This window comes from Zonotrichia leucophrys, chromosome Z (assembly GCF_028769735.1).
Source record: "Zonotrichia leucophrys gambelii isolate GWCS_2022_RI chromosome Z, RI_Zleu_2.0, whole genome shotgun sequence".
Classification (NCBI taxonomy): domain Eukaryota; kingdom Metazoa; phylum Chordata; class Aves; order Passeriformes; family Passerellidae; genus Zonotrichia; species Zonotrichia leucophrys.
In genome coordinates this window covers 62,599,552-62,743,730 of record NC_088200.1, presented here as the reverse complement: position 1 = coordinate 62,743,730, position 144,179 = coordinate 62,599,552, and the positions used below count along the sequence as shown (strand labels likewise).

The following is a 144,179-nucleotide window of genomic DNA, read 5'->3' as shown; positions in this document are numbered from 1 at the left end:
CTGTAGGAGAGAAAAATATTAAAAGAAATTCTGAAGCTGAAGATAGAATTCCATTGCAGAAACACAGCTGGGGAGGCATTAAAAACATTGGCCATTATTTAATACAAAACCACGTCATTTTTTGCATTTTGCATCAATCATTCTCCAAATCATGAGTATGACTGGACTTCGTTAATATTCAAGTACAGTGAGAAATTGTATTGCAACTCTCCCAAAATCTATCTATATATTTTTTTTTAAACTAACAAATATCTGAGAAAAAAACCACAGCAGTTCTGCTGCCAGTCACTGTGCAAATGAGTTTTGGTGCTTAGTACATCTTCCATGATTCGTAAGAGATCAGGTATTAGTAATATTTGCATGTAAAAGTAAATAAAGCATTATATTCCTACCTGAATTGTCTCTGATCTAAGTTTCCAGAAATCAGTTTCACAAGACCAACAAAATTCCTGCGCACCTTCCCTTTTACTTACTTATTTTCTTTAGAATTTATTTTTAAAAACAAAATCACTCTTCTGCTTCCAGCCTCTTCCACTCAGTCCTTCCAGTTTCACTCTCTCCAGGCTGTCCTCTTTCCCTGTGCTCTTTCAGTCACAACTAACCTCTGCCCTTATAACCTTACCCAAGTGCAGTGTTGAATGCTCTGTTTTTAATATAATTTGGAACAATGCTGACAATTTTCACATTGCTAGTACCAGACATGAGAAGTAGCTGGTATTTTAATGTCTGCAAATTGACGGGAACTGAGCGTAAGACCCACAGGATCTCCGAGCCCATGGATCCCTCTTCTTGTCCCTAATTGAGCAAAGAGTTTTACAAGATACTTTATTTTGAAAACGCCTGAAACTCAGCGGGACTACTTGCATGTGAAAACTGAAGTATGTATTCTAAAGTGGATCACTGCCATATTCCGTCTAAAAAACGTGTTTTCTTTGGACATATATACTTGGCTCGATTGTAACAGTTTTAGGTGTGAGTGGAGTAGAGTGAAAATGGAGAATTATATAATGGCTTGAAAAGCATTTAAGCAAATAGAGCATTCAAAACAAATCAATGCAAACTAAAAAAAGCTGGGAAGGCTCTTGAGCCATTTAGGCACAAATTTCATCCTGATCTTAAAGATGGATAAAGGTTTCCTCCGGTTCCAAATTTTTCTGAAGTGTTTTATGATGGACCCAACTAAAAAAATCTGTGGCCTGTAGGTTAAACAACAGGCCACAACAGAAGATCAGACTTAGTTGAACAATTTTTCTTTAGTTTGGTCCTGCCTTGGTTTTCAAATTAAATAGTATGAAGGTATGACCACCATGTGGAATGTCAACAGGACCGAATCATATTTTTCAGAACTCATCAGAAAAGCTTAGTTATTCTCATAGTAAAAAAAAAATAAAAAAATAGACACACACATTTAAAAAAAAAAAAAAGAAAGGTGCAAGGACCCTGATTTGCCAGTGTTTACATTCCTCGTGCTCAGGGGGCAGCACTCCTCTGAGCTGCACACACACCTCCCCACAAAGCACGACTGGCAGCAGCCCCCAGGCTCAAGCAATACTTTCTGCCTTTCCCCTTCCATCTGCTTTCCAAAGTAGGCAGACAATGCAATTGCAAAGGTCTTATTTCCTTTGGAAGCAAAGATAAAAGTGACTGACGTCTGTGCAGAGTGGCTTCTAGGTACATAACCACAACGGGAAACAAGCAAACCAGCATGTGGGACAAACTTACCAGCAATTGACAGAGATAAAACTAGTAGAATTCTAAAGATGTTAGCCATTTGCAAACATTTTCAGGTCATATTATTACACGGTGTAAATATCCATTAATTTTAATGCAGCTGTTAATTTATGCTAATTTTAATGTAGCTGTTCTATTTACAATAACAGCTGGTCCAAGTATTAGAGTTTAGCAACAACCCTTTTCACTTATTTTTAAAATTTTCTGTGAGAAGTTATTGGCCAGAGCAAGTTTTCTAGTGCATTTTTAAAGGTCTTAAAAAAGGGTTAAAATTTCCAGACAAATTCTAAAGCTTTTCCATATGGAGGCCTAGCTGTTAAAGATCAAATCATAAAACAGTGTCAGCTTGCTTTTCAGAGATGTTTCCTCTCAGAGTGAAAGTATGAAGCCAAGTCACAGACCAATAGATTTTTCATTGTTTAAATTGTACTTTGGTTTCTATACCAAATAAACTAATTAGTAAAATGTGCCCAAGGAAATTATTTTTTTCTCCCTTTCTTTACCTTCACATTGCAGAAGAACTGAAACAAGTGATCTTAATAGAAATTGTGAAGCAAACCATCATTTCAATCCTTTCTCAATTTTCCTATTTGTTATGTTTTATTACTTAAGCTGTACCATGTGTCTTTTATATACCCCATATTTCAACAACATTTAATTAAGGACAACTGTATTTTTAACTGAAAATGGGGGGCTTGTTTAGTTAGCATTTAAAAAATAATTAAGTAAATTTTATAAAAGAATTGTCAAAAACTATTGCTAACTAACTTTTGCTGTTGAAATACACAATTTTTGAAGCCTTATAGACCTTTTAGACCTCTCATGTAAAAACAAAATTAAAGAAAAAAATTGTTCTCAAAATCTGACTAAAAGGGCTCGTTTGACATCACTTGGATTGAACAGCTACTTGGCTTGCATGTAAGTTTTCTACTGTGTCCTTAAGACATACAGTATTTTAAATTCCACAGTTGGGGATTTAGGCAGGAGAAGGAAAGGTAAAACCTTGAAAAACAATAAGAGAACTAAGTTTCTATGTTACTAATCTCTGAATCACTAATTTTTTTTCTCCAGTGAGAAAACAGCTGCAAATGTATATTTCTATAAAAGTAAACTAAATGCTGTATGATAATTAGTAGTAGTAGTATAATATCAGCCATAAACAAGGGCATCAGTGATAAATTCCTCCAATGCCTTCTTTTGTCACAGAAAAATGTGTGTGTAAAACCCAGTCTTCAGTAAGATTTGTTATTAAAGCTTAGCATGTTCCCTGAACACCTGAAAAAGTGGACAATCTTCCCTTTTATGCATGAAAGCAAAGAAGCAAAGTGTGTATGTATGTGTGCCTTCTGTTTCACAAGCTCAAGCTGGAAAACACAACCCATCTGCAATTGGTGGTTCAAAATATAAATAAACCCACTCAGGAAGAACTACTGTTGTTATAAGATTTGAGATCTGAGGTGGGGCCAGAAACCTGCTTGGGCTGGCCAAACTACAAAAAATGTAACTGATAAATGAGATAACCAAGGTTTAACAACTCTAATTAAAAAAAAAAGAATTTTGTTTACTTGTTTACTGCTTCTCTCATACTTGAGATGCCCATTAAATGGGCTTCCCTTCATTTACTATGTAAATATACTTTCCCACATTCTTTTTTTTTTTAAATTCCCCACTAGACTGAATGATGGGTTATTAAATTTCTAATATTTCTAATGTTTTCTCTCACTTCACCATGCACATAAGTACAGCTTTTGCACAGTAGTATAAAATTTATACATTTCCCAGCTCATCAGCACATACTGGATAGTAAGAACAGGATATACTATTCAATGTAAAAACCACTGGTCACAAAGCAAACTTTTCCCTTTACAAATTAATTTTCTTTTTTTCTGGCTGGCAACAGTTAGCCTAATCACGCACTAATATCAGTTCCCACAAAATCCCTTCCATCTCACCTTCTATGGAGCTCACCCCATTCAGAATACTCTGTGAAAGGTTCAGGAATCTCTGGACTCTCAGAGAGATGGGTGAAGCTGTTCTTGGGCACTGCCTGGCCAACCCCAACCAACAGACTTTGTCAGCCACTCCCCATGGCCACTGCACAGGGATGTAAGTTGGGCAGATGGAACCTCAGATACAACTGTAAGCAGCTTGTGCCTGTGTTTCCAGAGATCTCCAGTCCCCAAAACTCCATCAGCACCATCAGCCCCAAGTCTGCTCCTGCCATTCTGCATAGAAGTTTCTCCCTGAGCAGCTTGTGGCCAGTAGGTCACATTTGTTTAGCTTCTTGTTTTCTATGCTTTCTTTGAAAAGAGGAACTCCTTGTCTTCTTTCCCAGCTTCCAAAGCTCTCCACCAAATACTGAAGTTTCTAGAATATCTGCAGCCTTGAAGGTAAGTGAAATATATCACTGGGGTGCCTTTTTTGCTCACCTCCCTCTACAACTACCAGCTTTTTGAAGTTGTTGCAGGTCTCCCTTTCCTCCTTGATACAGCTCTCCCTATCCCCTCTAAGCATTTGATTAAAATTATTAAGGGATTAGCCATGGGGTTGTGTTTTTGGGGCATCTACAAAAGTAGGTGTTAATATGGTGGTGTTAGTGGGAATCTAAAAGAAGAAAGCAATTTCCATCACACTCCATTTCACAGATGAAACATGCATGATTTAAGAGGACTCTTCAGAGTGACAGCACACAAGGCAAGTGACAATGGTGTGCTTAGTAGAATAGACAGGGTACATTTCCTGTTGCCCCCTGAAAGATGCCCAGAGCTGCCATTTTCAAAAGAAATAATCCCCCCCAACCTTAAAGCAAACAAAAATCCTTTAATAATCTACCATCTGTGGGTGTCATGCTCACTCTTTAATGAGGAAGATTTGTCTGACAGTTACTTTCCCTTCCTGATTGGGCAGCCGTGAGCATGATTAGATATAATTTTCTAAGACCTGCCAGTCCCCCCCAAGCTCTGATATGAAACAAGAAATGCCCTTCTACTTTACATCTGACCTTGACAAGGGTAGTTCTCATTTCCTCTCCACTTTGCCCCTCCTAATCCTTCCTAAAAACATGTGCCTGCTGCATAAATTGGATCCAGTGTTTTTAATTGGCATCTTCCTGGTGTTTTTGCCTGTGGTTGAATTTTACAAGAGTAAGGTCCCTTTAAAGGGATAGGGAAGATGACTTCCCCTTTGACAACAAACCAGCCGTGATCTTTGCTCCTGTCACCCGCCACCATCTCTGTGTATGCCTCGAGTGTAGGTGCTCTGCCTGCTGGGATGATGTGGTTTGACGAACGCCATGCTTTAAAAACATGTCAGCAAATCAACCTTCTGCAGCGAGGTGCTTAAAAGTAGAGGCAATCAGCCTGTTCAAAAACTAATTCAGAAATGCCTTTTTTCCCTCTCTTGCGGTAGGTCATCTTGGCCTGAAAGGGAGATATGAATGATCATTTATTTGTGGATGTCTTTCACTTATAATTTAGGTAAATGAGAAAAGGAAATGAGCACAGCCACTAGGAGAATTTAAATCATTTCAACAATCAGCAAACCAGATTTGGGCCTGAAATAATAGACTTGCAGTCTCCAGTACGTTGCATTAAATTTTAACGTGAAAACATAAATATGTTCCAGGATCTGTAGGCTACTGCTTAAAAGTAAAGGTAACATTGTCCCCTGACAACTATCCCTTTTATTAATCAAATTACTTTTACACAATGAGTCAAAATGGTTGATAGAATTTTTTCTTGCCAAATGAGACTAATCCTAAATTTCAGAATTGCAGTGGTTTCCAATAAAAGATGAAGCATTTTTAGATTCCTTTTCCCTTTATGTGCATCACTGCCACAAACAAACTAGTACTGAAGCCACAGGAATTACTTTGTCTCCCTACTGAAGCCTACAGGAATTACTTTTGTCTGCCTGCTTTGTAGGTAGACAAAAACTACCACAAAATCGAAGTGTACTAATTTTTTAAATTACAACTATGTGTTCACTTCCTGATTCTTATTATACTGTTGTCTTTATCAGAAATGCTCCAATAAAATGTCACTTGCAAGAAATGTGCGCTGTTAAATGTCAAATTAGCATCCCTTGACCTTCTTGTATTTTCAGGATGTGACTGAATGCCTGCTATTACAGGCAACTTGCAGTGGCACGAATAAAAGACCATTTTGAAGACAATGAAGGCATTAAATGGTCCACAGAATTTCATTTATGGTTTGGGAAGGAAAAGGATCAGGATGATTGTAGCTCAGATACGGTAGACAGCTCCTCTCCACAAATGCACACTCCAGCAACAAGACCCTCATTGCCAAATGGGAAAGCCAAGTCCTGCAAGACCAACAGAGAGGAAGAAAACATCATCTGTCAAAAGATCAGGGGGGCATTCAAGTTATCACTCTCACTTAAAATATTTCCTTCAAAATGCTTTGATCAGTCTTGTTTTCCTTTGCAAAAGATTTGTTCCAGAGAGTTTTGAACCACAGCAGGGTGTTAATGATCAGGCCCTTCTATCAATAGAATTTGCCTGAAAAACACTACAGGGAAAACAAGCATCAAAATGCTTCGACTTTTATTTACCTCAGCTGTATTAAGAGTGGAAAAAAGCAAAACCAGATCCATCCCATCCCTTAATCAGAAAACCCTATGACATTACAAAAGGATAAAAAAGGCTGACAGAATTTTACAGGCTAATTTAATAAATGTGTTAGATGGAATTCTGCACACTGGCTTAAGAGCTGGTTTCCTAACACTGTAGAAATTCCTTTCTGCTGCAGTAATTTCCATACGTAGAAGAATATTCTTATGTTGTCTCACCAATTTCACTGTTCACTCATTCTTTATTGAAAGGACACTAAATGAAAAGAACACAGCAAAACTGCTCAGGGAAAACAGCCGGTTTTAATCACTCCTGCTCCTCATACTTCACCATATCACACAGACAGAAAAGTAGCTTTCAGACAAATATGCCACATTAAAGAGCCAGTTTTAAGACTCAAAGGCTAGGTTTTCAGGGATTTGGAACTGCTGTGGTGTGGGCCAAGCAGGGAAGGGAGAGATTGTCTTCCCTTAAATTTGGCATAATCACATGGAAAAGGTGGCACTGGACCAAAATTTCAGAGAATCCAAAAATTTCCTGCTGACTCCCCAGATCCTGATAATGTTGAATGTGAAAAACTGAATTTCACATTGGCTAGGTAATACAGAAACCCAAAAGTTTGGGGTGCAATCTCTCTGTCTCTGTCCCTTAAATATCAGATATTCATGTTCAGTATGTGCAAGTCAGGACAGGGGCCAGCTGCCACAGAGCTCCCACCTCAGTCAGCATTTCAGGAATGTACTTCTGTGTGCTGTTAGCAACCTGGCTTCCAGGAAAGGTGAACATCCAACGTACTTCCACCTCATACACCTGAGGAAATCCCGCCTGCACTTCAGCAGGGCTCCCAGATGATCTGCTTTCGGGACAACAACTCTGAATGGTGCCTGCTGGCTCTCCAATGCACCACAAAAAGACTCAAGGGTTTGCCCACTGAACTGACAGAGTCACCCCAAAGGTTGTACATCCAGAAACATTTGATCAGCCATCCGCCTACTAAAAAGAGAAAATTAAAAAAAAAAAAAAGTAAAATAAAATTAAGAACATGAATCAGATGTCTGGAAGAAGTTACTCTGTGAATAGAGGTTTCCATCATGCTTGCATTTTGCTCCCAAGTAATTTTTATTCTATGAGCCAATAACAACAAAAAATGTGAAGACCATCACAATTAGATTTAGGTATCTCTCTCTGTCCATTCTCAACTTTTTAGAGTAAAGCCAGAATGAAAGAGCTACAGCACTTCTCAGACTAGAAAGCTCTGACTGTAAGAATGTATTCTCTTTCATTTAGAAATACACTATCTCAACTACATCTTAGTAACAGATATGTAGATTTAATTCAGTAAAGACCCTGTACTAAACTTTCATGCTGCAAAAGTTTGTGTTGAGAAGTAATCACCATGCATTGTGTGAAAAACAGGCTACAGACTCCTATTTTAGCATAGTAAGAAATGGTCTAAAAATGTAATAATCAAAAGCAAGCAGGGGAAGATTCATCCCTAGGAAGACAACGAGCCTAAAACAAATCAATTTGCCACAGATAAGTAGCATCCATAATGATAATTCTAACACTGACCCCAGATATCTTAGTGCTTCAGAGTTTGGATGCTAAATTTGAAAGCTAGAAAAGCAAGCCCATTTTCGGGCTACCATGGAAAAGAAAAAATCAAATTCATACTATAGTACTTTGATATATGACCATTTACCTTCAGTTCTGAGGAAGCTACAGGTCTGTCACTGATGAGAAGAGGGAGGTAATTATGGGTCATCTCCAGGAATCTGTGAAATAAATTACCAGACTACCATGCTTTGTATTGGGAAATAGAAGGAAAAATAATTTCACAAAGGTAATACAGCAGACACAAGCCACCTCCTGCCTGCATAGTATCATAAATACCTCAATTTATGAGGTATTTATAAGATCTTGAAGGAGGAGACAGTGTGGACATCAGACATAGGATGCCCACCATGCCACACATGCCCACCATGGGGGTGACTCCCTGCACAGATATGGATAAGTTATTAGACATTATATTACATATAGTCAGGTTTTATTTTAACTTCATATATTTACTCTTCATTATCAAAGTGCCTTTGCCAGGGATTTACCTGACGCAGTAAGCCTTTAATAAGAAGGAAAAAAAAAATGAAGCTGGATTTTCAGGCCCGGCAGGTACACAAGCTTTGGGGAGCGAAGCCCTGTGTGCAGTGCCTGTGCAGCACACTGACTGGTGCGCTCCAAATGAAATCACCATTCTCCTCCTGGAAGGGAGCTGCGGGTGAGGTGAGCCAGAGGGCAGACAGATGTGAGTCTGCAGTGGAGAGATGAAATAGACAAATGTGGAACACGCACAGAGCACTTCAAAACTGCACATTATGCTCTTCAAGACCTGTTCTTTCTCCCACAGCATCCCAGTACCTTCAGACTGGAAGGGCAATCCTCATCACAATGCTGGCAAATAAAGTTCTTTTTAAAGAAAAGCTGACCAGCTGGAAGTCTTAAACATCAAGAGAGAGGGAGGGGAAAAAAAAGGGGGGAAAAAAATAAGCAAATCCAAAATCTCTGGATTTCAACACAGACATGAATGTGATATTCATAAGGAATAAATGCTATGCTGTCACAACCAGTGAGTCAAACCTGCCATGACTGACTTAAGTGGTGAACACAGTCTGAATCCAAAGCTTCAGGACAGAATAAGGGGCTGAATGCGGGTGAGATTCTGCTCCCTAAAAAGAGAGATGTGGCTGCAGGAATTTATCCCTCAGATCCTCAGCGGGCTCAGAAAGCACAGTTGGCCACAGAACAAATCACTTCTCCAGCTCACACACAATATCAAGGGCCTACAAGACTGGACAAGAATTAAAATCAGGCACTTTGGGGAATGAGAAAACCAAGCCCAGGACTATCAGTTTCCTTCTCAGAACAGTATCACTTTGGTCTGGGACCTTGCACAGGCTCTACCAAACACTGCCAAGCCACAGAGCTCTTGACATGCTTTGAGATACCTGGCATCCCCTGGCAGTTTTCTTAACCTTTCTTAGTTCCTTAACCTAAGGAATTTACACTCTCAAACATGAAGAATGCTGTCATGGAAATTTTATCCCATTTTGCAATGATGATGGATGCTTCCTTTTTTCATGGTAATATCAGACTCTTTTCAAATCTGCAATGCTTGTTTTCACAGCAATGCTTGCAGCAGCAAGATTCAAAGGCTAACTTCATGGTACCATTTCATACTTTCAGTTTATGTAATTTCATGCTTTTTCCACCCTTCAATTTAACTGACCCCAACATTATGTATTATTTAAAGAGGACACCAGAATGACCTACTTTGCCCTGCACATTTTTTATTCATTCTCTATTACAACCCCTTTCCCCCTCCTCTGACCTAAGAAGTTCATTCTGTTTTATCTTTTCATAAGGAACAGGTTGTTATCTTCAAAAATAAATCATTGACTGTCAATATAAGGAGATGGAGATGCATGGTAAAAGCATACTGAATGATATAATTATAATTACCTTCACTTCTATTTTTTGCCTTGTTCTCTATGTCTTTTATCCATAATGCTTCAATAAGATGCACTGAGCAGACCTTTTAGTCCCAGCTCTGCCTTTCTGATAATGTGGAAAATGTTATGGTTTTGTTTGCTCAAATGCAGTATAAATACTGCATGGCTTTTGAGTGTGAAAATCTTGTCTTAAAACACCAGAAGGTAGAAAAAGCTATATTGTAGGGTAGAAATGTTTGCTGGTGTGTTAGAGTGACTATCTTTGCAAATCCTCTATTTCATGCACCCACCAAGTGCTGTGCCTCACAGAGATGAAAGCAGAACACTCACCATCTTCCAGGAAACCTCTGGAGAAGTCTCCTCAGCAACATAATCACCCTCTGGCATAATGCCATTTCAAGGCAACCTATAAGCCTGCAAATCCAGAGGCTAGCAGATTAGGCCACCTAAACTGAAAAGATTTCCTCGAGTAGGTGGCTGAGGTGCAGCCTAGCATGCTGATAAATCCTTCAGACTGAATGTCACTGGCAACCTCAGACTTGACAAACCCTCTCACACTATCACCCAGAGTCTTTTCTCATTTCCCATCTTTTCTCACTTAAAGTAATCTCTGCATGCCTGTGTTGCTTATAGTAAAGGACTCAGGGCTTGGCAAAGTGGTCCCAGAAAAGCAGGGTGTGACTTTCTGCAAAAACCAGAGGAACCATGGCGTACCCCCCACAGCTGCCTCTCCCACAGCTGGCAGAGCACACAGCCACACGAGGCATGGCTGTGGCTGAACCCACAGTGGTCTGGCGTTCACACACTGCCTGCCACCACTCTGCATGGCCCCAGTGACTGATGGCAAGAGGGAACGAAAAAATCCCAGGCCTTGGACACGACAAAAAAAGAAAGAAACAAACTTCATCACAATCCACTTGTAATCCCAGTGGAACTTTACGAGTTGTTGGAAATTTAATAGGCCTACTAGCATGTTGGTCACTACAAATAATTTTCTTAATGCAAATGTCACAGCAGTTTCATTGACAATAAATGATCATTCTGAATTTGCACTACAGAGAACAAGGACAGAATTTGTGAATTTTTCAAGTTTTAGTTAAAACTCTACCTGCAGCTTACAAAATTATCTATGCTGAGATGTAAAATACCATGTCAAAATGGTTTGTTCCTTTTTGCTCCATGCCAGCACTTACCATTTTTATTTGTAATTTCTTTTTTATTTTTAAGGCTTTCTTTCCTCTGCAAACACCTGACGTAACACAGCCCACAACACAGGAAATAAATGTAGCCATTATGGACATAGCACACTAAACACTGATCACTTGCTCTTGTGCCACAAAGAAAACATAGTTACATTCATTCACAGAGAATGACCATATTCATGGCACTTGCAATGTTACTATTTTTACTTCAACTCTATAGTTAGATTCTATATTTTCAATAGTAGGAAGGGGAGAAACTTTCTCACTGGAATCTGTTTCCTAGTCCCTGGGACCACATAAAATGAAGGACATTGTCTGGCAATTATTTGAGAGCAATAAAAAAATCTCAGGGTTAGAAATACAGCTTGGGTTTTATAGAAGGCTATTTGCCGCACTGGAGATGGACTATTTATACAGCTAATTCTTTTATAAAAATTTTTTGTTTCCTACAAAATAGACAACTCAATTTATGAGATTAATGCATGTTAGTAAATACAGAGTGAGTGAACTAGTGGTTACTACACTGGGCTCCTTGCCTTTTGAAATCAGATGAGTCATGAGGTACCAGGGCAGCCCTGTCCTGTTTCACAGACTTCATCTTCACAAAGACAGACCTGAATTAAAAGTGCAGGTCTCATAAAGCTAAAGTAAAGAAGCTACACAGTCCTGCTTCAATGTTTTGTTTCTACAGTGGCTTTAGAAGGAACTAGGCTCTCAACTCGGGGTTTTGGTGTGATGTCATCGTGTTATATATTTGTTAACTTACACCAAGCAGTGACTGTGCAATGAATGAATGACAAAATATCAAAAGCTCCAAACTTGCTCTCAGGTTATACTCAAATTAAATTTCTTTACATAACATTTTTTCAATCTCAAGGCAATGTTAGCAAAACCTCAATCTGCTCCTTCACAGGATGGCAAAATGCTAGGCCTTCAATTTTTGGATGAGACTGTGGTGCGGTTCATGATATTTGCAGTACAATAGCCAGTTTTGGCACACATGCTTCTATAGAAATACACAGGACTTTTAGAAAATACCTACTTATATTTCAACATGAGGTGCAGAAATTAAGGAATCTCAGATGTCTGTTACAAATTAATCCATTAAACTGACTCCCAAAAAACAGTGACAATTTCTTCTCTGATGAACTTGAAATTGTTTTCAGACATTTGGCAAGAACAAAACAATTTAAAAAGCAGAGTACTGTTTTGACAGTATATATTATGCAAAGTAGCATACTGTAGTAATGTATTTCCTAAAGACACTTCAACATTTTACAGAAAGATAACTGCCCTTTAGAGAAGCTAATTAGAGATGGCAAAAGTAAAATTTGAAAACTTGTGAAAAAGTCTATTAATATTTGTTCAAATATATGTGTTTGCAAATTGGACAACATTTATTTTTCACACTTTCTTTTTTCCTAATATTTATTCTAAATATGCTGTATCTTTATATGCATAGTGAGGAATCAGGTAGAACGTGTTTGTAAAGAGAATATTTTTTTGACTTTGCAAAGTACCTGGAGAAGTAGCAAGAGTGGATGAGGAAACTGAAATAAACTTTTAGAAAAGAACATGAGAAACACCTCAGGTGCATGCTGTTTGCTAGCTATGGGTTTAGATCTCTGCAGTCGGCTGTGTACTATCTGGCCTAGTAGTAAAATAAAAGCTTCTGTTTTTGTACTCTTACAGATTTAGGAAGTCTAGTAAGTCAAACAATGAATGCACTTTTAATAGTCACAAAACCACAACTATTTCCTTAGTTTTATTCACCCCTTACAAATTAAAACTCTGGTTTCATTGAAATTATAGAGCAGCTAAGATTTCATCCAGTATCCACACTGATCTGCAAGTTTAGAGGACTAGGAAGGTCTAGATCCTCTGGGTTTTCAGTCTCTCAACTCAGAAACATAAAACAGTGTTAGCACCAAACTTGCTGTGTGCTTCACAGACAGTCTGTGACCCCAGCAGTCTCCTGGCACCCGCTCTCCCTGACTCCCCAGCTGCTTCCACGCCTGGACACTTCCATGGAGGAGCGGACACTTCTCCTAGATGGAAAAACTGGCACGGCAGCTCCAGCTTGTTCAGACGTACCCAGTGAGGGAAGCTGCAAGGCGCAAATCCACAGGCGCGAACCCGCGGGCTGCGGCTGCTCTGCTCCCACCCTCCGTCCCCCTTCCTCTCCACGCAAGAGGTCCCAAAAGTTATGAAAACACCGAGTCCTGGCGCTCTTTGTTTTTAATCAGGGGGAGAGGAGGAGTGGGGGAAGGGGAGTTTTGGCAGCCAGCAGAACACGTTGCCATGCTCTGATGGGAAGGACTTGTCCAGCAAGCAAGGACAATAGCTCACTTGTGCTGGGCCCTACCACATCAGTGTCACAAAGGAAGCGTATGCAAAGGCCACAAGGAGCAGACCACTGCCCAACTATATTTTCACAGGAGGAGATGTAAACCTGATGGATTGAAGGAACATTACACACTGAACTTTGCTGGCAGGCTGCTCATATACAATAACAAATTTGCAGTTAAAGAGCACAGGGGTTTAATGAGCTTCCCTTACTTCAAAGAAATTCTTTCCCCTCCAGCCAAATTTGGGCTTTTTCTTTCCTAGTCAGTGCTAGAATACTACCTCAGTTATAATCCTAATTCAGCACCACAACCAGCATGAAGAATTTATCTTGTTGGACAACTATTGGATTATCCAGTTATTTGGATTTCAAAGCAGGGTGAACAAAAACTTGCCATTCCAGCATACAGAATAATCTGAATGAATGTTCACTTACTATTTTATACACCTCTGGTCAATAATTCTATAGAATTGATACATTTTGTAAGGTAATTTCTCCCACAAGAGTCTCGTGGCACGATCAGCCACTTTCAAATGCACAACCTTGTGGGTTGTGCACACCTTCTCAAATTCCTGGTTTTCATTGGAATGACTTGCAGGAGTTACGAGGAAAGAATGAAACCTTTCTCTCAAGTTCCACAAGAATTTTAGAACATGTCTTAGGAGGAGTTTTCTATTGATAGATATAGCCAGCAGTATAGGAATTCAAGTGTGTAAGGACTTGCCTTCTTGAATAAGTTTCATTTCATGCAACCAAGAAGGAACCGTGAGCTAGACATTCCTTCTGGAAAGAGAATTTGCCAATATTTCCTTCATACTAAAAAGTCATAAATTACATTCTCCCAAAATAAATAAAAGAAGGTAATTCAGAACCAACAGCCTCAAATCACATAGTCATATCAGAGGAGGACTGGAGCAAGATCAAAACCCTGGGACCCTCCAGGAACACAGGATTAAGGTGAGCATCTGAGAAAGTGATCTGCAAGCCACACTACAAGGGAAGGAAATTTTTCCTCACCCCATACATCTGAAACAAGTGTTCCTGCTGGTTTTGACCTTGGGAATATATCTTTTATTTACCCTGACAAAGTGAGTAAGCCCAAGGTGCCTGAGAAACTTAGTATTTGCAGAAGCAGTAAATCTCAGAGAGCATCCATGCCTCGACAGACATCCATGCATATGGATGTGGCAATGCCTCTGCCAGACTTCTGATCCAGCATGCACCATGTGCAACTGCAGCACACACCAATAGATGGCCTGTAGATGACAAACAGCTGTAGCCCTCTCTTGCAATTTCTGCCCCAGCCATTCATGTAATCAGTATTTTCCATCCCAAAAAGGCAAAACTGAATAAGCTGACACAATGGACAAATACGTGCCTCTACAAAATCACTAGCACATGAGCAAAATCACCAGTACACGTGCAAAATAGAATAGATGGTATATTCCATTACAATTTTTTGGGAATACAAGTGTGAAAACTCATGCCAGCCCCCAGGAGGGGAAACAAACCCAGAATTTTGTCTGCTAGCTCTTGTTCCATGTCTTCCAGTGAAGCTGTAGGCAGCAGAGGTGTCCTTTTGTCCTGAAGAATAGATCATTGCCAAGCTTCGGTTGTGCATGTAGAAATCAGAGTTTAGCTATGTCTGGCTGGTGACAGATATTACATCTTAGTTTGGTTCCCAGTATCAGATCAACCCTCCAAGTGATGACCCCAGGCCGAACAGGGATTTTAGAAGAAGGCTTCTTTCTTCTGTAGGCTGGCTGAATAGTCTCATATGGTAAGCACTTTTGCCTTTCTCCTCCTTGTTAACTAATTCCAACATACACCCAGAGATGAGAAAAAGGAAGCTCCTCTTCATGCAACACTGCTCTCCTGGAATTTGACTAGTCTCAAAAGGGCTCTCACTAGGCTTAGCCAAGAAGGCACAGAAAAGTGGCCTGATCTAGTCTTGCTTTCTTGGGACAGGTCAGTAATACACACCTGAGCCTATTTACATCTCTTTCACACAGACCCTTACATTGGATGCAGAAAGAGGTTGTCCCATGGTTCCAGTGCACCACGGGATTGTCTTTATCCTGCAATAGCCATCCCACAGCTGTATGGAAATTCCAGTAGTAGACAGAATATGTCTCTCATAAGCAACAGGGTGCTAAACTGATTTAATCAAACATTAAATGAAGCTCTGAACATGTCTACAGTTCTTCAGGCTCTAATTTATGTCTCCTCCTACTTGTTTTTTGTAGAGGAATTAATATTGTTAAGGAGTGGTTTTTTTTTCATACTCTTGTATGACAAAGGTTTAGCTTACTCTTGTAAGCTAAACTTGATGCATTATTTCAAGTGATTATCACTTCAAGCTTCTAAATCTACATACCAGCATGTAAAAATAAATTAATATTCATATTCATTGGTGTTTCAGACACCTAGAACTCAGTCTGTCTCTCTGTTCTTTTTTATTCCCCTTCCCACAGGTTTATACTAAGTATTATAGTACAGAAAAATTTTGGTAACAAACATGAGAAAAATAGAGGGAGGCTGATAATGGTAAACACAAGCATCTGGCTTAAAACAGTCCTCTAAACATCTACTGAAAAGTACCAAAAAAAAATCTCTGTATTCTTGGTGCTTTATCCTCTGTATTTATTTCATACACAGTCAATAACATTCCATTATGGAATGAGGATTGATCTCTAGTTTTGAGTTTATATCAAATCTCAGTGGTATGTATGAGTTATTAAGAGTATAGACCAATCAAAAAAGAAAATCATTATTATCGCATCAAAAGCACATCTATAAAGCACTAGAGGAGAGGGGACAAAAGGATGGGTCATGGAACAAAGGAGAAAGTTAGGCTGAACTTGGAAAGCCAGTGCTATGCTCAGCATCAACCACCACGAGAAATAATTTCATTATTAATAGCTTTTGTCTTCAACTATACATGAGAAAATTAAACACATGAAGGCCTGAACAATGATTAATGAAAGTATATAAATTTCTTAAAGCATTCTTAATACCATACATGCCCTGAAATGACTTTTGTTTTGTTTTGTTGTTGTTTAGTTTATTTATTTGGTTGGTTTGGGTTGTTTTGGTGGGGTTTTTTTGGTAGGGTGCTTGGTGGTTTGGTTTTTTTGTTTGTTTGTTTGTTTGTTTGTTTTCTGACTCTTTACACTTGTGGTCTTATTTGTTTGCCTATTTGAACCTGTAGACCTCTGTAGAGCTGTCTGAAAACCCTTCTTTCTGAGGTATATTCAGATGAAAAGAAATAAAAGTTATCTGCACAGAGAGAGAACTGTATTTTTTTAGTGAAGAAATTAAATGGGAAGCAAAAGCATGTGCCAATACATCAGAAGAACCATAGAGTTGATTAACTCCATGTAGTTTTACAAAGGGTAGAATGCCTCTGAACAAGAACCTGCTCAAACGCCTTCCCTTAAATGTATTTCTCTTTTTTTGAAGAAAATAAAGGTAAGACCTATTTCCATTAAGTTTTCAAGGAATTCTTTTTCTATTCTTTTTTTTTTTTTTTTTTTGGAGGAATTCAGAGTTAAAGAAAATTTCATGGAAGGTTTCCCAGATAAAAAACATGGTAGATGAGGAAATAATAGTAGTGGTTTGACATAATTGACTTTCTGGCAGGTTTTGCATTACAGAGGAGAAAATCTTTTCTGAACTTTTCATGAACTTTGGCAGTATATTTGAAAATTTTTAGATAAAAATTAAAGAAAACTGGAAGAGCACAATTATCAAGTCTCAGTAAAAGAATGCAACATTTGGAAGAAAGAAATTCTAGTATTTAAGTTTATTAATTATAAATGTGACTGTGTAACACAGCAAAAATAATCCTTGCTTATTCTGTAACTATACTGCATGGTTTTCTTAAACTTCCTCTAGAGCAACTACAAGTGCCAAGGACAGGATATGAGATGGGATGGCCCACTGGTCTGAAAAATTTCTTTGAACCCATGCCAATGTCATGCTTTAATCCCAGACAGCAATTACCACACAGCCACTCAATCACTAGCCTTCTGTTGGAATGGGGGAGAGAATCAAAATGGTAAAAGCAGGAAAAGTTGTGGTTTGAGGTAAGTACAGCTTAAGCAACAACAACACTAATAGAAAGGAAAATAACAAAAAGAAAAGAGACATAAAATCCATTAAAAACAAGCCATGCAAATAAAGGGAAGAACAAAACCCACCTTGTTTGTCAGCATTAGGGGATTACTAGTCAGGCTGCCCCTGTCCAATTAAAACTTTTATGTACTGTATAAGGGGATGCATTGAACATAAAAAATATGCTGGGGAAAGCAGCCTGCATTATCCCTGTCTCAGGCCAAGGCAGGCCCACCTCGATATTGCTTTTGCTCAAGGACCTGAATGACAGGGGTTTCCTATCTGAGCTCGCTGTGCGACAAGTGCAACTCACTCCACGTCGCATCAGCTGCGTGGTGCGTAGCAAGACCCTTCCTTTGGTCGCCCAGCCCAGCATGGGCAATCAGGGTGACTTGAGAAGCTGTGCTTCAGTGCCCATCACTTCCAGAGCAGCTTGAAACCCTTTGTAAGCTTCCAGTATCTCCTTTTCAGCTGGACTATAATGGGCTTCAGATCTTCTGTAGGCTTAGCTCCAAAGCCCTAAGAGTTGACCTTGAGTTTTCCCTGCTACTTTCTGTCAGAGGCTCCAGGAAATACCATCCCCAGCTGCAGTGGAGAACATACTGTTTACAACCCATAAATATTGAATGATCACTCACTGAAGTGGGTGAGTTTATTCAAATTTGAATAAACTGAGTTTATTCAAATTCTTGCTGTTGCTCAGAGTCCCATGTGAAAACTGATTTTCTTTCCAGTTTCTTGACAAAGAGGGCCACACTCAGACTGTAATTTAGGGTTTGCACCCTCCAAAACCCCCCACAATGCCTAAGAAAGCTTGTTTCCTGTTTTCTAGTTGGTGAAAAGACTGCTGTTATCTACTATATCTCATCCACTGGAACATGACTTCCATCTTGCCATCTTACTCCTAAAAACTAGATTAACTGTGTAGGTCACTTGATGTCACTTTTGTTTACAACAAAGTCAGACCATTTTCTTCCCCATTTTTCTTTTCGAAAACCTTGCCTGCAGTATTCCTCCAAACAAAGATATCATCAATATATTCCAGGTGTGCTGCTTTACCCTGTTCCATGGCAGTCTGGATCAGTCCATGGCAGATGGGACTGTGTTTCCATCCCTGGCAAGGTCAGTTCCAGGTCTAGTGGACATCCCTCCAAGTGAAAACAAACTGAGGCCTGCCCTCTGCTGCCAGAGGGGTTGAGAAATCACGTCAGCAATGTCAGTGGTGGCACCACTTGGCTGCCTTTGACTGGCGTTCGCATTGAAGCTCCAAGTGTTGGCTGTGGCAGCACTCAGAGGTGGCATTCACTCAGGCCACAATAATCTACTCTTAGTCTCCCTCCCCATTAGACTTTCACACTTGCCATGTGGGGCTGCTAAGGGGTAAGCAGGTCCTGCTGATCACTCCTCGGCTCTCCAGCCAGCAAAACACCTCATGGGTAGGAATTGCAGAGTCTCCATTGGAGCCCTATTACCTCCCATGCACCGCTGTGGTGGTGGCCGGCACCTGCTGCTCTTCAGCACCCCCACAACAGGAGAGTCCTCTCAGAGACCAGGCAAGGTAGACAGATGCCTAATTTCTTCAGCCTCCAAGGCGCAAGATAGTCGATGACAAGGATACCTCTGGTCCAGTGACAAGGGATTGCTTTTGCCACTCATTCCCAATCAAGCTGACTCCAGACTCCCATAAAGTCAGCTGCTTGGATCCCCTTGTCACAAGAGGGCTCTGTCTCTGCATAGTCTGATGGCATTAGGATACACTTTGCACTGCACCAGTATCTACTAAAGTCTTGTATTCCTGTGGGGCTGCTGTGACAGGCCATCAAATCCACACAGTCCAGTACACCTGGCTGTCACTTTTCTCCACCTGGCTGAAGGCAAGGCCCATCTAAATCCTGGTCAGTATTAATTATTTGCTTCTTGTAAATACAAATCAGAAGTCTCTCTTTATTAAGATCAGAAATAAGACCTGCCCTTCCTGTCTGTTTGGGAACTGCACACTGGAAACCAGAGCAGCAATTTTCCTTGGAGAAGACTGTTTTGTGATTGGTTTTCCCTGCAACTCATGTATCCATGCCTCCAGGGTCAAAGAAGATGTTCCATAACCCTTCATCATTTCCTCTCCATGGTCATGCAGGCAAAACCATAGAGTGGCCCATGGTGTGTACTCACTGTATCCTCTCTCTTGAGCAGAGGAATGCTTATTCCTAATACATGAGATAATGATCCCTACATGCAGGGAGTACATCCTCTTCAAAATGTGGGAACCTCTGGAACAGTTTCTCCATTGGCAGCACCCGCCTGGAGGGAGGAAGAGAGACTTTCTCTGTACTGACAGAGCTATCCAGCCAATCCAATCCACCTTTTGTCCCTCCGTGTCTTTCCAAATCATTGCTGCCAATAAGTTTGTACAGCACATGGCTTACTTACAGGGACATGGCATCAGAAGGAGAATCACAAAATACCCAGAGTTTCACTTCTTTGCAGGCTCAGCTGAATTACACAGACTTTGCAGGTATCCACTGCTTGAGACATAGGGAATGGAGCATGTATTGTTTTGTGGTTAAATATTTGGTAATCCATGTAGACCATGGTTAATATTTAAAGTCTAAACCAAACCACTAAAGCAATTCACTGCTCATCAGACAACAGAATTCCAGGTCAAGTTACCTGAATGTGGTTAACTTTGAAGGTATGAAGATAAGAGGGACAGCAACTGCAAGCTAGCTGGGAACAATGTCATTCAGAAATACAGTGCTGGTGAAGCCAACAACATTTTAAAAACCAGATTTTATTGTCTGAAGACATCCCTATTCCTTTAAAAAAAATTCCTCATATAGCAGTGAAACTTCCATTTCATCAAACCTATGATTTTCAATTGCAAGACAGAAGTTTTAAGCATCATAATCCCTGGTAACTAAGCACAGACCTAAGCACTTTTCTGGTCCAGAGACTAGATGAGATTTCAGAATTTAGTTCAGTTCTTTTCTTGTGCAGCATTACACATCAATACTAGTGGTATGCATTAGTTTGATACGAATCAAAAGATAATTTGGTTTCTGAAGAATCATCTATCCAAAAAGAAAATCCCATTCACAACCTGTTTATATTACTTAATATTTAAAAGCCATCTATGAAGACTGGTTTAATAAGTACTGGAATTAGCTCCAAATGGAAAACACATTCACAAGAACTAAGCATATTCTTTTCTTTTACTCAGGTTGATTGTCAGTTTTTAGGAAGAATCCAAAAAGTGGACACAGACCAAAGTAGAGGAGTGTACATTTTTGGATGGAAGACACTGAGCTGGTATCCTGAGACCAGGAGCAGCCAGGTGCCATGCAATCCTCTGCCAATCTGAGCATTCAGCTTATAAGAGCTTGCTCAGGGTAAACCTCTTGAGGGAGAAATAGGCCTAAAACCAGAGAACCTCTGCCTGTTCCCACATTTCCTTGTGAGGAAAAAAAGAAAGTACAAAAGCAAGGAAAATGTTTACTAATGGGCCTCTAACTGTAATGAGCAGTTCCCCCATCCCTCCTCTATGCTTGTTAAAATAAATAATAGCGAGCTACATCCTGCTGTCTTTTCTAGAATAAGTCATTATTTTTACATATCACAAAATTAGTCTTCTGACTACTTAGTGATAAATTTGACTTTAAATTAGAGCTTCTTAAGTATATTTCATTACCGTTGACATTGAAACTGGTCATCTATGAGTAATGCACCTTTCTTTCTGAGCAGATGATTTGGGATACAATGACTAACAGGTTCCTGAGGACTTCTTGGAAGCTGAGTTAGTGGAAAGCATGTTTATTTATAGGCTATTAGCAAATAAATTCTCAGAGAACAGGAAGTATAGAGCTGGAGTGGTCTGCCCTTGTAAGGATGGTATTGCACTCTCTTATGTTCAAAGGCTCCATATCTCATCCAGCCTTTGTAGAGACTCACTTTTAATTAAAGAAAAGAAAATGAAAAATAATAAAAGACATGCCATCATGTATTGAAGAGTCAGACGCAACTCACTCTACCTGTAGTGACAGTACCCACTGTCCCTATGACAAAGGTAAAGAGAGCAGGCAATTCTTAATAAACTTTCTACCTTCTCCATGTCTTCCACACTTCCTAAAACACACAGCAGTGCCAGGTTCATGGCCATGCAGTGCTGTAAGTGTTTGCATGGGGCCACCAAGAGAGATGTAGGCAAACAGCAGGGCATTGAGATCTAGTTTCCAGCATTCCTGGAAACATACACTGGCTGCATTGTGTGTAGCCTAGTGGAACCCAGCCAGCCTTATCCAGACTCCTCTGTTTTCCAAGAAGTTGCATTTAGATGTTAAATTGTTTAAACACCTTTTTGACTGACTCCACTTGGCATGTAGAGACCAAAATATCTCTTCTGACTGTTTCAAAGGCAAATGGATAGGACTTTATGCTATCATTTCACATAGTATCTCCACTTTGCTGTTTTGCCAATTTTAGTTTACTTATAAGTTTGTAGGTTCAGGTGCACATGCACATGCAAACACATGCACAATGCATCCAAGATGAGAGTAATGGCATGAAATCTGTCAAATGGTGGGAAATAGAAAATTAGAAACATATTTTGATTCAGTAGGGAAACAACTGTGTGAAACTCTGAAGTTGTTAAATTAACCTTTTAAAGCACCCTTTAATGACACTTTTTTTAAAAACTGCTGACTTGAAATAAGTAAGCAGAACTTCCTTCCAAATGTTCAGGTGATTTTTAAAATATTTATGTCTGCAGACTAAAGTGTGGATGGTAATTCTCAAACTATTAGCCTTGAGAAGAAGTTTTGGAACTCTTGCCTTTTAGGAACCTTCTCCCCTCAGGAAGAAGAGTAGATTTGAACAGGTGTTATAATGAAAAAGTTGAAATTGAGACCTGAATTTTCTTGTGAACCTTGATGTCTGGTAGGCTACCGTAAGGGACTTGATGAAAACGATTCTAATTTTTATGATTAAGATTTGGTGCAACTTTCTCCTTCCCTGACTTCCTAATTAGTAGTCATAGGAATATATTAAATCAGAAGTGGTGCTATAGAAATGGTGCCTCTGATATGACAATGCAGTCAGTGTAAAGGGAGATGGAGCAGAGCCCTGACACAGATTGCAGTCATACCACTTCAGCAATAGCTTTAACTTCAAGAAATGAAGTGCTGGTTTTGGCTGTGATAGAGTTAATTTTCTTCACAGTAGCTGGTATGGGACTATGTTTTGGATTTGTGCTGAAAACAGTGTTGATAGTACGGGAATGTTTTTGTTATTGCTGAGCAGCGCTTACACAGAGCCAAGGCCTTTGCTGCCTCTTTTATCACCCTCCCAGCAAGCAGGCTGGGGGCACACAAGAAGTTGGGAGGCAACCAGCTGGGACTGCTGACCCCAACAGACCCAAGGGATATCCTGTACTCTATGGTATCAGGGGCAGAAGAAGGACTGTGAGGATGTTTGGAGGGATGGTGTTTGTCTGCCCATGTAACTGCTTGCATGATGAGGTCCTGCTCTCCTGGAGATGGCCGAATATCCATCTGCTCATGGGAATCAGTGAACTAACTTTTTTTGCTTTGCTTGTGTGCAGCTTCTGCTTTCAAAATTAAACTATGATTTATCTCAACCCAAAAGTTTTCTCACTTTTTTTTATATCACCACCATCCTGCTGGTGCTGGAGTGAGCAAGTGGCTGTGTGGTACTTAGTTTCTGGCAGCGGTTAAACCATGACATCTCCAAAACAGAACTATTTAAAAAAAATACAGTTATCAATTTGTACACATGGATGGGGCCTGAAATCTGACAGCTCATCCCTGCCCAAGGGACTGCGACTGCATGGGGACATTTGCTTACATGTTTTTCGTGGCCATTCTGCAAGGACATCCTTGTCCATGGCCAGCCTGCAGGCATATCCAAGTAGACCACCCTTTGTTAAGTGGATGCCAGCATTTACTTGCCTCAATAGATGAGGCTCTTGGTGGAAGATGCTTGACATGGAAGTGTTTCAGGACCTGCATTTGTGTGCCTTTGATGGGGTGCAAGTCACATACTTCGCCCTTGACAACATTTCCATGTCTGTGTGTTGCAGCTCTGAAAGTCCTACAAGGAGCTGTTTCTTGCAGTCTGAAGGGTTGCTCATGTATTAATCTCCTCGTGGGTGGCCCAGCACACACACAGGGAGTCTGCTGGGTATTTCGTGGCTCCACCCATGAAGCCGCCACCGCATTATTCAGCCTTAGGCTGGAGGGCAGATCATGGTGTCTGGTGTCAGTGTAAAGGGGCTCAAAATTGGGAACAAATCTTTATAGAGTTTAGAGAACATTTCATATGCAATGTAAAATAGAGGCTAAGGAATAGAGAAAATCATCTCATTTCAGGTATCTGGAACTTCTTAGCATGAAAGGAAAATAACTGAGTTACAAAAAACCAAAGCATTTCTCATTATGTGATTTTTGGGAATTTCTCTAAACCACAGTTTTTCTGAAGAATAGCCCCCTCTTGCCTTTGAGAAATCTGTTTTTCCTCAGAAGGCCTCTGACACCAAGACCCAGTGCTTATAGAGAGGGTTTATAAATGCACAAAAAGATTTATAGCATTTCCCTATGTTAAAATTCTTGCTTGCCTATGCAGCTAAGAGCTAGAGTTTTCAATTATTTTTTTATGACTCAATAACATTTGCTCAAATTCATATGACACATGCCATCTGCCATGATCTCTAACAAGTTTAATAGCTTGGTCACATTACAAAAAAACAAAATCACATTTAAAAGAGTGAAGATGTTTTGCTCTGACAGGTTAGAGGGGAATTTCTATGCTCACCTACTAAAGTGTTTTCTCAAATACTGGAATTTTCTTTCTTGCCCCCCAAAAGCAGATCATGTAAGACCTATAATTTATTTTTTTCAAGTACAAATTTAGTTATTTTTAGTAATACAGGTCAAAGGTCTTCCAATTTCATGTGTCATCGAAGCCAAAATGAGTGGTTGAAGGGAAGTAGCCTGCTCTCTGATACAAGGTAAGGAAGTAATGAGAACAAAGAAAAGCAGCATAGACAAGGCTTCAGCTCATACCCTGACTGATTTGCCTTTCACATGTGTTACAGGAACACATCCTGTAACCACAAACAAGGTTATAAGAGAGCAACCTGAAGTTGTTTTATGTGCTAAACAGTAGTGGCCAGTGTACTTCCACGTAGATGGATGGATGAAAGGGACCAGAGAGTAAGAAAAAGTCTCAGAAGGGACAACTTATGTTTCTGTCTGATCAAACTGATAAATGAATCATAGAATAACAGAATATGCTGAGTTGGAAGGGACCCATCAGGATCATTGAGTCCAACTCTGGCTCTTTGCAGGGCACCCTAAGAGTCACACACTTATTAAATTCTATCAGGCTGGTGCTGTGACCACTTGCCTCAGGAGCCTGTCCCAGAACCCAACCACCCTCTGGATGAAGAACTTTTACCTGATACCCAACTTAAACCTCCCCTGACACAGCTTCAGGCCATTCCCTCAGGTCCTGTCACTGTCACCACAGAGAAGAGATCAGTGCCTGCTCCTCTTCCTCCCCTTCCAAGGAAATTGTAACTGCAATGAAATCTCCCTTTCTTCTCCAGGCTGAACAGACCAAGCAACCTCAGCTACTTCTGCTAGGGCTTCCACTCCACACCTTTTATCATCCTTGAAGTCTGGATGTTGCAGCTGTTTGCTGATTGCTTCAGTAAGTTTTCACATGCAAAGTATTGGATATTTTTACCAGCTGTTTAGGAGCCACTAATCACTGCAAATACAACAAATGAGATGTTAATTATTGCAGCTGAAAGAGATAGACTAAATCCATTAAGCTATATCAAATGGCCAGAGCTCATCCTACCAGTACATTTCCAGATGTGTCTCCAATACAGTTATAAATGACCAGACAATGGCATTATGTCTGTTCAAGTCACTCCAGAATATGCAGACATAACACCAACAGCCACATAGATGCTGTGGCAGCACAATACCAAGCATGCTGACAAGTTGGAACAAAACTATCATCAAAAAGGTGTCATCCTTAGAGTGAGGTTAGGGCCCTTCTCAGGACATGGATGAGCTGTAGGAAAGAGCTGTTAGTTTGGCCACTGTACAGTATGGCAAGAAACATTCTTGCCTAATTTCTACTTAATTAGTGCAGATAGCAATAATTTCTACTTCATTAGTGCAGATAGCAATGAGAGTGATTAAGAATCAAGAGAACTCACACCCAGCAGAGTATTTCACTTCCTGATTTTTCATCACTAGAATGACTGTATTATCTGCACAGTGCACAGCTTGGCCAACCTGCACTACAGCCTTGTGTCCAAGGTTTGTGACCTTAGGACACAAACTTCAAGCTGAAAAAAGAGCTGAAAGTGAAGCTTACTTGGAAGTTACCTTGTGTGGTGTGTAAACAGAGCTGGATGGGTCAAGATACAGCTAATCCTTTTGTTTCTGAGAAAGTAACAACCCATTAGTCAAAAGTTTAAGGGAATGCCATTGTCCAGATTTTGTTCATCATATTTGGACACAGCAAAATTTCTCTTTCAGTTTCTTTTTCAGTCTGTCTCAGATGAGAACAATGGCAACATTTGTTTTGTCAGTAGAAACAACTGCAACTTCAACAGGACCACATTCTCACATAGACTAAAAATTATTCAACAGCTTCAAGATGTTCCTACTGTGCAGCAGATGTACTTTGTGTGCACTTCAGGTTGTCTTCTGGAAGTTTACTCTGCAAATCCTCACCTGCAAAAGGTAAATTGTACTACTATTCTTTCCCAGACACAGTGTGATTGTCATCTTACCAGCAACAGGGAATTGTGGAAAGACAGTAGAAAATTCAGAATTTAGGTGATTTTATCTACATCTAGATGGACAGGTTGCCATCAGAGACAGTTAAATCCCCAAGAAGGTGGCTAACTCAGTCTGAAGGTAGCAACTAGAAAAAAGGCAGCCATCCATGTGGTTGGAATTAGTCTCAAAGGAGTATTCAAAACTTGCACTATCTTCAAAAATGAAGACAAAGTAAAAGGATTGCTTCCTTCCTTTGCAGTTCCACCATGTCCACTGAGGGGTGTATGCTGAAAAATTACCCGATGTACATGGTTTATCCATGCAGCTGAAGATCCATTAATTTTACACTTATAAACAGTTCCATTCATGAACTTTCTAGAGCACTCTCCCCACTTTTTTCCTAATTTTTTTCCTCCACAGTGGAATTCATAGCTGATTGACCTGTATCATAGGATAGGCTCAAGCTATAGGTTTTTTTAATCCAGACACTTTGGAGCATGCTGTTTAGAAAGGGTATTTGTCTTAATTTAATTTAATTTTATTTCTTTCCAACTCTTCATTCCTAATATAACTTTGAACTTGGGGGAGTTGGCGAGGAAGAGAAGAACGGGGAGTGTTTTTGTCAATTCAATTAAGGTGCTCCTTGTAACCAGGACCCAGAACAGTGCTGCTCTGCATTACACCACACAGATTTCATTTGAAATTAAACACAGGACCAGAGCTTCTCATGTAATTTGAAAATGAAAACCAGGTGTTTCCAAGTCAGAAGTGCCATGCAAACACTGTATCCTATTTTTTCTAGAAAGGTTGAAAAGCTACAAACATCAAAAGAAAATTATCTTGCTAATCAGTCTTTGAAACAAAGAAAATAGAAAAACAAGAATCCTGGTTTTTATTCTTCATAAATCAGGGTTTGGGAGTAATCTCTGTCTGCTTAAAAAATGGACATACTTACTACTTAGTATCATCCTCTTCTGGGAAGTTTGTCTTAAATCTGATTTCAAGAAATAAATGGTTATAAATTTCTTTAGGCCTAACAGTTTTACAAGATGCTACTCCGTAAAAATACAACATATACTGGATGCCTATGCAACTGAGGGTCTGGTGTTCTTAATTGTGTTCTTAAGAATAATCAGTGTCTTCCAAATATTGCAGTATGACAAGAACAAAATTGCTGTCTCCTTGATGTTATAGGGATATTTCTAGGGGCAAATATGCTCCTGGATGGCAATAAACACTGGTTAATCAAGAGCACATTATCAAAGCAGTAAGATTAAATAACAAAGGAAAACAGAGTTTAATGTCCTTAATAGACATTCTTTTGTGATCAAATTACTTGGTGGATGAGACTTCCAGGACATTCTATACAGTGCTGATGTTTCAGTGTCCCAGATGACATACTTTGTCTGATACACTAGAAAGTGTAATCTTGGATCCTCAAAATTCATCTAAAAAATCAACAGCAACAGAATATTTAACTAAAGCTGCATGGCTTTAAGTCCTTGAACATGAAACAGAAGAACAGGAAATGCTAAACAGAAGTTTCACCTGAGGACTTCCAGTCCCACAGGTTAGTGGTTACATTGTCCTCTGAATATCAGACTTTTGGGGTGGTGCTTTTCTTCTGCTTTTGCAATTTGAAGTTGGCATTCAGTAAGTCAAAAAGCTTTCCTTCATGGCCTTCTTATACAGAATTAAACAATTTTAAAGGCCAGATTGGACCTCATCTAATGGGTAGCATCCCTTTCCATGGCCATAGGGTTGAAACTAGATGATCTTTAAGGCCCTTGCCAACACAAAGCATTCTATGATTGTGTGCTTAAAGGAAGTGGGATTAATCTGATTAGCAAGGGAACGTTATCTTCAGCACTCAATCAGGTACCCTTACTTTTCACCGATGTGATTTATTCAAATTATTCTCTTCCATTGAAGGACTGCAGCCACAGCTATGGAAATACTGAAGATTATTCTCCACATCCCAGTCAGCTTTATTCAAAGGTGAATGAGAAACTGGCTTAATTGCTGAGGGATATTTACTTATTTATTTATGAATGTGACATCATTCATCAAATAGCCATTTTTAATTAAGACAAAAGGGATCCCTTGAAAGGAGAAAAAGAATGATGTTTTGAACCAAGCAGAAGGGCGCCCTCAGTGTGATGAGAACTGCTAATCAGTACATTCTTCTGCAATGCTACCAGAAATTAATTTCTCCATGAACCTTCAGAGTAACTGATTCACTTAGGAAGTTGCTTCATGACTTTCTAGAAACATTTTATTGTACAGAGACCTGGAAGATAAGGTAACAAGCCTATTTTTCTGAATAAGCAGGACACATTTTCAGAAAAATAAAGTCATTATTCCTCCCAATCTGAAGTAATATTTTAATATCAGGGAACAAAGGCATACAAATATTGCCTCATTTTATCAAATTACTTGCCCTTGCCTACACTAAATCTGGTAATTTTAATGTCAGACCGGTATTTTCTACACTGAAGGAAAACAAGCACTCTTCATAATTAATAATGTTTGCTACCACTGAAGAGCACAAAAAACACTGCACTAATAAAGCACTCCTAGAGGAGAAAAACATATGCATTTTCCCTTTTCTCTTGGAAGAGGTTGCTGTTGAATGCTATTCAGCATCTACTTTACCCAGTCATTAATATAAGCATAAAGAACTCCAGAGTTTTCTAGTATTAATTTTGTTCTGTAATTACATTCTGTAATTCTCCTCAGTAGCATGATGAAAAAACAACAACAGGAAAGCAAATAAATGTTGTGACTGATCCTGCCTCAAGCAAAAAGGTAAAGACAGTACACATTTATCCCTGCATTGTTCCCTGTTCTTCCCCAATTTCATTTCTCTCTTTCCTCTTCTTTGACTAAGTCCAGACTCCTCTCAAATAAATTTAGATTCAGTCCTTTCTAAAAATTCTGCTTTGGTTCAGAAACAACTAATTTGTAAGCAGACATGTTGGATATTTCTCTAGGGCTGTCAAGGAATATTCCGTAGCTATATCCATGAAGAGAAACATAAGATGAATGTGAATTCTGCAAAAATGAAATTAATAACAAATGCATTATTTTTTATAACACCCCTCCAGGTTGGCTTCTGGATGAGTTAGCAGAATATTGATTATGAGGTTAAGTGAAAGAATTTTCAATCTTTCTCAGTACTAACAATAGGTTGAATTAATTATTTACCTTGAGTAAATGTGGGTGATATAACTCCCAATCTAGATCCTAAATGCATTATCACTTAAGCCATATGGCACATTTGAGTCACATTTGAAATATTCTACTCCAGTGGATTGAAGCCCCTGCTTAAACCATCTTGGTTCTTTGTTGTGGTGGGCTGTTCAGACACATTTCCAAAAGAGCCCAGACATGTCTGCTTCCTTTAACAACTGTGATTTATTTGGAAAATTCTCTCTGTTTCTGTGCATCTCTGTGAGTTTCTAACCTACAACATGTAACTGCTTTAACAGGAAAACACCTCTGCCTCTAGCAGTAGGGATTAGATCACACTAACCACCTATATCTTCCTTTTGCAACCAAAGTACTGCCTTAAGTCTATTTCTGTTGTTGAAAAATGTTATTTGTCTTTGTGCATCAAGGACCAAGCATCAGCCTATAACTATGTACTGCAGGTACCAACAATTATTCTTCATGTCACAGGATAAATGCCTAGCTTTTACAAGCAGTCTAATGACTAGAAACTCTGCAAGAAAGCCAAACAATAGTTTTTTTATTTGATCTTTAATACAGTCAGATCTACTGGAGGGGAGACAGAGCTGTCATTTATACCGATAATCTTAAATTTCAAAGGTACCTTTGCCTATCATGTAAAAAACATAATACATGTTGGGACTAAACACATACACAGAAAGTCAAATATTCATCTAGAGTAAACCATGGTAGCAGTACTAACTTCAGTAGAATGTTTTACTTTCATGAGCTTCTGAACTGGTCCAACAGTGGTGGTTCTAAACATAGGCACAGCAAGGTTCAGGTTAAATTCAAAGGGATCATGGCTCTATTCTATGATATGCTGATTTATCAGAGACCTGAGATCTGAGACAGAGGGTGAATTTTGCATTCTGGCATCTCTTGCTGCCCCTAAAACCTGTAAAAGTGGTAAGCATTACCCTTCAGACACCTGCCCTGCTTCCTGTTTATGTCCTGACTTTTCCTTTTATTTTCTCCCTGAGGTAAAAAATAATCCTGTTTCTCATCTCCAAACTAGCAAAGGTTTGTTCCTCACACTGAAAATCTGTCAGCTGGATCTGATTAAGAATGACTCTATCAGGTAATAAGACAAGCTTTCTCACTTGTATAAACTCTCAGAATAAGCTTGCTGAGTAAAAAGTTGGTATCATCCTAAGTCAGTGAGAGTTTTCTCAGTTTTATTAGGACAAAAACACAGTAGTAAGTATCGGTTCTCCATATTTATCCCATAATTGAAAACTAATTTTCTGTAAGCATCACAATTGATGCTTCTTTCCACAGAAGAGAAATAATCCATCCTATTTAAAATTGCATAATATCTTGTTGTTTGGACAACAAGGACAGCACTGTTTGCTGATATTTTCAAGTATGTGTGCTCAAAGAGGATTTTTGTCTGAGTGGTAAGGAAAAGTTCAATACGAAAGTCATGGTATTCCATTAGCCAGAGCAGATTCGGAAAACTCACTTTGTAATTGGGTTATACTTCCTTAACAGTCAGAACAATATTAAACTAGCAGTCTCTGAGAGCTCTAAAAAGATCTGTTCAAAGCTTTGTAAGCCAAAATTTTCAAAGAGTATGAAAATGTTTACACCAGAGAGGATATTCTAAATTCGAATAATAGATATGTAGAGATGAAGTAAAATGCAGAGAACTTTACAGCTTTGCAGTTTCTGGAAAAAGGACAATCTGTAACTAAAACAGTCAGGAAGAACTTAATGCAAAGGTGGTAATTCCAATAAAAAAATCATATTTGATATTTATTTTCATACTAAGCAGTTTTGAAAATAATTTACTACATTATATTAACCACAGTATATCTTTTACTATTCTACAGTCAATCAGTAGAAAATTTGTCATTGGCCTCAAGAAATGAGAAATTCTGTCATTCAGTGCCGTATCAAAAAAAAGTGAGAGGTATTTTAAAAAGCAATTAAATTACTTTTAGCAAAATAATTAAATTTCTTTTAGCAAAATAATATAATGGAATACAATGGAATACAGTACAGAAGAACAGAATAGTTACAGCTGGAAGAGACATAATAAAATCATCCAGTCCAACTGCCTGACCCCTTCTGGGGTGACATAAAGCTTAAGAAGGTGTTGTCCCAATGTCTCAAACACTGGCATACCTGGGGCATTGAGCACCTCTCCAGGAAGCCCCTTCCAGTATTTCACCCCCATCTCAGTGAAGAAATACATCCTGCTATCAAGTCTAAACCTCATCTGGTGAAGCTTTGAACCATTTCTATGTATTCTGTCACTGGGTATCAGGTAAAAGAGCTCTGCACCTCCCTCTCTCCTTCCTCTCCTCAGGAAGCTGCAGAGAGCAATGAGGTCACCCATTAACCCTCTTTTTTCCAAATTGGGCAAATCCAAACCTTTTAGCTGCTCATTACAGGCCAAAAAATATTAATTCACGTTTAGAGTAAGTTAGCTTACAATGAAGTTATTTTCCTAGGAAATCATACACACATTTTATAAAGTAAAATTCATTATTAGTTCAGATTAGTCACTTGATACAAACTCCTCACTTCTGTAAACAGTGACTTTTCATTGAAGCCTCTTATGATGAAGAAATTTTTCAAGTAATTTGACTTCAGCCTTATAAATCAGAAAGTGTCCAGTGAGTCACATTTCAAATTTCATGAGAAATAGCTTGCTATGGAATCAAGTGACAAGTTGAGCTTTTGATTTTAGAACCATGTGGATACAAATTATAAAGTCTTGTCTTTTCTATAAACTTCCTCAGCTTTGTTAATGTGGCTCAAACATACTAATGCCTACAGCATGGAAAATACACCACATCTTTAAGGTGAAGAGTCCTCTGCTGGCCAGACAGCATGCAAGCATTCACATGCTGTGGTTTTGGTTCTGGCAGGCCCACTCATTGGCACTCAGTCGACATCAGTATCAGCAAAGACAGGTTTACAGACAGGAGAAAAGTTGGAGCACTTAGCTCTGCACATTCAACAGGAAGTGCTCTATTTTCTCTTATACACTTGTAATAGCATTTTCTCCTGCTTCATCCTTTTCAAGAACACTAATACAAGAGAGATGACAGCAGCATTTTCTGCAGCCTAACAGCACCCTATTGCCTAACAGCTGTGCCTCCTAGAAACCAAGGTCCTGCAGGTTAAACTTTTACCACATAACTTTCTGGCAGCGCAGGATCATTCTAACCACCCTATCTACAGACACATCTGCAGGTTTTTTACATCACTTGTGACTAGAGGCTCTAACAGGGTCTATGTGAGCCATCAGTTGATAAGGCATTTGAAGAGCCAATGACCTCATCCCTTCTCTGATTGCACCTACAGGCCCAAAGTGTGAAGTCTCCCTCTCCACTGTTTAAATCTTTAAAGGCAGGATGGCACAGGTCTGTCTGCCTCAAGCAGAGAAATAGCTACACAGGTACTGGGTACATGGACTACTCACGTGGGGTACTCTTCATGTGCAACTCTTCATGCCAGTTCCACACATAGAAGAATGGGAGAAGGAAAGAGAGTGCTGTTCTTCACTTGTCACCCAAAAATGTGGACTTTCAGGAAAATGAGAAATATAACTTTGCTTTTCTAGTGATGCTTCCAGCTTATTATGCTCTAAGGGAGAAAAATAATGTTAAGCATAAGAATCTGAGAAAATCTTCAGAAACTTAAAATCAAGCAATTTTTCAGCAGAATAATGACTTCAAGGATTGGTGAACAGACGGACTCAGCCTAAGTTACTGTGAGTTTCTTGCTACCTTTGATATTTAAAATCAAAATTGCATGCTGTTTATATCCATTTACAAGTCTGCCTAGCTTTTGCTCTCTTGGAATATGATTTGTCTCACAAAGAATATTTCTTCCCAGCCTCACTGCACATCAGTGCAAGAAAGAAAAACTATAAAGACAACAGAACAGTGGAAAAATGCCTTTTTCACCTTGTACTCTGTCATTTCCCCGCTGAGATAGGAGAAACCCAACATTGTCATATGGATGCGTGTTAGAAATGATATGGCTTTGCCTCTAATGTTTAGAAAGCAGAAGGGCTAGAAGCAGGTGAGAAAATCACAAAGGTCAAGAAATGAGATCTAAAAATAACTTGCTATGGGGACAGTCATCCACAGGGGACTCCATCATACATTTAGTAATGGATATAATGCACAGGATAAAGGAAAATCAGTTGACAGGCAGTGTGGCAGCAGAATAAGTATTCAGACTTATCAGTTAAGTTTTAATAAAGTTGAAAAGGGTAACTCTCTAGATCTTACCTCACAGGCTTTAACTGTTTATTCTTTCAAAGTTATCTTGCATGGTGTCTGTTGGAAATATTTCTCCCAGCAGATAAAAGCACAGGTGTCAAGCACTAGTGCATGGTATTTGACCCTCAATCAACAAAAACTATCACGCAGAATGATTTGTGCTTAATAAGTCTATGTTTGAATCTACAGTTTCTGCAACCCATGCCACTTTAGGCCATCAGAAGCATGAAAATTCTTTACTCTTTGTTCTCAATACTTTATTTTCCCTAAAATCTTATAATTGCCTGAGACATAAAGTGCTAGCAGTTTATGCCAAATAGGATGCATATGTCCCATACAACAAGATGAGGCTTTGTGGCTGGAAGTCTTTGTGGTTGGAAGTCTTTGTGACTCTAAGATAAACTCATGACAGGCCTTTGGATTGCAAATATAATGTACTATTTTATCCATCCAAAACTTCTTCCACAGGTTTATGAGTGTCTTAAGGAAAGAGGGGCTCAAACAAGCAATTTCTCATCCAGTAAAGATATCCTGGAGATGTCATCTACCAAACCCAGGTTATCATGAGGAACCTTGTGAGAAGAACAGATGTGGAGAAAGGCAAGAGGGAGAGAGCATGACTGGAACTCTTACATATTTTTATTTCTCACAAGATCTTGTCTTCCAACAGTCTCAAAAATGAAAAGTGTTAGATGCCTTATCATGCATAATTCTCTTAAATGCAATTTGCACAACATATTGTACTGTCTCTCCTTGAGTCTTCAATTTCACTTTCACCTATTAAGAATTATCTTTTCTTCTTCAATCAGTTCCAATTTTTTCTCCTGCCAAGTCAAAGTCATCCACCCTTCAAATCTCTTTTTTCCTTGTCAGGTTACAAAGATATTTTTTATTTGAAGCTGGATCTCCCCACTATTCCACTCCAAAACTCAGAAAATGAATTTTGCCTTTCTCCTATTATTTTCCAACTGCCTCTCTCACTTTGGACATACAGATGTTTAGCTGCTATAGCCTTGGTATCTTTCTTCTCTTAACAACCAGGTCTCAAAGCAAAGTCAGAGCCAGAAGAAACTTAGTCTCTATCTTCTACAGGTCCAGTTTCAGTTTTTGGAGTCTGTTGAGGACAAAAGGATTAGTTTTGGCTGAAGGAATAGTATTAGGGCTTGGATAAGCCCACTAGATTTCCTGTGACAAGGTTTCCCTTAGTTCTAAAGCCTTCATTCTATAAATGTTAACTTCCTTCGCAAGGTCATAGCTGTGGTATACCAAGACAAATTTCTGGTTTTTAACATGGATATTCTTTGTTTGCAATTTCTTCTTTAATCCTTTTTTCAAGCTATGGCCTGTGCTAAGACTTTTTTCAAGCTATGGCCTGTGCTAAAGCCAAAGAAACTTCCCTTTGGGAACAAGTCCAGTTCTCTTTTCTCAGTACCCTGAACTGGGCCTCCTAACACCTCCTTGTTCCCAAGCAAAGTTTAAACTTGAAGTTTATCTCAGAGCATTGGACCAAGCTGTCAATCAAAGCTGGCTTCCAAAACTGTAGTCTACCAGGAAAGAACACAAACAAAACTTCACCAATTTTTAAGTCACCTGAATTATGCCATGGGTAGAAGGACTGAACAATTTTCTTTCTGAATATATTGGCCCTAATATACTGTAGGTTATGAATACTTTTCAGTCTCTTCATTCTCTGCAAATGTAGAGATTACTGAAAAATAGGTAATGAGGCAAGCCAAGAGCTTTCCATATGTTCTCCCAATGAAGTCCTCCTGCTCTTTGACCTTTAGGTGCCAGAAAGCAAATTAACTGCAAGTTTCTCTCTAAGTCTGAATTTCTTACTTTTTATCATTTGAAGCAAACTTCAAGGTATATTTTTGAAATACTAGGAAAACAGGAAATTGTACAGTATAAATTGAAGAGATGAAAAAAATGAAAATTATTATAACTATGAGACATTTCCAGAGCCCATGGATTACCAACAGATAACCCATACTGGCTATATTGGCTGTGACAATGGGAGTAGACATTTTTGAAAAATGAAGCAGCCTAAAGAAAAAAATAGTTTTTAGCTAGGACAGCTTTGATTTTACAATCACAACAGCTTGTGAGTTTTATGAAACAAAAGGAAAATCCCTTTAAAACATTCACATCTGAAAAAGCAAGCAGATCAGTTTTGATTTTAATTTTTAATTTTGGGATTAATAAATCATACAGACAGCTATATACAAAACAGTTGTGCTGCTGAATAATCGGGGACTCAAAGGATTAGAGCTGCTTTTTAACACAGGTTCACACTTACAACAAATATCAGGGACAGAGGTCAGAGAAGTGGAAGAGAGACTCTCCATTAGGGACCTTATCCAACAGAGAAGTTTAACAGTTGCCATATACAATAATAAAAAGAACAGCCTATTCTTTCTTTCAGTTGACACGCTTTCTTTACTTTCATAAAGCAAATTAACAAATAAAATGCTACCAAAAACTGAATTATCTGATCTTTGCCCTAACCAGAATGAACATGTCTTCCAGAGAAAAGAACAGTTTGGGTCATCAGTAGCTACAATATTTAAAGGGTCTACATTTGCTTACTTTTCACCAGAATTGTTACTTAATTCGTTCCCACTGCCATGCTTACCATGTTATCAGCATGCAACATGATAAACATGTAACACCTTTATCTTGTTACAAGCATGTTTACCAGCATGGAAACAGAACACTGAATTTCTGTTAGAAATGGAATAGCCTCTGTTTGCCATTTATGTTGCTGCTATCTTCTTGCCTAATGGTCACAGGTTTGCTATTTCAAATGTTGGGTTGTTCTTTGGTCATAAAGCAAAGACTAATATTTGCATAATCTCCAAAGGACTTTTAGCACGGTTATGACTTGTGCAAATATACTTTTGGGCTGCTATTCTTCCACTTATGCAAGAGGAAAATAAAGTTGTAATCTTCATTTCCTGTCTCCCTGATCTAGTTCTGAAACCATGATTTTGCATCTGGACAACAATCTCTGCAGAGAAATTAAAGATATTCATTAGTTTCTGTGGTCAGGAGATTAGGCTCTTAAAGCTGGTCTTTGGGTCTTTGCTGAGCCAGTATTACTCTGTGGTTCTCAATGTCACCCATAAGTTCAATTTTAAATGTTTTCTGGATACATTCCAGCACGAGCCCATGACTGGGGAATTAGGGATCACTATCCTGTAACAACTTGACACTGCTGCCTCTTGCTTGGCAGTCCTCTGAGAGAAGCTGAAAATGAACCCAGATAGTCCCTTCCTTGTCCCGCACAGCATGGGGAAGCAGCTGCTGGATGAGTTATCTGTCATGCCTCTGACTTAACATCCCAGCCCATGCCATGGCAGTGGCATGCCAGAGCAGGAAGCAGGTGGCACATTTCTGCAGGAAGCACTGGTGCCTTGGCAAGTGCACTGCAGACAGCAAGTCTGATCATCCCAAGCATGCGGCCACAATTCCAGGCCCCCCGACCATCACTTAAAGAGGCTGAGCTATTCCTGCAGGTGCTCCTGGGCAACAGCTTGGGAAGCAAGTGTTCTGCCATATGGGGCTCTGGGCAGGGAGCCATTGCTGAAGATACGTTAGGCACGTAGGCCTGCTCTTTGGGAAGAGAATAATGAGAGGTGAGGAAGAGGAGACATCCACATGGAGTCTCCTCCTGGAAATATCTTCTGGACACACTCAAGAGCTGTCTGGATGCAATTTTGCGCAGTGTGCTATAGGGAGACCTTGCTTGAGCAGGGAGGTTGGATGAGATGACCCACTGTGGTCTCTTTTCAACATGACCCATTCTGTGAGTCTGTGATTCTGTGACAGGCCAGTAGGAGCAGATTTGCAGGCAAGTCTTGAGAATCAAATCTGATTTCCAGGATGAGGGGCGCAAAAGACTGCTACAACATCAAAAACTGAATTATCATGAATGTAAGTTCAACAGGACATTACGCTTGAGAGGTGGCTGAAAAAGAGTAAAATTATTCAGTTCACACACTCTAAAGTCTGTGTTTCACCATCCCTGAAGGAATACACATGAACATGGTTTCTGTCCTTTCAGCTGTGTGCAAGAAGCAGCCAGTGGAGACTCGACAGGAAATATTTGTGACACAACCATGACCGCAGACACAGGTTTATGAGTGTCTTAAGGAAAGAGCAGCTCAAACAAGCAATTTCTCAACTAGTAAAGATATCCTGAAGATGTCATCTACCAAATGGATTGAAAAATAGATTTTAGAGGGGCATGGAAATCATAAAATATATTAAACAATAACCAGTTTAACCATAAATTTAAAAAGAAAATGCAATTATTTATTCATAAACACCTTTACAGTAACAGTAAAGAAGTAGTATCCCTAGACATGCTTGAGTTACACTCTGCATTGTTGTCTCTGCCCTGCTGTACTGTGCACTGATTTCTTTCTAAATATAAACACTTTCTTCCATAGTGGCACTATTTAGTCCACAATGGGAACTGACTTCTTAAATTTTATCCAGAAATAGGATTTTAACTACATTCTAAATAGCAAACAATTACAGTCGAATGAGTTAAAATTTCTACAGAGGAATGAGATTGCAAATATTTGTGAAATAGAGGAATTAAGCAGAAGAGAAGAATAAATCAATGATTTGCACTTCGAAACAGAAAAGCTGTGGTTGTAAACCAAAATTCTCTTGAAAATTTAAGCTCCATACTGTTAAATTGTACTGCATGATCCCCCAAAAGGAAACCAAACTTTACTATTAACACCATATTTTATGGTGTTCTAAGATATACATACTAAACTTTACTGCATACTTACTAAACGGCCCTGAAGAAAAGACTTGCAACCTGGGGTTTTGGCAAGAAACAGAAATTAGAAGTTACATCTTGATTATTTTGAGCTTTTAAATATTAATAAACAAGCTTCTCACATTCCTGGAGTCACTGAATACATTAGTTACAGCTTGCTGTCTATAAACAAAAAACCTGCCATTGACCCCTTAAATTTGCTGTAACAAATTAAACTAATTCCTAACTGCAAATGGAGGAATACAGTTTCTGTAGGACTTCCTTAATTACCTAGCTTAATAACTGTTTTCATCAAAACTTCAGTATGCTCAACCTCAGCAACATCGGCAGACAAGAATTCAGTAGAACAGCATCCAGAAGAACGAGATGTAGGCCAGCTGGGAGACACAGAGCTATCTTATTGAATTTACTCCTCTGGTTAACAAAGTAGTAGATCCTTTTCTGGAAAGACTGATAGCATTTAGAAAAAAAAAAATAACAATGAATACAGACATTGCAACCTTTAAATATCATTCTCAAGCCAAAGAGGTGCTACCAACTTCATCTCAGAGGAACTACATTTGTGGTACCATTTTACAGTCACTCTGCCATGTGTTTTTAAAAAAATCTGTAAGACTTTGTAAATGATGTAGTACAAGCACTGAATCAGTACAAACTCTGGTAGATTAAGAAAAAACAAACATTAGGTGACAGCAAGCAATATAAGTCTGTCTCTCAAGTATCTCATAGCAGCCTGGGTGCAGCCAAACAGGTAGTTTGGTTTGGAAACTGACTGCTGAGTTGGCAGGAGACCAGCATGGCCATCCTGCTCTACCAGGCTGCAGGAATGCCCACTGCTGGGTGGATCACTCTTGAGGGTGTATGGAAAGGGAAAGCAGTGCCTGAGGCATCAGCAGTCCTTTGGGATCCTACTTAATACGAAGACACCAAAGAAACAGTGGGATTAAAAAATTAAAAATTACTCCAGATGTTCAAGCAAAGTGAACGTAAGGAATCTCCCTGATCAGTATTACACATCTTTTTCAGATGCAAGGGACAAACCACTATTTGGAAGAACTTGTGTCATTGCTAAGGGCAACGAGCAACAATTCAAATATGAGAAATGCAAAGAAATCATACTGACATATTAGGACAATACTGGCATCCAGTGGATTTTAAAAGCTGCCATGCTTGGGGGATTTTTGTGATATTTTTGTTTATTTATTTGATTGGTTTGGTTTGCTCTATTCTTTTCTGAAAAGAAGGGTTCCCTTTTGAAACAGATGTTTGGCGCATCTCCCACATTTTGTCAACTAGGACCACAATAAAGACTGTGATTTATTTCTAAAGAAAAATTGAGAAAGTATTGTTTCCACTCTTCCTAATTCAGTTTTTGCACTCAATAAAGTAATTTGTTGCAGCAAGAAATAAGAAGATACAGGAGTATTTCAGTCCAGTAGAGTGTATGCATTCCCAAGAGCTAGGCAGCAGAGGCCTTCAAATCCTGCTGGTTCTGTCCAGGTCCCCATATCAGGGTTTATCATCAAGGTTTCTGCAGTAGACTCCTTCGCGCTACAAGAAGCAGTACAAAGCCTACCTCTCCTCAAATAAAGGAACAGCCAAAAGAATAAGAAGATTACACTGTATGAGGGAACTAAGAGGAATGTGGGAGTAAGAGACAGAAACAGTCCATGAAGGTCCTTGTCTATGAAGGACTTAAAAGCAAACAACTACATCTGTCAGCAGGGAACACAGCTGGGCAAATTGCATGGCATTTGAGAGGAAATCCAGGAGTCAGTAGAATAGTTTATGGACAAGAAAACACTCTTGGAGAAACTTGCTAGCAAAAGTAACTCTGAAAAAGAGTTTTCCTTTCATCCACATCAAATGTAGATTGAGCAGTCTTGGGCATACACATACACACTCCACAGAAGACTAAACTTCCTCTGCTGTCTCTGCTGCCACTGTGAGCTGGGACTGTGGGAAAGCAGCTCATTCAAGGGGATGCTTTGCCCTCTCTGGTATTGTGGGCAGCTGAAGTGGCATTGGGTTTCATGATAGTGACTTTTCCATCCAACCACAGCATTATCTTTTGGTTGCTACAGACCTAAGCAAGGCTTCACCAATTAACAGTGCCATTGTACAAGCTTCTGCAGACCATTACCAGCATAATGGGTTTCTGCTGTAAATTTCTTTTGGTTTATTTTTAATGATTTTGCCCCCCAGATTCTGGCTTTTTAGATATCTATCTCAAAGTAAACCTCCCAACCATGCATTGGCATGAAATTGCCATCCCTCAATATATTTAAGTCTGTTCACAAGTGTAAACATATATTTTACTCAACTGAGATTTTCACTGAAAAGCAATTAAATTTGCAAAACTCACTAAAAACAAACTCTGTACATTTCACTGAGGTTCCTGTCTTAAAAACAGTTATCAAATTCTAAAATACCTGTGGTGTCTTACAGTAAACCAGTATTTCTTTACACATTTCACCTGTTTTCAGGATTACAAACTCCGCTATAGTCAATACCATTCAGGCATGAGACCAGATGTCTTCATGTTTACAATACATACACATTTTTTTGGCACAGCTTGCCAGTACACAGTCAGTCATGGAAAATCTGATAAGGAATGCTTTCGTGTCTGGTGTCTTTGTCAGCTCAGGCCATTTGAAACCTCATAGTTTTAAAATAGGTACCCAATGGTCCATTCTGCTCACTATATCCTAATAGACTGTCTAATTCACATGCTAATTTAGCTTCTATCTCTCACTCCTTTTATAGGATCAAAGAATCGATCAAGAAAAGATGTCTGAGATCACTGAGTTCAGTTCTTAATCTAACACTGCCATCTACTCCACTAAATCCCCAAATGCCACATCAACCTGTCTATTAGATACTTCCAGGGATGGTGACTGAACCTATTCCAAGCCTGTTCCAGCATTTGACTACCCTTTCAGTGAAGCAACTTTCCCTAATATTCAATCTAAACCTCCCCTGATAAAGCCTGAGGCCATTTCCTGTTGCCATGTCACTTCTTACCTGGGAGAAGAGCCTGACCCCCACCTCACTACAGTCTCCTTTCAGGCAGCTGTAGAGGGCTGTAAGGTTTACCTTGAGTCTTTTTTCTCCCTCTCTCCATGACCAGCTCCCTCAGTTGATCCTCATCAGACTGTGCTCCACAGCTTTCACCAGCTCCATTGTGTTTATCTGGACTCATTCAAGCACTTTCTCATAGTGAGGGGCCCCGAACAGGACACAGAACTCAAGGCGTGGCCTCACCAGTGCTGAATATAGGAGGACAATCACTGCCCTGGTCCTGCAGGCCACACTATTACTGGTACAGGCCAGGACACCACCGGCCTTCTTGGCACACTGTTCAGCCATTGTTGACCAACACTCCCAGGTGCTTCACCTCTGGGCTGATTTCCAGCCCGTCCCTCCCCAGGCTGCGGCTCTGCAGGTGTTGTTGTGACCCAGGTGCAGGACCTGGCACTTGGCCTTGGCCAAGCAATCCAGGCTGTCCAGATCCCTCCAGCAGATCAGCTTGGTGTCATCTGCAAACTTACTGACAGTGAACTCAATCCCCTCATCCTCATCACTGATAGAGATGTTAAACAGGACTGGACCTGATACTGATCCCCAGGGAACACTACTAGTGACTGTTCTCCAAGAGGATTTAACTGCATTCACCACAATGAAGTTGTGGTGGGCTGGGCTACCGAGCCAGTTTTTTAACGAGTGCAGACTACACCTGTCCTAATCATGATCAGACAGTTTCTCCAGAAGAATGCTCTGGGAGACAGTGTCAAAGGCTTTACTAAACAAAAAAACATCCACAGCCTTTCTCTCATCCACAAAACAGGTCACTCTATCATAGAAGGACATCAGATTGGTTGAGCAGGACCTGCCTTTCCTAAACCCATGCTGGCTGGTCCTGATGCCCAGGAGTCCGGCAGAGGCCATATGATGGCACTCAGGTTGATCTACTTCATGACCTTCCCCAGCACTGAGGTCAGGTTGACAAGACCTGTAGTTTTACAGATCCTCCTTCCAATCCTTCTAACAATTTGCATCACACTGGACAACCTCTGGTTGTCTGGGACCTCCTTTTTTAGCCAGGACTGCTGGAAAATGATTGAAAGAGGCTTGGTGAATTCTTGTGCCAACTCCAACAGGAGAACCTAATTGTGTTAGTTTAAGCAGGTCCTTAAGAAAATGGTTTAATTGCTATGTTGCCTTCACTTTTACAGGGAGACAAGGCTGACAGCAGCAGTGAAGAACAACAATATCTTCACTTGGGCAGGGGAAGAGCACCGCCAGAAACTTCCCAAAATCAGACTGACTGCAATTCTGGATGACAGGTGAGTATGACACTACAGCCTGACCTTCACTAAATTCTACATTTCCGTCCTTCAGAGGTGAGAAGGAGCCACAGCTCATGCTCAGCATGGGCTTTAATAAGGCTTCTACTGACTGGAATCCTGGAGAGAGACCTTGAGGACCATTATCTCATTGCCTGATTGAGCAGGCATCTGCTGTTTTCACACCTTCTTATACAGCTATGTGTAGCCTCATTATCCTTCCTTACTTCCTCCAAATGAGTTTTGCAATGAATTCAAAATGTCATAACACTGATAGGCAAAGAAAAATCCCTGAGCTTAGCGGGAAAAGAAACATGAATGGGGCTGGGAAACTAGATTTTAACATGACGGGCTTAGTGCCTCAAGTGGATATGGTAATTATTAATGTATTAGTTTGTTTCTTAGATCCAAACATTTAAATACGGTTTTGTTTTATACCCTTGTGTATTTATTACAAAAGGTCAGAAAGGATCTTCTGTTAGAAAGATATGGGTTAGAAAAAGTGTTCAAGAAACCAGTTTTATTTCTGAAGGAACAATCTTACATTAAGATTGCTTCCATTGGTTAAGCATTTTGCTAATAAAGCTGCAGTTGTGGGTTTGATCCCTGTGTAGGCCATTCACTTAGGAGTTGGACTTGATGACCCTTGTAGATCCCTCCCAACTCAGACTATTCCATGATTCCACTTTGCCTCAGAAAATGGCCATGCCCCACTCAGGTCTATCAGTTCAAGAAATCCCTTTTCTCCTTGGTAAACAGTATAGAAAGAAAGAGCAAGCAATGGACCTATTGCAGAAGAATGCACATATAAATTTGTATGCACACACATAAAATACAGGACAATGTATGACAACACTTTGATGTCTGTAAAATTCTACTTGCTGGAGCTTGTACTATCAAACCTAACCCACCACTTAGTGTGACAGCTGTCAAGAGAAACTCACTGCATTTACCAGGTTTAGCTATGGGGATTTTTTAAAGCAGACTGGCATGTATGAATCAAACAACTGTTGAAATATAAGTCTCCATGGACACATGCGTATCTAATGCATGTAGGGAGTGAAGGAATTTTCTGGACATCGTTGACAGACCAACTGATCACGAAACCTTAACTTTCTGAAAAACCTTCGGAATAGATTCAAAGCAGCATCTCAGAGGTACTTCTGCCCTGACTTCTATGGCAACAGGCTGTGTCCTGCCTAGCACAGCAGGAACTGAAATCTGACATTATCTAACAGCTATTTATCAGCCCATATAAAATGAACAGACGTGGTTAACTTGACCTACACAGACTACAGTCAAGAAAACTGGAATAACTTTTAAATACAGCACAGGTGACGAGCAAATGATGTGATTCTGTGATGGAGTGCAATTGTGGGTCAATATCTACCTAAAAAATGTATTTTAGTGTTCTGCTGAATGATTTTCGGCATATGGTGTCCACTGTAAATTTTCACCTTTTTGAGAGTGAAAAATCAGTTCAGCTAAAGGAAATTCAGCTGAAATTCACATGTTCATGAATGACATTCTCAGAAGCTATTGTCACTTACTTTAATCTTACAAATTGTACAATAAACTCTTTAGTACAAAGTTTAGTCACACTTAGAGCCACTGCATTTTATTCCAACAGCATGTACTAAAATACAGAAATTATGTATTTCTCAATAGTTTCTTTCTCTTTTCTCTAGTCAGACAGACAGCACACTCTCTGTATTTCAGGTGTGTTAGCTGACTTCCAAGGAGAAGCCTGGTAATGTATATTCTTTATATTTTACATTCCTCTTTCATCTCCAATGACCAGGGTTAAGCAAGCAAATCAACATTATAAGAAGACAATGAAATCTTTGCTTCAACCTGGCATAGAGAATTTCTTAACTTTTTTTTCCCTGGGATTAATACTGTTTCTCTTTAAAGTGCAATACAAGGAGGACTATATGCTTCTGTACCTAAAATTACTCTTATTAGTCACATCTCTGAAGTTATGTAACAACTGAGACTGTGTTTTACTGAGCAATTTACTGAGCAATTCTGTGTAATAAAATTCAAGCAATGCTGAAGGGCCATGAAGTTAGAAACCATTTGCTGTGTGGATGGCTAACCGAAAAATGGCAGCTGCATTTCCATAGCTGCTGAGGTTCTCTCTCCTTCTTTGACAATCATCTACTTTTCCAAGATGTACATGGACTTTATACCAGTTACCAGCAAATAAGAAAAAGACTGTCTTCTTGGTACTCCTCTGACCATAATTCTGTATTTCTCAGTGCACAGATATTTAGCCTGCAACTTAGAAATTCCTAGGATTTTAAGCATAGTATCTGTATAGTGCTGAAAACAGAACATAAGAATGTGAGGATTGTGCATTGAGAACTGACCACTAAAGTTAGGTCTGGTTAAATATTCTCTAGTTGCAGGAAAAACTCTGCAGTTCCATGTTGACCCCCTTCAACAGTTACTTTCCATGGATTTTATTTGTATCACGCAACAGCAGGAGATATTCAGACATGACTTTCAGCCTTCCAGGAGCTCTCCTGGCTGCCAAGACCTTTAAAAGATGATTGTGAGCAGCCACTGCTAGGTGACCAGCTCTCTCAGCACTCATGGATGCCTCCCATCAGGAGCCACAGACTTATACATGTCAATGTATAGATGTCCTCGAACCCAATTCTCCTTCCAAAAATCTTCCTTCCAATATTTCTGTACCCTGGTCTTGTGGGTCAGAGATTCTTAAGGGCTGCTCTGGTCAGTGAAGACCAATGCAAAGATGGGATTCAGTAACTCTGCCTTCTCTGCTTCTTCTTGCTTAGTATGTCTGTCATTACCCTTTGCTTTCTTCTTGTTATTGATATATTTGAAAACCATTCATTATGTTAAAGACCATTCATTTCAATAGCATTATTTTGAGCTTCATTAACAGAAAAATATAGCTCCAACTCTTACGGGTGATAAGGTTTTTTACATTCCCTGCTTAGCAATTTGTCCTCACAAGAGCAACAGCCCCAGTCTAAGCAAACCATATTCCCAGAGCAGTCTGGTTCACCAACAGGACAGCAATGGAACACCAAAGCATGGTACACCCAGGGAGGTTTAGGAATTGTCTTCGAGATCCTTTCTTTGTTGAGCAATTCTTCCTCTTCTTTGGGACATTTCTCTGGGAAAAGGCCAGGAAAATAGAGAGCCAAAGGACTTCCTAATGGGTGTTTTTGTAGAAAAATATACATTCATAAAAGTACTGGGTAGAAGACACGGATGTTATTGTCATGTTGCGTTGCTCCATTCAGCAACACCACCTGGAATAAGTTACTGTATGTTGGTACTGGACCTATATTTGTTTCCAATGAAGTATGTGTTCCTTATTTAATATATGTTCCTATTTAGTGTAGTCTACTGAAACTGCTGCAGTTAAACTTTACAAAAATTCCATAAAAAAGGAGAACTTCTAAATCATTACCTCTGTTTTGTAGTTTGTGGGGTTTGGATTTTTTGTTTGTTTTGGTTTGTTTGTTTGGTTTTTTTTGGCTGAGGAACTTTTTAATGCACAATAACCAGTTTGCATTTGGGTCATGCAAGCTTCCTCAGCTTGTCTTTCAACAGTGAGCAAACAAGGAAAACAAAGGTGAAACAAATCACTCTTCCATCAGACATGGCCTACATGAGCAACCTAATTTGAGTAGAGAGTTCTCATGCTGTGAATTATGTTGCAAAGCACAAAGAAACTGAGGAAATCAGGGTTTTTACAGTTAGCCTTGACTCAACGGCTTTTACCAGTGGGGATGGTTTCCACGGGGTCTGCAGAACTGGCCACCTTGGGCAGACTCCTGAGCACATCTACAAGCCAAACTTGCCATGAACTGAGCTTTGTGATTCCTTTGTCCTCTCTGCAGCTCACCCAGCCCTTTACAAACTGAGGCAATCAGCACTTCTCTGCACTACATGACACAGGTAGGGAAAAGGCCTCAGCAGCTGTTGGGACATGCTGATAAAAGTGCAAGGGGAGGGCTAGATGGGGGACAGCTGCAGGCAAGGCGGCCTTACAGCCCGAACTTCCCAGACGGGCAAGTGCTGCCCTGGTGAGGAGACCATCAGGCGGACGAGAGCGGACCGCCTGTGCCGGGAAGCCCTCAGCACCCACGGCCCTTCGGCTCGGCCCGGCCCTGCCCCGCCCGCCGCCATCTTCCCGTATCCCCTCAGGCCGCCATCTTGCCCCGGGGCGCGGCAGGCGGTGCGCGGGCGCGGGGCGCCACCTGGCGGCGCGCGCGGGACAGGGCGGGGGGAGTGGCGGGAGGGCCTTGAGGGGAGAGCAGGGAGCGGGTGCAAAACTGACGCGGCCGCGGTAAATACAAATAAATACGGCCTTGCTGGGGTTTGTGGTGGCTGCGTGTTGGGTTTTTGCATCGGCTGTGATTATAGATGATTTAAAATTAAGTATTTTATGACAAACAGTGGGCTTTAGTTTGTACTTAGCAGATGGCTGTTGCAAATTTCTGTGAGCACCATTTACTCCTGGAAACAGAGCAGTAACTCCCGAGTTCTCCCTCCCATATCACACATAGCTTCAGTTGATCGGATTGTAGTATTTTAGTTGTCATTCTGTCAGAAAAAAAAATTCCTGCGGAGGAAACCAAGAAACTAGTCCTGGAAATCAAGTGATTGTTGCATGATTGGTACAGAAGGCATTTCTGGATTTTTAAAATGTAGTTGGTAGCCATTCCATGGAAATCCTGATCTACCAAGTAGCAAGTTCAACATTTTGAATATTTTTGAATCTCTCCATTGTTATTTTTCTTCTGAAAAGTAGGGAAATTGGTCTGCTTTGTTTTACTTTGTTTTGTCTTCTTAATTTTTTATTATCAAAGTTTTGGTGGTAACGCATCTCCTAATTTTGTTAGCTTGTGATGTGTTCTTCAAGCTGGCGCTGTCACTGAAAGAAAAAAAGCTGTGTGACATGCACATTGTTCCCAGTTATTTAATCCAACATGGTACTGCATCTCTAGGCAGCCCAGTGCTGTTAAGAATCTGTTGGCTGTTAAGAATTATGTGTATAGTTAACATTTTCGTCATGGATACTTTAAGGTACTCCTACAGCCAATCTTGCAGGCATCATGTTGATTAAAGAAGCAATTAATTATAAGAATTTTTTATACACTACTAGAGGTGTTTAAACCACTAGAGGTGGGGTTTTTTTTTTAATTAGATTTCTCTCATTAAAGTTTACAAGAGCTGTGTTTGCTGGAAAGAACTGCATTTGTATTTTGGTTTCTGTAGGGTGATTTTTTTTCCTGTTTTAATCCTGAGATGTTTGGTGTACCCAAAATATGTTATGCTTACTCTTCCTTCTCCAATATTTTGTATTTCTCAGTCCCTACAGAAGATGAAATTTATTTACTTATTGGCTGGTGTGGTTATGTGTAAAAATCCTCCAAGGGATATGATTCTGTATACACTTTTACCTATGTCTGATAGAACTGCATAAAGTTTATTTTATGACTCCTAGTTTACATTCTTAAATGAAACGGTTTTTATCTCCCCGTCTGCAATGGCTTTATTGGCTATAGCTATTACAAACTTCCATGGAGAAGTTTTAGTTCCTTGCATTCTTCCTAATGACTAAATATAAGTAACAAGGGACTAGAATAAGGTGTCATGTCAGTGAGGGCTGGAAGTGCTGTTAATTCAGAATACCAAGAAAGTTGGTGGACTTCTGTTAATGAGATCAAAAGAGAAAATTTCCTATTAATTTTCAAGTGATCAAGCTATGTAGAATTCCAATCTGTTTCAGCCACAAGCATCTTGCTGCCCAAGGACATAATTAATACTCTCACCAGGTCTCCTTGTGATCTGGTAAAGCAGGGAAGAGAGCTTGCTCTTAATTCAGCATTGCTCACAGTATGTAATTTCTTCTTTAAAAGCAAGACCCAGAATTGATATGAAATTACTAAGTAATGCAACATCTGGAGCAAAGAGGACTCTTGGAAAATGTCTAGGACTGCAGCTTGAGCTCTTGTAGGGAAAAAAAATTGTGTGTTTCACAGGCACTAAAAACTGGCTTCTAAAAAGGAGTAAAGATAGCTAAGAACAAAGACTTACTGTCTGTGCCGTTAATACCCACCCTTGCTGGAAGCAGGAACACCTGATTTAAAATCAATATGGGGATCCCAGAAGTTGAAAGTTTTTCTAAGAATCTCTGGCATTTGAACTAATTTTTTAGAAAAGGAACAAAGGTATTTTACTGCATACTGGATTATATTTAATGCTAACTCAAAACATCTATCTATAAACACACATGCACACATCTGTAAGGAGTCCTATTTATTCTTATTTTTATTTTTGCTCTATAGCATAACTAATTCTTAATGTGTTGTTGCACATGGTTTCTATAGAGAGTAAAATCAAGGGTCAAGTACATAGTCAGTTTTTACAATTCATGAGGATTTCTAACCTGAACATTTTCTTGCAAGACTTGCATTGAATACTAAAGTTTTCTTATGAATTTTAAAAACTTCAACGTGCAAAGATATTTTATACTTATATAACATATCTCACCTTAGAACTGAGCAGCTAATGCAGCTCAACATCAGTCAAACCTTTATATTTTTTCCTGATATCTAGTTTATGATTTAGTGATTACCCTGCAGCCTTTCTTCAAAAATAGATAAGTTGAAGGGCAAAGTTCACCAAATTACACTAACATAGAGCAGGTCTAGGACAGAGTTGGAACTGTTTCTCTGGTGGGCTGGCCAATAATATTATATTAGTATTGTGCTGTCTGCATTTTCACATTGCAGAAAGTCTTGGATGTAGCCCATCAGACCATCTGAAATCTGTACTAATAAGGATACCAGTTTCCTTTAGGTTTTCACTTGGAGCATTTTGGTTTAAATAACATATCCAGAGGCTGTTACCACCGACTGAGTGTGGTTACCACTGAGTCAGTGGTAACAGCCTCTGGATATGTTATTTCCCACCTCCCTGTTTCTTTTCCCCAATGAGTTTTGGTCTGTTCATGTTTAAAGACTTCTCTTAGTTCTAAACTGTGGCAGACCCCTCAACTGAGACTAGTATATGAAGTTTTTAAAATTGAGTTTTTGAAATGGCAGCCCTAAGGATTGAAATACCAGATAATTTAGTTACAAAAAAAGTGATGCCGGTATATGCAGATAAAGCGTAGCTTCCTTTGCAAGAGCGTTGAGATCTGCTTGTGGTAAATCAGCATCAGGCATTTAAAAGTCCTAATTTAAATTTTGTTAAATGTCTGCATGAGTGCAGTAAACTGCCTCCTTGGCATTTGTTTCAGGAAGGATTGAGTAGAACTGTACTATTATCACCAAACTATGCTTATAGAGAGGTGTAATGTGCCGTAAACAGTTTCAATAGCAGCCAAATTACTACCTTTTCCAAGTACTGCTGTTTTCAGTAATTAAATGTGATGAGTCTGAGCTATTTGTTCTGGCTTTTTTTTTTTTTCCCTCTGGGACAAAGGGTTTCATCAGTTTGTTTTCACTCTGATGCCCTAGGAACTTCAAAGCAAATCATAAAGGGTTACCACCTTCCTGCCTCATCTAGTTACTGAAATTGCCCTCATTTTTTATGTACCCCAGCACTTCCTAGATCCCCTGTAAATTCACTTTCCATTAAGGAGAAAATCAGACACATATATCCCTTGCACTAGTTTCCATCTCCTAGAGCTCATTTTCCTAATTTCTGCAGAAAATAGCACTTAGAGAAGGTGCTGCTGACAATCTGTTAAGCAGGTTAAGTCTCTCTTTTTCTTGCTCTTTTTCCCAGCTAAATGAAACAGTTTAAGAAGAATGTATGAGTGACATTCATGAAACCTGAGTGGAAAATGGAGGTGTTTTAAAAATGTATTACCTATTTTTAAAGAAAAAGCTTTTGGGTTAGAAAAATACTGGCAAGTGAATTTTTAGATGTACTTTTAATCACATTTTGAAAGAGAGTGAAAAAATGCTGAGAAAAAAATTCAGTTAATCCTGGCAATTGTGATAGGCTATACTTCCCCCATAATTTAGCAGAGTAATGAAGTACAACTATTAATAAAAACAGAATTTATAAAGTAATTAAGTATTTGTAGTGGTATAGTGATGCATCTTGGACAACTCTGACAAAACTTATTAGCTCATGGAGTAGGAAACAATTCTGAAAGTAGATGCTTGAAATATTTTTTTGTGCTGAATGCTTGATGTAGTCTAGGGAGGGAGAAATTCAGATAACAGTTCTGAAGCCAGCACTAGCTAAAGGCTTTTGAGCCAGATGGGCCCAAGGAAGGATCCAGTGCAAACTGAGATGTTTCATCATTCTGATTTGTCTGAATCCTATAAATCTGTTATAATACATTTTTTTCTTATTATTTATTCTTGATATCAGTTTTCTTTCATTCAACACTGTGATGAAACCAGAGTGAAAACATTGTTACTAAAGAATTCACCTTTTGGTGATGTTTCTTTTGTACAATTCTAACCATGAGTTTTGTTGCCTTTAACAGGTGGGACATGATTTGCTGCCAAGGCAGAATGGAGGTTCTACAGCAACAGTAAATTAATGTTACATATACAGAATTTTGTTTGTGATCCCTTCCATACTAGGACTAAAGAAGTTAAATAAATGTATTCTTGAATTAACTAAACATATTAATAAAAGAGCAACTTCTTGGCCAATGAAAACACTACAAAACAGACTATATTAAGAATGCATAAACTTAGCCTGGCTAAATTAAAGTTTTTGGACTTTCGAAAAATCATTACAGAAAATTACTAAAATTATGTCTGTAAAAATGTTGCATTACCAGAGTTTCCACTATGATTAGTCATGCATGATCATTGTCATCTTTGTTCACAATTTTGATTTTTCTCTTCTGTATCAGGTAGAAACTTGTATTGTCTTTTGCATTGCTTAAAACACATATAATACAGCTTGCTTGAATTCTGGCAGTTTGTGTGATAACTGAGACTTCTATTGTATCAACATTTGTCTTTTTCACTTTTTCTTGAAGTTCTCAGACAAGACAATTCTTTCAGCACACCCTAAAGGAAATGGGAGACTGCATTCACTACAGAAGGCAGACAGTAACAAATATTGGTGACCGTTCTCATGTAAGACAGAGATGATGTGCTTAATGGCATTACAAGGTAAGTCAAGACATGCTTGGCTCCTGTCATTTTTCATTTCATACATCTAATGAAAAGTAAATATGTGTGTGTATAAATATATATCTCACAATTATGAGTACCACTCCCCCATTCATTCCTTGCAATGAACATTCATTCTTCCTTTAAGGTCCTTTTGTCCTTCTCAAATAAAGCAGACCAAACTGATGATTGACACTCTTTGCTGGGGGGCCAATGAACTCTGCCCCTCTACCTTCTTCTTTGCTTGCCTATCAAGTGCCCTCCTGCATAAATTCTCATTGCTGCTCCCAGTACTTAAGAAATCACAAGGCCATTTTGCGCTCTTTGTTGTGCCAGCAGCATTCAGCAAATCTGTTGTTTTGATTTCACAATCAGATTATCAATCAGAAAAAAGGAGACAATAGAGCAGAGCACGTGGAGTGTGTCTGTATCAAATCAAGATAATTTTCAACCCAAAAAATCTAGTGAAACACGTTTGTTCAAGGACTTTCCCACTGTGTGATGCCAGGTAAACCTTTCTTCTAATAGCTCTGCTCTGTGGTCCTGTTGCTACTCCTTACTTCACTTGTTTCCCTGGATACTCTTTACTCCTTTAACCACAAAAATTTCTACTATTTAAATTCTTCTAGAATGCATATAACTGGTGGAACTGCTGGTCGTCCAAAGGTAGACAACTCGAAATAAATTTTCCTTCCCTGTTTCTTCTTCCCAGGCTATAACATTTATAGCTCAAAACCTTTGCCAGGCAGACTTATCAAAGCTGGCTAACTCAGAGGTTTCTGCACACAGTTACAAAACATGCATTACAATGATCCATATATGGTGTGAGTGTATTATATTCTTTTTTTGTATATTGCGACTGCTTCTTTAAACAAAAGTGCCTCTCAAGCAGATAGGATTAGATTGAGAAGTGTTGCTTCTTGAAAAGGCTAAAATCTGGCCCAGTGATTACATGCTGTGGACATAGAGTAATGGAGTAAAATGGTGCTGCTAGTGATAGATCATGTTCATTTCATGGTTGGAACTGAAGGTAATCTCAGATTTCATTAAGACATAAGAGAATACTCTTTGTGGGACTAGAAATACCAGGTTTTGATCCTAGTCATTATGATCCCAATCATAATACACAGAGATGTAGCTATGTCATAGAATTTTCCTGTCTCAGATCTGGCAGGGAGAGGGTGTTGAAGCAGCAGGAGGTGTAAGCTGGTTTGAGAATGAAAGTTACGTGTTGGGTATTTATTAAACCACTGATACCTCAGAGGAAACAAAAATAAGCACTGATTTATTTAACGGAATGATCTTCTGTTTACCCAAAGCCACACAAGTAATTTTCTCTTCGGCTTTATGCTAGACACAGCTTCCCAATGGAGTTACAATTTAAGTCTCTTACATAATCAGAGCACTTTCAGGCAAGAATTTGACCCTGAGGGAGGCAGGAGAACTGGACAGATTTGCTAATAGTCATGTGATAAAAATAGTCTTTTCATTAGCCCTTCATGAAGTGCAGAGATTGCTTTGAAAGATGCCCTAGCTAGTATCAGAAATAGCCAACCTAGAGATGAAAAGCATCCTTGTGCTCTAATGAAAAGGGAAAAGAAGACCCTAAGATATCCTATGACAGTGTTCCTAATGAGTTTCTCACATAAGTACCGGCGTACCCTGAAAATTCAGGTTCTCAGGCACCCTTTCTCCCCTTAAATGCAGAATACCTTAGCATCAGTACCTCAGCATTTCAGGGTCCATAGAAATTAGTCCCTTACAGCCCGTGTTTATATGCAAAAAGTAAAATGAGCAAGTCTCATGATCCTTGGGAGGCAAAACTTGAGGAACTGAGAGGAGAGCAGTTTCTTTCCTGGTTTTCCCTATACTGCATATCTAGTTCACCTATCTTGTCTGCAGGTAGCCTGGTTCTTTAATCCCCTGTTTGACAGTGGTTGGACTTTAATCCTACTTCACACTTGGAGGGCTAAGAATTTTGTGTATTGTTCTTCCAAACATGTTACTTGCATCTCTAAACTTTTGAAGTATGGAGCAGTTTATGCGGCTTCCATGGGATATAAATACTAATAAGGTAGGTTTTTCCTTCCCACTGAAGTACTGAGAACAAAATATATATAAGTTAAAGGTCATCTCCTTTTAATGGAATAAGCACCTGGGGCATGAGAAGAAGATATGCCTCATCATTTTAATGACTAGTGAAAAAGTGATATTATGATCCAGTACAACAGTTTGTCATGGTCAAGCATTAACAAAAACTTATCAGTGGTAAAACATTAAAGTGACAATGTATATTTTATAAAAATATCTAAAACCACAGGTGGTCTCAAGCAGATACTTTGAAGTGGGGGTGTGATGTGAAACTGGATATTAAACTAAATCAGTTATAATATTGTTCATTTAAAAATATTACTGAAACCACTGATAATACAAAGATAGCGATAATGTCTGTGTTTGAAGTTAATGATGTATAGAATTCTGTCCTGTCTTGATAAATTCCTACTTAAACAGAAGGAAATGAAAATATTTTCTTGTTTGTAAAGAGTAAGTCCTTTACAAAAATCCATATTTGCAATTAAAAATAGTTTGGCAATAGATACTCTAAGAGGGATATCTGTGTGAGTTTTGAGCAAATAATATACATTTTCCTTTTTGGCTAGAATTGCAAAATTTTTATTGCAAATTTATTCCTGAAAATTATTTTTATTTGTTAATTTTTAACACATATAAGTTTTTTTTTTTCCCTCCAGCATTATAGCTGAGGTATCCTTGTGATTGAGCAAAGACAGAGTGTACCACAAGGCAGGGATATCCAAACAAAATGCCATCACCCCAAAAAGAGCCAGGTCGACAGTGCCAGAGGAGGGCAATCATGACAGGTCTGTAGATAGTCTTCAACCAAAAGTGCAGGTTGACAGATGAATGACTGGTGATAACAGATAACATGGTGATGAGGTAAATCCAAGGTCAGGCCAGGAGGTCAGTTCCATGTGGATTCAGATCAACAGGGTTCCTAGCCACTTGTGGGCATAGGTGCAGTATAGCTCTGGCAAAAAAAGAATTGTGAGAGCCCAGCCTAAAAGCAGATCCTGGAGAAAGGTGAGGGCTCCCTTCAAGGGCTTCTCAGGCAACACTTCCACATGTGGCTTCATGGCTGGAGAGCTGTGCTGGCTGTGTTGGCCATGAGAGCAGGCAGGTAACTTCCAGCAGAGAGGGGCATGCTCGGGGAGCATAGCTGCTTGTCAGGATTGGGTTTCCTTTGTATTACTCACTTTACACATAATACATAAAAAATCAGGTATTTTTTGAGAACTAAGTATCAGCAAGCTATGTGGAGATTCAATGGACATTAGGCCTCTGGTTGCTGTTTATGTCTTTGAGAATCTCCTTTTAGAATTAAAAAAACCAGAGAATTATTTTATAAGAACTAAATTATAAAGGAAGTGGAAGACATTTATAAGATGAGAAGATACAGCTCAACTCCTAACTAGTATTTGACAGCAGAGCACTGGAATACTTTATGGTAGAATCATCTGACATATTATGCTTCTTGTCAACCAGACAACACTGGAAATCATTAAGTATTTCACTTTGGAGTGTACTCTCTGAAGGGAGAGGAATATCAAAAAAAAGGAGAACAAGCAATTAGCAGTAGGCCTAGACAATATAAAAATGAGCTAGTGGAAAATAAAAATCGTCTTTATAAATATGACTTCACATGCTCACATATTTTCCTTTCAGTGACCATTTTAGCCACTATTTCTTGTGTCAAAGCTACAATGCAAGTGGTAGATTGGTCTCTGTGTAAAGAAGTTCTTGACTGCCCAGTGTTTTCTGACAGAAGAAAGACATATCTGACTTCAGCAGCAAAAGTACTGTACCCAAAGAACCAGAGAATCCTGAACTGTGGAGAAATCTTTTCCGGTTCAGTAGCATATCAAAATCTTCTTCTCCCACTAGACTACTTCTGTCAACTAGTCAGTCACAAAACATTCTACAAAATGGCATTATGCCAAGTTAAGTTTGCTCTATTTGAGGCACAGATTTAAAAAGCTCACTGAGACAAAGTCTCCATCAGCAGAAAGACTGTGATGTTAAAGAAAAACTGATTTTTATGTTTCTCTGTGACTGACATTTATTTTAATTGCAGAATGAGAACACTTGCAGGGTAGTGATCCCAGGCTGCATTTGCAATCACTTATTTGCATACAATACTCCAAGGACAAAGTGATAATTTTACAGGTGAAATATCTGTTCTTCTATTTTCTTTTGTGTGTTTTTTTTTTTGTTGTTGTTGTTTTTTAAGTTTTTGGGTTTTTTTTGTTTGATCTGCCTTTATTGCTGTATTGGGTAACAGAAAATAGGATGATCCTTTTTTCCTGTGAAGAAATGCGAGAATACATTTCTGTAATGCATCTTGATACATAGTAACTGACAGAAATCAGAGCCATGGAGATTTTGAGCCTGTAAAAGGGATACAGAACAATCTGGCTGTTCTTTGTGTAGCTGGGATAAGTACTGAACTGAAATTACAGCAAGATAGAAGCTGATGGGGCTATAGTGAAACCCTTCTATCCAGGAAGTATACTGACGCCTTGGATGACACCACAAAGGAAGGGATAGGGGCTCCCTTTCCAATGGTTATTAAAAACAGGTTAGGCAAACATTTCTATAGCACAGCATATGCAGAAATTATCATGACTTGAGGAAAGTAAATAATCTGAATCTCTTTTTTGAATTGGTTGAAAGAGATGATCAAGAAGGCTAAGTTCCTAAGAGATGATCAATAAGTTCCTTCAATTAAGAGACGCCCTATCTCAGGGTTCTCTCATTGTCTCTTAGGAATTCCTGATTGTATGACATCCTGGAAACATGGAAGCAATTGTGGCTTATGAGGGCATCTTCCTGGGTGAGAGAAGGACTGTGTGTAATGTCCATAGTGCAATGCTAATAGTCCATAAAAGTATGAGCTTCAGAAAATCATTGAAGAGTTCTGGAAAAAGGAATGACTAATACAGTGAGAGGTGAGGAGGACAGGAAAAACTCATTCAGGGAAAAGGCAGATTTCAGTTGAATGCCCCTGCTATCAGTGGAATGTCCAGTGTATCTTAGGACTGTGATGCAGGCCAAGAACAGAATTGTCCCTCAGCTGCTGTATGTCACTATTACCCAGGTCCTCCAGTAGATCTTCAGAGCAGCCAGTTTCTGTTCTTAAGCACTGCCGACATCTGTAATGTTTCTGCCTGTGTGGGAGGACTGAAAGATGGGAGGAATTTGAGAACATCAGTAATGTTCTGCTCAGCTGAAAAATTCAAATTACTCTGTGCTGAACTGGGACCCACTCTTCTTAAGCCTCCCAGGCAGTCATCCTGACAAACTGAAATTGATTCTCACATTCTCAGACTTGCTGAATGCCCTTTGAACAACTACAGCATTGACATGCTATGTTACAGTAACAGAAACACAAAGATTTGTTTAGGAAAATCCCTTCTGCAGAAATCTGTATTACGTTATGTAATTAGGCTAGGATTTTCTTAAGTTTAACCCTTTGAAAATAAAATTCTTGGTGGCTTTTCTGGGAACTGAGAGTCCCTTTTTTCTTATCCAGTCTCTTTAGAGGCTTTCAGTGATATATTACATCAAATAACTAGCATCACCAATATTTTCAGTTAATGAGATAATCACTGTTACCTGTTAAATTTTTACCTGTGAGTTTTTTTCCTTGCAGGATTCTAGATTATCATTGTTCTGTCATCTCTTTAAAAGAAGAAAAATTACTTTTTTTGAAAAAACATTTCATTATGTTGTTTTACATAATGAAAATTCTTGAATGTTGGGGGTTTTTCCACAGTAGTTCATGTACTGGTCAGTCATCTAAACAGAGAATAGTCTTATTCTTAAAGAAAAATGTTTCTTCTTCAAGTCTGTGACGTATGCTGGGCGACAGTATTCATAGAACCTGGAGGAAGTACACAAGATACTTTCCATTTCAAGTTTTGATGTATTTTATAACATTTTTGAAATAAATTAAACATTTAGGCTTGTTTAGTGACACAGATCAAATCCAAAGTAGAGCAGCACAACAAGCCTTCCTGTGATGCGTCACGAATTAGAGTGAACCTGAGGAATGCATCTATAAAAGCATTCATTTGTTCAGTATTCCCAGTAACCTGAGAGTGCAGGGAAAATTACCTGCCATCTTCACCAGTTAATGTCACTTACTTTTTTGAGGTTTCTCTGAGTTTCTGAGGTATGTACAACATTGTGGGTGGTCATCAGAATAAGCAGTTTCTTTGCTGTAATTTTCACTGGCTGTAGCTATCTTTTTTATCTGTTTTGCTTGCATACTGCCTCCCTGGTCTGTTCCTTTGTGTATGTATATAACTGCTACTTCTGCTATAAGAAAACTGTCATAAAAGATCGATCACCTAACATTAACCTTTCAGATCCTTGAAAACCAGTATGTCATCACTTTTTTCTTTAAGGTGTGATTACAATTTTTTTTTTACTTGAGACCTCTTTCTTTGAAATTATCTCAAGATTTCAATATTTGGAAAAATGTATTAGAGAAATGAAGGGGTACTACAAAGAGTGATGGTGTGTGTGCAAGGCTCAGGATCTTGCTTACTGCTCTCCAGCATTTCTTCAAACCCACACTTGATTACCTGTTAAGATGTCCCAGCAGATTGAGGTCACTCAGTACCTCTGAAGCCACTAATCTACTGTGCAGTTTATTAAAATATTTAGTCTTTTAATTAAATTATCTGTAATTCTGGAGAAAATCAGGTGTTATTTTTTTAAATCTGCTTATCCAGGCTCAGATGAGGTGTAAATCTCACTGAACTGTATGAGCTCACATGTGTGTTACTTGAATAAGTGTTTGCAGCAAGAATTACGAGAAAAAGACAAAGGCTGGGAGGAAAAAAACTACTGAATCTTTTTAAGGTAATGCATAATAATAAAAATCATCATCATCATCATAGCAGTTGTAACCAGATCAGGCTTCTGATCCAGTTGTCCAGTTCAGTTCATAAGCAGAAGAAAGCTTGGAAGACCAGCACCCTGAGAAGAGAACAAGAAGCCCATACTGAAAGGACTCTCGTGGCACTTATAGCTATCTGCTTCAATGTGGATTTACAAGACAAAAGTCAACACCCTTTGTCTGTAGGGCTGCATTACACATATCAGGAAAACCCTTTCTCTACAGGCTGAAATGCATAAACAAATTATTAGGGTGAGCCAGTGAAAGTGTGATCGCTTGTTGTGCTGTGGTACTGTGACCACATGCCAGAGCCCTGGAAATGTCTTGTGGCTGCACAGTGCATCCCTCTGCTCTTGGGAAGGGGCTGTAGGCCACCATCTGCTGCCTCTGAGCTCCCTGGTAAGAACCTGAAATTGAACAGTTCTGTGCTGCACTGTCGCTCTGTACTCCATTTGCAGCAATTTGTCCATCAAGAGAGGACTTCTCTTGCGCCAGACTGTTCAGTGTGGGTGCATCAAGAGGAGGATTTCCTTAAATCAGACTGGGTGTAGGAGGAAGCTGTCCTTGAGCCAGACCTGCCGCTGTGCTGCAAGGAAACCACTAGAGAGCAGCGTCAGAGTGCTCTGGCTATACCCGGCAAACGCCGCGGGTAGGGAAACCTGTGCTCATCCCAGTGAGAAAGGCGCTCGGACTCCGTGTCGTTTAAAATTATTTTGGAGCTTTCTGTAAAATGAGAATAGCATGGATAATCATCACTTAGACGCTAGGAGCCTGGAGCGATGTAGCATTGAGTAGGATGCCAACCCTTGCACAGGATGAATATACTCTGCATAAATGGAGTTTTATATACTAAGAACTAAAGCTTTAGCTACTGATTTCACAAATCACAGTACAGCCCTCATCAAATGGTGTCTTTGGAATGCCATAATTTTGAAATGTCAAATAAGCCCTTGTAGTGGCTTCTGAGGTTTTGTTTGGGAGTTTTTGGTTGTTTGTTTTTGGGTTTTTTTGATTTGGAGGTTTTGGGGGATTGTTCAATTTTTGTTTTATTTGTTTGCAGTTTTAGGAGTTTTTTTTGGGGGGGGGGTTGGTGGTATTTTGTTTTGGCTTTTTTGGGGTGGGTTGGTTTTTTTGTTTGTTTCTTTGTTTCTTTGCACTTTTTTGTTTTGGTAACTCGGTATCTGTGTTTTGCTTCCATGACAAGAATCATGTGGAAAATTTGAATGTCAGAATAAAGAAATATTTTCAAGGATATCTGAATCTTTCATCACACAAATTTTTGTTTTGATTTACTGCTGGAAATTACTATCCTAAAATACTTGAAAGAACACAGGAGGCAACTTTTGTTCAGCAATATTGTATCCATTGTTATTGTTTGCTACAAATATTAAAAATTTGTATGTAAGTTATATGATTTCTGAAACATTAACAAGAATACATGTTTTTAACAATATCTAAAATTTTCTTGGTCATAAATTTTTGAAATGTCTTTATTTTGCCTCTGTTTCTTTCATAGTAGAAGTTATTGTTGTGTTAATTACTGAAATGGAAATAATGTAGCTTAAGGGACTGCCTGAGTACAGTCAACATAATAGAAATACATCTGTAAACATAAAGTGATTTGATAATTTAGTTTCAATCAGTAGAAATTACCTGGGGTTTTCCTTTTTTTCAGATTAAGTGATCCTTTGATGAGAAGAAGCCAAATAACTCAGTGTTATTGCACTAATCAAATCAGCAGTACATAGAATTCACTTAATCTATGCTAGAATGGGTCTGGCTATGATTATAAACTCATCTAGGATCATAAACTTATCTGTAATAATAAACTTTGTGATGGAATGTTAAGATATAAACACAAATTATGTAAGTGCATATAACTTACAAACAGTAAAAGGGGCAAATGTAAAGCAATTACTATTAAGATGAGTACTTCACTTTATTGAAATATATTTCTGATTTCTTTTATATCCAGAGAGTTGTGGATAGAGCTGAAGAATATATTGCTCACTGAGCTGTCAGTCCTTTTTACAAAGGTTTATGTATTTGTATTGCACTGGTTTTATTTTTAAAATTTTCGATGCTTCTCCACTTTAATGCAGAAATGGTATGTGCATCTCAGGTAGCTGGGATAAATTGTTAAATCAGACAATTACCAGACATTCCTGTCTGTCCATCTTTAATCCAAGTCTCTCAAGTATTTGTGGCCGTTCTTCAGGAGTTCTGAATGAGGTGATCGACAAGTAGCTGTAAATGTAATGTATGATATTTACAGTTCTTGAGAATCATGATATCAATGTCATCTGAATATTTGTCAGTCCAATTACAGAAAATAGGATCAGTTGGGCAGTCTTTTGGCTTCTGTAGTATCTAACAAGTTATAATCCTTAGCTTCCCTGCCAGCAAATTCCTTATCAAGCAAAGACATCCTAAAACACAGGGCCAATAAAGCCTCTCCAAGATGTTATATAAGTGGGCTGTTCTAAGTAGATAAATGTGCCAAAAAAATTTCTAAAAGACTTCCACATAGTGAAGCCTATCACAGCACAGGAAGACAAAGCACACATGAGATTTAGCATCTCACAACAAACATAAAATTTCAACCTGAAACATTTAGTTTATACAAATAGCTCTTTAATGAGTGAAGCCAAACAGATTTTTTAATTAATCTACAGCTCTTTCAAGATTATCTGGGCACACATTGCAGTTTTTCTCCTGCCATTTTCATGCAAGAAAAAGTGAAGTTCAAGCAGTTTGACTAAGATTCTTAATATCCCATTGGGCTGAGAGACAGAATTCAAGAGGGAACATAGAGAAATATTCTGGAGAGCTGAATCACAACTGAAGGTTTGTATTGGCAGGGCTTCAGTGAACAAAGATATTCATGGACACATCTATGTCTATATTGTAGCAGCATAGCTACACAGAAGTCTGTTTCACCTGTGAAAGTAGCAGGACATGGATAGAAGTTGTTCTACACCTTCAGGGACTGAGAAATTGAAGTCACAGGGTCTCATGCAATTCAGGTTGGAAGGACGCTCAGGAAGCTGGTCTGCCTTACTGTTCATCTTATGCTGGTAGCCTTTGCTTGCCTTGGTGTTTACGTGCATCTTCTTTGGGCTCAGCTGTGTCTCTGTGTTTATGTCCACAGCATCAATTCTTCTGCCTGAGAGTTGGATGCTGCTCACATATGACAAAGCGCTGCAAGAAAATCCCCCCAGTTGGTTTTGTAGTTTTAAGCAGTAAGGGGCACAAATTTCAGGAGGATGGGGCTGCCCCTAAAACAAGCGGGGACGTTTTGAAGGGTTTCAGCAGAGGCGCAGAGGGGTATTTCCACCCTGCACTGTGGAGTGGAAGAAGAAGGAAGGAAGTGGGAGAACAGCTGCAGCAGCTGGAGTTGCCAGGATCAGCTTGCCTAGCAACCCCCTTCTTAGAAGAGGGTATCTAATTCAGAAGCAACAGCAACATCAGAAGCCTCACTGACACTTGGTGAGCTGGGTGCACATTGGGGAGCATGGGAGCTGTCAAATCATCAGCTGTAGAGCTCCGAAGCCTCCTCAGTTTTTTGGTAGGTCTACCTAGATCTGCTTAACAGAACTTATTCCTCTTATCCGTGTGTTCAGGAAGAACTGTATATGGCTTATTACAGTGAAACAGCTATTTATGCTAGTTGTTGATTTTTATTTTAGTAATGTAGAAACCAAGAGTAATGGAAGATATATTGGAAAAATAAGTTGTACCATTCCATCTTATTCTATTCACATTGTGTTGTGATAAGCAATTGCACAGTACAGTAGATGGTTATGCTTTAATTATATGTAGAAAAACAATAGCAGATTGCATGAGTAGAAACTATTATCTTTTACTAGAAATAGAATAAGTCCAGAGTGCATTATCATAGAGTATTCTGATCTGTTAGCATACACCCTAAAGTGTATTTTTTAATACATGACTAATATAACCTGTTATATATACATATATAATGTATCTTTTATTACTGTTACAATTCAATTTCTGTGCTATTATGATGCTGTATTCTACCTATAATAGGCTTATACAATTCTTATTTTATATGTCATTGTGCATATTAACGTTTATATGGATAAAATTTATGGTGTTATTAATAATGTGTTATTAAAAGAATAACAAAAATTGCTCCTTCATAAATTTTATGTATGAAAGATTAAAAGAAATGGAGCATTTTGGAATGGGGGGAGGGCCATTCTAAAAGCAAACAAAAAAACCTTTGTTAAATAAACTGTCTCTCTGCATATGGTCCTAGAACCATCTGATCTTTGTAAAGAACCATTTTGGGAGAGAAAGGTTAGTTAAGTCCACTAACTGTTTCATGCCAGTTTCTGGAAAAATCAAAATAATGTACTGGTTGTGTTTGTGTGGAATTTTTTTTTTCTTTTTCCCTCCAGAAGTTAGAGACATCAAAATCTGCCATCCTATGTTTCTGCATTTTGTTTGATTTCTGTAGAAAAATTATAAACTTAGGAGATGGAATCCATCCTTTCCTTCTTCTTATCCTGTCTTTTTTTGACTCTTTTTTTTTTCTTTTTTTCTGGCAGGTGGTATTAGTGGAAGGGTGGCATGATTTAGATAACAAAGACTATGACTGTTGGCCCCTGGAAAAGCCAGATGAGCATAACATGCTGGACTGTGGAGGTGAGTGAGTCATAAAGACGACTGCGTATCTTACTTGGGGAATGGCTGAAACCCCCAAATTGAAGTATTCATAATAATAGCTTACTCATGATGGATGTAATCCGTGATGAAATGCATCTAAATCAGTGCCGACTTCTCTTCCTAGAGAAATAAGTGAAAAAAACAACTAAAGATACTTCAGAGTAATTATTTGTCCAGTATACCTTTGTTCTAACAGAAAAGTAATAACAACAGCTGTATCCATTTGCCCAGAGAAACTGAAAACATTTATTTCTCTTTAGAAAACCAACTGGAACTTAATCCAAATGAAGCATGGAGGCAGTGCAACATTGTAGCAAATCTACTTGCTGAAACTTTGCATTGTAATTTCAAAAGCATACTGTGCTTAATCAGTAAACCAGTAAGCAAAATCACCAATTCTACTTCATACTTTTCCACCTGGCACAAAACTCTTCCATGACTACCTAAAAAAACCCTTATACCTTTAATAACATACTCCTGTCAGTTTCCAAAATTAATTCACATGATGAGATAGCAACAAAAAAATGCCCCCCAAAAAAAGTTGGTAATTTATTGAGATGAAAAGCTACTTAAGGAGCAACTGATACGTGTAAAGCTCAATTTGAATATATAAATATAAAAGTTTCTTATACTCTAGGGGTTATAAAGCAGTAGAGCAGGCGTTACAGAAAGGTTGTGTCTTCTCCATTCTTGGAGATTTTTAAAACCTGACTAGACAAATGCTAGAGAAACATCCTTGAGATGACCCTGCCTTGAGCAACACAGGCTTGGACCGAATGATTTCTGTGGATGCCTTCCAAATTCAACTCTTCGTGATTTTGTGACTCTGTAACAAATAACTGATGTAAAGGAACACTTTGTTTATGTTGTAAAAGGTAGGACCAGAGACATGCATTCAATAGGGTTTTTAGAAAAAAAGCCAAGAGCACCTCAGAAGGTGGTTCTAATAAAACACTTCAGGAAATATACTGCTGTGTCACGCTCTTAGCTCAATGTTACAGTTAAACATTCTTCAATTAATTCTCTTGGAACAGTGAAGTTTCAACTAAGACTTTTATTCCTGTATGAATTTACTCTTGGTTTAACACTGAAACAGCTATTTATCACTACAGATGCCTTGTTTGAACCTATTTTTACTAAGTACAAGGAAAACTAATGTGAGTAGACTGCTAATTAATGTGTACCCATTACAATCAGTTTTAGAATGAACTTCCAACTCTATCCTCCCTTTCTTTGTAGGTTTTCTTTGCCATTTTCTGGGCATTGCTAGAAACAGAGCAAAGCACATATACTGTGGTCTCATTGCTGTGGAATTAGCAAAAGATTTTCAAAGCTTCTAAATGTGGGAGTAACTGTCATTGAAAGAAGAGTTTGGTTTACCTTTCTGAGACCTTTATAAGGAAGTAGAAAATAATTTAACTGAAATTTGTGCTGACCTTTTGTCTTCATTCTCATATATTCTTTGAAGCTCAACTCTCTTACCTTTTAGTTGAAATCACACTAGCATTTTTTTTACACCTTTGTATTATAGTTTTCACATAATGTTAGCAATTAAAATGGGTTTTTACTTTTCAAGGGAGATTATCAAGGGAAATCAAGGTTATTTTGCAAATTGCCTAGTTAAATCTGATAGTAAATTAGGGGGGAAATAGTGGTTTCAATACTGTGCAAGCGAAGAATGTACTTGTTAAAACAGGTATGAGTAACAAAAGAGGTCATAACTGAACAACAAGAACAAAAAATGAGATGTCTTGTAAGGCAGGTTTACCAGTCCTCTGCAGAAGGAATTTAATACTTCCTGACAAACTGAGTTACACAGTTTCATTATGTAAGTAATTTGATGTGGTTCAAATTAAAACCTTTATCCAACCTTTATCCAATAGACAAAAAGGTAGGTGAGTGCGCTGGGAAGATTTTGATGGTGTTAAGTTTATGGATTTAAGACTTCTCCCAACTTTTATCCTACTTCATTTTCAGGCACAGAGGACAAGAGACATGATGGGGGTAAATTGTCTTTCCCAGTTTAAATTGTGAAAATGGAAAATGGAACAGATGTCTGATATACTCCTTCCACTGTCCTCTGTTCTAGATGCCATATGATTCCATCACGTGATAATGCATTCTTAAATATGCAATTATTAGTATTTATGTTTCATGAGTTTAAGGGTTTTGACTGAATTTTGTGTGTGGTAGAGTTGTCTGTTCTCTTCCACAATAAGGTGTGTCTCAGTGGAAGCAGCCAAGAATTAAGGGTAATATTGCCTGATCAAAAGAGGAAAGCAAATATACCAGAACAAACATCAATGCTATATAATGGAAGCAAAGTTAGTTTACACAAGATGAGCAGATTTTTTGTTGCATTTATCCAACTGCTTGGTCTGAGTGTCAGAACTCTTCAAATAATGTGCATTTGTATTTACCAATACAGCCATTAAAATAAATTACTCTATTTGGCTCATAAAAAATAATTGGATAATACTGAGAGGGTTACTCAGAGGGTTGTGAAGCACTGGAAGAGGCTGCTCAGAGAAGCTGAGGATGCCCTATCTCTGAAAATGTTCAAGGCCAGGTTTGATGGGGCTTTGAGCAACCTGGTCTGCTGGAAGTTGTCCCAGCTCATGGCAGGGGAGAAGAGACTAGGTGGTCTTTAAGGTGCCTTCCAATCCAAACCACTCTGTGATCCTATGAATAGGTGAAAATCACTACAGAGAGAGTTTTATATTTCTATGTATCTGTTAAGTAAAAAAGACAAAAAAATCAAATATTATGACCCATGATTGCACTTTTCTAGGACTGGAGATGACATGGGTTCATAGGCCTCCAGAAAAGGCTGTGAGTGGGGAGTCCTTCAACGTGACCTATGCCGTCTTTGCTTCAGACAGTTTTTATCACTATGCTGTGCAAAATGGAATCCTTTCCCACAGGTATTACTTCTTATAAAAATGCTATAATGATCATGAGTATATGAGGATTTTGTGTGTACATATTCAGTGATATAATTGGAGCAGACATTCTCGAGCTCGTCAGTGATATAATTGGAGCAGACATTCTCGAGCTCGTCATTAATTTCTTCCATGTTCTGAGACCTCTCATAGCTCTATGTGCCCTGCTGTTTTTCCCTTTGCTCTCAGACTAGCCATTATGGCATGTTTGCCTGCTAGGTCAGAGACAGGGCACATCACTACTGTCACAGTGCAATGCTGGACATCTCTTCTTGCCTTCTCTACGCATTGAATTTATGAAGTTGAAGTTTCATCATGAGTCACAGGCTCCCTGTATCTTATACTCATTTTAATCATAAGTATGATTCAAGTGCACAATATGGATATGAAAAAGACCTGAATCCATTAAATTCAGTGGTCAACTGTGCTTGATTTCTGTGAGATTAAAATCACTCCAGAAGCTTATATGTCAGCTCACACACTGTGTTAGTGACTGTGGACATGGACAGTTAGAGATTATGTAGGGGTGCAGCTCCAGATCTACGGATCTGGATCTATAAACCTGGGGGCAATACACTCTGATTTCATACTTTTCTCTGTAAGTAGCAATTCTCCATTCCTATATAGGAACACCTGAGACAGAGGGTGGGACCCCACTTCCTGTGCTGTTGTGTAAGAGATGTTTACAGAACATTTTTCTCTGCCTGAGAGTTCACATCGCAAAGTTCAATTTATAAGAGCTGTTATCCAGAGTTATTTTTTTTCATATTGAAAGATGATCCATAGTCTATTCGCAACTGCAAAAAATTGATTTTTTTTTAAATTTTGGTCATCTATGTACTGTGTTTAAAAACTACTTAAAATTTGTTTATCACATCTTCTGAAATGTATGGCTGCTAATAGTTCTGGGAACTTAACCATGAAGCAGGTTTTTTGACTGCTTGGCATGAATATGATTTTTCTAGTCTTCCCTGAGGGACCCACTCCCTCAAATCAGTAAGGAACTTGGAAAAGTCCCCTTGAAAATAGAGACAGATGGCAAATATTTTATAAAAAGGGAGATAAATCTATGCTTCAGTTTTCAAAGGGATTAAATTTGCTTCTCATTTTGTCTAGGTTATCTGGTTGACACTAAAGGTTACAGTGGCTGACCCAAATATACCTGAGGTTGGCAAGTCAATGTATGGGCATCAGTGTAATTGGATAAAGCCATGATGAAGTTATTGAATAAAAAATACAGAATACAGGATAAATTTTGAAAAGGAAAGAAAAGTACATTATGGAATTAGACACTAAATTAATTAAGTATTTTTCTTAACTTCCAGTATGAACTCAAAGGCTAGTAAATTTTAATATTTTATCTGTTTAGATGTTTTGGAAGTTGACATATTTACTTATGTCATATTTCAAATATGCCTGTGCCCTTGTAAATCTGGCCATGAGTACAATCAATGTTAACCTAATCCTTTGTTGTTTTGTTTATTTGTCATAATAAACAGTCTTCTCATAATAAACAAAGCCTACTGTTTTTGACCTAACCATTATTGGCTAATTCTTTCATTAAGAACAAGCCAAAAAATAAATCCTGTGTTCTGAAATTGTTTTCTAAATATCCAACACAAGTGCATAACATTTCAGCTGAATTGCAATTATTCTGGCTGTATCTGAGTAAATTGTGTTTGCAGAAAACAATTTTATCTTACAACCAAATTTATTAGGGTGATAACCACTGAAAGTGTAACTGAGGAAACAGTATTGCATCACACATTTCGAGGTGAATACCTGCATCTTTCAGGAATAAGTTTTCAAAAGTTGGTTTGCAGCACAGTCTGTTCAGAAAGTCTGCTCTGAAGTTGTGGTTTGGGAAATTGTATCTGGTGTATAAGACCATTATACTTATTTTCCTCAGCAATTTAGATTGTGAAGACTGGAGCTAAATGGTCTGTATGAATTTCATGCATAGATGAAGGTTTCTGATTGGAAACTTTGAGACTGGAAGTAGCCAGGGACACATATCTGAGAGTGGAAGTAGAATAATAGTGTCTTTGCCTGTGCCAGATGAAGAAGTGCAAAGTAATCCCACCTGGTCATGAAGTCGGGTTGGAAGGGGTAGTGGAGGTTGGTCCCTGCTTGCAGCACAGTATCTGCTAAAAGACCCTAGTGCATGGCAGTCAGCAGAGGTCGAGCTGACAACAATTTCTAGTCCTCCAGGAGCATTTCAGCTAGAAGACAAAAAGAAAGAAATGGTTCAACAGTGTTAATTTCACTGCATATGTTTTTGCTGCTAATTTGTCTGTGCAAAATAAAGAGCAAGCTTTCATGTGTTTGTTGCAGTTTTTGTGAATGAGGAATGGACGTAAAAGTTTTTCTCTCTCTCCTGCTTGGTTAGCAATGCTACTGCTGCAAAGGAATTCTGTGAGGAGCATGACTGTCCTGCCAGATGGAAAGACGCAAATGGGGACAACTGCTGTGTCTACCATGCCAACATTCATTCCTGTCCTTTGGCCTTCATGGTTAGTGGGATGGTGCAGCATCATGTGCTCTGTTCTTGCTGCTGGCTGAGACATCATTGTAATAAGCAGGTTCAAGTTCGTGAAGAATTTCTGTGACTACAATTAGACCAAATTTATATAGTTTGATATACACTCACAAATTATGGTTCACTAAAAACATTGTGGCAATGTCTGTCAGTTTTGGAATTTTTTTTGCACTGGATGCTGAGGCTGCAAGGCAGCATTCAGAATCTCTCATTAGCGGGACCAGTTTCATCTGTCTGAGTTTACCTGACTTGGACTACTGTGCAACCAAGAGAGAAAGAAAGACAAATCACTGCATTCTAAAACAAGCAGGGCAAATTTTTAGTTAGATGTATTCCAGTCTTCTGTTCTACAGAGTGAGTGTGATTAATTTGGTTGGATTGCTGGAGTTGAGGAGGGTGAGTATTACTGGCTGTGACCTGTAGAACTGAAGCCTATTTACCTGTGTCCTGAGATGGAATGATTTTTCTTCATTGTATCAGAGCAAAAAAAAAAGAATCTAAATACAAGATAACAAACTTTGTTCATACAGTGAAGGCAAGATCCATTCTTTGCTTGTCTTCTTGGCCTGTCCCTCTTTGAATAACTACTTAAAGTTCTGTTCTAAAAATACAGTTTGGAACACCTTTTTTTTTTTTTTTTAATCTGTGAGGTAAGCCTTACCCTGCATAAGAACTTTCATGCAGCTGCCCAGTTTTTCTAGTTAATCTCCCTTCTGGAAATGTGACACGTTCATCGTGATCAAAGGTGGTGTAATAGGAAGCCTAGCCTACACATCTTGCAGCTGCTTCATGTACCCATCTGTGTGAAGGTCTAATGACTCCACAACAGCTCTAGTTTGCTTCTTGGCAATCTGTTCTTGAGGACTTGTTTTATTAATGATTCCCCAAAAGCCTTAGCTGGCACCAGGATTTTGGTTAAAAATAGGAATCCCTGCTGGAAGCATCCCATCAAAATTTTTGTCTAGAATCATAGTAAAGAACTGGAACATCCCACTGCTTTGGTGATGTCTCTATTATTTCTATTTTCACAATTATTTCTGCTTGAAATTTTGGTGTGGAAATGGCAAAAGCATGTTCACCAACATGCATCATCTGGTTTCTTCATAGTGCTCTAAATGTTAGAGATTCTGCCTAAAGGAACTCTGAGCTGAGAGTTGTCTATCACTGCATAAGATTGAACATACACTTCTAAGTAAGTTTTTCCATTGTTTGAGAGGAGTTTGGGTTTTCATTGCTTTATTTTTTCAGTGTCATGTGTTCTAAAACATTTTATTTTGGTTAATGTGCTCCATTTCTTTTAACTTGGTGTATTGCTTACAGTCCTTCAAAAGAAATGTCTGAAGAATTATCTGGAATTAGGAGACAAGCTTAATCCTTTCAAGTAAACAAAACAGCCAAAATTAATCCTCCATGTTTGCAGTTGTAGGAGGTTTACATTTTAATAGCTTTATTGAGAAGTGCTCTGCAAACAGACTCTGAAGCAGTGCCTCCCTTCAGAGGGAAAAGAATAAAAGACAGAAAAAAAAGAAAAAAAGAAAAGCAAGGGAAAAAGCTGCTCTATCAAAAGTGACACTTCAGTAAAACTTGTTGAGAAAAATATTAAAAGTGGAATACAAATCTGGTCCTGATTCTAGCACAGGAAATCAAAAAAAGTGAACCAGCTTTATAAGAACACTCATTCTTTGAGTACACTACTGAGGCTCATCTTTTAAGAAATAAAAATATATGTGAGATCTTAACTAAATATAGGAGCAATTGCTTCTCTGTTATTTTGTCACCAAACAGTGTTTCTTATGTTCTGGCAATTTGATTGTTTTGGTTTTAAAACAGAATTTTATTTGCTGTTAGAGAACATAAGTAATTTTGAGAAAGAAAGAGAGGGAGGAGCTAGGACTTTCATTGTGTTATGGCATGCTGACATAACCAATATGTCTACCAAAGGCTAAAGGAGGAATATGTGGTCCATGGATCCCAGATGATGGTCAGATATTTACTCACACTTTGTCTACTGCTGGCAAAATGAGCCAAAGGAACTGGACTGCCAAGGTAAAGTATATTTATTGCATATAGGATTTTACCTAATTTGCTCTTTTTGAAGCTTACTTGCTGGTAATTTAATGCAGTTCATGAACATGCTTCCCATTTCATTTATATGTATGTGTTATTACCTATGCTATGCATATAGCTGAGCTGACTATCAATTCCCAACTGACTTGACTTGGAAGTCAAGTAAGGTACCTTTACAGCTTGGGTAGTTAGTGGAAGGAGTGGAGATGGCAGGAAAATGAATAGCATAATCTGTCCATTTGAGGTCCGCACTAAGAATTCATCTCACTACTGACTGGATATGAACCTGTGATGCAGGTTCCTATGACTATAAGGGAACTTCAACCTGAAAGAAATAGCAGGAAGGCATGCACAGCAGAATGCACAGGGCTGATAGCCCTGCCTGGTGAGAAGAGGACACATCAGGAAGGGAATCAAACCAGTCTTTCTCTCAAGAGCAATCTCTCCTGATTTTGAAAGAAATGCACAAATTCTTTTGACAGATACCACAGTCATTCAGTTCTTGTTATAAAAGCCTTCTGTATGCAAGTGAAGTTTTGATGCTTGGTGGTTTGTTCACTTGTTTCACAGGTTGTTTTAGTTCACGTGGGTGTTACTTCTCTCATTGCACACATCAGAGTGGGGAGAATCCAAGCTGCTCTGGAAGCAAAAACCACAGTCCTTCCTGCAGTAGGTATGATATAAAATGAAAATGTGAGCTAACTTCTTATTGACTGCAAATCTCAATGCTATTATCATTCATGCATAGTTACCAAGACCAAAAGCAATTCTTACCCCAGCCTTTGAAAATACGCAAATGTCTTCCTGAAATTCTTCTTCACATAACACTGAAGTCTGAAAAAGTGTTTGAGCTTCTAACAGTTGTATTAATCTAGAACAGTAGAAAGTCACTCTTGTCAAATAAGTAGTCAAATACCATGACCAATGGCTTCAGGTACTACAAGGCTTGTCTGCAGTTCATGGGAATCTGAGAATATTCCTCCAGCTAGTGTTCTGAGAATCCAGACGCTTTTCCCCTGAAGGGGAGCAGACTAGTCTTAAACATATTGGAAAGGTAGAAATCCATATTGGTTCCCTTGTTCACATTAAAAATTGCTCCCAAGGGCATCAGTCTTCCATTCTCTTTAGTATACCTGTATGGAGGGAAGCAGAAATGACTGTAACAATTATCTTAGTGATGTCAAATTTTAAAAGTGGGCTTCTTTGATAAATTAAATGCATGACCTGAAAAGTTATTGGCTAAAACAAAAGTGTCATCACAATACTCTTGATATCTACTCTTCTGGAAATGTGAGAATATATTTTGCAATGTTACAGGAAAAAAACCACAAAGCAACTCCAGTGTGAATAGAAGTATTTATCTACAGAATTTTCTACTCATTTCAAAACAACTGCAGCTGAATTTTCCAGGAAACTTACAATATATCAGAGAAGAAATTTTACAAAATGCAGCTCTACCCCTGAGACAGAAAGTGACTTCTGTTATTATCTTGGTATTATACTGGAATTAGTGAGGCTGAAACAGAATTATTACTGAGCGGTAGAATTTTTTTTAGTTTTTTATTTAATTTAAAAAAAAATTACATAATGACAGAATAATACCTTCAGCTCACCTCTCAAGTCTGAAGTACAGCATGATATTAGTTTAATCACAGAGGTAAAATTGAGATACCATTCAAAACATGGGAGAGGGACTTTTTTGTTATTTAAGACTTTTGTTTTAAATTACATCTAATATTGCTGATAATTTATGTGAGACCTTGGAGTAAGTAAAGGAAATAATTGGAGTGTGGGTTGCAAGATTTTTTTCTGCAGTTCCCAGTGTCTTTTGCTGCTGCTGAGGAAGGGTCCCTGGCTTCCTGGAATCACAAGTGCTGGATTAAATACAAAGAATGCAAAAAAAAATGTTGGCCTTGAAGAACTTAGAGTTTCAGAAAAAAAAGTGTAGATAATGAGAAACACAATAGTGATGAAGTGATTTATACACAAAACATGTCAAAGGCTCACATGTAATTCACATTTACCTTGATGAAAGAAACCCTGTATTACTTCAGAAATTCAGATTGTTCTTGATGATGTCCCTGAATTCTTCAAAATTTATTCTTTCGGGGACTCTGAGGTATCCCAAGTCAAGAATCACATGTTTAAATCTGAATACAATCTTGTGGATGGATGAAACTGCCTTAAAATGTTTTGTTTTCTAATCAGTCTGTGGAGATGGCTTTTGTGAGGAAGAGGAAGGCTGCTCTATCTGTCCAGCAGACTGTGGGGAATGCCCTCTTTCTGTTGATGTTAGGATAGCAATTGCCTTACCAATATGTTTTGTCTGCACTGGCTTCATTTTGACAATAGTGGTAAGTACCTGTTCTCTACTCTTATTTCCTTTCTCTTCAATGAATTTATTAGACAGAGTGGAGCTCTCTCTAAGTAGAGGGAGAGATTTTCTTCTGCCTTCAGCATTTGTGTGCTATGGAAAAAAGCAGAAAGAAGGGAAATTATTTGTAAACCTTCCTTATGAGGGAAACCACTGTACTAGGAATTTTCATCCTGTACTAGGAATTTTCATTCCTGAGGTGGAATCTAACGGGGGAATGGGTAGATTAGGGTAAAGGAAAAAAATTTTCCACTATATGGGGAATAGGGGATACAGGCAAAGTAAGAGTACTTTTCACTTACAGTAGAACTCTGTTATGAAATTAACAGCTTCAAAACCTTATAGAAGCCAGAATTATAAAAGATTTCAAAATCAAATTAGGTAAATTCATTTAGGAACTAGCTCCACACGAGGCCATTAAATATCAGAGAACAAACAGAACTTTAAAGCAAAGCATTCAAGTTGGGATATTCTCAAAAGAATCATGCAGAGAGGGTAACTTTTTTTTTCTGTTTTGGTTGCTTGATTTTTTAATAGGTTTGTTTCCTTAGTGTAACAAACAGCTTGGTTTCTTTCAAAGTGATTAATTTTACATAATAATAATCAATTATTATAGCTCATGAAGGAAAAACAAAAAAGGAATGAGGAGAGAGGAGTGTATCAATATTGGAGAAGTAGTTTTGGGAGTCTTTGAATGAAAATGCCTGTATAAAGAGAGAATGATATTATGGTTTATTAATTAAGTGCTTCTGGGAAAGAATATCTACATTCCTTATGTGTCTGTGTCTTGAAAAAAATGCATTTTTGAGTTTCATAACAGAGGTTTATCAGGTGAATATGGCACCTGTAGAGTCATTGTACTAACTATGTTCATGAAGGGTAATTTTTTTAGCCCTTGGCCTGTATATCCTGTAAAACTGTAGGCTCCTACTTCCTCAGGGATTCCTTCTCGGTCCATCTTATACTGCAGCTGAAGTGAGCATCTGAGGTAGGCAGCTGCACAGATAGAGAATGAGTAGGAGAAAGCTGATGGCCCACAAATTGAGGTTCTAAAGGAGGCCTGAATCACGTTTGTTTGTTTGTCACTGTGTGGCTTTGTGAGTCAGGAAAGAAGTACTGTTGAAAGCTATTTGAGCATTCCTCAATGGAATCCTCAAGGTAGTTGTGACCATGAGTTTATAGCAAGTGTCCAGTAAAACTACATGATCTGATAGAAATAAGCAACCGGACAGATGAGAAGTTCAGACAGTTTTAGATGACAGGTTTTCAGAAAAAGCAAGAGAGATTCTTGGCCTTGCATATGTTTATTTAAAGTTCTTGTAGCAAAAATCTATTATTTCTGCTGTTTTTTCTGTATGTTTGGAGTTGTTTGTTTTTCTTCTTTCATTTCTGTAGATATATTCCTACTAAATTCTTCAAAAGTGGCATAATTGGGTTTTAAAATTTTAATGGTTTTACTGTAATAAGATAGGAGAGATTATTTTATCTAATTCAGGAATTGATATAATGTAAAAGGAACCATCTGGGAAACTAATGCCTTCTTTAATGCTTCAAATAGCAGAAAGGATTCCTTTGATATCAATGTCAAAGGAAGCAAGCCTAGTACTCACTTCTTGCTAATATATCTTTGTACAGTCACACCTTTGCAAGATAAAATGTAGGTTTCTTTCCTCAGAAGCCTTTTGAAATAAATGCGATGACTTAATTTTGATTCAGTGAGCTCTATATTTGTCACAATTTCAACTAGTATACCAACACAATCTCCACAACCTGTTCCTTGTTCATTATCCGAACTTTTATTACCTGTTTCAATGAATCCATCAGTCCTAATATTAAATTATGGACTATAGAAAATGGTATAATGATGATAAAATGCTGCTTTGATTTGACATTTTGGCATTAATTGCAGTAGCATAATTTAATCTGTAGCTCATTTGAAAGCATGTGTTTACACTTTGTAAATGTTAGCTTTGTATGTCAGTTCTACTGAAAACAGCTATTAGCTCAATGCCTTCTTTACAAAGTAGCCACAGAATCCCTACCTAATATTCTTTATGATAGAGTATTTGACATAATATGGCCTAACTAGTAGGTCATGGGCTAATTCTACTCAAGATATAAGATGCATTGTTCCTTATCTCAGGGTTGGGATGAAGTTCTTGTCATGTACCTATATAACACAGGGCACTTCCATGAGAGGAGATGATGTAAACCCCTTATCTGATGTCCAGGCTGAAATGTAAATGCAGACGTTAAAAATAATGGAGAGCTTATAGACAGTGAAAAATATTACATGTAATTAGTTCTGGAACATAGCCTGTACAATTTTTAATATGTTTATTAGATGCTGTTTTCTTCCAAGCCTGTTATTAATAATTTTGGTTCTAATGTTACTTTAAGACATGTGCTGAATGTTTACACTTCAGATTTAGTTTGTATACTTTTAAATGTTCATATTTTATAAAAATATTCTCTGAGTCAATTTCTTCAAAGAGAGGAGGGCTGCATTAGGAATGTTTTTTTTTTAACTCTTGTAGTGGTTTCAATATCAGAAACAAAAAATGCTTTGGGATGAAAGCTGGATTATAGACTTCACCTGCATCAAACAAGGTTAGCAACTTGTAATCTTGATACTGTGATCAGTTTACTTATTAATTTTGAAAAATAATCTGAATTATATTGTTCCTATTTTAAGGGTCTTGCAAAAAGTGAAGCTGTTTTTGAAAGACATATCCAATATTTCATCCCTGTAATCTCTGTGAGCTGCTCACTCATATTTTTGTTTATCAAACAGTTTGATGACAAAGTTATTTAAAATAGTTTCTTTCTTTTTATTTATGTTGATTTGTTAGTCAAAGACGACAAGCCTACCCCATAATAAACAGATAAGCTCTGGAGTTGGATGAAACAAATTACAGTTGCTTCAGTGGAGATACCTTTCTGTATAATTAATCTCACTAAATTGTGCTGGAATTGCACAAATATATTGAGGGATATTGTACTATCTTAATTTCTCTCAGTGTATGCTGTCTGTGGCAGACTTGCTACAAAAAGTAATTAATTTTGGTGAGAGGTATGGAGCACTCTTTTTCTATTTTATCTTCTGGTATAAAATATTATTTCATTTGTTCTAATTAAACAGGTTAAGAATAAATTCAGGTGTTATTATATGCTTTATTATGCTGTACGTAAGATACATATAGATTATTTACTTTGCTGTTCCTTTTTTAGCATTCAGAAGGAAAACAATACCTATATCCTCAGAAAGGGTAAATCTATAGCAGTGTGCTGTGCTGACTGTACACACACTCATTTTCTGTCTCTGGGAGAAATTGCTCAGCAGATGTCTGCTTTATTGGTGTTCTGTTGGGTTGCTGGTGTCAAGATGTTCTTGTGATAATATGTAGTAGAGATACTTTCAGGCTGAGACTTGAACATTAATTTCTGTATACTTTTGATAAGATATCCTTGTTGTTGTAAATAAGAGGTTTTGGCTTAGAAATTAATTTGATTACAGGAACCAAAATGAATTGCAATCCAGATTTTTGAAAACAGAAATGGAGAAAAGTGTTTTTCAATATAGCAAAAAGTGACATGAGCAAAATTTTCAGCTGAAAGTAAATTAGAAAATGTCATAAGCACCACATGTGAGGGAAAGCAATAGAAAGAGACGGAAGGAAATTAGAGCATGATCAAAAAATAACAGATTAAAATTACTTTGAAAACTCCAAGATGAAAGATGTAAGTTTCTTGGAAAAATGCCTGCAATGCAGCAATGCTGTTTCAGAGTATTGCTCTAAGAGTGATGATTAACAACTTAATGAGGACTGATAACATTATAAGGTCACAGACAGTATGTCTTCTCTGGATAGAGTTGTTCAGAGCTACCTACAGTAGCCTGAAATGTGCAGATATCTAAATGAAAACACATCAGCAGTGCTGCACCCTGGGTATGTAGCACTCTGTATGAAAAAATAACCTTATATTTTTTAAGATAATTTATTTTTTTGGTGTATTGGACCATATATAGACATATAGATATATATGCAGTCTTATTCTCAAAACCATCTCAGAGATCTGCAATGCATTTCTGGGTGGAGTGTTGTAGAAAGCTTCAAATGTCAATGCAATTTTGAACTGCATATGGATAATACTATGGTGTGGGAACATGGCAGTCCTGATTCAAGGTGAGATATTGAACTTCCTCAGCAAGATATTTCTACCAGAGAGAGTTGAGATGTCTCAGCAATTCCAAGCCTAATTGGCTAAATCTGGATTTTGATTGGAGATTATAGCATGACGTGTAACTCATTAAATTTTTTTGAAGTCCATTTTTTTACTGTGAGCTGGTCAACAGACATTAAAAAATGTACATTAAAAATCACTGGGTTTTTTTTCTCTTACTGTATTGTTGCTCTTCTCTGACTTCTCTCTGGTGTCAGAATCACTTCCCACATTCCTGTACTTTTCAGTCTTCTAGGAGCTCCAAATAGACTTGTCAAAATATGGCACAGGGTTTACTCTCCTTCCTTGGGTTCTGTCCTCAGTTTCTGTGTAGCAGCAGGGGCTAACCCTCTCAAGTGCAGAGAAATGAAAGTTGCATAAAGTCCTGAGGATTAGTGAGAAGTATCTCTGGCAATGAATCCTCTTTGAAACATTTTTTACTTTTTATGCAGCAGTCCCATCCCAAGCAATAGCTTTCTCTCTTAAATATTAACAAGAGCAGATGAGATGCGAGGTTTTGAAAATTCTCTGCATTTCTTTGTGTCTGGAGTCTCCACCTGTGCATAAATAGGAACCTTCGTGTGCCTTTTCTCATCCCATGTCCCATTTAGATTGCATTATACGGACAGCAACAGGAAGCATGATGAGCGCTTCCCCAGCACTCAGTGATTCCAGTGTCAGTTGTGTTACTGCTCTGAGCTCCGGCACAGTAGCTGCCAACATGCCCAGGAGGAAATACTTCACCCAGACTGGGAGATAGTAAGTCAATATATTACTCATTTACTGCAGTATCTACTATAATAGTTTCACCTTGATTTCTGATTCTTGCCACTTTCAATTGATAGGCAGCGAAAAAACATGAATTTATCTTGTCAGGCCAAACTGGGAAAGTTAAGATCATCATCTGACTTCTATACTGCATATTGGCTGTGGAGTATTTTAACATTCCAGGCTTCTGGCCTGGTTTTCATTTTTCCTTTTCTCTTAGGGTCTTGTTGAAAGGTTGTTGGTACGTAAGATGTCCTGCATCTGTTAATGAATGGCCCTTGCTGTTCAAATGTATCAGTAACCAAGTCTTTTATAAATTCCTTTTTTCTGAAATGCAGGCACAGCAAACTAGGTTCTTTGCTCTAAAGAAGGGCATCCTCTACAGTAGCACATTAGAAATCTTGTCCTTTAATTAGCTGACACGACTCAAGATTCAGAGCATTTCACCTCTGAATCAAATTACAAGGCTGCATATCATGTAACTATAGGGACAAATGTTACATTTGTCATATCCTGCCATCCAACAAGCAATTGAACACATGCAAAGCTGGAAGTGGTACTTATCATTTGAATAAACAGAGACAGATCTGTGCTTTGCAGGACAAAGAAGCTTACTTGGGATCATTGGCTGGGGAGAAAGTGCCTTCAGCATAGATTGTGGAAAATCACAGCCACTTCATTGATTAAATACTGTGTTCAGCATTGATCTTTTTTGCTTCTTTCTGAGTGGTGATATTTTCATCATCATCATCCCCTTCCTCAGATGACTCAACATCAAAGTATTTATCATGGGTATAATGGGGCTTTCAGTCTCATTGGTGAAGCATCTACAACTGCTACACTAAATACCCCATACTCTGTATTTATATGGTTCATCACTAAAATTCCTGCAGGTATCTCCACTGAATTCCTTTACTCTAAAAAAGAAAATTTCTTTGTTCTTAATGAAACTCAGCTGCTTCTTTGCTGAGAATGCTCAACCCCACAAGAACAAAACTTTGTTAAACATCAGTGAAGAATCTGCAGAACAGTAGTCTGAAGTAGTGGATAGATGGGAGGTGGCTGTATGTATTTCTCTAGCTCTGACATTTCCTTTGCTGCTCCATCCTCAAACTGCCCCAACTGACTTTAACACTCACGTTCCAAATGGTGTCCACAGATCCAGATTGAATATAATGACTAATGCTTCCTTTATCAAAATAAACAGGATCCTGTCTCTTGTCCTAGATTCACAGTTACAACCACGTATGGGCATGCTTAAATTCTTTGCCTCATCTCTAGAGATGTGGAGCTATTCCCTGATACAAAATATATGCAGTCCCTTTTTTGTAGTATTGCTGGCTTCTGAAGTTACCCTAAAACTGTAAACAGCATTTCGTTCTGTTTCAGTGATGGCAGAACAGTGGCCATAAAGAAAATAATGAAGAAGTCATTCACGCTGTCTAAAACCATACGTAAAGAAGTGAAGCAAGTGAGGTAAGAAGCGAAATTTAAGAACTGTATGTTGTTCCATTCTTACACTGATTTTTTAGGGCTTGAAATCTTTCCAGATGTGACTGTAAATTCATATTCCTCTTTCTTTCAAACTTTGCTTGAAAGAGAGCAAAGATTAAAATTTCCTTATGTCTGTTTTACTTTTTCTCTACATTGTGAGACAAGACACTTGGTTTTCCAGTTGCACTACAAAACCAGGATGGACATCTGTGAAAATTACTGTTATGCTATGATTTTTGTTGATTTTCACAGGGAACTTGACCATCCCAATCTCTGCAAATTCATTGGAGGTTGTATAGAAGTTCCAAATGTTGCCATTGTCACAGAGTACTGCCCCAAAGGCAGCCTTAGTGATGTGCTCCTCAATGAAGATATTCCTTTGAACTGGGGTTTCAGGTGAAAAAATCCAACTTTTGAAAAGCTAAATGACATAGACAGTGCTATATGCTGTTTGGGACAAGATATTAATTTTAGATAAAGTTCTTGTCTAGACAAGCCTGTACTGTGATATAGGGAGAGAGAGGGAGGGAGGGATGGAGGAACGGAGGGATGGAGGGAGGAAATTTGAATATTCAGTCCAACTTGTCTTTTGGGTGTTTTGAGAAATTACATGATTAGTCCTTGCGATGCTAAGGCAATGACTTGTCAGCTTTCTGTTCGTGAAGACATATGGGTGAAATGATTAGCATACCTGCAAGTGGTTCATTATTCTTACCAATAGAAGAAATGAGTTCACATTGTCAATGAAACTTTCACAAAGGCAGTGACATTGTTTTTTGAGATTGGTCCTCTTGACATGTCCTTTCTGCTTCTGCTTTATGCTTGCCATCAGCAAAGAAAAATGGTTTTCAGGAAGGAAACCTTCCAAATAAAGCAAGGAAGATAATAAAATTGTTTCACTTGTAAACATGTGAAAGCACTCCGAAGGATAAAAAAGTACTGACAATTTCTAGAAGGAACTTTATTCTCTTGGCCTGTGAGCTCAGGGAGGTATGGGTTTTCTAACAGTCACCTTAAGTGTTTTGGAAAAATGACCGTGGGGACACAAGTTGAAAACTACAGTTTCTGTAAACCTCAGTAGAATTTGGAGCCAATTTTGAGGGAAATTGAAAATACTAGCTCACTGATTTTTGATTTTTAGGTTTTCTTTTGCTACTGATATTGCTCAAGGAATGGCCTATCTCCACCACCACAAAATGTATCATGGACGGTTGAAGTCTAATAACTGTGTGATAGATGACCGGTGGGTTTGCAAAATTGCAGGTAAAGAGAAAGCTAGAAAAAATTTTCAAAACTGCCCAGCTAACCCTCTAATTTAGATTTCACATGCAACACTTCCCAAGTGCTTTCATGTTGACATTTCATGTGGAATTGCTAACTGTACCAGACTTCACTAGCAAGTTTCATGTTACATTATCAAGTCAAGTAATTTAGTGTGTGTCACAGATGCACACTTTAGATCCCACAAATGATTCAGCCTGTCAACATCTGAGCAGAAACTCTGCCTCATTCTCTCTTTTGATAGAGAGAGAGAGCCCTGAGGCATAGAGAATGGTGTAAAGATGTAGTAATGCTGACTGATTGGTAAGCACAAGGTCGTTTAATGGAGAAAAGCAGACTCAACTCAGAGCTTTTAAGTCTTGTTCATGGCATTGAATTGTATTCTCCCAGTGATGGAGCTGCAGGTCAGGTCTACTCTTGGTACAGCAAGAGAGCTTGTGGGAACAGGAAAATCACTGGAGAGTGTAGTTTAGTTTGCAGCTGCCAAAGGGAATTAAGGCAATGATCATCTCTTCTACTTTTTGCCCAGAGCAGTCATCATACTCTTTAACTCATAGCCATCCTGAAAGCAGCAGCAGATTGGTTTTTAGTGGTATACCCTATGACTAAGGTTCCTACATGGGGCCAGGCTTGCTTCTCCAACTCCTTCAGTATCCTTCTGCCTACTCTGCTTGGAGCCTGTTCTGGAGAAAAACATACAAATTAGACATAGTTGGATCACATCCACTGCATCACCTTAGCACAGTTCCTCTCAATTGAATAGGATATCTGTGAAATCATTCAGCAACTTATGTTTTGATTCTGTTCTGTGTCAAACTATAGGGTTTTCAAATCTTCACGGTTTATCTGGATGCAATCATGTCAAACAAACCTCATAAATAACAAATGTGGGAGCTATTTTAAAAATGACCTCCACATAAACATTCAGTCCCTAGCAACATCTTAATTAGAGGTCACTCCAGAGAAAGCCAGATGTCTGCATCCAGCCTTCACATACAGTCAGAAGAGTGCTGTTTACATAAGAAAGAAAACAGAAGTCAGTTGTTTTTTTCTCATTCTTCCTGATTCTGAGTCATATGCTAAGAATTCCTTCTATATTAGGCTAGAAGTATAGATGGAAAGATGTTTCACATCTATGCTGCCTTTGTTCTCATGCTAGTGGTGCTCAAGTAACACCCACCATCTGATTTTCAGTTGTTAGTCTGTCTAACTAGTAATTACTTGAGCAACCTGCCACCAGAGATAAGGATCAAGGGACAAAGTAGAACAGAAACCTGTATTTACATGCTAACTCTTGCACTGAGGTGAGAATATTATCTGAAAATAATTTGATAAAATTATAAAATAATTCTGATTGCAATGGGTCATGAAGTTCAGTTTGCCTGCTGTCATTCAGTCTTGCCTACATATTTGGTTTTCCAGATGCTATATTTTAGGGAGGCAAGACCACACAAACCCCACCGTTTCTAGACTGAGATGTGTATTTAGAATAGGGAAAATTAATTTATTTAGACTAGCTGTGCTACTGTCTACTACTGTACTTGTTTCAGGGAAGTATCCACTGAATAGTTTGCTTCCTGCTTTCTTCCACTTCAGATTATGGCTTGCAGTCATATAGAAAAGAAGATTTTCCTGATGGATCAAATTCATCCCAGCAGCATTTGATACAGATTTACACAGCTCCTGAAATACGTACTCTTTCAGATTTTGAGCCCAATTCTATGTCTGATGTCTACAGGTAGCTAACTTTTCCTGATCTCACTTTTAGTAATCTTGAGTATTCTTTAACAACAGTTAGGCTTGGTGGAATTCTGTTGTCACCCCAGGTATATGTTTGATTGTATTTTTAAAAGGATTGGTCCTGGAATAGAGAACAGCATAGCTATCACAGGATCTTCTCTTTCAAGGTAGATAATCAAATAGGGAATTCACTGGTATTATTTAAAAGCAGAGTTGGCCCAGTGATTTATAAAGAGTCACTTGACTGGTAAGATAAAAAGGCATAAAGAACTGCTATTATCTAATTATCCTTTTTCTTTCTGTTGTTGTTTCTTATGAAAAGTAGAATTATTTTCAACAATGGCAATACTTTAGAAGTTAACAGCATCAATGTTCTAGAATGTCATATTGCACATATGCATCCTGTAATTCTATTACTGAATGTCAATACAATTATTTGGGGGCATATACATGGTGACAATATTTGGTTTACAGTGGAAAAATAAAGAGAAGGGGAAAAAATGGATGCACTAGCAAATAGCTCAATTCCTTTCCTTTTGAAAGGCTTTATAGAAGATTGCTTTCCAGTGGCTTTCCCTCCTGGTGGTGGACTGCTTCTATACAATCACTTTTCAGATAAGTGGGAACACAACTGTAAACAAATGTCTGCATATGTGCTTGAACATCATTACTTTTTATCTATTCTATCAGATTAACTGAGCAAGAAGTTGAAGTCTCAGTAGTATTTCTGCCTATAGAACATTTCAATATGGCCTTAGAATTTTCTCCAAAATAGCTCAGCTAAGGCAGTTTGGGATTGTGTTGGTATTTCTGGCTACTGTCATTTGTCCTGTATCTGTACTTTTTTAACATGAAGTAGTCTTTGAAAGAACTGTGCTCCAACTAAACAATAATTTTAGGATTGTCTTAGATATTCCAGTTTACCATTGCCCTGCAGCTAAAATGTATCCTAGAAAATGTTTCCTTGGCTTGTTGTTCTCACTTTGATCCTCTTCTGGATAGGTATCATTATTTGACTTCACAGGCCACTTTGCCTCCTGAAGGCATTTCTTGCCAAGAGTTCCCCTTTAAATAGTCCTAAGATCTGATTTGCTCACATCCTATATGTCTACAATGAACTTTTGACAGATTCAGTGAATGTTTCCTGGATTTATCTTGCTGTCCCACCCACATGTCTGAAAAATCTACATCTTTTTTTGTGACACTGAAGTTATTAATTTCTTGATTTAAAAAAGTAAAAGCAGTGAGAGATCACACCAGAAAAGGGAGAAGAGCAACATGCAGGCAGGGAAGATAAAGAAGTACCCTGTACCATTGAAAGAGTTTTCTTATTCTCTGGCTGTTCTTTAGAATTTGCATTTTAAAAAAATTAGTTTTGATGATATGAGCAGGAGGTAAGCCTTCCTGGTATATGTATTTGGCCTCACTGGCCAGGCAGCATTGATCCAGTCTTGAAATCCTTAGTTCTTATCTGTGCAAATAATCCATTAATGTTCTTGAAGGTGAGGCCCAAATAAAAAATGAGTAGAAACTGCAGGAGAGGGACTTGTAATTTAATGTGCTCTTACAGATGAATCACTTTCTTTTAAAGTTCTCTAGGAAAGTGTTGGTCAGATGGGAAAGCTAAAATGGAAATGAGAACAGAAGTATGAACGTAACTCCTGTTTTGACCTGAAGAGGCTGTTTCCAGTCACAGTTTCTCCTAGATTTGTTCTTCTTGAATTGTAATCATCATATGGATTTCTCTATCCACAATGGATAGTGCATTTTATTGGGCAGTGCAGTTGAAGATTAATTAAATCAATGCTGCTTTATCAGAGTTACTATCATCTAATTACTATCTGTGAAAATCTGTTTTAGTTTTGCTGCCTTACCAGGATTGATTTTGCTTTCTCCTAACAAATCACCACAAAATTAATATAAAAATATAATCAGATTAATTTCTAAATTATTAATCATATTTTGTATGCATTATTTTATTTTCCAATGGTGGTCCACAGGTGGGCTGAAAGATAGATAAACATATCCTGTTACCAACAGAATGTCTTCCAGAACAGTGCAACCATTAGTGACACAACAGATTGAAAACCAATATTCTCTACAAAAGTAAATGTTACCAAGCTGAGAGGCATGCAGGCATAAATTATTACATAGTTTTGCTATATAAAGGGACATCTTTATCCAGGCTGTTGGCTGAAGGAGGTGCTTGCTTCTAAGAGATCACTGTTCTGGAAGATCTCCAATGAGTTCAGAAAAAAAGACTAAATTCTCTGTTTTTACTGTCTTTTTCCACTCTTCATCCTTGATGAATGTATTAGACCTTATTTCAACTGAGAAAGATAATCACCACGAGAATATAATTCAGAAGAAACAAGCAGAAATGCTTACTATAGAATATCTTCTCTCGAGAAACTATGTCATCACAGACTTTATGAAAATTTTCTAGAACAGCAATCTTTTTGGTGGCTGAAAAAAAGCCACTTCCCCCATTGGTGAATCTGACGAACCTGCTCCCGACCCTTGATTGGAGCAAAAATCAGACCCTTATGTTTAACTGGTAGGGTTCATGTACATAAACCTGGACATATCACCTCTGGATTCCATTAGTAGCTACAGTGAGAATTGCTTTGCTGTCCATCAAACTCAAATGTCTCTGGGGCCTATAACCATGAGAGGCAAATGCTATGAAACATTCAGTAACAAATCCCTGAAAACACAAAGCAGTAACAAGTAGCAGCACCATTGCCATCCTTCCTTTTGAGATACTGGGATTTCAGCCATAGGATGGGGAAGAGTAAGAAATCATGAAAAGAAGAAATTGCTGACTCAGTTAACTATTATTGTATTAAGATTTTTCTTCATTTTTATTCTGCAGTTATGCCATCATTTTACTAGAAATTGCCACAAGAAGTGACTGTCTGGCAGTAAGTAAAGATCAACTATCTTTAGATAATAGAATTTGTAGAATTTGCACGACAACTTTGATTCTGTTTCTGCTGAAGACAAACCAAACTTTGAGTTACTGCACCTTTGAGTTACTTTATGAGCATACATTTTCCTCATGATTTTATGGATGCCAGTTCAGTTCCCATGGAACATCCAATCAGGGTTTCCTCATAGATCTACCAGTTTTCCATTTCAGAGCTTTGAAGAAGAATATATGATAAAAATAATGTAGCTCTAAAACTGCCTTTTGATTAGTTTTGTGAGGCTTAATGGCTAGGTGGATGCAGAGAGAATGTATGTATTAATATATTCCTTTTTCTCCTGCTTCTTCCTTTACCTGTCTTTTACAGGCCCTTTAAGTGGAATCTTGCAGTAAAAAGAATAACCTAGAAAAGCAAATTAGCTGCTCTCCATGAGTAAAATATCTGCTTTGCATATGTCTTTTGATCACTGCTAAATGACAAACACAAAAAGTATGCACCTTGAAATTGGAAACAGATAGTCTTCATATGTAACCACATTCTCTCTGAAATAATTACATCAAGAGTTGTAGCAATAAAGACTTAAAACTACTATTTTTCCAGTTCTCACAGTTTGTGATAATAGACTAATATAGTCCTTGTGCTCTCCTAAAAGTTTCCCAATATCTTGCCAGATATTCATTTGTTTCAAAAGTTGTTTATGTCGTATAAACACTAAGATTAAAGCCTGTCAGCCATTAAAAACTTTTAGAAAAGGTGACCCATTTTAGACTGGGTTATGTATTTTTTTATCCTTTCTTTTCCCTTGTGCTCTTAAAAAAGCTGACTTAGAAGTGATAGGGAAGATGTTATAAAATGGTGATGATAATAGTAATATATTTTCAGTGTCTGGCATGAGAACCATAACACTTGTTTCAACATTGCTTAATCTCCTTTTCTCTAGAAAGATAATGTGCATTCTGCTGAATATTCCTGGTGCCCACCTTTGGCAGAATTAATTTCAGGAAAGACTGAGAATTCTTGTCCTGCAGATTATGTAGAGGTGGGTAAAATACAATAATGTAAGTGAAGTACAAATCGCGAGTAAAGTACAATATTGCGTAAAAAAATCATTTATTGAAGTGGATTTACAACATGTCATAGTAGTTTTATGGTGATATTACCTTTGATAAATATAAATAACCCAGAAATCAAGAAGCACACCTCAAACAAGGCAAAATGATAATATCTAATATCCTTAATAAAAAACCTGTCATTGTAACAGTGAAAAATTCAATTGTCCCCTCCATTTTTCAGTGTAATCAATTATGTTTTTAATATTCAATCATTGATTTTTGTGCAATCTCATTTTATTGTAAAGTGTTGAATTCCATACATATTTTATGTTGGTAATATCTAGCTTACTGATAGAGAGCTTTCACATAATGAAGTCTGTCTCAGGCAAATTATGAGTTTGGTTTGTTTCTTATGCAACAAATCTTTCTCTTCAATAGCCTCAATAAAGTACACCCCCTCCCAGTTTAATTAAATCAGAACAAGATGGGGTCATCCTCATTTCAGTTGTCGTTTAAATGCAATATAATTCACCTTTGCTGGTTTGTAGCAACATAAATGTAAAAAACTTCTCCTTAGCAGCCCTGTTTTTTAATCAGAAGGTAACATTCTTAAGGGGTACTTCAGCTCTTAATCTTTTGCGAAATTTATGTACAGACAAGTCCTCTGAAAACAGTATGTGACTCCAGCAGCATAACTCTCTTACAGCACAAGACAAGAGCTTCGGCAGAAGGAACGTGCATATCTTACTCATGATTTCCCACAGCAGCATTTTCATGAACTAATATCCTTCATTCAGCAAAAGCCTGTAGAATTCCAGAAGCTTCAGTATCTCTCTGACACTTCACCAGCTGCAGATAGAGCTTCACATAGGCAGTCAGCACCAAGAAAACAGAAGTATTAACTTAAAATACTGCTTGTGCCTGGAATAATAAAAGGCTGTTTGCTTTTCTCACTTCCCTTCTGCAGTTAATTGAAAGGTGCAGAAAAAACAATCCATCCCAAAGGCCTACATTTGAACAAGTCAAGAAAATATTGTACAAGATGAATCCTGTTAGCCCTGTTGACATGATGATGACTCTGGTAAATTTAGCTTTTTAATCCAATCCAATCTGCTCCAAACTTTCAATAACTTTCACCTCCATCCTTCAGGTTTGTTTTTTTGTTTTTTTAATCTTATACCCCTTGTTTGGAAAAAATATCCACAGTTATTTGTTCAGTTCTGTTGGGGTCACTGTAGCTGCAATTCTGCTTGGAACCCTGCTTTTCTTCTCATTCAGTTTTTTAACTTTCTCAATTTCTTCAGGGCTGAACATTTTTTGTCTGTCAAATGTTGTTTGCAAACTATATTCCCCCTTTCCTGTGGCCCAACACTCTTACAGTACCATGGATATAGAACCCTTGAATGCTACAAATAGCATGTTTATAAATCATTTTGAGGAGAGTATCTCAAGCTCATCAGCAGAGAAAGAAGATATCTGCCTCCAGACTATTGCCTCACACAGAGGAGGGATGCAAAAAGCAAAGCACAGACTAGCATAGCAAGATAGTTTATGAAAGCATTGAGAGTTTTTGATAAAAGTTTGAGACTTAGATACCTTTTGTTTTGTTAAGATTTTGTCTGTAGGCTGCTCTCTGCATTGGATTTGCCCCCTCAAGTTTGCATGAAATTTGAAAAACCTGAAATGGCCTTCTGTTGTCTTGTGTGTAAGCAACAACCTCAAGTCTAAATTCATAAATTTACTTGAGGAGAAACCTGATCTTTGTATTTTGTAAAAAAGTGTTAAGTGTCTTAGGCCTGTGCCCTTTTTATCTCTGAATCTCTGGATGTTTTCAAAGCAGAATCATTCCAATACTTAAATCCTATCCAGCTAGGCATCTTTTTCAGTAAACAGATGAATTTCTGAGAAATTTTACATAGTTCTCTGTTATTTAGATGGAGAAATATAACAAACACCTGGAGATACTAGTTTCTGAGAGAACCCAGGATTTAATGCATGAAAAACAGAAGACTGATCGTCTGCTGTATAGTAAGTTATAGAAAAAAAATACTGGATATTCTTCTCAATAATAATTTTATTTCAGCTTTCTAACTACAAAAAAGAACCCTTTGATAGGTGATAATTTAATAGGTAACATTTAGCTAGCAAAGAATGAATATACTTGTTTCTTGCAAAGCTGGAAAAATATTTAGCTACTTCCTGTATTTCCTCCCTAGAAATCAGTACACTCATCCGAGAGCTATGGCCCAAAAATCCATAGTGCTCTGACTGTGCAAAGCCATTGTTCTGGCAGGCCTTTTGCATAGTTATAAATGTTGTGGAAGGGTAGTTGGCTGCTTTTGATGGCAGTGTATGTTCCAGAATTCTGTAAGAAAGGCATAAGGAGATGGGAATAGCATATAAGAAAGCAAAAAACAAAGACATGTGAAAGTCCAAGACGGGGAACAAATTAAATAAAAAAAAACAAATCAGGGAAGAGATAATAAACAAACCTAACACAGGTAGAAAACACTAACAAAGAGTTCACAAAGAGAGAATTAGTAAAATCCCAGATCACACCATTAGAATATAACCTTACTCTTTCTTGAAATGTATCCATACTGGTTTGTTCGGCCTAAAAGTTATGGGCCGTGTGCAGAATCTGGATGGGTTAACAGTGAGATTTATTGTGATTTCTCACATTACAGCAGAGCAGATTTTGATGCCAAGGTGTGTTTTCACCTTCATAATATTTTGCCTTTATGAACACTTTTTGTGCATTTAAACCAGCATGTTATGTTTAATATGTTCATTTTTCCATGTAAAAAGATTACAATGCTCTACTTTCTACAACAGGTATGTTGCCAAAACAAGTAGCAGATGATCTCAGACAGGGAAAACAGGCACAAGCTCAAAGTTACTCAAGTGCCACCATCTTCTTCAGGTAAATAAAAGATGAAAGGTAGGATTAGAACTGTCTCTTACAGAAGAAACTCCTAGGCTTCTGGTGGAGGTGAAGCTCGTAACCAAGTACAGAATTTCTATCTAAACTGCCACCTGTTGTAATAGGTGGTTCTACAAAATAGTGTCTTTCAAAATTCTCACACTCTCTCCCTATTTTTTACTAGAATTACTTAAGTAAAAAATTACATTACTCTGGAGCTGTAACAAACAGCAGCACATCATTTTACATGTATTACACATGCATGAATCTATGTTTCATAAAATAGGTCTAAGTAAAGAATCTACCATTTAGCCTGCATAAAGAAAATTTGCCTATCCTTAGAGTCCACATGGATTTACAGTTTTAATATTTTTTGTGTGCAGGAAACAACATACAAATGGCATGCCTTCACTTGTCATAAAAGAACAGATATCAAGTTCCCCTTTTTTTAAAATTTGTACATAAAGCAGAAGAATGCTTAGTCTGTTACAGATTTAAACTCTACCTCTCAAAATGTTTTACTGCATTGCTAAGCAAAAAAGACTTGGGTCAATCTGTCCTTTTAAATGGAAGGAAATTTTGTAAATTTAAATAAATGAAGGCAAAACTATCCAATAAGAATCTTAGTGAAAGAATCATTGAAAAGAGAAAGTTGATGTAATTGCATTGAGAAATGTTTACTGTGTGTTTAAGATTACTAATTGGCAACCATTAGGACAGTGGATGATTATGCTCTTTCTGTTGTGTTTTAACAGTGACATTGTTGGCTTCACTGAGCTGTCCAGCAGCAGCACGCCATATCAAGTGGTAGATCTCTTGAACAAGCTTTATACCATTTTTGATGAAATCATAGATAACTATGATGTCTATAAGGTGGAGACAATAGGAGATGCCTGTAAGTTCCTTGAGCTGTGGACTATGATGGGGCCTGGGTCAGGATAGAGACTCCCTGATGACGAGGAAGAACAGCTGAAGGAGATTTGGAAAGCTTCTTATGACTGGGAAGACCAAATAAAGCAATTAGGAGATGAGTTCTAGCAGAGCCCTAGCAAACTTTAGGAACATTTTCCTGCATACATTTCATCATTTGTGTGGTTAACAGGTGTCTTGAATGGGGCAAATTAATGGAGTAAAATACCGCTGCTGTTCATTTGATTCCTATTACTAGTGAGATATGACTTTAAGTCTTGGCAGCAGATTAATCCCAGATGGAAACTTCTGTATTACGGGAACACAACTAAAAAAATTATCTTCTACATGGGATCATACATGCCATACCCTAAGCTTTATTGTCTTTTTTGCAAAGACCTCAGCAATCTTCTTTCTCCTAATACATTGTAGGGGCTTGACTGCCTCTTCTCTTTTTCATCTTTTCTTTTGTAGGAAAATAGCTTTGTATTTGCTACCATGGCAATCTGCTGCAGATAGACTATGATTAAAATTCAGTTTTTTAAAACCTAAGGAAAATCTAACAGGGCTTTTGGAGACAGACAGAATTCCTATAAGAGATGGGGAACAAAAAAACCCACTCTTTTTTTCTCCGTGGAACTGTTGAACACATTCTTGAGCATAAAATTCCTGAACAAATGCACCCCATAATCCCTAGAAGACCAGTTTCTTGCCCTACACAGTGTCAGAATCATAGAATATACTGGTTGGAAGGGATCCACAAAGATCATAGGGTCCAACTCCTGGCCTTGCACAGGACTATCCTCAAGAGTTATACCATGTACCTGAGAACGTTGTCCAAATGCTTCTTGAGCTTGTCAGGCTTGGTGCTGTGACCAGTGTGCTGGGGAGCCTCTTCCAATGCCCAACCACCCTCTGGGTGAAGAGCCTTTTCCTGATATCCAACCTAAACACAACCCAGACCACTTCAGGCCATTTCCTTGGGTCCTGTCGCTGTCACCAGAGAGAAGAGGTCAGTGCCTGCCCCTCCTCTTCGCCTCATGAGGAATTTGTAACTGCAGTGAGGTCTCCCCTCAGTCTCCTCTTCTCCAGGGTGAACACGCCAAGTCACCGCAGCCACTCCTCACAGGACTTCCCCTCAAGGCCCTTCACCGTCCTTGTGGCCTCCTTTGGACACTCTGTAACAGCTCAATATATATATATATATTACTTATATTGTGGCACCCAGACCTGCCCCAGCACTGCAGGTGAGTATGCCCCAGAGCAGAGCAGAGCAAGCAGGACAATCCCCTCCCTTGCCTGGCTGTGATGCTGTGCCTGATGCACCCCAGGACATGGGGGCTCTCCTGGCTGCCAGGCCACTGCTGACTCATGTTCAACTTCAGCCAGGATCCCCAGGTCCCTTTCCTGCACTCATTTCTGCTTTCCAGCGTGTCATTCGTTTGTCTGTCTGTACATCCAGGGTTGCCCCATTCCAGGAGCAGAATCTAATACTTTTCCTTCTTAAACATGAAGTTGGTGATTGCCCATTCCTCTGATTTCTCAAGGTCTTTTGGCTGGGCCTTTCTGCTTATGGGGCAATTTAGTAGCATTGGCAGACTTAGTAACCCTTCCAGTCCAAGCCATTTATGAAGCTGTTGAAGAGGATGGGGCTGAGCGTGTGGAACACCCTGGTGACAGGTCACCAGTCTGATGTCTCCCCATTCAGGCACCCCCTTTCTGCCTGACCCCTGATTCAGTTGCTCACCCATCACATAATGTGTTTATCCAGCTGTGTTCCAGACAGTTTGTCCAGAAGGATCCTGGAAGAAGCTGTATAAAAAGCTTTACTGAAATCCAAAAAGATAACATCAACTGGCTTCTCTTGATCACTTTGGTGGGTTATCCTGTCATAATAGAAAATCAGATGTGACAATCAGGGCTTTCTACTCATGAAGCCATGCTGGCTATGACCAATGACTGTGTTGTCCTTCAGGCATTTTTCATAACCTCCCAGAAAAAATTGCTCCAAAATTCTGCTGGGCACTGAAGTGAAAGTAACTGGCCTGTAATTTGCAGGGTTGTCCCTCTTGCAATTCTTGCAATTCTTGGAAAAATTCTTGAAAGGTGGCAGATTTGCCAGCTTCCTGTAGACTGGAACCTCTTAAGATTTCCTTGACCATTCAAAAAGCATTTTCAGAAATCTTACAATGACTTCACCAGCTCTTTGAGTACATTGGGATAAATCCCATCACGTGCCATAGATTTACAGGGCTCAAAACAGAGCAGCAAATCCCACATAAGTTCAGGGTTTGGTGGAGTTTATAATTCTCCAGCTCAGCACTCTAGGACCCCAGTATCCCATCATCAGTTTTGGAGTCAGTTGGAGTCATTGCCTTTTTTTATAATATTTGCCCAATGACAGAAGGCATTGAACTGCCACATTTGCACTGCCTGCCCCACTTTAACCTTACTCAGTGGAGGGGAGGATGAAGAGAGAAAGGATTGGAGGGAAAAAATCTCATGTCAAAATAAGAAGGAAAGCAACATTTTTCATACTTAAGGTAATTCCACACATGAGCCATTGCCCTAGCATTAATTTGTTTCTGGTTTTCTTTGCTCAGCAGGTGTAATTGTGCCTTGGGATATGAAGGAATAGGGCTTCTTCCTTTTTTTTTTTTATTATAGGCAGCATACTTTAGTAAATCTATGTGTAATGGCAAAGGTTAACACATTTGCATTGTTGTGTTAAGATATGGTTGTGTCGGGAGTACCCAAGGAGAACGGGATCCTTCATGCTGGTGAGATTGCAAGCATGGCTTTAGACCTTCTGGATGTCTGCAGGACTTTTAAGATCCCACACAAGCCTAATACCCTCCTAAAGATAAGAGCAGGAATACATTCAGGTATGTTGAGAAAGCTGCAAAAGAGTCTTCTCTAGCCTTACAAATGCATCTGTAGTGGCCATTTCCTCTCCATTAAAAATAAAGTTAATTTTTTGATACGCAGTGGAACATAACATAGACGTCATCCCAACAGAATAATTTATTGGATGCATGGGATATTGGTACCTCAGTTTTGAATACAACATTGGAAACATCCCATAGCCCCTCTGCCTTAGATGATGTGAGTTAGAACTGCTATTCTGTGTCTGTAACCTGTCCTTATCAGCTGTTCTCTTCTCAAAAAAGTAAGTTGTTTCTTGACAGTCTGATCTAGGCTTCACTGTCAGACTCCTAGCTCCCTGATTTAATCTGATGTGATTCCAATTCCTCACATGACTTCCCCTCAAGGCCCTTCACCGTCCTTGTGGCCTCCTTTGGACACTCTCTAACCGCTCTATATATATATATTACTTAAGTAATACTTATAAGTAATACTTACATTCCCCAACTCTGTCTCGATAGACAGCCAGAGTTGGGCATGTCCTGTGCAGCCCAGCATCTGCCAACTAATCAGGGTACATTGTCTTACCAAGAAATCATATCTTCTATGTTTTAAATCACTTGTAAGACAGATTTGTAACCCATGTAAAGACAACATTGACACTCAGTCTTTATATGGTGAACAAATTAGATTTAAGGTAGTGTAGGAAGCAACCACAAGGCTGTATGACTGACTATGTGATTTATAAACACAAAATATCTTGCTTTCCATTTCTTAACAGGGGCAGTTGTAGCTGGAGTTGTTGGAACCAAAATGCCACGGTACTGTTTATTTGGAGATACTGTGAACACAGCTTCCAGGATGGAATCTACCAGTGAAGGTAATAAGGAACAAACTGCAGATGCGGTTAAAATCATCCCTGAATTAGTTCTTAAAAATTGTTAGGCTGAGTTTTGAGTCCTGACCTATTCAAATAATTCTGAATCCTGTAAAGAGGTTCTTGATTTCTGGGTCCAGTCTGCCTAGGGACAAATTATTTGAATTAAGTTCTCTAGAACAGTTTTTGCAATCAGATCCCCTTATTTCTCAAGTCTTTGGAAGGGATTTTTGTGGCTTTGAAGTTCTCTACAGTAAAAAAAGTTTGGACTAAAACAAAATGAGAGGCAAGTGGTTATGTTCTCTGTTTCTATTTGTTCCTGGCACCCAGGTGAATTTATGGTAAGAATATTTTCATTACTCCTCTTTTGCCACTGATAATTTTCTCTAATGGAGAACACAAGAAACAGTAGGATATCATGGGAGCTGTGTCTGTCTTCAGCCAGAATAGAAGATTATGTATGTGCCCTCTAGAAAGGAGTTTAAACAGAAATTTTGTGGAGGTATTCTCACTGCTTCTTCCTAAGAGATAACAGAGCTCCAAGTCTACTTAGAAAACTTTGTCTTTAGCTAACATGAACATTTGAAACTCAGACTCTGAAATATTTTAACAGATTTAGTGATTCCATGCCACAGAACCTTGATGGCTTGTTTCCTTACAGTCATGAAACAAAGTTGAGTAGTTTTATGGCCCACGTTTTAATGCATTGTAAATGAGCTAGGCACATACAAGATTCTTCAAGTTTAATTTCATGGTAAAAACAGATACTTTCAACATCTATCATGATCCCCTAAAAACAAGGAAGAAAGGTAGGGGAATGGTCCTAAAGTATGGATTTGAAACTTTTGAAAGGATTTGAAAATCACTAGCATCCATTGCTTCTCACCATTTTTATTTTTCCAAAACAAATGCTAACCTGGATGGAACACATATAACTTCATTTTCGTTTTGTCAGTCTCCCTGATAACACCATTCATGTTCCTTGTGTCATCTTATCTGAACTCCTTTAAAACTAATACCTCCAAAATCTGCTTCCATCATTCATAGGTTGTCTTTTGCTCTGTATGCTAGTCTCTTTCTCAGATGGTGCATCAGCACTATAGACTTAGAAATAAAGACAAAGTATTTATCTTTCAAGAATTTATTTTCTCTCCCTTTATTCAGGCCACATACATCTGAGGACCTCAAATTATATTACCAAGTTTTAACCCTGAGATCGTTGCTTTGACTAGCAATGCACACTAAAAATGCTATCACCTGGAATTTGAGTGCTAGTGTCTTGTTCTCAAGCAAGATGACAAGCTGAAATATAATGTCTCTTCAAAGAATAGTTCTGAGATATGTATATATCTGAAACTTAGATCTCCTGATCTACAGGCAGTGTTCTAAGACTCTAAAAAACACTTAAACAAAAAAAAGTGGACATTATAGAACTGTTGTTTTCTGATGTAACAAAAATCAGTTAGACAATCTTAGCCGCTCCTACTATCACCTAGGATGTTTTTTAAACAAAAAAGCATAATGATTGGCTCTGTGTCACAGAATGTTACAGGTAAAAAAAAAACTTTTCTTAAATTTTTTTAAATTTTGGCAAAATTTTGATTTTAAGCAAAAGTAGAATTTCTTCTGTTTGTCCTTCTTGGTCCTTCCTCCATCATTTGCAAAAGGCAAAACAAGTGAGGTTTACATGGTTTACATGATGATAAAATTTCAACTAAGGAAAAATAACAATGTTTAAAAAATTATGGAGTTATGTTAATATCATCTCTTCCAACTGTCTTAAATTGATAGGTTTGCAGTCAGAGCAATTGTGCTGTTTCTTTAGTGTTTAGACTTTGCTGAAAACTAATTGTTCTTAGAAAGCACTGGCTCTTTATTGACCAGGAAGTAGAACAGTGTATGGTTTTCTTCACCACAGGCAGAGGATGCTCATCAGTAGCACAGATAGACAACTGTGAATAGTACAAAAATATTGTTAGATGCAAAATGTGAAGAGTAGTGTTTGTTGACAGCCCCATATTTACCCTGAGATGCTCTCACAAACAGGCCAGGATACTGGAACTTGTGTGCAAACATTTTGAATAACAAATAACAAGGAATGGAAAGAAAGACTTGGAAAAAACCCCCAAGGGAGAGTTCATTAATGAGTCTTTAAATGTTTGACACATTTTGGGAGATGGATCTGTCTTACATGTAGCAATTGTTTAATATGATATTTACCTTTCTTTCCAGCTCTTAAAATACAGTGTAGTACAAGTGCATACCAGCTGTTGGAGCAGATTGGAGAGTATGTGTTAGTATGCCGTGGGAATTTACAAGTCAAGGTGTGTATGCAACATTTATACTCAGCTTTTCAGAGAGGAGAGTGTGAAAATACTCTGGAGTCCTTGAATTTTAACCCATGCAGTCTCCTATATTTTCTAGTCCTCTGTATTTCACAGTGCTTTGGTTAGACTAATTCTTGTACCTGAAGAGAGCATGTTCAGATTTTAAGCCAGGACCAATTCCATGTATTTGTTCATGGGACAAACCTGGTAAGTCAGAGACAAAGGACTTAGTCAAGCTTGGAAGTCCTGTATGGAACATTCACTGTCATGACTGCTTGAAATCAAAAAAGGTCCTTCAGAGACATTATAAATCATCACGTGAGTTCCACAAGAGAATTAACATACTTGTGGACCCAGTTTTGCATGGGACTTCAAAGAATTTTTTTAACTGATATTACTGCTATTATCTTTTAAGGAAAGGTTTTATGCCTCATTTTTCCTCTATGTAAAGTGGCTGACAGACAGATATTTCTCCTTTTGGGACTTGTAGTAAAAAATTATTTCATAAATAACAGATAGTTTATAACCCCATGACTAATATTCTTTCTTAGGGGAAAGGAGACATGGTGACATACTGGCTTGAAGGTAAGAAAGCTTCTGTCGCCCAGAAGGCAGTCACCAGCACTTCTGTGACTCCTCAAGATGCCAAGAGATTTTCATATAGTCCAATACCAGGTGTCCTTCCCAGTGATCCTCTCTGAAGTTCTGCTTCCTAGTCACTCATTAACTCCAGTATCCCTTCTGCTTTCAGTCTGTTAGGTCATCGTGCTGAATTAGAAAATTTGAAAAGAGATAATACATCCCTTTGGCCTTGTGAATGTATTAGCTCAGGCTTTATTTACAGGTGTTTCTCCCAGCAGTGGCACTGAAAATAGAAAAAAAGCAAAAACTCATCTTAAGGAATAATACATAGAAATGGCCCACCAGCTACCAGAGCAGAAAGTAGCTCCCAGTGTTACTTCTTGGTGTGGTTTTAATAGGAAATGCTCAGCCAGCAGCCACCATGACCTCAAAATCAGCTGGTTGGACATTCCAGCCTATGAGGTGCTCCCACAGGAAAGGATAGGGAACAGTGTTGATGTTTAGTGGTATCATAAACCCTGTGGGCATGGTTGGTTTTGTGCTGTGAAAGGGACAAATGAGGTGTGTATTGTGTGAGGAAGCAAGATCCATCAAAAGAGAAGGATGAAAAAAAGAGCAGAGAAATTATAGTGGATACAAATTGAAACAAGAATTTGTACTCTTACTTCCATTTAATCTCCATTTTCTGGGGCATAGAAAGAGGAATTAAGAAGAAAGTCTGGTGTGTTTCCATACAGGCAATTCCTCATGACACCTGCATCTTGTTGTGGAAAATCATGGTAGAGAAATGCAAGATGTTGTATGCTGTTGCTAAACAGGGTAAAGTTTGCTACAGCTTCTCTGTGATTTCTCTGAAAAACAGCTCTTAGCATTAGTTTTTTCTTTGACTAAAGCGGTGGTGAACCTACTGTTGCTGGTTCGCTGTCTGTCAGTGAAATCAGGCAGCCCTCTGAGTCACTGTGTAATTTAGGACACAGTTTAGGAAAGGTCATTCCTGAGCCAGCATTTCCTGTAAAGAGAGAACTACATCACTACAAGTGGAGTAATTTCTAGATGAGCATGATTCTGTGAGCATTGCTGGTGTTGGCTTTCTTCAAAGAAAATAGAGTTACCTTTCAGGACTAGTCTATTTTGAAGAGTTTAGCCCATTCAAGTTCAACTGGTTAACAAACAATCTAACAGAATAAGTGAAACTCAGACAAAGGGTATCAAGGATCAAAGCATTTTCACCATAATGTGAGCTGCAGTGGATAAAGTTAATTGGGAGGAGATGAAAAGGAAGGACTTTGAGTGACATAGCACCACTTAATCCTGCTTATTCTTCTCCGTTACCCTCCAGTCTGTCCCTGATCCTAGGTACAAGTACAAAAACAGGCATTGAGTTGCAATATTTCTGGCTTAAATTTGTGGAGTTTAACCAAGCAGCTAACTACTTGTTCATGTTTCTGTGTAGCTAGCATAGCTACATAGCATAACTACAACTTTCAAATCCAAGTATGTGTGATAGTGATAGGAGTGTCACACTGCAGTCTTTCTGCAGCTTCTGTGAGAAGTAAATGCAGCTATAATGATAGATGTTTCAGGGATGCCTAACAAAGATAGAAAGTTAAGTACTTCCAAATTATGGGAGGTTTTTTTGAACTATACAGAAAAGATGTATATCTTTCTGAGTGAAAGTAAGTCTCAGAAGTCTGTGTATCGCAGTGAGGGACATAGACATAGCTGACTTTGGCACATGAGATCCCAACATAAAGTCCACCCAAATTTTTTTAAATCAAAATTTTTAATTAGTCTCACATTTTTTCTAAGCTTAAAACTTCCTTTATCTTTTTAAATTTCATAGTAGAAGGTATAGTACAATTACTGGTTTTGTAATCTTAGCAGAATAAACCTTTCAGTTATCAGTAGCCCAGAGATATCCTCTAATACAACTATTTCCTTTATCCAAATGGTATCTAGAAATTGTGAAACTCTCTGCTTTATGACAGTGCTTTTTGATGTATTAAATATTTTACATAATTATTTTAATGAGTTTGCATTTGTTTACATTTTTATTAAAAAGGTTGATATCCTTATCAAATGTGGATGTGAAAGTGTATGCTTTGTCCATAATATTTCAGTTTTAAATCTTCTGCTTTATTTTAATGTTGTCTGTAGAATTAAAAGATTTTTTCAAAGTGTCTTATGAGTTTAAAATCTAAATAGAAACGAGTGATGAGTGACAAACGGCAAGTTTGCTGGATTGGCAGCTTTAACCACTGACAAGTCTTTGGGTAGTATTCAAGTTCTGCTGAGGACAGCAGAGACTCTTGCTGACTTCAGGAATCTTAGAGCCTGTTAGTTTTCTATAAAAGAGGTACAGCCTGAGGAGTACCTGGGTCACCCTACCTCAGTTTTATTGTTACTTCCTGATCCTCTCCTTCAACAGAGCATCTCCCGAGAATTATTTTCTACTGACTGTTGAATCTCTCATATCTTTCCTGAAACTTCAAGCAATAGTCCTTGTTAATGTCAGTTTGTCTGATGACTGTGATGATATGACTGACTCTGGAAGATAGAAGTACAGTAGTGAATATTACAGACACAAACAGAAGTGTCCTCAATCAACTGACAAGTATTTTAAGATTAATCTCAGGCATTTTGACAGATGTAGTCAGTGACAACAGCCATATTTCAGAGTCAGGAAAGCATTTACCAGCCTGTAAATCTGAAGTATGATAACCAGCACAGTGCTCATCTGTGAGATGCTTTAAATCCACAGATTCACATCCCAGATTTGGAACTAGTCAGCTAATTTAGCAAGCATTCTTTTCTAAAATGGCACTATATACTAGAAATATGTGATGTGTTCTTCCTTTTCTTGATGATTTTATCCATGCCAGAAAATGGGAAAGCAATTACAATAATAGAGCTGAAGAAGTGAAGGTGATATGTACTTTATAGATCACTTCACAGAGTGCCATTCATTTCTACAGTCATGCAAGATAATACAGAGGATACTAAGACTCTATTCACAATGTGGTGATTTTATTGGAAAGATTGTGCATTCTGATTATTGTTTATTACAGCTCCATCTACCTGGCAGTGAGAATGCAGGCAGGAACATTAAAAAAAAATCACACAACACAGAAACTGATTTAAGAAAGTATTTTATTAGATTGATAAACCTTCACTATATTGTTTCAACTTGAATATTGAGCAACAGACTGAATAATCACAATATTTTAAAAAACCACGACAAGTAAAGCCAAAAATTCATTAATGTATTTCCAAGTGTAAAACTTCCTAGATTTTATTCAAACCATGGGCATTGGAAAAGACCGTGTTTTGCCACCAGAAGTTATTCTTTATCCCCTAGAATAGGTAGCAAACATATTTTACTTAGCTTGTTATTGGTGTGGGGGGGATCCCAATTCCAAGGTTCTTTGTTTTTGCAAACAGAAAAGTTATCTGCTTCTTTGTACAGCCAATTAGTCAAATAAAATAATTTGTTTAAATAAAAGGGAAGTGAAATCAGGTGTCCTTTGCAAACAATGCAGGGGCATAAAATGAGAGTTGAACCTGACTGTGCAGTCAAAGATACAGTGTCTCTTTAAGATCAATGTCTGATTAGAATGAGATTTTCCCAGCTTGTAGAACATCTCTCCCACTTACTCAGACCCCTAAAAACTACTCATAGCCCTTCCATCTGAATTGACCTCAAAAGTAGAAATCTTTGGTTTTTTTAAGAGTGTTTTTCTGGGGCTCTCCTTTAAAACCTTTAAAAGACAAGGCTATGCAAGATTGTTCTGCTTATACTCCAGCTGAGCACCATCTGCGTTTCAGATAATGAGCACTTTGTCCTCCTAATTCCTCTCCCAATTCTTCCCTTCCCCACAGTATGAAACTTTGTATTGTACAATTTTATACATTCTAAATTGAAATTCAAAGATAAAATATTTTGCAATAAAATGTTCTCTCCAAAGAAAATATGGGAAAATTGCTTTTCCTCCTAAGGTAAATTTGGTTTTAAATTTAAATGCACTTTCAGATATAGAGATATAAAACAACCAGAGTTTGGAAATGTGATAGAGTGGGTGTTCAGAATTTCTTTGTGGGAGCCCTAATGACTGAAACTTTCAAAGAACACACATGAGTCTACATGATGTTATTTAATGTCCCACAGCATAGTAACCACAGTCCTCTGGTTCACACAGGGAAACAACCCACTCCACCTTATGTTTTGTACACCATCTTCCCTCTGCACTATGTCTTAAACACATATGGGATCCTTTCTGGAACTAAATTGCCAAGACTGGATTCAACAGTTTTCATACATCACTAAGCTTGACCTGGAAGCTCCAAATGAAATATTTAGTGTTACACCTTTGCAAAATTTGCCTTGGATTTCAACAACAAAATAAGTAATTCTTACCAAGAGTGCCAAATATGAAGCTAATATAGGAGCATCCTTGTGTTCATGACTGTGCACAATTGCTGATTATTACTGCATTTCATACTAAAATAGAGTGGCGTGAAAATAAGTGTTTTGATGAGATCTAAAATCAGATCCCCGTGGTAACTTTTTCCCTGTAGTTATTGTATCATGCCTTCAGGCAGGAAAACATTCTCTGTCCCTTCTTGAGGAGCCATCTGGGTAAGCTACCAAAGATACAATACACACATGGAACAGGGCACTAAACATACTGGTTTTGTGACAAGAATTCAACACAGTTAACCTGACAAAGTAATGAAATATTGTGTGTGATGCCTTTTTGGTCTCTTTTGCTTTTATGAAGCTCTCTTCTGTTCTACTCTCATTAGAACATGTACAGAGCCAGATTTTCAAAGTGTTTAACCCTTTTTTCACTCCCTGAGGAGTGAAAAGGATACTTTAGGTTGAAAAAACTAAAGCTAGAAATGCATCTTTCAGAATTGACTAAAGGTTCAGGGCATTCACCAGTGGTTTGGGGAAATGCTGAATGCAAAGCACTGGAAAAATTCAGATTTCAATTTCCAAGAATTCACAGGGGCCATACTGAAACACAGACAAGGAATATCTTAACTCTGCTAGAACTGTGTGTTCTTAGAAAGCCACAACAGAGTTGTTCTTCTATGAAGGTTTTTCTCCTAAAGAACTGAAGGAATTTTAAATTTCAGCAATAGACTTGAGCAGAAAAGCTGAGTAAGGTGTTGGAAAAACACCTCTGAGGAGATCTCAAATTACTATTGTGTTATGATTGTGCATTCTGTTTCCTGCCCTTGCAGACAAATGTATAGCATATATACACACACCCATCCAGGGTGCAGCTTGTAAGTAAAACCATTAAACATAAACACTTCCATGTATCTGACACAAGGCTAATCTATGCAACCCGTCTGAGCACAAAACACACAAATATTTAAAAACTAATGAAAGCTGAATCTCCGTGTCTGGTAAAGACAATAGAGCTTCTGGAATTCCAGCACCAATAGGACTGCTAAATTAAAGGTAATGCTTATCTATGACAGTTGGCCAAGGTGTGAGAAAAGTGACTTCTCAACCCACTGTCTCTGTGGTTTAGAGCCATAAAAGAGCCCATACCACCAGAGGAGCTGACAGTTCTCCCTGCAGGGATTGGATGTTCAGACTGGCTCAGAGTGGAAACGGGCTCAGCATGAGCTGCTTTGCAGCTGATGCCCCATGCCATGTGTCAAGACAACACCTCTAGCCTATGTATTAGGAAACTCCTCTACAAGTTTCAAAATAATTTATATTAGAAGAATCGACAGAAACCTTTCAGGACTCAAAATTTTGTTTCCTATGCCATGACTTTACTGCCAACATGCTGAGAGTCAAGGTCTTGTGTGCTGATTGTGCTCTGCAAGTAAATAGGTTGGTCCCCAGACACATGAAAATCAGGTTGCCAGTGCTTGGTGGCCTGACAGCAACCCACCTCTGACCCATGGCAAAATCCCAAGCTTGTCCTGCAAGAACTGACAATATAACTGAATGTCTCAACATAACAGCTTAGATTGGATGGATGATGTAGTGTAAAATTCTACCACCCTGGCCAAATGCAGAAGCTCACTCCGTGAAGTCTGGTATGTAGCAGCAGATATCGTGAGAGGGGGTCACAGTAGCTGTTACTCCACTAAATTACAACATAATAAATAGTTACTGGAGCCAGGACTGCAGAGAGTTTGGATCAGAGCAGGAGGAACTGCCTCTGCAAGAGTATGACACTTCTACAGAATGCAGATCAAGAACACAACACAGTCCAGAGGGACACATACTCTGAGCACACTCACCTCTTGCTTATTCAGTTTCAGGCCGAAAGGACCAGCTATTTTTTTGCACTGAGGAGGACAAAGTGCACACCGATTGAAAGTTCAAATTGTCTTATTAAGACTCTGCAGAGATCAGCTTGTATGACTAACAATGCTACTTATGACAACAGAAATTTAAACAAAACAACACAAAATTGCCTTTTGCTGATCTGCATATCATACTGTCTCTTAAAAGAAGATAAACTACACTGTGGCACTATGATAAATACTATTCCAAAAAGAAAGATTATATATCTTAGGAAACTTCTCTAAATGTCCAAATTACTGTTTTCCATTAAATGCTTTATGCAGCCTGCCACTTTAGGACTAAAGTGGTTCACATGTGGTTCACAAGACATTTATCCCCCAAGATATTTATCCCCCAAACTGAGCCCTCATACAACTTCATGCATTGTTTGGAAGAGAGCACTGAGAAGAGAAGTGGGACTCTGACCTGACGGTTTTTTAATGTAGCAAGAACAGAAAGAAGCTCTCATCTCTGGTCACAGCTTGGAATCACACCTCAAGCTGTGGTATCCTTAAGCCAAGTTCAGACTAGAAGCTGCCTCTGAAAAGCAAAGTGATTATTCCTGCTTGTTCCAAGATCAGCACTGGTACCACAAGTTCTAGTGTCCACTTGAGCTGAATGAAAATAAAATCCCAGGTGCTCTCTGATCTGGGTGTGTTATCTGCATAAAAAATTGGAAAATGATGTAATGATGTCTGTGATGAAATATGCATTCGATTTCTACTGGCAAACCTATAAAAAGGTCACTTTATTATAAAATAAATAGAACCAACAGAACCGCAAAACCCCCAAAACAACAAAACCAAACAAAACCCAAATATTAATACCTAACCCCCCCAAACAAATAAAAAATCTAAACCCCTTTCATTTTCAAATTTTAAAATCCATATTTTTAATGCCCAAATTAATCGATTTCCATTTCATCCTCTATTAAATCAGCAGGGAACAAAACAGAAAAATAAAGAGGCTTCAGAGGCAGTACCAATTGATTTCTCTAATTTCAAATTCTCACACTTTCAATAGACAAATCTAGAGGATTATGGTATATTAACCTAAAAATATTGCTTAAAGTTGTATTTTATTGTGAAATCTTAGCCGAATGAATGGAGGTATGACATTGCCTGTAAACACTAAATTTTAAACACTTTTTTTTTAACCTCTTTCTATATTGTGAGAAGTTTTCATTCTCATTAAACTTTTGTTGAACACAATCATTGTTTTGTTTTTACACTACAAATGGAATAAAGCATTATTCAGATCTGCATGTCTGTATATCAAGTTATATATTTACTATTCCATTTGTCACTAGAGTTTGCTGTCGTGTCTTGAAAAAGCCCATGTAACTTTTGACAGAGAACATCTAATCCTAGACAAAATGGAAAAACTTGACTTCTTCCTACATATATATATATATATATATATATTTGCAGAACCGTACAAATCTAGGTTCCCAGTGGGCTGGTGCTCTCTTATGCAAGGCAAGTGATTACTCACAACCCTGTCAAAGGCAGCAGGCAGGACCCAGTAGCCTGTTTTCTCATGGTGGGTCTGATCTCCAGGGATGCTGAGCACCCCTGGGCATGCAGTGAGAACCTTCCCCTGCTCTGCTTAGAAGCAGAAAGCAAAAGACTCTGTTTGTCGTCACGTTCATCAGCAGCGTTTTATCTGTTGGCTTCACAGGTCATGAAACAAGAGTTCCTGGTGCCACAAAAGACTTGCTCTGCACATTGCAGAATCAGGTCCTGCAGTGACTAAGCCTAAGCAGAAGGCAAGCTGCTGACAACAACTGAGTGCTTTTATGAGGAAGTTGAACGTGTCAGGGAGAGGGTCTTTTTTTGTGGAATTCCTTTCCTCATTGGATCAAACCCGGGCTGCACAGAGTGCAGGTGTTCATTTATTACCACAGTACTGTTGCTGCATGCCTGAGCAGCACAGCTGCCTGCAACCACCTATTCAGAGTTTCTGTCTGACTTCAACTAGCAACTGTTTTTTTCATTTATCATAGTAGTATCCAGATGCCCCACCAAAGCCTGGCAAAAGGGTTAACATCTTATTTGGTCTGAAAGACAAGAAGCTAGCCAGAAAATTGTTTCCTTCTTCTGGAAACATGTTCAGAGACTCACTGTCTGTTACAATTTCACATAAATTTCTCAACAAACAAAGAAATACACACATTAGTATATGTATAAAATTTACATTCACTTTCCAAACAATTCCATGGGCAGGGAAAGCCTCATTTAAGTGCAAAATTCCTCTTCATTTTCTACACAACATCTCAGGTTGCTACAAATGATTTATTTCCTACTCTGGTAACTCAATGCATTTCTCTGGTACAACCTATGGTTCACAAAAATATCTAAGTAGGAGCAGCTATTAAGATTTTCACCACACAGGAACTTTTTGGTGTTCTGGGAGTTTGCTTACAGGAACTGGGGCTTTGTGAGATGTTAGCAAATTACTCTATGCTTCAGCAACCGTTACCCTAAGACCTGAACACCGAGAGTAGCTGCTTTGCGTGCACATTATGTTACACCACATCTCTGTTCCCTACACCTCCGAGGTCAGGTAAGATGTTTATGCACAGCATGGAACACGCAACTTAGAGCTGGACAGAATAGCCAGGTTTGTATTTCAGTATGTAAACTGCAGGCTCTGAATTTGAATCGTTAATCTTCATTACCCACTTCACATTTTCTTGCTATGTATCCATAAGCTGTGAAAAAACCATCTGTCGGTCAGGTCCTCTGTTCCCTTCTCCCAGCAAAGCATGGCTTTGAGACCCCTGAGTGGACTGTCACCATGCATTCCCCATACAGAAATATCTGGCATTTTAGAAAAGGCACAAGAAAATGGCATTTTCAGAAGAGTCAGATCCCACTCAGAACATAACTCACAGAAGTCTGTTCCTGAAGTGATTTTTGAGGTACTGAAATATATTTTAAAGACCTGAGTTCACTGACATCTGCTCCTAGTCTCTGCAAGAACTGTGTCCTGTTCATGTTGCATTCTCCTTGTCAAGTGCATACTCTAAAATCCAAAAGTATTAGAAACATTCCAGTGAACTCTAGACCAGTGGAAAATTAAGCTAACACATCTATGTTCGCGCTATTGATGAAGGGTTAGTCTTTGAAAACTCTCCTGAGCCTATACGGTTCCTAGGAGGCTTTCAGAAGAGCCCACAGGGTCAGGACACCTATTCCTTGACACAAAGGCAACAAAAATCCAGCAAGGACAAAGGGAGACAAATGATTTCTACACTCCCTGACATCAGGCAGCTATAGGAGTTCATTCTGACATCTCTCAATCCCTCCCAAAATGAAGTGACAATATTTCAAAAACTTATTCAGCCATAGAGCAGCACATTCTTTCCTACAGTCAGCTCCAGAGTTTCATTCAGCTCTTGATCTCAGCTGACAGCCACTGCTGCCCTCCTGCCAGTGTGCCTATCGGCTTGGGCAGCAGGAAAACAAAAGGGAGGGAAAGGGAGAAAAGAAAATTAAAATCAAATTTTTTTTTTTTCCAAAAACGAAAAATTGAATTCTTTAACCTTTAAACATGCTTGTTTACTTACAGAAAGCGTACTTCAGGCACAAAAGGTTTGAGTATCAGTCACATACCACTTTAAATTGAAATAGTATCAGGATTGTCCCATGCAGTCAGCTATATTATCCCCTATCAAGAAGCTGAAGTTGCAGTTTTTGTATACATACATATACATAAAGTATGCATCTTTCACACAATGGTCTCTGGGTCTGAATTGACTCCAGTGGGGTTTATGTAACAACAGTACCTGTCATAAGGGCTGTTATCCTTGTAAGAGCAGACAATGACACTATCTTTAGGAGCCACAAAAATGTTGTCTTCAATGTCAGGGCAAGGATTGCTGTCCCTGCTGGGAGAAGAGCTCTTCTTCTCCAAGGCACTGTATGTGGAGCCGTCTCCCACGAACACGTTCTCTGGCATCTCTGGGTAACAGCTCTCCAGGTATTTCAGCATCTCCTCCTGCTCCACCTTTTTGGTGAGGGTCTTGCACTCTGCCGTGGCAGCGGCGGCGGTGCTGGTGGTGCAGATGAACACGGTGTCCTCTCCCCTCAGCCCTCTCCTGTCCTTGCGGTAAGCTTTCCTGGCCAGCTCGTCACAACTTCCCTTGCCAGACTCCAGGTCGGAAGGGGTCCTTAGCAGCTCCAAGACATCCCGGTCCTTGACTTCCTTACAGCACGGACGCATGTTCTCGGGACATTTGGTGCAGCCGTCGGTCTTCCTGGTGAGGGCGATGGCGGCGATGCCCGGCAGGCAGATGGCCGGCCCGATGGCCAGCAGCGGGATGTCTCCCAGGGTCTCTCCCTTGATGCCAGACACGGTGAACATGAAGCCGAACACCAGAAAGACGCTGACCAGAGCCACCACCAGCCCCGTCCGGGGGTTGATGTCGTCGGGTCTCAGGGTCCGCGCCATCCAGCTGGTGCGCACGGGGACGCTTCCCTCCACCGGAGCGCCCCTCGGGGCAGGGGACAGGCGCTCCCCGGCGAGCTTCCGAAGTTTCCCGGGCAGCGAGGCACGGAGCACCCCGACAGCCGGCGCCGCTCGGCTTCCCCTCGGCGGATCCGCAGACGGAGGGCGGGCCGGGGCCGGGAGCTGTCCTGCCTCCTGCCTCCTCCCTCGCTCCCTCCCTCCCGCGCTCGTTCCCTCGCTCCCCGGAGCCGGTCGGAGCGGCTCCCCCGCCTGCGGCCCCGCCGAGCCCTCCCACGCCGGCGGCGGGCGCAGGGGGCTCAGGCCCTGCCGAAGGCCGGGAGTAGAGAGGCCGGGCGGCTTCCAGCAGCAGCGGCCGGGGAGACAGCTGCCGCGGGGGTTCACCTGCCCGCTCTCCGCCTCCTCCTCCTCGTCCTCGCCGGGCCCCTGTGCCGGGGCCCCGCACAGCCGTGAGTACGCGCTCCGCCCGGCGCGGGATGCTGCGCGGCCGGCGCGGGGGCTCGGCGGGATCGCCCCTACCTGGTGGCCGCTGCAGCTTGGCCGGCTGCTGCCGCCGCCCCGGGCAGCCTTTCCCTCTTGGGCCAAGGGGAGAGGACCCCCGACGGGCGTCCTGCCTCGGGAAGCCGGCATGTGCATCCTCCGCACGGCCCCCGCACCTAAAGCGGCTTCTTCGGTGAGGACGGGGCTTGCGAAGTTGTTGAAAGGAATTGTCTCCTGGGCAGACAGAAGTCCTGCCCCGAGTCTTCTCCTGAGTCAGGCACCTGTGGAGAGCAAGGCTTCAGGAGATGCTCTGCGGCAGCTGGATTTCATCCTGAAGGTGGCCCTTAGGGAGAAAGCCTCTCCTGGTGTTATTCCCTCCCCAAGAATGAACATAAATGTTGGGATCCCTCGGTATCCATGGCCTGCCGATTGTGATGGTGACGTTCTGTCCCTGTGATTTGATGCACTTCGGTGATGGTAATTTGAAGTAAGCACCACCAGCTGAATGAGTATAGAAAAGGATCTCAAACAGGTGGGAATGGGAAAGGCAGCAGCATCTTCAGGCAGGTTGCCAGTGATACAAAAGAGTAAATGCTTTCACCTGGGGCAGAGATACTGGGAGACAAAAAGGAATGATACCAGAAAGCTTCCAAGAAAGTTAACGTAACAGAAAAGGACACTCGGAACTACAATTTTGAAACCAAGGTTTCTTTAAGTTTTCCCATTAACATGATTAATTTTCCTCGTACTACAAACTTGGAAAGCTCATAGAAGACAGTTTAGAAAACACTCAGAAATTTCTCAGGTCATGAAAAGCATGTGTTTTATTTACCCCCCATACACTACAACATCAATAGAGCACCTCTGTCTTGTAGATTTCAAACTTGCCTTGCAGAGACCTAGTCCAAGAATATAATTTTGCAAGTGGGAACAACTCTTGCCTTACAGGACACTTTGTAAATGGGCTGTCAAGTTATAGTATTTACTGTTTCATTTGAAGGATGAGTAAATGGCAGTAGAAGTACACAGTGGGGAAAGTTTTTTAATCAGTGGCAATGATCTGGGTTTGAGCTTAAAAGTTCGTAATGGACCATGATCATTATTTCAACTTGTCCTCCAGAAAATTGTCCAGTAAAATTCACAATGAACCTCTCACCTGTTGCAGAGTGGGCTGAAACAGGAATGTTTGGACTCTGTTAGAAATACCTTCCTTGACTGAAAGATTTAAAAATCAAAACCTTCCAGCCAGCACAAGTTAATTTCTACTTTTGCCACTGTGCAGGATTTAATAGTATGAGAAATGACAGTAGCGTTCTCAGCTCCTATTTTCCAGAGTGAAAATTTGCTGTTTCTTTCCATCTGCTGTTATTTAGACACACAGCTTTTATGTCCTTACTTAGGAATGAATAATGCCTTTTTTTATCCATCAGCTAGATTCTGGATGAAAGGAAGTGATTAACCTTCAGCAAGTCTGTCCCACAGAACTAAAATGTTGTAAGTTATGAAGTTATGAGTATGTTGGTAACTAATGCTAATGAAAGTCACTGTTCCTGCTCCTTGACCTTCCTTCAACTCCCCTACTGCATTTGGATAGTTTTTCAAAAAATTGGAAATAGTCCTTTTGTTGAAAAACAAATTATGATGCCTGGGAAAAAGCAATTACCTGAAGCTGTACTCATCAACAGTCCTTCAGAGATAGAAAAAGGACACAGAAATGTAAATATTAGTGGCATTTGTGGAGGGGAAAATTGCTGTAAGAGCTGAAGTACATGTCAGAGTATCTAACAGGAATAAAAATGGCCCTTCAAATTTAAGCGACAGGCTTACTGAGATGGAAGAGGGAACATCTACTTTGGAACAGAAAGCTGTTAGTGGACAGAAAAACACAGAAAATGTCAGGACAAAGGTGGAACTAAATGTCTTCAATTTGTCCCTTTGTGAGTGATTTCAAGACAAGATTGTATGCTTCCAGCAGGAGGGGATAGAAAGGGAAAACAATCACCCAGTTCCAGGAAAGCATGCCACGATTGTTAAAATTGTCTTCCCAAGGTAGAAATCAAGAGATCAGCAAGTGCCACTTAACACAACTGAGCAACAATGCAAATGGTTGCATTTTCTATCCTGTTCATGACTAGAGAAAAAAAATGACTCCTTTGAGGTGAAGTTTCTGTTCCAGTGCTGTGCACAAAAATTAGGTACTCAACCATGTTTTTACTTCAGTTTTCAATGGCAACCTCTCTTCCCCCCTCTTGAGTGGATGGGCAACAGGATGGGGACTGAAGGAAAAAAGTGCTCTCTACTGTAATAGATCAGGGTTGTGATCACCTGAAGAACCTGAACATACGTGTCTATGGATCTGATGAGATGCTGTGCTGGTTTTGTCTGGGGTAGAGTTAATTTTCTTCAGAGTGGCTGGTATAGAGCTGTATTTTGTACTTGTGCTGAATACAGAGCTGATAATACAGAGATGTTTTTGTTATTGCTCAGCAGGGCTCACACAGAGCAAAGGCCTTTTCTGCTGTGTGTTCTTGCATGCTGGTGAGGAAGCTGGGAGGAGACACAGCTGGGACAGGTGACCCAAACTGACCAAAGGGATTTCCAGGCCATGCGACTTCATGCTCAGGACATAAAGTGGGCCGAAGAAGGAGGAAGGCTGGGACATTTGGAGTGATGATGTTCGTCTGCCTAGGTCTGTCAGGTATGATGGGGCCCTGCTCTCCTGGAGATGGCTGAACACCTACATGCCCATGGGAAGCAGAGAATAAAATCCTTGTTTTGCTTTGCATGGATTTTAGTGTCCCTACTAAACTGTCTACACCTCTACCTATGACTTTTCTACCTTTTACCCTTGTGATTCTCTCTCCAATTCCAGTGGAAGGGGGGGTGAGTAGCGGCAGCTGGGGCTTGGCTGCTGGCTGGAGTTAAACTGTGACAGATGATTCCTGAGTCCCAAAGGAATTACATTGCATAATTGCCAAGCCAATCTCCACGGTAGTTGAAAAGTCCTGGCAGTTGGGTGAAGTCCCAGGTGATTAGAAGAGTAGAAATATTGGACCCACCTTTAAAAAAGGTAGGAAAGAGAACTGTGAACCACTGATGTCTCAGCCTCCCTGGACTGACATTTCCTATTAAAAGCTACCCAGTAGCTCTCTAAATTGTCTAGAGAAGGATTTGATGGGTGTGCTGTTCAGTGGGTAAGGAATTAGTTGAACAGTCATATCCAGAGGGTAGTGGTCAACCCAGCTCAATCTTCACATGAAGATTGGTAATACATAGTGTCCCTTAGGGATCTACCTTGGGACAAGTGTTGTTTAATGTCTTCCTCAATAAAGAAGAACCACTGGCAGGTCTGCAGCCAACCTGCTTTGCGTGATGCTGTTGAGACCGCTGAAGGTCAGGAAGCCATCCAGAGGGACTTGAATGTGTTCGAGAAGTGAGCACATGGGAATCTCACAAGGTTTAACAGGACTCAGTTCAAGATGCTGAACCTGGGTTGAGACAACCCCCAATAACAGCACAAGCTGTGAATGGATGGAGAGGAGCCCTGTGAGAAGAATTTGTGGGTGCTGGTGGGTGAGAGGCTGGGCATGACCCAGCCAGGGGCACTCCCAGCCCAGAGAGCCAAATGTGCCCTGGGCTGCATCCAGAGCAGCGTGGGCAGCAGGGCAGGGAGGGGATTCTGCCCCTCTGCTCTGCTCTGGGAGAGCCCACCTGGAACCTGCATCCAGCTCTGGGCTCCCAGCACAGGAAGGACGTGGACCTGCTGGAGTGAGTCCAGAGGAGGGACACCAAGATGATTGGAGGTACAGAGCATCTTTGCTACAATGAAAAGCTGAGAGCATTGTTGAACCATGAAATTCCCATGGGCCCACTTCTCCTTCTTGCCCACATCTCTCTGTATGACATCCCATCCTTCAGGAGTGTCAACCACAACACTTACCTTGATGTCATTTGCAATTTTGCACAGGGTGCATGCAATACCCTTGTCTATGTCATTAATGAGATATTAAATAACACTGATCCCAATACAAACCCCTGAGGGACACATCTCATGTCACTGATGTCCGCTGGGACTCTGAGCTGTTGACCACTGCCCTCTGAGTATGACAGTCCAACTAATTCCTTATCCATCTAAAAGTCCATCTCTCTCCAATGTAAAGAGCAGGATGCTGTAAAGGACTATGTCAAAGGCTTTACAGGAGATAAATGACATTCATAGTCCTTCCCTTGCCCACTGATGTAGTCACTCTATTCATTCTCTATTTCCAGTCACTGGGGATTTCTCCTGACTGCCATGACTTTGCAAATATGGTGGAGAGTGATTTGACAACTACATTAGCCAATTCTCTCAGGACTTTCTGGGATGCACCTCAGTGGATCCCGCAGACATATATGTCCTAGTTCCTCAGATGACCAGGAACCTGATCTCTTAGGAAAGGAAGCACTTTTCTCATCCAGTCCCGACCTTGCTTTCCATCCACTCAAGAGGCGTGAAAAGAGAGACTGACAATGAAAAAAGTTGCTGAGTATCTCAGCCTCGTCTCATCTGTTGTTTCTGGTTTTTTTCTAGTTGTGTCATCAGAGGAGTACGTTTTCTTTGACCTTTCTTAATAACCATGGACCAACCAAAACAGCTATTTGGATAAGCAGCTTTAGGTTTATTACATTCCTTTTGGTTTTTTATGTAGGTTTGAAGATAGAGATCAGAAAACGATGGACCAAGAAGGATGTGGTGGAAAGGGTACCAGTTGAATGACAGGTAATTTTTCCTGGTACTTCTTTCTTAAACCCTTTTCTGAACCTGCTGTTTTGCAGATACGATTATCTGCTTCAGACAATGGCTTTTTGCAAGAGCAAAGACTTTCTCTGACCAGGCAGTACTGCAAAATCCATGGAAAAGTGTGTGTGCCATAATTTTTAGTATCCTAGCAGATGGAGTTTTGAATTAATACATTACAATTCACAGCTGGCTTACTTATAAGACCTCATACCAAAAACTCCACAAGCCCTTAATAACATCATAGGTAAAATTAGGCTCTAGTTTTCATCTCCCAAGCTCTGTGGTAATGCTAAAACTTGGTACTGTTTTTGAGTGTGGGATCATGTAGGTCCTATTTGTAATCTGGATATGGAACATGGGACTTAGTTTTGCTAGCAAGTTCGGTGTGGATTGTGATACTCAAATTTCAAGCTTTTACTCTAATGCACTTGTGCACATATTTGAGGCACCCCATTAGCTTGAGGAGACAGTCAGTCATTCTGCTGAGGTCACTGGCAGGCACTTCAAGCCTGCTCAAGAGCTGCTTCACAAAAGTTCTTCCTGTCTGCAGCAAGTACTCCTTGCTGAAAGTGGGTGCTGAATGCACAGCATCCATCTTCAGGCCTTTTTGTACATTGTGTTTTCTTGGCAGCATATACAAAAGAAAATACTTGACAATTTTTTTGTAATATGCTGCTATGTCCTGTGATACTCATATGCCTCTGCTGAAAGACTTTTTTTTTCCTCCCTGTTTGAAAATGTTTGTTGTTTACCCAGCTTCACATTTACCTTATTTCTAGTTCTTATGCGGTCTGTGTAGCCACTTCTGATGCCTCTTCCATGCTTCTGGACTGCTCTCAAAAGTTCTCTGGGTCTTCATGTCCTCAAGCACAAGTTCACCTGAGGGAGGATTTTTGGGCTCTGACTGTTCAGTCAAGCCCCTGAGTCCTGCTCTTTGTGGATAATAATTTGTGCTGGACTGCGGCTTGCTGGCCAATTGGCCGGATGTGGAAGGACTCTGCTGATGAGAGCATCTGATCAATAAAAAGGGGCAAAAGAGAAATATCAGATGCCTGAAGGGCTTGTGTTTTGTCACTGAGGCATCACACCAGGAGTGGGATTCAGAAACCCTGGTAGTGAGTCATGCATCCGTCTTGAGGTGACCTCGGGGACTTAGCAGGATTGCTGTGGAAGAGGTACAGGCTGCTGTGTGAGTCACGGCATCAGGCAATAAATTAGCCAATATAATTCACTGGGAACTTTATCCATCTGCATCGCTCTGCCTGATGTGCTCTTCCCCTTTGGGAAGCTCCTGATTAAATATACTTTATTTCTTCTATCGAAAATTGCTCACACAAGATGCAATAAACTCAGGGGAGTCACCCACAAGTACTGCATGTTATGCACAACAGTGAATAATGGGTAGCTTGCTTTGTCCCAGAGAACTTAGAAAACACTTCTTAAAGGGGGTCTCTAATTGAGTCTTGTCTTTGCTTGTCTTTGGAGAAAGAGGAAGGGAAAACAGGTTGTCTTGACCTACCTCTGCAGAAGAAGCTAATAATTTTTGATGTGCTGAACAATTTTAAAGCAGTTTTAAGCATAATCATGACGATGTATTAGGATACTTGCAATGACTAATTCTCTCTGTGAAGCTTGTTGACATCCTTCCTGTCTGTTTAGGAAAATTTAGTATAAAACTAAGGGAACTGATCAAAAGACTGTGCATGTTCCTTGCAGGTTCTGGAAGACTGGAACTTCCCAAGCCAATTAAACTTGAACCAAATTTAAATGGGGATGGATATCATCAAAGTCTATAGCTCATTTAAACAGTGCAAATGTGTCTTTTAAAAAAATCATCCTATGCTGTGGATACAAAAGAAGAAATGAAATCTTTGTCATAACAGTCCTGATTTCCTGACCCATGATTACTTCATACCACATCTGCACCTTTGCTAAGACATACCAGCTAATCCAGGAAAATATTTCCAGGCATATGAATGACAAGAAAATAATCAGAAGCAGTCAGCATGGATTCACAAAAGGGGAAGTCATGCTTGATCAGCCTGATAGCTCACAGTGAAATGGTTGGCCTGCTGGATGAGGGGAGTGTGGGTACTGTCTACTTGGGCTTCAGGAAGGCCTTTGACACTGTCTCCCATAAGATCCTCCGAGACAGGCAGTTGCTGTATGGCTTAGGTGAGCAGACAGTGAGCTGGGCTGAAAGCTGCTCGAATGGGCAGACCCAAATGCTGATGATTGGTCATCATCATCATGTAGCTGAATGCTGGTAACTAGCAGTGTATCCCAGCAGTCAATACTGGGTCCTTCAACAATCTTCATTAATGATCTGGGTGATGAGGCAGAGCGCACAATCAGGAATTTTTCAGAGAACATAAAGCTAGGCTGATATCAGAAAGTCATGTTACCATCACAGTGACATCAACGGCCTTGAGAAATAGGTTGACAGGAGCCTAATGAAATTCAGCAAGGGGAAATGCCAAATCCTGCACCTCGGGAGAAAAAAAATATATATGCTAGGTACTGCCCAGCTGGGAAGCAGCTTGACAGAGTAGGACCTGGGAGTCCTGGGGGACAGCAAACTGAACGTAAGACAGCAAGTGCCTTTGGGGCAAAGGAAGAGAATGGTGTCCTGGCTGCATTAGAAGGAGTTTTGCCAGCCAGCTGGGAGGTGATCCTGGCCCTTTATGCAGAGCTGGTGAGGATATCCCTAAAGTACTTTGTCCAGTTCTCTGCTCCTCGATCGAATTGAGCCATGAACATATTGCAGAGAACCTGTGCTCCAATGGACCCTTCAGTGGAAGAGTCCTTAGGATGACTGAGGGGCTGGAGCTCCTTTGCTATGAGGAAAGGCTGAGGAGCTGGGCCTGTTCAGCCTGAAGAGAAGAAGGCACAGGGGGATGTCATCAATGTCTGTGAGTGCATGAAGGGAGCTCACAAAGAAGACACAGCAAAGCTCCTTCCAGTGGCGCCCAGTGACAGGACCAGAGGCAGTGGGTGCTAACAGGAACACGGGAGGTTCCCTCTGAACTTCAGGATACACTTTTCCATTGTGAGACATCCCATCTCACCTCAGCCCCTCTAGCTGCTGCTGGTGGCCACTGTGAAGAGCTTTCAGAGCCTCTCTAAAGACCAGGGCAGAGAGGTGAGCTGTGAGACAGGTACCTGCCAGTTCTGCTGTCCCAGTGATCGATACCTAGCAATAAACACTGCTGGGGGTCAGAACAAAGCACATATACACTGTGAAATTTCCTTTTTCTTATTTGGCTTTTGGGTACACCAGAGACCAAGATCAGGGAGTGACAGAAGTCTGTTGAGGCTTCCTTCCAGCATGGTGAACATGCTGCTGAAGAGTGCCTTCAGAGGAAACAGTGTTTGAGTTTGTACCCAAAGGTACCCTCCATGAGGGGTTATGGGGAAGAATATGCAGAAATGGTTTTTAGGAACTTGTTGTTTTCCTCCATTGATAGTGCAATGAATGGGTAGGAAGTGGTAGTAGTGGTAAGGCCTCTGTGATGGAGTGGGGAAAAATTATATGTTCTGTTGTCCAAAGAAAAATGCATGTGCATCACCATGGCCCTTGCATGCCACCATGGTCTAAAAATTAAGAACTGACTTGTGCAGGCATCACTCGTAAGAGTGGCTAAATGTGTATTTGATTAACCTTATTGCCCAACCGACTAATTAGACAGCTAATGGGGACAGCTTCACAGATGGTAATATTTGTTTCTGTGGACTTGTTCCCTTTTCCCATAAGCTGCACCCATAAGCATCCATTATCTTACTAAGCATTGCAGATGGTGAGATGACAACGAGCATGAGTCAGTCATGGTACTGTACTGTGGCCAGGAGCAGTATTAAAGGAAGGGTTGTGTTCATTGTGCTGGGAGCACAGCTCTGGGCATGCTTTGTGATGCATGGTGTTTCCTACATGCACAGATCCTGGTGTTTCCTACATGAGGAGGTGTGTAACCACAAAGGTGTGAAGGGCAATGATGGGGGAGGACTTTGCCAGCATTACACACATTTCAATGCAGTAGGATGTTCTTGTGTTTCAAAGGCATTTGATGCAGGGGTGTAATAAAGTATTTATTGCTGTATACTTGGAGTGCTTGCAACCTTTAGTTGGTAACAACCTTGCATGCTGATATCAAGTGGCTCCTGATTGTGAGTGTGGGTGTAAATATGCTGCTTTTCACTCCCTTTCTGTAGAACAGACCTGTGTCTCTGAAGAAACAAGAAGGATGAGGAAGGATGCTGCAAAAACAGCTACAAATGTTGCAGAGGAGGAGCAGAGCACATGAAGGTCTCCAGCCATCCTGCAGGAGTGAGGGATTGGTGCAAACCAAGCCTTGAGAACAGGCTCAGAAGGGCCAGACCTGTTCCTCTACCCACACTCATTTCCCCTGTATTCTGCCTGGAGCAGAGATAATGCAGGCCACTTGGGGCAGCTCCATTTGAGTGGGGATGTGCCTTACTACATTCCAGAGACAGCAGGTTTGGAGGGTGCAGAGAGTATTTACCCAATGTGTTTACTATTGCTGGCCCTTCAGAGCCCATCACCAGCCATTCCCTGGTTGAGGCTCCATCTCTGCATCCAGCATCAGGTACCCTCCATCCTCTATTGAGGGATCTTCAGTCAATAAAGAGGGCCACATGGCAGGTTCTTTTTTTGCTCTGTGGGTTGTGGTGAAATACTGTCCAAAGCATGTACAAAACTGTTTAAATCACTTCTACCAAAGGAAACATTTTTCATTGGTATGGTGGTAGGAAAGATGGTAACAGAATTTTGGTAACTTTTTGCTCCTTCCTCCAAAGTCCAAGTTGTTCCTCAGGCTCTGATGGCATTTTGGGGCCCCAGGGTGTGGGGGCACTGTCTCTTTAGCTGACCCATTCCCAGAAGCCCTGTTACAGCAGGACAGCTGTCAGAGGGACAGGAGAAGGACACTGCTGCAGGAGAAGCCAGCGTCCTTCCGGCTTCCCTGACTGCCACCCCACAAGCAGATGGGCACAACTCATCAGTGTCACCCTGACACAGGGCAAAGACCCTTGGGGCTTCCAGTTGATTCCAAATGCCCTCCTCCCAAGACTAACTTTCATTTTCCATCCAGGAAGCAATGTCCAGCTGAAGCAATGGAATGTGGGCATCAGAGACTCCTTGTCTAGACAGAGAGTTTATCCCAGGCACAGTCAGCGGGCTTGGACACACCCTCAACCCTTCTCCCTGTGGAAAGTGAGCACAGGCCAAGCTGGAACCCTCCTCTGCTGCTGTCATGGTGTCTGGAAAGGAGCAACCAGCCATTGGTGTGTTTTGAGTCTTACCTTGTGCTTTGACAGGAAGCTGCCGTGTGGCAGGATGAGAAATTAATTAGCCTCATGCTGCTGCAAGCATTTCCAGTCCCAGCTGACAACAGACTAATTAAGAACCTCCCTGTGGTGTCTATTTTAGATAACCATTTACTTTGATACAATTTAACAAGGGCTTTTCTAATGGTTTATTTCACAGGCAACTCATTAGATTAATGTGTGGCAAACAGCAGGATCTTGAATAGACATTTTGAATTCCCAGCTACCAAAAGTCAATACAATTTTGCCAAAGAGTGCACTAATTTTATCGAGGCAAAACATATGCTTCCTTCTGATATTTTGTGTCATGTCATTTGTTTCCATATGTCACCTTAACCTAAGTCCAGAAGTTTTGAAAACTGAAGGTGACCTTGTAAGCGCAGGTTCTTAGGAGCCAATTAATGCTCCTGAATGAGATTTCCCATCAGAGTCATTTGTGGTGCTTGCAGACTGAGCACCAGGGCGGCTAAGTGCACCACAGTGTCAGTGCTGTCTGCTTCTCAATGAGGACTGAGGAACCAAACTTCCTGCCAGCCCAACAATCCCTGCAACCATGACTATGGAAAATGCTGATACATGTACAACTCCAAGGTTTTCACAGGATCTCCCACAAAGCCTAACAGAATCAGAAAAGGGCCCTAAATCCTTGAAATGGCAGGAAGGAGTATCCATCCTTTCTACCTTAACTTTCAAATGTTAAGCTTGACCCTACCTGCTGACCCTACCTAACTGCACCACCACAGTTTGTCTTTAGGAGCCTACAGGAGTGCCAGATGTAGCCTGGACTAAAGTAGGGACATGGGTGGAAAATTAATCCAGAGGCAGCTTGTTTTTCTCTGCACAATCTGTCCTAATGGGAAAACATGCAGGAGGATTTTACTTTCCCTTTCTGTCTCTGCACTGCCTCATGTTCACAAGTTATAATTGTGAGGGTGAAGTATTTGACTCCAGATTAAGAGGGGATGACAGCAAAGGTGGCAGGTTGGGCCTTACATTGCATATGATTTCACAGCTTGGAAGGAGGACTAGGGCTCTGGGTGGAGAAAGAGAGCAAAGAACGAGAGCTGAAAGGGCTTGCTGGGGGAGTAGGGTGGTGCCACAGCAGCAACTAAATACTCTGGGTGATTTTCAGCAGGACGAAGTTCTCCACATGACTGAGATCAGGTTTTTCGTTGTCACTAGAATTAATTGGGAAAGTCTCTTCGAAATGAATCTTCGAACATCTGATGTGTTTTCTTTTTCCCTGGGGATACTAACTAACAGTTCCCTGCTTTCAAACACCATCGGAAACTTAGGTTAAAGCCTCAGAGATTAACTTTACTTCCAAGTTTGGTTGAAATTGGCTCGTGGATTTGGATACATAATTTCATTGGATAAATTGCGAAAACTGGGACTGCCCCCCTACAAGTCATTTGCTCAGAGCCACCTGCTCAGAGGCACGCAAATCATCAATGTTTGTTGATGAAGAAGAGTGTTTCCGTGCTTTTCTTTCTAAAATGCCATCCCAAACTAAAATCTCTATATTCTTGTCTAGAATAACACATAGGAAGTGAAAACTAGAAACATTAGTGAGGTTATCAGTTTGCATTTCTTAGCACCTTATTGTTTGTAATTCTTGCCTCACTCTCCCTCGCTCCCAGAAATTCTGTGTGACCAGAATTTGGAACACTTCCCCTGTTTCATGGCAACAGAGCTATGCTGTAGAGGCTCCACAAAGCCACACACATTATGATTTTTATCCCTTGTTGCAGTCTGGCTGAGTGTAAACACTTCCTTCCCAGTCCTGTCTGAGCCTTTTTGGATGCAAGCAGCTACAGCAAGTAGTGTGACTTCATTTGCTGTAGCTATCTGCCCTCTGCCTCCTGATCCTTCGGGCTGTGGCTGCTTTCCCCCTTGGCTGCATGCTGGGAGGCTGGTGACCCACTTCCCAAGGCTGAAGGCCCCGTGGAACAGAGGGTGGCTGCAGCACCCAGCAGCTCTGCTGAGGCCGAGTGCTGACAGCCAGAAGGCAGTGAGGACTGAATGCAGTTGCCTCTGAAATGCACCCTGTGCACTTCCCCCAGCAGATTCCTCTGCCGCAGCCATGTGACAAAACGTGCTCTTGACTCACTCCTCACAGGTAAATACTGGCTCAGTGCTATCAGCTTGTGTTTCTTCCTGCCAGGAGCCTCCAAGGGCGCTATTAAGCGGAGGGTTCTAAAGCTTTTTTTCCTGAGGTGTCCAATTTTCGGCTGTTTGGATGGCCTGGAAAGGCCTGGGGTGGCCTTGGGGCAGCCCGCGCTTCAAAAGACGAGAAGAGGCTTCAGATCTTTTCTCGGTCTCGATGTTTATTAATTGCTTATCTAAAAGATTTTCTCTCGGCCCGACAGAGGTCTGCTCAGCAGCCAGCCATGAGCACACTCCTTGCCCTCCGGGGCGGTCACCTATCTTTATACTCAAACTTACGTATACAATATTTATCATTTTTCCCCAATACCTTTTACCCTTATTGCCCAGTGCACTTTTAGTAATAACCAATCCCAAAGTGCCACCATCACCACAGAAGATGGAGGAGAAGAAGAAGAAGAAGAAGGACAGGACACGCCCCAATTCCTCCATCTTACTTCTCTAAACCCCCCCTGTACAGAAATCCTAAACCCTGTGTTTCACTCTCTAATTAACTTATCCCTTCACCATTCACTCCAGTGAAATCCTCCTATCCTCATACAAGTGTCGTCTCCTGTGTAGGATCAAAGTCCAGCCACCAGACACTTCTGGCAACATTCCAGGACTCCCGAGCCCCCCAAGGGTGGTCTCAGTGACTCGGCACCTCAGTCCTGAGGTGCTGAGATCCCACACTGAGGAGTAGCTTTATACAAGTAGCCTGTGTCACACTGATGAAATTATTAGTTCTGTCCTTTCTCGGCGGCCCTGGGGGCATTTCATGGTGCCTTCCTGAGGTCACTGGCACTGCTCTGCTGACTCCTACCTGGCATGCTACTCCATTGGCAAGCTCAGCCTGCCAATAAACAACTTTGTCTGCCAGGGTGCTCATGTCAACAGCTGGGTGCAACTGGATGAGCTGCAGTTTTCATTCCTTTTCAAACTATTAGATGGTCTTTTTTTTTTTTTTTTGTACTCTTATTTACTATTAAATATCTGTTTCCAATAATATTGTGTGGTTTCTAAGGATGCTGTGTGTAAACTCATGTGTCCTTTGTGCTTTGGTTGTGGTTTGAGAGGAAGTGAGTTTTTTGGGATGCTGTGGTAAAACCAATAGGTGCTCAGATTTGAATACTGGCACATGGTATGGCCATTGGGGACATGGATACGCCTCTGAGAACACGGGGGTTAAAAGCAGAGAACTCCCAGGAAAACTCCTTTTGGGTTCGGGTGGTGAAAGAGCTCAGAGCTCTTCCTGCCCGGCTGTGGGCTGGGCGGGAGGGGCAGCCATGCGGCCGGGTGAGGTAGGCCGGGCCTGGGACAGAGAGGGGAGGTGAAGCGGCCCCGAGAATGGAAGGGTAGAGGAACATTGGAGAGTCATTGGGCAGCCACCCCTTCCCCCCCAAGGAGTGAGGGAATGAGAGAGAGAGCGAGAGCCGTGTCTGTGCCTGGGCCACCTTGAAATTCGATAGCAGGGCCGGCCGAGAAGGAGAAGGGGAGGGATGCGGTGAGGAGAAGGTGCCCAGCAAGGCAGCCGTGGGAGCTCTGGACAGGCAGAGACTGAGATTTTTAACCCTTTTCTTGGATGATGGAAACCTTGCAAATGTTAATCCTCCTCCTGAATGAGAAGAGAGATAGGGACGAATAGCAGGAAATGGGCCACGAGAGAAGTTGAGAAGAATCTCCGGTGGGAGGAGATGATGGAGTGGCCTTTGGCTGGACTTTTCTTGTATAGCCATGGACAGAACCATTTTTTTCCTGTGATGCAGACTGCATTTAGGGGGAGGCAATGGCTCGGAGCCAAGGGAGTGTAGTGATGTTATGTGAAGGAGTGCGTGAACAGAGACAACGGGTGAGGAGGGTGGTTGGTGCCCTCAATCATCAGAGGAGGAGATCTCTGTTCTTGAGACCCCTTGGCCCAGGGGGTGAAATCTGGGGGGGACAGGTGTCCCAAAGAGACTCTGCTCTTTTTGGAATGGACTAAGCATCCTTAAAATGAAAACCCTAGAAGCAGCTCTGGTCCATGTGCAGTGGTGAGAGCACTGGCCAAGGAAGGAAGAGGTCACGACGGCAGATGTTCTCTGGGCAGTGCCACGAGTGACATGGAAACACACGAGGTTTCAACGGTGTTTCCTGGGGAAGCCTATGGCACAAGAGGGATTCCTCTCCTCTTGATGAACTGAGAATTGATTGTCTGAAGGGTGGTGATGGACCGAGAGTTGGTGATCTGAGGGGTGGCAACTGAATTGAGTCCAAGGTTTTGTCTTACTGTGATGCATTGGAACTTGGCTGGGGGGAGGAGGAATGTTTGGAACCCTCAGTTCTGTGTGTTTCTTTTATATATTGTAAGTTAATAAAGTTTTTTTCCTTCTATTCTTAAGTTGGAATCAACTTTGCTCTATTCCTGGTCACATCTCACAGCAGACACCAGGCAGAAGGTATTTGCATGGGGGCACTGGCATTGTGCCAGCATTAAACCATGTACAGGTGTATTTGCAGATGGGGTACTTGGGCATGTTGCAGTACCTGAGAGTCTGTCTGGCTTCTGAAACTGACCTGATATCTGCTGATAACTTTCCAAAGCAGAAATTCTTTCTGGGAACATGAAATCATGGCAAGGTCTTGTGGATGAGCTACATCTGAAGACCAAGTGACCACAGCCCCCCATGCTACATATTTCCTTGCAGAGGCTTGCTCGGCCCCATCAGTAACACTGAACAGCACATTGTACCTGGTTCTGAAGTTTTGATTTTCAGACTCTCACCAAATGTGTGTCATTGATTCCTAGGTGCTCTCTTGCCCTGGGTCCCAGGCATAGCACTTGGTTCCTTCTATACTCCTAGCTCCCTTTAGGGCCAGGGCTATCCTCAGGGATAACATGGTCTCCTGTTAAATACACTGGGAACAGCCCACGAGGCATGGAGTCCTTGGGCTTAAACTGTAAGTATGATCCTGTGTCTCTAGTAAGAGCATTGGTTTTCCTTTTGTGAATTCCTGCCCTAAATCCCACCCTATTCTGCCAAGGGGAGCCACCAGCTGCCATGTTATCCAATGACCTTTGGCAGGGTTGCTGCGTCCAGCAAATAAAGTTTCTAGTAGTGTTTCAGCATTCATTCCGACCCTACATCCCTGTCAGGATCTTTTCCACATTTCCTACTCAGGTGCTACCTGCAAAACATATAATCTGTCACAGGGACAAAGACTGGATTAAACATTCCTCAGCAACATGTATTAGAGAGATTCATCCCCTGTGATCAAAGGCCCTATCCTTATCCTGTTACATTTAATGGAAATTTTACTAATAACCTCAGAAGACCAAGATATTATTCTCTCTGATTAGTGGACAAGACCATTACAACATTACAGCTTCAAAAGAAATGATAAATCGCTTTGTCTACTCTTTGGATAAGGGAACAATGCATGTGTTATGCTTCCTCTTTGGATGATGTCTGTTCTCTCAACTGGTAATCATCTGAGACAGGAGCTGGTGTCCTGTCAGAGGAGTGTGCTGTAGCAATTTCTCTCATCATCATATATTTAGCCCTGAGTTTGGAAAATGGCTCCTACTAGATGGGAGATGAGCTAAGTTTACATCCATGGTTGTAGCTGTGCATTTCCAGTCCCTGTTACCACTGGTGCTGCAGAACCTGGTGCTGAACTGACACTACTTTTTATTCATTCCTAGGAGATTTGGTGAAAGGGTGTTGAGATAATTGCTCTGTCTTCCCCTGAAATTTTTATTTTTCGAGTGTGTCTCAAATGTACTTAGAGAAAAGGAATGAAATTCAGCAGTATGACTGCGCTAGCAGAGCAAATGTTTTGCTGGTGGTAGCTATTTCCCCCGTCATGTTAGCACTGAATTTGTTCTGGTATTCCTGAAATGCCTTTAAACACTTCATTTCTTCTTAAATGCTTCCTTGTGTGAAAGCTAGCTCTGGGAAGACAGTGCTAAGCCTCTTAGTAGAGCAAAGTTGTGCCTGTGTTTAGACTTATTCCATCACCCTCTGTGGCACTTGAGCTGATTCTACTTTTTATGCCTATCACTTTCTCATTTCCTTTGGCTACGATCCCTCTTTCTTTCTGCTGAAATGTTTGGAGGGCAGGCAATTCCATGGCTGCCTGCAGATGAAGCCAGATCAGCTTTCAGCACTGAGCTGTGTAACAGCTGCCCAGTGTCACTTCAGAGCCAATTTTGGGACAGTGTCATCAGCTTTGTCAATCCATATGTCCCAGGGAGATTTTAAGTGGATAAAAGCTTAAGTGTCTATTAATTGGATCAAATTCTTAAATGTATATCTGAGACATTAAGTGTCAAATGGAACACCCAACTTTCACGACTAACTGCACAAAACTGTAATTCAGTGATATCAGAGTTCCATGAATTCCAGCTATCCATAGGCACATGATAGCTAAAAGTTTGTCCTGTGCTCACCCAAGCATGTACATGAATATGTGGGAAAAACATTAGTAGCGTTTTTGCAAATTTGGCCATTTTTTTGGTGTTTTGTTAAATAAAGGTTTTAATTGCCAGGTTTGTGTTTGTCAAAAGCATGTGACAAAAAAGGCCAGTATGAATAGTATCGGAGTTTTAGTTCCACAAAGCAAGTGGAAAACTTGGAAGTGGAAGTGGAAGCTTGCATATATATATATATATATATAATATATATCTTTCTAAGCTTGCAAATATAAAAATAAGCTTTCTAATACTAAAAATGTCCCACTCGCCTTAGATGTGGGACACTGTGTCCTGGAAGATGTCCTCCTGCTACCTGAACAGCAGAGCCCCAATGAGAACATGCCCTAAGTTGCTCTTTGCCATTGCATTCATTTCTGAACAAGACAAGAAGAGCCCAGGGCTGGAAGGTCAGCTGCACACAAGCTGCATGGGATTCCAGGTGGCTTCTGGCAGGAGGTTCAGCACCAGCCCATCCTGTCAGCAAGTGCCAACCTGCTGACGGGCTCTCCAGCAATGTATGCAGCTCAGACAGCTGGTGGTTTGCATAGGTTTGCGTAGACAGCCCCATAACTGAAGTACCACGTGCTCCAGGTGAGCTCTCTGCAGAGACCCTGCCACTGAAAAGTAAGTCTCAGGACTGAGTTTGGACATTTTTCCCTTTGTCTAAACACAAAAGCATGATCAGTTCAGATTGGCTCACTTGCCTTGTTTGTACTGGTTAAATTACTTACTAGCCTAATAGTGGCATTACTTCATCCATTACCTTAATATTTCTTTAATTAATTCAATTTAAACAAGAAACCAATCATATCTGGTGCAAAATTTACTGAATGATAGAGAATTGTGGCTGCTCAGAAGCTCACAGTCTGACATTAACTCTAGATCATTTCTCAATAGACTTCTCTGCATCTACAACATGACAGCTGCCTTTAGGGTGGCCAGAGGAATGAAAAAAAATAATGCTTATTTATTTTATTTAAGTAACTCATATGTTATAAACAAACTAGTAAGCACACCTCAGCCAGGCATGGAGCATTTATAAATCAGTGTAAAGAGCTCTGTTACTCTGATAGTCAATAGGTATATATTGATTTGCATTTTTCATTGATCAGACCTGCCTGCATGAGATTAGCCTCTTACAATTATCTTATATTTGAAAAGTGAATTTCTTTACAGAACAGGATAACTTTCAATAGGACGTAATAACCCGGCATCCTGGGTCCTTTTAAACAATGGATTTCACTGTGGAAGGTCACATAATACTTTTTCCAGGAATAACCTGGAATTTTTTCAAGGTGGATAAATTCCAGCTCTAGTAACTACACTTTGCTTTCCCCAGCTTCCCCAAAGGTCCAATTAATTCAGGCATTCTTAGCATAAAACTGTTACACACTGCTACTGTACATGACTAGACAGCTGCTGCACTTCCCTCCAGTGACAAATATATCTCAGTGGTGCGTGAGCTGATTCCCTGCCACCACTCTGATGTGGTGTGCCTGAATGATTCCAGTTCTCACAGTTCTCCAAGAAAAACCACACTGGTAACATACACTTTTATCATGGTCTTCCTAGACCTGCTAATCTTGATCATCCTTTTTTTGTCCTGCTAGTTAAATTCACTCCTGGATCTTGAACTCCCATAGGTGGGGAGGGTCTCAGAGCAGGGGATGTGCCAGGTGCACTGGCAGGCTGTACTCACATAGCACATGTTGTTCTGAATAGCTGAGAAGGCACCCCCACTGAGGTAACTGGTTACCTCCCCATTGCCTAACAGACCTGTGACACCTGTGTTGGCTGATGTTTATCTGTAGTGAAAGAAAAGTTAAAACCACAGACAGCGAGTGGAGACAGAAAGCCCATAGCTGCAGTGGTGCCTATTCTGCTTTTCCTTTTGAATGTGTTTTTGCATCTGTTTTTTTGACCAGGTCTCAGTCCAGTCCTGGCAGCAAGAGCATGTTGCTTTGAGGCCCACTGGTCCTTAGCTCTAATGGTCTGGTGTGACTCCTGTGGATTGTAAAATCAGCTGCAGTGCTCATGTCTGACCCTTGCTGCCGGACTGCAGCCAGCTGTCACATCAGAGTGTCAGAGCTTCTGAATAGGACGCTTTCCAGGCCTTCAGAAAACTTGCCCCTGTCATAATCACTGAGGTAGTGAGGATATTTCAACACCAGGGTTGAAAGCCTTGGCCACTTGCTTCTGTAGTTCTGCTCAAAAGCAATATGAGGCCCAAAGGTAACCCCTGGCTACACCACCTTGGAGGGACCTCTGTCCTGCTGGAGCAGCAGCCAAAAGCAGCAGGGCTACAATGAGAGAGATGGTCTCACAGAAAGAATGCTGAATATGACAAAGATCAGAAGGGGGCAGCTTCTCTACTGTGTGCCTTGCTCTTTGACCTTCAGGGATCCTCTTGGACATGTTGTAGGATTTCCAGTTGTGTCAACTGCCAGCATACACATCCAGGTCTGCAAGATGCAATGGGGACAAATTATTTGTGGAGTTGCTGTGAGATGGGATAATGCACACTTCTGTCTCATCTGCACCTGTGGATGCATCTACTTTCAGCCCACAGGGGTCTCGGTTCAGCTTGCATTGCTTGAGGGGTAGAATTTCAGTTGGCATCTTCTGGGTCAGGCTAGTGTTGGCAGGTGGAGTGGCTCTGGGAAGGAGGTTGTTCAGTGACGGGTGTCCTACGTCAGTCTGTCCCTGGTGTCCGTCAAGGTTTCACTCAGTGCCGATTTACAGCTTCCTTCCTGCATGTCTGTCAGGGGTAGCTGCCATCGTACCAGACCCCTCTTCCGATTGTGACATGGGCATCCTCTGACCATGACACAAAGCACTGGGAAAAGGCTGCAGCAGGGAGGTGGCATGTGCCTGCCTTTACTGCATGTGCTACCAGAGTCAGCCAGCTCACATTGCATCTGAGCTCAATCTGCAGATGAACACATTCAATACACATCCTTACTGGGGAAAGGCTGTCATCCCTGAAACTTTGCTTCTTCCAAGCCCATTAGCTTCCAAGATGTGGCATGGAGTGTAGAGAGTAAGTTAAAGGATTAGGAAAACAGGTATCATTTCACGTGTGTAATTAGGCAAATTGAAATTCTACAGAGTGGGATGGGGAAGAGACTGGAAAGGGTAAGAGTGGAAAAAAAACCCCATAGTGAAAGGGACCAATATGATTTTTATTTATGGCTCACCATGTGGTGTATATGAGGTGAAACATCACTGTAATACTGACTGCACCCGTGTGGGGAGCCCTGTCCCGGGGAGCCTTGGCCTGGCAGCCACTCAGGCCAGACAAAGCTTTCCCGCTCGGGCTGCGAGTGACCCCACTTGCTGGGGGGGATGCTGATGCCCGGGTTCCTGACACAAACCGCCTGGGAAATCGGGCTGCGGGAGGAGCTTTAGCGCATCAAAGCAATGAACTGCGACACCACCGATGCCATTTTGCTTTGGGTTCCTTCCTTGGAGGGAGCAAGGGCTCGCCCGGAGGCTCAGCCCGGCCCTCCTCGCCCCTCGCTCGCTGTCTGCGCTGTCCCGCCGGGCTCCGCCGCTTCCCGGGCAGGACAGACAGACATCCCGTGCGCATCCCGGCCCGGCCCGGCCCGGCGCGGGCACGCGGTGCTGCCCCGCTCGGGAACGCGCCCGGAGCTGCGCGGGCCCGGCCCCCCTCGCAGCGCCCGCTCTGCCTGCCCGGCTGGGGCCCGGCCTGCTGCTCCTGCTCCCTCTCTCTTCTCCCCTCCCTGCTCCCTGCTCTGTCCCGCTTCGGTAGCAGCACTTGCCCTGCTTTATCAACAAAAAGTTCTCAGATATAATATTGTTGTGCTTGTGCTTTATTTTCATCTGAGAGGTCTATCAATAGGAATCCTCCCCAGCTCCCCTTTTACAGCAGGATGGGGCATTCATACACCCTGTTTACAGGGTCAGACAATAGGGATGATATATACCCAAGTACCATATGTCTGCAAGAAGGGCTTATATTCTAATTTACTGTATTACCATACAGTCACATTTACCATTACCAGTCTCACAAATGGGGATGCCATGGTCTTGACAGTATTGCAGAGTTCAGCTGATCTCTCTGTGCTGCTTCCAACTGGATTTTTATATTATTTGCATTGCAAAGGTCTGTGGACTACATTTTATGTGAAATTTTCAGCTGAATGTATTTGCTCATTACTATCTCACCACCTGTTACAAGAAGAAAGCCCTTAACTTCAAATGAACAACCCCTGCCTTGGTAAAGCTGGGCTGTCTTCTCTACAGAGACACTAAGTGTTTCACCTCAAGAGAACTAAACTAAGCAATGCTCACATTTCAGTCCTTCTTTCCATTCCTAGGCTGATAGATGGTACCTATGAGGAGTTACCAGTTCAAAATACGACATTTCAAAAGGTAGTCAATTAAGCCAATATCCCTAGCTCAAGGCAATGCAACATCAGGCCTTAGCTTTATTTATTGCAACCAGAAGGGATTTTCATCAGAAAATAGTGGAGGGATTTAGCCTAGTGACAAATGTGTCAGCAACAAACCCCTCTTCAAATAACTGCATTTCATTAGGTCTGATCTCAGGTTTCAAGGAGGTCTGATAGAACTGTTAGAGCCATCTGTAAAAGTAACACTGAGATAGCTAAATTTTTTGGGGAGTGCAAAAGATAGCAAACTCCATGGAGTTTATGGTCTTACGTAGAACAGCTGCAAAAGAAGCAAAGGAAAATACAGTCGTGGCTGTTTCCCTGAGGAGGAGCTGAGGAGATGAACTGGCAAATAAATTGTCTGTGCTCTCAGGCAAGGTGAGAGCTACTGATCGACCACAGCCCTCCTGTGATGACACAGCATCTCCCAAGCCAGACAGGGTTTTAAAGAGCTGATTAAAACATAGCTAACATAGAATTTCCATTAAAGACTTCTGAAACTGTACTGAAACACAGACATAGCTGTGATGGGAAATGTGGGCTGCAAATGGATGACAATGGAGAACTGTAGAGATTAAGAGAAAATAAAACCTGTGGTGTCACATTGTAATGTCCCAGATTAAAAGACAATAAATCTGATATTTAAAAATTTGAGCAAGATGGACAGTGAACAACCCTGCTCTGAAGGGTAGGATAGGAAAGGAGACAGTTCCACTGGGCAGGCAATAGCAAACTGCCCTCCTCAAGATGGAGCAAGTCAGCAGAAGGGGATATATTTTCCATACACCTTAGTCTGTCCAGCACAAGTGACCACATGGGGACATCAGCAACTCATAGATGATTGATTTGTATTTTTCCTGACAGCTTGTTTCTTTCTGAGTGGTCCATTAATTTTGACTTCAGGCAAAAAAATTCAATGCAAAACCAAACAACAACCAACCAAAAAACTTGCGTAGGGAATTTTGGTTTTGGATAAAAAAAAAATGTTTTACAATAAATAGTAGGACAGACTTACAAATTCAGAAACTATTTTCATTACTATTCCAGATATAATGAGATTTATTAATATGTATTAGGACAAAGTCTGTGTACAAATATGTAATTTAATATGCTTTATAAAATGGTTGTATCTCAAACCACTAACTTTACATTTGAATGGGTAGTAAAGATAATTTGCTATTTCCTGAAATACTAAAAGCTCAGAAAACCATGCTTTCTTAAGACAGATATTGGTAGACTAGAATAAACTGGCTGTGTTTTCTGTGCAAGATTCACCCACAGATAGACTATGAGTAAGTCAATACTGCTATCAATTTTTCTTAATTAGGAGGCTTTTACCCATGAGGAAGAAAGAAGCATAACTACATCTCAGAACTACTTCGCTCATGCTTCAGCCTGCTGTTGGCCAATTTATCTTTTTCAGCCACAGCTCTAAACAACTTCTGGGAAAAGGGCTCATTTGAAGAGTACATACTTCCAGTTTCGGAAGCAATTGTAAAAATAGCTTAGTAGGATTCTTATTAATAAGCGTATGTTCTTTTACTGCTTCCTCAGGGTCAAGCATAACTCATCTATGTTGTTTTTTTGCTATTTAAGTTAGATAATGAAACTGTAAGTAATGCTTTAGAAATCTGTATAAAACTTCTGTGCTGAATTAAGTGGGCAATACCAGTTGCCACATAGAACTGAGTTACTATTACTTTTAGAAGACAGGAAGCTGTGCCTGCAGCCTGCTGATAATTTACATGTTCACAGGCATATTTTTCACTAAAAGAAATGCTTTTTTCCCTGCTATGTTGTGTGAAAAGCCCAAATGAAAAAAAAAAAAAGATTGATGTCATGCATGTGAATGTAGAGAGCTGTCAAATCAGGCACGCATCCTCATCCCTCCCAGGGAAAAAAATGCAAAGTAGAGATTTCTAAAACCACTTGCCCTTTAGAAAACAAGACCATACCCACCAAACTAAAGTTTGACTCTTTCCTGGCACAACTAGTTCAGTAGACACAAAGTCACGCCTGTGAAAAAAAAGTAGAAAAAAGCCTGTTTCTTCCTTTGCTACATTTATAATAAGTTCAAGCACAACTTGCCACAATTTGAAAGTGAAAAACTCAAAGTGAAGTCGGGTTTTTGCTAAGTTCACACAACGTTCCTTTGAAAATAGTAAAGTAGACAGAGGCAAGAGTCTCATACTCTACAGTGTAAAAATGGTGCTTTAATGTTATCAAGAGCCTTGAATGAGGCTTTCAAGCAGCATAAAGAACTAACACACAATTAAAAGACAGGAGATAAAACCTGTTTTATATTCCATATTTACAAATCTGTAATTATTTTAAGGATTTCATTCTCTTCCCATGCCTGCATGTATAATTTGAATTACTCTAGTATGAAACTGATTAGGCCAACATATGAGAACTTAGATAGATATTTTCTCTTTACAGCCATCCAAGAATTAGATATCTAGCTTAAATTGTCCAACTAGGCTTTCATCCTAGGCCATCTAGTTTTTGCTGAAAGATTGGTGTCTTGGTTTTCATCCATGGGCCAGACTCATCAATGAATTATTACTCCATGCTCTGTTCCCAGATTTCTCCTGGGTGCTTTAAGAATGTGAATCAGACATAAATCAGCAATGCACTTACTGCCTGCATGAGAGTACAAACATCTAAGGGGAAGAGATGCAAGGGGTTTTGCGATGCCACAGCAGCACTGCTCCAAAATGCATCATCACATCAGCTTAAGCAGTTTAAGGTGGAAAAACATATGTAATCACTGCCTGAATTTGGGACATTATCTGTATTTTTTCTCCCTGAAAGTGCCCAGCCTTTTGCCACATACACAAGGTGTTTCTGACATGCAAAGATCACAAACTCCTTGCATAGACTCAGAGCAGACATTTTGTCTTCTGAAGCAAAAACTTTTATCAAAAAAGTAACCTAAATTAATGGATTTTTCATAAGGGGGATATGGCAGAGAGATGCCACAGGGATGATGCATGCTGAAAACCATTGAGCATTTCATCTGCTTGCTGCTCTTCATCTTTCCATAGCTTCCAAAATGTGCAAAACTAATCTAACTAATGTTAAACTACAGCTTTTATTAAACAGAATGAAGAGAAAAACATGGAATTAACCCACGCATGCAGTGAGATATTTTTACCATTCATATATAAAGCCTTTTGATTTTCAGAAAGCCATGTGGAATATGAAGGATAACCAGAAAGTTATTTCTACAGCTGGCCTTCTTGACTTGTTTCTGGTGCCTAACTATGCATCAGTCACATACTTTATATTCTCCTAGTGACATTGATAATAGCAACTTGAAACAAACCTGTCTAAATGCTTCAAAATTATCAGGTGAACTTCAGTGAAAAAGTTGCCAATTACTTACAGTGATAACAAGGTAACAAAAGAATAAGAAGGTAATTTTTACCATTAACAAAGCCCAACATAATCCAACACACTTCAAATATCTACGAAAGTGTATATTATCAAGTACGCTCCGTTTCCTGGACAGAGTCTCAATTGACAGTGCAAAAATCAACACCCTTGATTTATTTTTCCCTTTCATTAGGGTCTTCTGATGGTACAGGAGGAGTGTAACTTGAACAGAAAGGCATATTGTTAGCTTTTAAGTCTCATCTCATACATCTCTCTCCCAACACTGACTCAGGATCCCTCCACTCCCAAGTTCTCCAGTGAACACAAGAAGTTCCATGTTGGCTTTTCCTGTGTCAGGACAGAGCTAACATAAGAAAGAAATGTCAGGAATGCTTTTCTGGGAGTGAAGTGCATTTCCCACTGAACATTCATAAAGGGAAGCTGGCATGTGAAGTATGTATCTAAATAAAATGTATGAGGACACAGGAGTGAGGAAATAGGCAAACTTCATGCAAGGTAGGGTTTTCTGCTCTCCCGAGAAGATCAATACTAAAAAAAACTTTGATTGTGTTTGTTCTGAAAACTGGCAGTATCCCCTATTGTCCTCGTGAATCAAAGAATTAATAAAATAGTATTTAAGCAGCATTTTCTACCTCTGCCTGTAGAAAAGATGCTTTCCAATGGCTTAGCCCTTCTTGCTAAGCTAATGTTCCAGGCTGCACTGTCTGCCAGACTGGGGAACTTGATTTGGAACAACGAGATCCAGTCATGCAGTGAGGAGATTAACTCACATCCGTTATAACACCTTTTGAGGCAACTCATTAAATCAGTCTGGCTGTGAGGTCCAGCAACTTGATGGCATTAATCTAATGTCTCATCCCAGCCCTGAGGTTATCAGTGGACAGCTGTAATTACAATTGATTGAAAAGACATTTTCACAGAGGAGTTTCTGTTTCCTGGAATTCAGGTATTTTTTTCTTGTGTTGCCCAGCCCAGTCATTCCAATCTTATTATCTGCAGGCAGGCATATGCAGCTTTTTAGTAACTTGAAATCAAGGTATGAAATTGGCCATATTCTGATGACAGGCAAGCTACAAATTAAGCTCTAATGACAAGCTCACATGGTCTTTTAATGGCACTGTATCTACCTTCTGCAACGTCCTACATCCTCCCTGTATGTTGGGGAATGTGGTGAGAAGCTCCTGCTTGGTTCACTGTCACTCCAGCTGTGACACTGAACTGGTCGCTGTTTCTTGACCTCTTCCCTTTTCTCTTCCTTGATGGACTCCTCAGAGTCAGAGGACAGCTCGACCACTTCTGGGGTCCTCTCAGCCAGCGGCTTAACGTACCCAACAATGACACAATTGTCTGAGGAAGAGCCACTGTCGTTTGAGTCAGCATTGGCCTGTAACTCAGTCTGCAGCTTGGTTCTTCGGCTCCCTGAAGCAGAGTCCTCGTCAGAACTTTCTGATGACTCCAGAGGAGAAGCTATGGTTGCACGAACCTCTTCTGAAACGGAATAGGAAGGCCCCGGAGTTTCATCATCCCACGGGGCCTGACCAAGGCCAGGAACAGACAAACTATTATCCGGCCCTTGCGGGTACGCCACATCGGGAGATATTGTAATAATTGATGAGTCTGAGTGGCTTCCTTCCTCATACGACGGGGCAGGACAGTCATAATTGGCGTGTTGATCGTATGCTTCTAAGTTAAAAGGACAACGAGCAAAACTGATGAATTCGTGCAGGAAGTGCTCTGTCCGATTCAGCAGAAATGGCTTCAGGTCGTCAGCAAAGGCCTGGCTTTCCAGATCGTACCTGGTTACGTTGCTCATGATGATGTGCTGCACAATGTTGATCAGAGACCCGTGGGCACCAAACAGGACCGTAAGCTCTCGCTTCAGCCAAGGAACCAGGCGGTGAAGGCAAGCAGGGTTGCGGCGGAAGAACTCGGCCGAAATCTCTCGGTATCGGCCGCCGTCCTGGATGCTGCGGATGCGCACGCCAGTGCGGTACAGAGCCCTGCGGAAGGTGATCATGTCCTCCTCCTGGATCTGCCTCAGAGATCTGCCCTCCGCGCTGGCCTTCCTCCTTGAGGCCAGCCTCCTGAGCATCTGCTGAATCTCCCTGTGCCTGTGTCGCGCCGGCTCGCTCGACAGCCCTTCAAACAACATCCCGTTATCCGGAGGGGACGGCATCCTTCGGGAAGGGGAACCGCGCGCGCGGCGTTCCCTCGTCAAGGTGGTGCGGTAACGAAACCTCCGGCCGTCGGGGCTGGCAAAAGAGCTTGTTTCTAAAGGGCTGAGGATGTACTCCTTGAAGTCATCTTCAGCACGAATTGTGTGGAAAATGGAGAAGAAGGGTTGCTTGCAGAGCGGGCATTCTGCTTTGTTCTTGGACCACTCTTGCACGCAGCGGAAGCAGAACCTGTGCAAGCAGCGATCCAGATATGCCACGTTGTCAAATCTGTCCAGGCAGATGGGGCACTTGGAGTCGGGAGACGCATCTGTCGGCAGCTTACTGGTGCTGGCTTTTGGAGAAAAATTGCTATCTTCTGCAATCTCTCAGCTAACAGAAAGCACCTAGTACCTCCCACATTTTAGGATTACCATTTGGCAAGTGAGGTCATCCCTGCTGCAAAGCACCTTGGAGCATGAGTCACATCCTGACCTGTGAAGGACGGGCTGAGTTTACACACTGACATAAGGAGTTTTTCCAAGCCGATGCTCTGTGTGCACCTCCTGTTTCCACTCTTGGCTCTCAGCCAAAGGGTGCCCACAGGGTCACAACTTGCAGTAGAGATTCAAGGGTCTTTCTCTTTTTGTTTTTATTTTAGTTCCCTGCCATCTCAAGGATGGTCTTAAGCAACCATCTCATCTTGATGTGACCTGCAGGCAGCTGTCAGATGGCAGCATTGCTCACTGATATGTGAATGGGAATTGAGTCAGAAACTCAGAAAGCAAAGGTTTAGCTTCAACAACCACTATTTTAAGCCACCCAGTTCTCACAATCAAGTGAGCTATTTTACTTTATAAAATAATCATGTTCTAAGGCAAAAAAATAAAATAAAATTTGTTTTAAAAGAAAATTAATTATTTTTGTCTAGACAAAAATATAGACTCAGTCTTCTGGACATGAAAGGAATCTAAATATACAGTCTAAACCAGCATTATAATCCAAAAGACCAAGAATGTACAACATGCAGTCACTTACCAAAGGGACTGAATATTTGAAAAATAGCATGCTCCTCTTGAGGAGTTCTCTGGGTAACAATTGGAAGGGAAGATAGAAAGAAATTCAGTATGATCTGCAGACTTTTATTTCTGAACATGGAATAATATTTAATATTCCTGGCACAGGCTCTTCTATGCAAAGCCTTCAAGCTCTGAAATGCACTGCCTTCTACCAGCAAGCAGTAAATCCTCCCAGTCATTCCTCACACTCCTGCAGGGCTGCACATCCACTGGCCAAACAGCGGCCACATTAGCAACCTGACACCTTAAACAAATTCAACGCTTGCCCTTTGGTTGGCTGATGGCAAAGCAGCAAGTTAAACTGGAAAGGTCAAGTGGAAATCTCTGAACAGAGTGAGCCATATTGCAGACACAAAGTAAAGTGAGCAATGAGTTCTCGAGCTATGTGAAAACTGGGTCAAAAGGGCCTGAAACAGAAACTGTTAGGCAAAGTGAGAAACCAAGGTTGTTATTTCAAAGGCGGTCCATGTGGCAATATCGCTCTGTGGCCGGGTTGTGCTTTGCTTTTGGCTCTGCTCAAGACTGCAGGCAGTTTTGAACTGTAAGCAGAGGTTGTATAAAGCAGATGCAAGCTGCATTGGGAGCAGAAGCCATGTTCAAAAACAAGGTGTGCAGGGAAAAACAAACCAACAATCCTGATAAAGGGAAGCAATTACATCACATGCTTTCACAAGACAGGCAAGGACAGCATTGAAAATTTTCCACACTCACTAACAGGACACATATTCAGAACTTTTAACCTTCCAAGGATTTAATGCATATTGTTCTCTTAAGTCGCAACGTCTAAGCTTCCAGCCTTCTGCACCATGACTAAACCTGCCTCAAAAGAAGAGCAATGAAACCAGAAGTGTCTCCATCCTCCTCAAAGAAGGGTGCTAGCAGGACAGTGCTTACAAGAATCCCTGTAACACCCTTTGTTAGGCATTTCAGAACTTACAAAGGTGGTGCTTTGTGATCCTGGGCAGCTTCTGGTCCTTCATTGCAATGTATTCAGAGCACACAACACTGAGCGTAGAAACAGGGAACCTTGAAAAAAGAGATGCATGGCAGGTGTGAACACTACGAAGACAACCCATCCTTTCCCTGGTGGAATGCAATCAGAAAAAGCATTCCAAACCAGGACTGCGGGAACTGGTGTAAGACAATAGCAGAATCCTGCACTGAAAAATTTACCTGGAAATTTGTACAGAAATACTAAGGGCACAGTGGTTTTACTAGAAGCCTTAGCCTGTTACCCCAAATTATCTGTCCTTACGTCTTGGAAAAAAACAGCCAGCACTTGTGAACAGGGACTGAAGTAACATCCTACTGTAACAGCAGCTTCTTTTAAAGAGGATGAGCCAGGTCGAGTAGAGACCATAAGGGAAAGAATAACAAAGGTAATTCACATTCTGTCTTGCTTCCATAACAGCTGAGCCCTGCACACAGAAAGGCTTCTGAGGCTCTCTCCTCTGCTCCTTGTATGCAGTGGAAATGCTGCTTTTATTGTATGCCACATCATTATGTTGCAGCTGGAGAAAGAAAAAAAAAATATAAGCCCTTTTTGTACTTGCCTATAAATGGTCAGGTCATGAAAAATAAATTGCAACAAATTATGAGGTCCTACGCAAACTGCAGCTCTCTGCAAGCACAGAGTATTCCCAGGTAAGCTTGCCCATTTATTTAATTTTCCTTTTTTTTCCTTTTAATTAATTTTCTTTTATTTCCCCTTTTGTAATTAAATATACTTTAGACATCAAAACAGCCAATATGGAACAGCCTGGTTTTGAAAGCCAACATGCTTTGTAACCGTGGCAAGCTCTCAGAGTCAGGCTGATGCTGCAAGGAATGAACTGCACATTTAAGTTACATAAGCAACTTTCACTAGAGAATATATAAAATGTCAAAATCTGGTACTATGCCTTATGTTCCTCTGTTTTAAGAGTTTAAAAGTTAAAAACTACTGCAAAACCACCAAAGGTTTTCAGTCACAAAGGCACATGCTTTGAGCTTTAGATATTTGAGAAGCATTTTAAGATGAAACTTGGTGATTTGAAAAGGTTTCAAGGTTTGATTTTTTTATTTAGTTTATTCAATTTTAGCATTCCTGGAGTTTGGAAAGTTAGATGTCCATCTGGATCCTACAGTTTTAAGATTTTTTTTTTAATTCTGAGGTAAAATAACTTTCCTTGATATTCACAAAAAGGCAGTTTACAAATATAATCACATGTGCTTTCCTTTACCATGGACACATGATTCAACTGGCTGCCAGCAAAACAGGCTGCTAAATGCTGAGAAGGTTTGCAATCAGTCTGGAATGAAAAAATCTATACCCCCTTCACCAAAATTTACATGGCATAGTAAAGAGATAACATAATCATTGAGCAGAAAGCAACCACATGAAATAAATGCAGCAAATATTTGCTTATCCAGCCACTAAATAAGTAAAATGCAACCTAGATTGAGTGAGACAAAAATGGAGAGTCCTTGTTTTTCATATGATACAAACTATTATCATACTCTTCCTTAAAAAGCTGTGTGAACAAGTAGAAGTTACAGCATGGTGGAAGGAGAGCACAAGAACACTTGTGCTGTGCCACATCATATTTGTTATGTTCTAAAGGCAAGATAGCTCATTTCTTGCAGCACTTGTGAAAGCAGGAGAAAAAATAGATGAGGGTGGGGCAAGAAGAGAATTTGAAATATAGAAACAGAGCAAACCCCCAGTCTCTTCTTCAAGTTTCAAAGGCATCCTCATTTGCATTTCCATAACTGAAAATTGAAAGTGCACATTTACTTCTACCCTTTCAGATGTGATATTGTACACATTCAAAATGGGCCCACAGTCTGAAGAGACACAACCTGGAGTCCAAGTCACCCCTGAAGTACCAGCAGAACAAAACCTGTGCAGGGATACAGCAGCCAAGATCAGTACATAGCAGCAGGTCAGCCCCTCAGCTTGGTCTGAGGTGCCTGTACTTCAGAGACTGTAAAAATAAGAAAGCAGCAGGTTTTTAAGAAAGCACCAGCATTCAGTAGTGCTGCAGGTTAATGGTATTCTGTTAAAGCCATATGGATCAGTGTCATGCAGACACCAAGGAGGAAGGAGAAGGGGACAGGGTGATGAAGAAAACTGAGACAGGAGAGTGGGAAAGCTGAAGAAGAGAGGAAGGGTAGCTGCATCTCCACTGGTCTCTGTGGCTATTACACAGAGTCAGAAGCTCATCCTGAAAATGGCAATTTAATATGCCCACACCCTAGGCCCAGATAGAAACACTGATTCCAGTGTCTGCTCCCCACAGGGATTCCCCATCTGGCACAAGGTAAAGAGCAAATCAAGCTCTGTCTGAGCATCCCATAATCCAAAACTAATCCCTCGGATACTCCTTTGGACACCAGCCACCTTTTGTGTCTGATGCCACACACTGGCATCACGCTGGGTAAAGCAGCATCAGCTCCTTATGGCCATTCTCCTTGGCACAGAAAGGCCCTGGGGGCCGCCCGTGCTGGCAGGGTGCTGTGTGGGAAGAATGCCAGCAGGCACAGCTTTGCAGCCCACCTTGAACCAGGGACATATCCATGCAGAGACACCAGAGTCAGACAGCACTTCAGGTCAAGTGAGGCACCCCTCTAAAAAGGCTTCAGGTTATGTGCAAAACTTGGTCATCTTTTAGGCAGGTGTATAAGAACAAGGACAAGGAGATGTTCTGTGTGCTGGTTTTGGCTTAGGTAGTTTCCACTTTCTTCACAGTGCCAGTATAGGGCTGGGTTTTGGATTTGTGATGAACACAGGGTTGATAACACAGGAATATTTTTGTTATTGCTAAGCAGGGGTTAGACAGAGCCAAGGCCTTTGCTACTCCTCACCCACAACACCAGTGAAGAGGCTGAGGGAAGGAGAAAGGCACAAGGAATTGTGAGGGGACCCAGCTGGGACAGCTGACCCCAAATGATCCAAAGAATATCCCAGTCCTACAGCTTATGGTGCCATGCTTAGCATGTAAAACTGGGGGAAGAAGAAGAAAGTGGAGGAAGTTCAGTCATGGCATTTGTCTTCCCAAGTCATCCTTACACAGGATGGGGCCCTGCTCTCTTGGAGATGGCTGAACACCTGGCTGCCTATGGGAAGCAATGAATGAATTCCTTGACTTGCTTTGCTTCTTTTACTTTCCCTATAAAACTGTCTTTATCTCAACCCATGTGTCCTGTCCTGCTGTAAAAGGGGAGCTGGGGAGGATTCCTATTGATAGACCTCTCAGATGAAAATAAAGCACAAGCGCTGCAATATTATATCTGAGAACTTTTTGTTGATAAAGCAGGGCAAGTGCTGCTACCGAAGCGGGACAGAACAGGGAGCAGGGAGGGGAGAAGAGAGAGGGAGCAGGAGCAGCAGGCCGGGCCAGGCCGCTGCCGCCGCTCCGCCCCAGCCGGGCAGGCAGAGCGGGCGCTGCGAGCGGGGCCGGGTCCGCGCAGCTCCGGGCGCGTTCCCGAGCGGGGCAGCACCGCGTGCCCGCGCCGGGCCGGGCCGGGATGCGCACGGGATGTCTGTCTGTCCTACCCGGGAAGCGGCGGAGCCCGGCGGGACAGCGCAGACAGCGAGCGAGGGGCGAGGAGGGCCGGGCTGAGCCTCCGGGCGAGCCCCTGCTCCCTCCAAGGAAGGAACCCAAAGCAAAATGGCATCGGTGGTGTCGCAGTTCATTGCTTTGATGCGCTAAAGCTCCTCCCGCAGCCCGATTTCCCAGGCGGTTTGTGTCAGGAACCCGGGCATCAGCATCCCCCCCAGCAAGTGGGGTCACTCGCAGCCCGATCGGGGAAGCTTTGTCTGGCCTGAGTGGCTGCCAGGCCAAGGCTCCCCGGGACAGGGCTCCCCACACGGGTGCAGTCCTTATTACAGTGATGTTTCACCTCATATATACCACATGGTGAGCCACAAATAAAAATCAAATTGCTCCCTTTCAGGTCTGTGAATTTATGATTTAGAAGGTACCACATAGTGATACATAAAAACTAATTAATGAATGGCAACCCTGCAAGGATTTTAGTTTGGTGTTTGTGTGTAGCTAAAACCGAATTAATTGGCTTTACGTCCTGAACATGGAAGTTCAGCACATGCTTTTGTATGTGAATAGTCACCTTGAAGTCACTGGGAACAGCTGTCATGGGAACCTTCATGTCTGACATGGATCTGAAGCCTACTGCAGATGTTTATACAGAGCATGATTTTTAAAAAATTGTTTGCTTTTATTGACTTTAATGGGATGATTTGCCCCAAGTCAGGTGAGTAATTTGTGTGGATTTTGGATTTAGTCTTCTAAAGAAAGGAAAAGGGGAAGAAATTGAAACAGAGATTGTGCTAGGGATTTCTCCTTCTTGCAATAGACACTTTTACCTGCCACAAAATGTATTGTCCATCCACAGTTACATCTGAAAAATGACAACAGAGAACTAAGAGTGTGTTTTCCTGCATTTGAGAGCCTTTGTAGCAATGTGTAGTGACAGCAGGATGACTGCAGCTGATGAAAATTGATAAGATGTGATTATCAAGCTGCATAACCAGCAAGTTATTTCACTTGCTTGGGTTTATTTTTTTTTTTTTCTTTTTGTACTCTAATGCTGGCACTGAGCTTTTGGTTCACTATAAAAAAACCAATACATGGTCTTAATTGTAGTTCATCATTTTAGTAATTTTGATTACTTTGCTACTTGAATCAGTGTAAGGATAGAGTCAAAATATCATCTATATCTTTTGTAATGGAGAACTATGAAAATCACTCTGCCAAAAACTAATTTGTTGAGGAAAAATATATTGTCTTGATGACTGTAATCAGTAACACACGTAGTGTGAACAAAGTAAATGTTGTCTTTATCTGCTGGCCATGGGCTCTTAACTGCTGCAATTATTTCAAAATGAGTGGAAGAAAATACGTTTTCCTCTTCCTTAGAGTGACTGTTGTCCTTCTGTTCTTAAGTGTGATGTGTGCCACAGAGGAAGGAACTAAAGGAACGTACTGTCTATGGTTTTTGGTCTCACCAAGTCCAGAAATCGCTTTTAGAGCAATCCTGAATAGCCACACGTCTGCATCCAGTTAAAAGATTATTATGACATTATTATTATTAGAAATCGCTGCAGCAACAACTTGCCAAATGAACCATTAAAAGCAAGCCAGACTCACTGAACCACAGTAAAATCAATTAACGGCTGCTTGGGGCAACATATGGTCTTTGAAGGTCTTTATCTTTTTAACCATTTGTCTCTTCCAGTGTTTGTGGCAGAGTTCTCCACCTCTCTTCCATTTGAATGCAAAGAGCCATTTCAAAAACTGTAACTTCCTCTTAGTAACAAGCTCATTTAGTGGTGTGTCACTGCTAAATTGGACCTCTACTGACATGCAGAAATTTGAATTAAAGGAAGAAAACACCTTTTACTGTTAAGGAAAAGGTGTGTTCTTTCTGCTTTGGGAATTTCACTTGAGCCTTTTTGGCTGTTGCTCTACCCTACGCCCTGAGCGCCTCTTTTGTGGTTGTTGTTTTCGAGACTGAAGTTTCAGAGATGCTGAACCATTGGTTTTTTCAGATGACAAAAAAGGGAGGTGGAAGGGCGATTCCCGTGGCTGGATTTGCACAGGGATTGCCGGCTGCACGGACCCGAGCAGCAGCCGGGCTGTGCTGGGAGCGTGAGCCAACACTGCCGTCTAGCCGAGGCCGTGCGCTCTGCTGCCTCCGTCCGTCCGTCCGTCCGTGTGCGAGCTAACGCAGCTCTGCCGAGCCTCCGCCGGCCAGTCTCCTGTTGTACTCACTTCTGTTGGGAAACACAGGATCTTCTGAAGTGGCCACAGCACGAGATGAGGGATGGAAGACGGCAGCAAACAGTGGAGGAGATCTGAAGTAGCAATGCAAGAAAAGTCACCGTCTGTGTTTGCAGATAAGGAAATGAAACCCATCTGTCCAAACTCTTACAAGATATCTGGTGGCACAACAAGGCAGAAAAACCAATTCCAGGTCTGTTCAGTATTTCTAATGACAAAGCATTTGCAATGTCATTGAGCAGGGTCTCCTGACATATCACCCCCTGCTATATCCTTTGGGCTCTGTGTAGAATACCACTTTCCTATGTCTCTCTCTCCCTTTTCCTTCTCTGTCTCATACCAAAAATACATCTTTTTTACTCTTTCCCCACAGAAGTTGTAGCTTTTGCTTCTTGGTGTGTGGTGACCTGTGAGTTACTTGACTGAAGTAGTTTGAAGTGCTGTGTTTAGGTTTTATATGCATATTTTGCCTGGACATCTTGGGATTTTAAAACTTTTTATTGCTTCCATTCACCATGAACTTGTGTTTGTTTACCAAAATCTGTGTCTATATAGCCTTTACATTGCAGAAGGTAGTGCATAAATAATAAAGAGGATAACAAATACTTTATATGTGAATATATGTATAATTATTTTTAAAGAGGCAGAAGGTTCTATTAGGGCTCTAATAGAAGAAATTGCAGAATTCCTCCATTTTCAAACAGCATGTAATGCAGGAATGAAGCAAT

At 40.2% G+C, this 144,179-nt stretch overlaps 3 protein-coding genes and 1 long non-coding RNA gene across 4 annotated transcripts; 2 read left to right on the top strand and 2 right to left on the bottom strand.

The window, feature by feature from the left end:
- Positions 1–62,561: 62,561 nt before the first annotated feature.
- Positions 62,562–97,781, top strand: LOC135460126 (atrial natriuretic peptide receptor 2-like). Its single transcript, XM_064736796.1, has 23 exons — positions 62,562–62,615; positions 63,622–63,718; positions 66,531–66,663; positions 69,071–69,194; positions 71,162–71,266; positions 71,858–71,960; positions 73,496–73,641; positions 76,199–76,271; positions 78,497–78,644; positions 80,043–80,129; positions 80,400–80,543; positions 81,289–81,410; positions 83,025–83,166; positions 86,044–86,089; positions 87,039–87,137; positions 88,118–88,231; positions 89,085–89,178; positions 89,986–90,073; positions 90,829–90,968; positions 93,715–93,867; positions 94,629–94,727; positions 96,957–97,048; positions 97,603–97,781. Exons 1-23 carry the CDS (start codon positions 62,562–62,564, stop codon positions 97,750–97,752), a joined length of 2,553 nt encoding a protein of 850 aa, XP_064592866.1. The 3' UTR covers positions 97,753–97,781.
- A 9,760-nt stretch (positions 97,782–107,541) lies between these two features.
- Positions 107,542–109,371, bottom strand: TMEM215 (transmembrane protein 215). The gene has a single exon (XM_064736520.1). The coding sequence runs from the start codon at positions 109,053–109,055 to the stop codon at positions 107,682–107,684; it is 1,374 nt and encodes a 457-aa protein (XP_064592590.1). The 5' UTR covers positions 109,056–109,371; the 3' UTR covers positions 107,542–107,681.
- Positions 109,372–111,420: 2,049 nt separating this feature from the next.
- Positions 111,421–118,338, top strand: LOC135459987 (uncharacterized). Its single transcript, XR_010443134.1, has 3 exons — positions 111,421–111,597; positions 113,588–113,658; positions 117,889–118,338. It is a non-coding gene; the product is annotated as an uncharacterized LOC135459987 (long non-coding RNA).
- A 16,219-nt stretch (positions 118,339–134,557) lies between these two features.
- On the bottom strand, positions 134,558–141,344 carry LOC135460125 (E3 ubiquitin-protein ligase Topors-like). The gene is made up of 2 exons (XM_064736795.1): positions 141,204–141,344; positions 134,558–135,973 (listed from the first exon to the last, which is right to left on the bottom strand). Exons 1-2 carry the CDS (start codon positions 141,342–141,344, stop codon positions 134,558–134,560), a joined length of 1,557 nt encoding a protein of 518 aa, XP_064592865.1.
- Positions 141,345–144,179: the final 2,835 nt, after the last annotated feature.

Bases quoted from the DNA above. Each gene is read 5' to 3' on its own strand.
- LOC135460126 (XM_064736796.1), top strand. From the start codon at position 62,562: ATGGGAGCTGTCAAATCATCAGCTGTAGAGCTCCGAAGCCTCCTCAGT. The intron at 69,195-71,161 runs GTTAGTGGGATG...TGTCTACCAAAG, and splicing joins CCTGTCCTTTGGCCTTCATG to GCTAAAGGAGGAATATGTGG. The intron at 97,049-97,602 runs GTGTGTATGCAA...ATTCTTTCTTAG, and splicing joins GTGGGAATTTACAAGTCAAG to GGGAAAGGAGACATGGTGAC.
- TMEM215 (XM_064736520.1), bottom strand. From the start codon at position 109,055: ATGCACATGCCGGCTTCCCGAGGCAGGACGCCCGTCGGGGGTCCTCTC.
- LOC135460125 (XM_064736795.1), bottom strand. From the start codon at position 141,344: ATGAACTGCGACACCACCGATGCCATTTTGCTTTGGGTTCCTTCCTTG. The intron at 135,974-141,203 runs GTAGGACAGACA...GTTAGCTGAGAG, and splicing joins CGGGCTCCGCCGCTTCCCGG to ATTGCAGAAGATAGCAATTT.